The 131,575-nt window shown below is 36.6% G+C and overlaps 4 protein-coding genes across 7 annotated transcripts; 2 read left to right on the forward strand and 2 right to left on the reverse strand.

Moving 5' to 3' along the window:
- Nucleotides 1-19,538: 19,538 nt before the first annotated feature.
- Nucleotides 19,539-32,444, forward strand: rgma (repulsive guidance molecule BMP co-receptor a). Its single transcript, XM_048168240.1, has 4 exons — nt 19,539-20,089; nt 23,016-23,131; nt 26,375-26,892; nt 29,123-32,444. The coding sequence occupies exons 1-4, from the start codon at nt 20,076-20,078 to the stop codon at nt 29,822-29,824; spliced, it is 1,350 nt and encodes a 449-aa protein (XP_048024197.1). The 5' UTR covers nt 19,539-20,075; the 3' UTR covers nt 29,825-32,444.
- Nucleotides 32,445-33,456: 1,012 nt separating this feature from the next.
- On the reverse strand, nt 33,457-79,097 carry chd2 (chromodomain helicase DNA binding protein 2). Of its 4 annotated transcripts, none has more exons than XM_048168237.1 (42): nt 78,781-79,097; nt 77,276-77,334; nt 77,073-77,122; nt 73,694-73,751; nt 69,437-70,989; nt 69,009-69,118; nt 64,906-65,152; nt 64,697-64,783; nt 64,322-64,383; nt 61,657-61,773; nt 61,069-61,233; nt 60,340-60,476; nt 59,189-59,414; nt 58,952-59,052; nt 58,205-58,246; nt 57,943-58,112; nt 57,701-57,825; nt 56,387-56,603; nt 56,207-56,296; nt 55,905-56,095; nt 55,630-55,818; nt 55,252-55,414; nt 55,018-55,170; nt 52,630-52,701; nt 49,388-49,537; nt 49,126-49,274; nt 48,844-49,033; nt 44,832-45,002; nt 43,523-43,692; nt 43,397-43,438; nt 42,456-42,595; nt 42,228-42,366; nt 41,056-41,206; nt 40,835-40,957; nt 40,488-40,604; nt 40,222-40,359; nt 39,038-39,154; nt 38,727-38,905; nt 38,536-38,635; nt 38,254-38,452; nt 37,552-37,792; nt 33,457-35,368 (listed from the first exon to the last, which is right to left on the reverse strand). In XM_048168237.1, exons 6-42 carry the CDS (start codon nt 69,068-69,070, stop codon nt 35,068-35,070), a joined length of 5,433 nt encoding a protein of 1,810 aa, XP_048024194.1. In that variant the 5' UTR covers nt 69,071-69,118; nt 69,437-70,989; nt 73,694-73,751; nt 77,073-77,122; nt 77,276-77,334; nt 78,781-79,097; the 3' UTR covers nt 33,457-35,067. The 4 variants fall into 4 exon arrangements, with proteins under 4 accessions (XP_048024194.1, XP_048024192.1, XP_048024195.1 ...); XM_048168235.1 differs by having other exon boundaries at nt 78,770-79,092; XM_048168238.1 differs by having other exon boundaries at nt 64,918-65,152; nt 78,770-79,091.
- A 5,381-nt stretch (nt 79,098-84,478) lies between these two features.
- Nucleotides 84,479-92,982, forward strand: fam174b (family with sequence similarity 174 member B). The gene is made up of 3 exons (XM_048169033.1): nt 84,479-85,114; nt 87,510-87,641; nt 91,160-92,982. Exons 1-3 carry the CDS (start codon nt 84,846-84,848, stop codon nt 91,161-91,163), a joined length of 405 nt encoding a protein of 134 aa, XP_048024990.1. The 5' UTR covers nt 84,479-84,845; the 3' UTR covers nt 91,164-92,982.
- Nucleotides 92,983-102,526: 9,544 nt separating this feature from the next.
- Nucleotides 102,527-120,307, reverse strand: st8sia2 (ST8 alpha-N-acetyl-neuraminide alpha-2,8-sialyltransferase 2). Its single transcript, XM_048169187.1, has 6 exons — nt 119,609-120,307; nt 116,308-116,364; nt 115,734-115,886; nt 115,393-115,650; nt 109,034-109,327; nt 102,527-103,919 (listed from the first exon to the last, which is right to left on the reverse strand). The coding sequence occupies exons 1-6, from the start codon at nt 119,704-119,706 to the stop codon at nt 103,634-103,636; spliced, it is 1,146 nt and encodes a 381-aa protein (XP_048025144.1). The 5' UTR covers nt 119,707-120,307; the 3' UTR covers nt 102,527-103,633.
- Between the last annotated feature and the right edge of the window lie 11,268 nt (nt 120,308-131,575).

The raw sequence follows: 131,575 nt of genomic DNA on the forward strand, positions 1-131,575 counted from the left end.
GTCAGAATTGCGAGTTTATATCTCGCAGTTGTGAGTTTATAGCACTCAATTTTTAGTTTATAACTCGTAATTCTGACTTTATTTCTCGCAATTGTGAGTTTATATCTCAATTCTGAGAAAAGAAGTCAGAATTGTGAGATATAAACTCGCAATTGTGAGGAAAAAAGTTGCAATTATTTTTTATTTAAGTGGCGGAAACAAGCTTCCATATGTATGACCCTGATGTTTTGTAAAAAATTGAATTTTATTTCAGAAATTAAAAGCATGCTCATAGAAGAGATATTCAATTCACTGTATGTATGAAATACGTTAATAAATAAATCGATTCAGACGAAAATATGTTACTGACCCTATTACTTTTACATCAGGTATATTTTAAAGCAAAGCTGACATCATCATCTGCTGAGACGTGCTGCTGAATGATCAATGTCGAAGCCTTCTTTCTATCATACAGTACACCTAAAGGCAGAGAGGCTTCAATCTTCAGCCATTTACTTTGTATCTCTCATACTTAATACTACAAAAACAGCCAACACCTTCCCTAAATATTGATATAGATGCAACAAAGAGGCAAGTATGGACAGCATCTGTAGCCGGGGCAGTTTTTGGCTGACGCATCTGGCAGGAATCGAGTCTGTGTGACTTTCTTATCTAAAACTGCTGTGTGATTTCAAATTTCCTCTGTGTGGGCTGAGACAGCTGAAAGCCTAGGATTTATTTTCAGAGCTCCATACTGACAGATATTGGCAGGAATGCCAATGTGTCACAAGAGCAGCTGTTTACACACACACTCACACAGACACACACATATGCGTTCACACACATGTGCACAAATCAATGGGCTTCAATCAATAGTGTATTTAGCAAAAAATGGTTTGCAGTTGTTAGGATTAACCTGACACACATTTTCACCTCTTCTCCACCTCTTTTTCAATACTTTACTACCTAGCACTGTGGGGGTGTATTACAGCGTTCCTTCTTTTGCGGTTAGAGAGTGTGTGTATGCATATAGGCCCTTGCCAAATGGAATAAAGGTGGTTCTTAGCTCAGAGTGGTGGAGTTTAGATCAAGGCGCTGCACTGCTGCAACAATATAACTTTGCCAAACAGACAGATATAGCAGGGCTGCTGGTGTGGATCACCTTTCCATAGGAAAAAAGGGAGAGAATGACAGCAACAGGAAAGAACATGTGTTAGCCATCTGGATGAGCAGTAGATGCAGCGCATCCTGCCGTATGCTCGCACAAAGGATTCATTTTACTGTTTGCAAAGTCTAATTTTGCATTCTGCTCCTTTCAAAACTGCTGCCGTCTGTTTTGGTTGATGCGAACAGACTGGAACGGGCTGTGGTTACATAACACCATCCATCCTGGTTTTGCTCAGCTCTACAAGACCTAAGCGCTGAGAATATTACTCCTGCACAACTGTGTTTGAATTGGCATTCTGCTCTAGCTCCGCAGAGAAAGCCGATGGCCGGTCTTGGCACTACATTACCAAAACACTTGTTTTAAAATGTTGACTGAATACAAATTCAGGAGGGTTTGAGTTGGCCAAAAGGCGGCCACACTTTACTTGGTCTGGACAACAGATCCGTTGTCCAGGAATTTTCCAGGTATTGTTTCAGTGAGACTGTTTTTTTTTATTATTCATGTCGTGCAGGAATACTGCATTAGAGTTTGCAGATCCCTCTCCCACATAGCACGTATAAAACAGCTTCCATCTCACTCTGGGAGGGAAAAAGCCTGCAGACATCTGCTGAAATCACTCCAGGCCTGTTTTACTGGAGATGTCCTGCTTAACCCTTAAAGTCCCCCTGCAGTCAATAATTGTATGCCTTAAAGGGTTAGTTCACCCAAAAATTAAAATTCTGTCATTAATTACTCACCCACATGTTGTTCTACACCCGTAAGACCTTCAATCATCTTTGGAACACAAATTAAGATCATTTTGATAAAATCCGATGGCTCAGTGAGTCCTGCATTGACAGCAAGATAACTAACACTTTCAATGCCCAGAAAGCTGCTAAAGTTATATTTAAAACAGTTCATGTGACTACAGTGGTTCAACCTTAATGTTATGAAGCTACGAGAATACTTTTTGTGCGCCAAAAAAAATAGCGACTTTATTTAACAATATCTAGTGACGGGCGATTTCAAAACACTGCTTCATGAAGCTTCAAAGCTTTATAAAGCTTTTGTTTCGAATCAGTGGTTCGGAGCGTGTATCAAACTGCCAAAGTCACGCCCCCCAGTGGTGAACCATTGAAATTTCGAAATTTGCTCATTTACTGAAATCATGTGACTTTGGCAGTTTGATACATGCACTGAACCACTGATTCGAAACAAAAGATTCATAAAGCTTCAAAGCTTCATGAAGCAGTGTTTTCAAATCGGCCAAATAGATATTATTACATTTGTTATTTTGTGTTGTTTTTTGCCAATTTACCCAATAGTATTTCTCCACCCCGGGTCTCCAGTTGGTGGAAAACACATGCAGCGAATTGCAGCCATTGAAGCCAGCAAACAAACTGGGTCAGAGATCGCAGATTCTACCTGACCTAAAAAGCCTTAGCATCCATCTAAAATCTCTATGAACGGGAGCATATTAAAACGCGATATCAACTCATCATGAATCAATAAATCAACTAATTATCTAACAGTGTGTAAGTCACCTTGCCTTCCAATGTCGCTCCTGTTGCGTGTCTTCAAACTGGCAACCCGCAAGAGCGTCGATCCTGAGGAGGAGGGGGTGGGGCAAACAATATTTTGAGTTTGAACTGCAGTACCCATTTCAACCACTAGCTGTCATTCTTACATAGAGCCCCTTTAAGGTTGAACCGCTGTAGTCACATGAACTGTTTTATATACACGTCTTTAGTAGGTTTCTGGGCATTTGAAAGTGTTAATTGTCTTGCTGTCAATGGAGGCCTCACTGAGCCATCGGATTTTACCAAAAATATCTTGAACAAAGGGTGTGGAACAACATGAGGGTGAGTAATTAATGATAGAATTTTCATTTTTGGGTGAACTAACCCTTTAAAATGCATCTTTGTTAATCAAAATGACATATTTTAAAAAAAAAATCCTGTTAAAATAATTTCCTCATGCCTTAAAATAGCTTGAAAGTAACTCTACACCCTTGCTTCATTTAGTATACATGGAAACATGAATATGCAAATTATCCCCACTTCCACTCAGTAACACCAACTCGGACTACCTGTTCCACTCTGTCAACTGTAGTAAACGCTACAAGTGGAAATACTGGTTTAATTCATGCCGTATATGTTTAAAACAGAAACTGATTCAGAAGAAGAAAAGGAAAAGCGATGTATCAAGAACAAGTCGATGTATCAGAATGATTATTTTGCAATAAATGCAATTTTGACTTGAATACACCTTGTCTATGATGAACATGATTTTATTTTCTGAATAATAAATTCCCTTTGATATTTTTGGGGAGATAAAATATCACAGTGATACTGTCCTGATATTGCAATGAAGACAAAATACTCATTAAAAGAATTAAAAGACTTAAGTAGTAGGCATAATCTTTTATTTAATATATATATATATATATATTGACCCCTATAGACCCTCATGACTGTGTATCAGTGGATCTTAAAATATCAGTAATGTAAAATAGTAAAATACAGTGTTTTTTTGTTTGTTTTTTGCATTTAATACATTTAATGACATTTCAAATTACATCAATTCTTTACTCACTCAGACACTATCACCACCAAACCTCTACCTACAGGCCAATTTGCATGTTTACATACTCTTTCAAAACTGTTAAACATATTTGAATAAAACCGCTATTGGCCAAATTTGTATTAGATGTAGCTGAACACCTACACAAGTGTTAGTCTTCAGTTTCATTACCATCTATTCAAAAGGTGAAACATAGGAATAATTTGTACTGTAATGTAAATATGAATCATGTAATGTGCACTGCAGTGAATTCTGAACAGTAGAGAGTGTCTTTCTTGTTTTGCAAAGAAATTTTACAAAAGAAAACACTGTATAATGCTACTTGTAGTGTTATTAGGTCATTGTTTTATGCGTGACAGTGTGTTGATTCACTCACTGGGATGGTACCCTTTAAAAAGGTTCTAATATGCACCATTTAGGTACAGATATGTACTCTTTAGGTGTACCTTTTGAAAGGGTAGACCAGTTTGTGCCTTTTTTTCTGAGTGTTGGATGAAACCTGTGTGCTAATGGAAGAATTACTTGATTTGAGACATGTATCAAGTGTTTTGGTAGTTTTAGAGCATTTTTAAATGTAAAATGTACTGCCAAGCTGAAAGTTGATAAGGCGAACTGTGTGAAGAGTCTTGAAAAAGTGACTTGAAGGTGCTAAAGAGGATCTTTTCGTCGACTGAGAAACCAAAGACTGTTAGTGAGTTTTTGAAATGAGCGCATGTGTAAGAACAACCCCTCCTTCACAGCTCGTTTCGAGGGAACGCCTCCCAAAACTCGTGCACGAGTATTGGAACACGAGTGTTTACCACCGGCATTCGCTGTGTTGTGTTAGTGGATTCATTATGTCGGACTCACCGCAGGTAACTCATAATCTGCAGTTGTTACTCCTGTCTCATGACAAAAACTTTGCATGCGGCGCCTGTGGAGTGTGGAAAGTTACTGGAGCACGCAGCCGCGCACATCTCTCACAAGGAACGTCATGGCAGTGATTGACAAGCCAGAGGGCCAATCGTTTACGCGATGATCGCGTAAATGATTGGCTGATGTTTTTAAGGCCCTACCTCGTGCACAGATGATAATATTATTCCTTGCAGTGCACCTAATAAATAGTCTTTTATCAGTTAGTAAAGACAGTTTCAAGTAATATTGCAAAAATGTATAAAACAAAACATCCTCTTTAGCACCTTTAAGTATCGAGAAATGTGTCCTAACAATTATAAAACCTGTAATAACTCTTTTTAAACATTTTCCCTTTTCTTTAGCATGGACCTTCTTATTTGTCATTACCCCTCCTACAAAAGAAAGATTTATGTTGTTTGACAGGTGACTTTGAGTGCTTTGAAGAATATCTTTCATTTCTTCTAAATAGTAAGATATTGGAGATTGTGTATACCTCTATATATAGTGTGTTTAATTAAAGTTGATGGCTAGACTGCATGTTGAAACAGGGCTTGAAGGCAACTATGAGTCACTGGTATTATTTTGGCAGTGGCAGTTGTGTTGGGCCTCTGCCTTTTTCTGTTTCAGCAACTTTTGACCGGAGCCAGTGTCTGTTTCTCAGGGCTTTCTCTGCCCTGCCCCGATAAATATACATATGACACAAGACAAAAGAACCGAGTGCAGCTAATAGAGCAGCTATATGCTGAAAACTGATCATTTAAGGTATGGCAATAAAATATTGCCACAATCTATACCAGCATAATTGTATTGCCATATGATGCTTCTTATTATAACAAGGACATCTGCAACAAGTAGCCGATATTTAAGGCTTACTGTGACTTACAGTATCAGGTTTATCTGGTTCAACGTCTGTCAACAGATACAGTAATAAATGGAATAATGTCATATGACCGAGGGATTACATGACCTTATGCTGTCAATAGGATTTCCTCACAAAATAACCCTTTTTTTTTTTTTCACATTTTACTTACCATCATGTACTTTTATATCAGATGGAAATCCATTTAAATCATTCAAACTTAAACATTTATGTTTAATTTTGTTCTTAAGTATGCAAATTAAGCATTTCTCTGGTGAAGTACATTTTAAAAACCTCAAATCTCTAAGCTTTTTCTGCCCTGAATGCTGCATTTAGATGCATCTCAGCAGGAAGCTAACTGTCCCAGAAATTACTTTCAGATGTCTGTCATTTAGCACCAGAATACCTTTTATGTTGTTTGTAGGATTTACTCCATCTTTAACGGTTTCATTGCAAACTGGAGCAATTACAGTCTAATTTACTGCAAGCGATCAATAATAGTGTAATTTAGCTCATCGGAACTTTGCATTTGACTCTCAGTAGCCGGTGGAAAATCTGTAAGGCATTTTCCAGTAATCAGCTGTCTGTGGTTTTTAATTAATCTGGACCTCCAGAGTGACATTTACCCAGCTCATTAATGAGTCAGAGTGTATTGAATAGAAACCTGTTTAACATCCATCTCTCACTGTACTCTCCCCAGCACATATATGACATGTCAACCATTGTTCTGTTTCAAAAGGTTAAATGCTTGATTAATGTATCCTTCTAAGAACTGCTGCGCAACTCCAAACTTATACTATGAATAATTCATTCAAATATTGAGTCATGAATTAATGTACTTCTCTTTGTTGGTCATTTTAACGCCTGCATAATATTAGCCAATAATCACTGTAATGTTTAGAGAGAGTAATTAAAATGTTAAAAATAGGGAATATTAAGGTCGACCTAGGTTTAACAATCATATCTTAAAGGGATAGTTCAAATTCTTAAAAATCCGTCATCATTTACTCACCCTCCTCATGTTTGTCCAAACCTTCTTTCTTTTCTGAAACACAAAAGAAGATATTTTTAAAAATGTGTTTTTTGTCCATACAATGAAAGTTAGAGGTGTCGTATGTTGTGTTGGACTCCACTCATTATGTGGACAAAAATATATATGAAAGCTAGCTCACACAGACTAAAAGTCACAAAACAAAGCATTAAATGATCTAAATGTAAATTCACCCTACCTATTTTCTAAATGCATCGTATTGATCTTATTGTGAACAATTCATCCATGCATGAAATGACAGACTTCTCTCAGGTGACTAGACTTCACCAATCATTTAGTCTGCTTAAACCCTGACCCTTTCTTACAATTGACTCCAAGCTGCATTTTTTTATTTTTTCGATAATCTGTTTCACTTGAATGTATGTCACAATGTGGAAGCTGTATGTCTCTACTTCAGTTACATCGCAACTGTAAAGGTGTATTCTGGGTTATAAGACATTTGTTGCATACTGTCCATTCCTTCAATATGTAACTGCATTCAAACTATTGAGTTTCAAATGGAAGTCTATCAGGCAAATTGGAAGGAATTAAAAAATGGAAATATGATGCTATTGTTAAAGCACTTACATTAATTCTTCAGTAAGAAAATGTTTGTTTCTTGAGCTGTAACGTTGATGAAATTGTTGTCTGGGTCTGCTTTTCTAGGTGGAGCAACTTTTGTGGACATAATACTTGAGGGGAGCATTATAGAACTCAGCTCCATGTAATAGAGCTTTACAGATTATTACATCACTTCCCTTTCATGTACCTTCCTGGTATCATCATACAGATTCCAAACAAAAACAAAAAGATTTACTTTTTAGCTTGTGACTTGATGACATGAGTTGAAAGACTAGATATAACTACACGCAGGGTTGGTAAGTAATTGTTAAAATTTTCTAAACAGTGTGATAGCATATTTTAACCGTCTATTCACAGTGCTGCCCACTTGCTTGAAAGTGTATTATCTGTAAACGTATTTGCCTCTCATTTATGCACAATAGACCTTAGTCAGTGTAGCACCATATTTAATTTTTGACGGATGAAAAGAGGCTGTGAAGGGATAGATTATGCAGAACCTGATTTCACCAAGTGCAACATGTTTCTGGATCAACATCTTTGTTGATAGAGGAACAACATTCCAATCAACCAATCAGATTTGATGGACAGTTTATGTCAAGTTTAGACTTACAACCAGGGTTAGGTGCTTATATATCAGTGTTATTCACCTATCCTCTGAGTTTAAGAATAAATTATGGGTATAGGTTTAGGGATTGGGATATGGTTAGGATTAAATTTTCTGACAGAAATGTTGTTCCAGGATCAACAAAATATGTTGACCCAGGAACGCATCAAAATCAGGACATGCATATATGTGTATTCAATGGATTTTACTGTTGTTTAACAACAATATGATTGTTCAGCTGACAAAATGTCTTTCCAAAAAAAAACAAACAAAAAAAACTTTTGGTAAAAACTCCATAAAACAGTTTTAAAAGTTGAGTTGTGAAAATGATGTGATCTAGGACCTTTATTCAGTGTGTGTGCCATTGTAAAGACTGTATGTCTATCCCTAACAGCCTCGTTTTCATCTCCATTAAATTCAATATGGTGTCTAACCTGACTAAGGTCTATTGGGAAGAGTCGAAATACATGGAAATCCATGAATTTGTGCCTGTGACAATCATCTGCATGCACAAATGTGGTACATTTGTGGGACATTAGGCTGAAAATAATCTGGAATATCCCTTTAAACTCAAACATATAAATCAGAGATCAAATAGAGATAGATCTGATGGATTGCTAACACTCTATCAACAGGAAACTAATTGAGTTACAGCTCTTAATCCATATCAAGCACTACATCAAAACAGCAGTCTATCAAGCATACACTTTTCTCTGTCAGAGCTTTTGGCAAAAGTTTCTGAGTTCTTCCAGCAAAGTATGTATTTAGGTTCTGTTTTTAAAGCTTTTCCTTGCCTAATTAAAAGTAATTTTGTCTAAAGTGTTTCAAGGAGTCCTGCCAACTAATAAAATTGCTTTGAAATCACATCTGCAATTGCACATACACAGTCTGGTACCACTGAACACCTGAGCCCTCTGAACAGTCTATTAGCCTGGATCTATGAGATATGATTCTTATTTAGAACCTGCATGCTCCAATCTAAAGGATCCGGGCCAAATGCATCATCTTTTTTTGCCCATTGCAGCTCTCAGAGCAGCTGCCATCTTCCGTCTGCCAGACAGAGAAGCTGTGAAGAATTGTGAAGGGTCGATAATTGGCTTGCAGCTGTAGTAATTTTAGCTCTGGCCTTGGTCGCTGGACATTACAAAGGAAAGAAAGAACGTACCCCTACAGCTGTGCATACAAGACTACTCTGCAGGACCCTCCTCCAATCTAACAACACACCCATTAGACAGAAAGAGAGAATGACATGGCCCTGACATGAATCACCACCTTGCTTGATTCTTATCTCTACAACTCACATGTTTGTAAGATAGATATAATTTTTATGGTAATCATAGTACAATTGTGTGTGACGTGCTTGTCATCTATATATGATATATGTGTCACTATATACTTTCCATTAGTAGGATGTTAGATGAATGTTAATTTAGATTCTAATCACAGATATGCGACACACTTAGGGTTTAAATTATTCTGGTTTAAATAATCCCGGTTTGAAAAATTTGAAGTCCTCTATATAAAAAAGTGGCTTTTTGCCATTAGTGGTTGCATGGCAACAACGATGATGGCATTTTGAGGATGTCTCTGAGAATCCACAAAGTTATCATTCCATCAATAAAAAAAAGAAAGAAAAGAAAAAGAAAATATCTCTGGCTCTACACAACCATTGGGATAATGCCCCTAACCACCAGCTACATGTTTGGCTTAATAACTTTGCAGTTGAGAAAGTAGAAATCTTTACGTTGTAGCTCTGGAGGATTTTGCAACATTAAAAGATCTATATCTGAAAAACTATTTCCTTCCCTTAAAGGAATAGCTAGAGCAAAAATGAAATTTCTATATTATTCAAAGTCCATAAGGCTTTTTCTTTCATCTAACAGAAAAGGAGATGTTAGGACACAGAATGTCCATGCTGCTCTTTTCCATACAATGAAAGTGAATGGTGACCACAGCTGTCAAGCAAGATTTTCAAGTCAAGATTGTCTGTGAATGGCATTTTAAAGGGTTAGTTCACTGCAAAATGAAAAAAAATTGTCAGCAATTACTCACCCTCGTCATTCCAAACCAATAAGGCATTCTTTAATCTTGGAAACATGAATGAAGATACTTTAAATGAAATCCAGCAGCTTTCTGTACTTCCATTGACAGCTATGCAACTACCAATTTGTTGCTTCAAAAAGTTAATAAAGGGATTGTAAAACTAATCCATATGAATTGAGCAGTTTAGTCCAAAATTTCTGAAGAGACTCGATCACTTTATATGATTTAATTTAGTCTTTTATTCACATTATTCATCAACGCACACATAAGATATGGTAAACGGAAGCTCACGCATGCTTGCTTGACGTCAAAGTCCCTTTAAGACAAGTAATTTCACTCGGCGGCCATCTTTGAAACGCCTCTCGGGCATCCTGGGCATCATGCAGCTCCTATCTCTTTGAATGGGGAAACATCAGATTCTGTTCGCCAACCTTACGATTAAATTTCATATTTGAAATCACCAATAAATCTAACAACAACCAACTCATACATTTAGTTTCTAAACGCTCGAATCATGACAAAAAAGCTGTATTTTTTCAGGCTGGATCAAGCTAATGCGCATGCGCAGACCTAAATGCGCGTCTCTTCGGAGGCGCGCGTCTGACTGTTTCTATAGAAACCGGTGATTCTAACGGCCGCTGAAGTGACGCGATGACTTTACCAGTCGGCGATTGGCTCTTGGCTTTAGAAGGCGGGACTTATTCCGCCATATTGCGCGTTACACTTTCTCCCATTCAAAACAATACGAGTGACACGTCTTGTGTTATTCTATAGTCTTTGTTGACGTGCAAGAATAAACACTTTACCGCCATCAGGACGAACGGTTCTAATGACAAGTTTTTCATTTTTGAGTGAAATAACCATTTAACTTTCTTTTTTTCCCCTCACACTTCGGTACATGGGTACAGTCTTTTGGGTTCGGTATGCATGTGCACCACAAATACATTGTGCAGAATGAGTTTCTCCATTAAGATGGGACAATATCCTTTAAATCGATATAGTTTGATGTTGTGAACACATCTGAAAAATAACAAAGGAGAGCTGCTGCCAGATAAGTTCATGATCCAAGTTGTCTTAAACATGAGACGTGCTTTATATTAAGCGCTTCAAACTAAATCATAAACCTATATGGCTTGCCCTATACGCGTGTTGTTTTATGTGTTGAACTTACATCTTACGGTTGCATACTTACCTGTAAATGTTACAAATTCAAGCAAATAGGCCTATTTGATGCACGCATGCGTTTCAAATAGAGAGAGTGGATTAGAATGAGAGTGCAATAATTAAAAACCTTAAATATAATATTTTATAATATAAAACCTTATTCTAACATATTTTGCATTCAAAAGTGTAAACACTTCAAATCTCTTCCCCCAATTACAACAGCACCATAAACCACAGTGTATATTGCTGCCAGTTGCAGCAATTTTTATAGACTTTTTTATTTAAAGAGATAAAGTTTGTTCAGTAAACCACTGTTTAATAATAAAAAAACATACCTGGGTACTGAAAACATACCGAACCGTGACTTTAAAACCGAGGTACATACCGAATCGTCGTTTTTGTGTGCCGTTACACCCCTACTTTTGGAGTATGGAAAATAGCAACTACTTGACCTCTCCTTTGGCATTCTTATTGATTTGAAACAGCATTTTTACTTTTGGGTTAACTGTCCCTTTAATTATCACACAAATGAGTGACCCAGCTGTTTGACTCTTAACCAGATTTGCATTCATTGCAAGCTTTTAGTCCTGAACCCAACACATTTGTCATGCTCCTTACAACTAACTTGCCTACATGGTAGTGCTTTTCATTTTGATCAACTCCAGTTTGCCTCTCAAATAATTATAATTGCAGACCATACTCAACTCCTAGAGCAAAGTGTGAATTAAAAGCATGTACAGCTTTTGGTGCACAAAGTCTATTTAAGAAACATCTAACGATCTCATCTGTTAAGTTAGAACGTGTTTACATAATGAGGCTTTGAGAATTCAGCTCCATTCTTCCACCTAAAAGGTGTTCGCTTATACTGTGGTTCACTAGGAGACACATCAATGCTGTCTGAGTCTGATAAAGTGGATGTAATGATGCCTTCTAGCACTCTACATCAGTGGTTTGTGCAGTGCTGAGAGGGTTAGAAAAAAAACCCAATCATACAGATAGATCAACATTTTAAGTCCTGCACTTTCCTGTGTGTTTGTGGGTAGCTCCCTCCAAGTGGCACTTGTCTGTGTTTATATCTGTTCTCATCTATTTCTTTTTCATTTGCTCTCAGGGCCATGCATTTAATTCTGTGTTTCATCAAGGAAGAAATAACACGCCTGTGAGAATAAGCTAAGGTGATGTAAGTGCTGAGACACGGTGCACCACTGATTCTTTGCCTCTTTAATTCAGCAAACGTTTCTAATGCATAATGCATGTCTAGGCAGTCATCAATGGGGTCTCGGCACACCAGCTCTATTCATTGTCTGTGTGTGCATGTGTGTGTGGGTGCATAATATCCTGGGATTAGGAAAAAATCAAATAACAATCTATGGTCATTTTGGTCACGAAACAAACAAGGAATATTTAACGCAAATAGTTTAACAGTCCATTAGAATAGGCATTACATAAAGAACCAAATTTCACAAATTGTTTCATTTAAGAGATGTTGGTGAAATTTCCATGAATTACATCAAAATTACCAGATTAGTCCTAGAATGCTTTGAACAATACTGTCATGATCTCAAAACACTTTTACTATAATGCATGATTTGTAAACGAATATATATTGACGCTTCACATAACCAGCTTCATATTCATGGCTTTTCTGACATAGTAAAGTTGCACAGTCTCACCTGGTACTGCATTGCAATTGTTATGTGACACGCTCCCGTGAAACATGATTCAAGAAAAAAGAACTTTAAAGACACAAGCTAAAATGTAATGGTTGCTTCAGCAAAGTGTTTTTATTTCACATTATTTTAGTGTAGGTGGTACGTTATTTTCGAAAGCATTAACCTTTTAGAGCCACACACCAGACATTTCATTTCAGAACTGTCACAATATACAATAACCGACGTCATAAAACAGATTCAGGTTTAGAATAAAACTGAGTATGCTTTTAGAGATACTCATAGGACATTTCACTTTGAAATCGTTGTGAATCATGCAAGAAACAACGTAATATCATTTTGCAGAAATGTCACCAGTTGCACGCTTTGGATACTTCACCCAAAATTAGACATTTTTATCCAAAGTGACTTACAGTTGAGGAATGCAACAAGCAATAATCTTAAGAAGGCAATAAATATGAGAAGTGCCAGTAATACAAAGTTTCAGTCATTGTTCAAGATAGTATAAGCTAGAACAGTGAGGGATTAAGGAATAGTGAGAGTATAGATAAAGTAATAGTGAAAGCATAGAGGAAGAGATGAGTTTTAAGCTGTTTTTTGAAAACTGTGAGGGATTCGGCTGTCCAGATGGAGTTCTGAAGATCATTCCTCCAGCAAGGAACAGTGAAAGAAAATGTCCTTGAGAGTGATTTTGTGTCTCTCTGCAATGGAACCATGAGACGCCGCTCCCTTACCGAATACAGGCTGCTGGAAGTGATATAGATATAACCCCTCCGGTTCTACTCGCACTGCTCCGAGCGGGATTTGAACCAGCGTTTCCGGCATGGGAGGTGGGTGCACTAACAAGGACGCTAAAGACCATAGTCTCTTGCATCAGTAGCTAGTGTGCCTCTTGAGGCCAGGGGAGTGAGGTCTACCTGCACAGATCTTTACTAGCTGGCCTCCGTTACACTAATCCCCCTAAACCTCTCTCTCATCCGGGTCACAGCACCAATGTATCCCCTCCGGTTCTACTCGCACTGCTCTAAGCAGGATTCGAACTGGCGTTTCCAGTATCGGAGGCAGGCGTGCTAACAAGGACGCTTAAGACCACAGTCTCTCTAGTGTGAGTCACTAGTGACCTCATGAGGCCAAGGGAGTGAGCTGGCCTCCGTTACTCTAACCCCCCTAAACCGCTCTCTCATCTGTGTCACAGCACCAATGTAACCCCTTCCGATTCTACTTGCACAGCTCCGAGTGGGATTCGAACCAGCGTTTCCAGCATGGGAGGCGGGTGCGCTAACAAGGATGCTAAAGACCGCAGTCTCTTGTGTCAGTAGCTAGTGCGCCTCTTGAGGCCAGGGGAATGAGGTTTAACTGCACAACTCTAGCTGGCCTCCGTTACGCTAACCCCCCTAAACCTCTCTCTCATCCAGGTCACGGCACCAGTGTAACCCCTCCAGTTCTCCTCGCACCACTCTGAGTGGGACTCGAACCGGCATTTCCGACATCGGAGCCTGGTGCGCTAACAAGGATGCTAAAGACCGCAGTCTCTCTAACGTCAGTTGCTAGTGCATCTCATGAGGCCAGGGGAGTGAGCTGGCCTCCATTACACTAACCCCCCTAAACCTCTCTCTCATCCGGGTCATGGCACCACTGTAACCCCTCTAGTTTGAACCGGCGTTTCCGGCATCGGAGCCGGACTTGCTAACAAGGATGCTAAAGATCGTTGTCTCTCTAGCATCAGTCACTAGTGTGCCTCATGAGGCCAGGGAAGTGAGGTTTACCTGCACAGCTCTTACTAGCTGGCCTCCATTACTAACCCCCCTAAACCTCTCTCTCATCCAGGTCATGGCACCAATGTAACCCTCCGGTTCTACTCACACCACTCCGAGCGGGATTCAAACCGGTATTCCCAGCATTGGAGGCGGATATGCTAATAAGGACACCAAAGACTGCAGTCTCTAGCGTCAGTCGCTAGTGCGCCTCTTGAGGCCAGGGGAGTGAGGTTTACCTGCACAGCTCTTACAAGCTGGCCTCTGTTACATACATTCGTAAAAGAGAGCGGCGTCAGGAGGGTGCAAAGCCCGTGGCTGTTCCATATGCAAGCATCAATGTCTTGAACTCGACCCGCTCCAAGCGGGATACGAACCGGCATGGGAGGCAGGCACACTAACAAAGACACTAAAGAACACACAGTCTCTACCACTCAGTCGCTAGTGTGCCTTGTGAAGCCAGGGGAGTGAGGTTTACCTGCATAGCTTTTACTAGCTGGCCTCTGTTAGACATGATCATGCTGTTTTTGCAATGTGATCTTTAAAAGGTCAGCTGATCATCAAGGATTACCCCAAGATTCCTGGCCAAACTCGTTGGGATTATCATTGATGAGCTGGATCATTGAAAACTGAATGTTCATTTTAGAGCCAACTGTCCCTTAAAGACTGATTTCTAAAGACAACTATATGAAGATGTCAGTTTTGGACATTAAGAAAGCTGAGGTGGGACATTTTCAAATCATGAAGATTGTTATTGCTCTCTTAACTGATCATGCTATCACTCACATATAACTTTATCTGTCCTTTATAGACAATGACAAAGATTAATAGCTATTAACTTAATTTGAATATGTAAAATGTAAAATTTATAATGATCATGTGAGATAATGAGATAATTGGAGTTCTGTATTTTTAGATACGCTCTTACCCGAGTAATTTTAATCACCTGCCACCCATTCTTGAGGACTGGGTTGATGCATTATGCATGAAGTCTAAAGAAGAGGGATTATCCTGATATGCACTATGGGAGAAAGAGATAAATGAAGGTAGTTATTTCAGTTGGCACAGCAATCACAGATGGGGGTGTTCCTACCAGGCAGTTCTGAAATATTTGTTTGGAGTTTGTATACAACATGGCTTCATGTCTCATTAGTTATTGCTGAATCACTGAATTACCTTATCAGCAGGGAATAACTGATGACAGGGTCAGTCAAGCCAATCTGTTTGAAGTTGGCGAGAGAAATGTCAAAGTACCAGACTCCTGTTATGTGACAGCAATACTTGATAACAACAGAAAAGAGGAAATGCATATATATAATTAATAATTATTATTTATATAACACATGTTGTCATAATGGCCACAGAATGAACTTGTATGATTGTGCCTCTATAAACTGGTACTGTTTTACAGCCTCACAACATGTGTTTTTAACTTCAGATGAATTCCAAAAATAAAAATAAATAAAAATAAAATGAATTCAGAACAGCCTACATTACTGGTTTAAAGCAGTACTGAGATCATGTGATGATTATTCTCTGCTGTTGTGAGTCAGATGATGGAAGGGTTGATGAATGTGACAAATCTATTTGTTTAACAGTTTGGTACAACAAATAACTTATAGGAATGTCCCTGCAGGTAAAACAGGGCTGACTGAGAATGCAAACAAACCTGAATCGATCAGTTCTATTTCAGAAGAATCCACAGATGTTTATGAATCTTATTATGTTTCTTATCACGAATAGTCCTGTTTACAAAAAGTGTGAGCCTCCTATTGGACAACAGTTTGAATCTTTCATTTTGAAAAAATAAACATTTTTAATACCTAAACAACCAAAATCACTTTTTAAAAACAAGCCTTTTCCCTCATATAGCATTTGTATTCATAAGATGCAGACTGAGGTCGGACATAATTAACCTTTAATAGCTTTATTGTATGCATATTTAAATATGGAAATCCCACATATATGCATATATCTCTGTATAAAATGCCCACAATTGGATTGAAAGCATATTTTGTCTTATTCTCAAGCACACATCACTTGCACATTAAAGCAAGGTACACTTGAAAGCAATTTTAAATTTGAAACTACACATATATACTTCATCATTGTGCTGTGTTGAGCTGTGAAGAAGATAACATGGCGACAGCTCTGTTTAAGCTGCTGTTTAGAAAGCTTAGTGCAGATATTCACTAACCCATATACGCTGATAAAGTCCCCCCTAACAAAGGGGAAAATGGCAGTCCAGCCATTCTTTAAACTTATCTACCTAATTACACCCAACACAATAGAAATTAGATAAACCTTTCTTTGATCATGCTTTCAGCATTGTTGTAAGCATACATCTAAAATGTGTGGCCATGCTTCGGATCATAGTGTTCCTACAGCAGGCTCTTGCATAAACATTCATAAAATAAACATTGGCTAGATCCAGAGTGCCCAATCCTCTGCCTTTTCATTAAACAAATTGGAAAATTAATGGTTTTCACCCAGATTGGGATCCCACGGCCTTGTTCCATAATTACTGGCTGGAATGCCTCACTCTCTGGCAAGTCCTCACCTCATATTGTGTTATAGTGGCCAAGGCTTTAAGATGTGCCTAAAACTGACAGAGTGTCTATAATGGATTACATGAAACATAATGAGATTGGCACTGTCGGTATTCAATCATGAAGCAGAAAGGAAATCAAAAGGAGCAAATAAAGGAGGGGTCTTATTGATTTTTCTTCATTTCTTGTTGTAATAACTACAGTTGATTGTATCTGTTTTTGTCAGTAACCACGGAGACATATATGCATGATATAATGTAGCTGTGTGGCCCTGATGTTTTGTTATGATATTTTATGTTATGTAGTTTTCTCTGTCTGACCATTATTGCATTCTTTATCTATTCCCATTTTCACGTATTGTGTTTTTCTCACCATTTATTTTTATTATTACCTCATGCTGTATTTTTTCTTTATTTTAAACACTCTCACTGCCTGGGTCTTCCCACAAAATTTCTAACAGTCCTTTTCACCTCCTCTTATCCTTTCTTGCTAATGCTCATGCTGGATTTTTAATTGCAGTGCTGAATGTAAAAGACGCATTCTTCACAACTGCAGTGTTTATCGCTCAGATGTCAGCTAAACGTATGTCAACTGAGCGCATAGCTTTAGCAAGCCTTGTCTGTTTGCCCTTGCACTCCCCCTCTTTCTTGTCCTCCGCCAGCTGTGTTTGAGGTGGATGTCCAGTATCCGGCTGTTGTAAAGCCATTCTCTTCACACCAGGGTGGAAGCCTCTCCTTTGAAAACTAGCAGATTAATGTAAAGGTGATTTCCCTCTAGCATCCATCATAGTCAAAGTGGACAGTGTCAAAGCGTTGAAAATAAAATATGTTACCATTTATTTATATTAAGTCAAAGTGAATTTTAGGTTGTCAAACATTAGGTTGTTTATTTATGGTTGACTTCAACCTCAGTCACAAGCTAATTCTTATGTCTCATGAGCAGTCCTGGGTATAGCACCTAATATATTCTGATTTTTTGAAAGCGCTGAGTATTTTTTCTTTCCTTCTCATATGTTCACTCCAGAAATTTTAATTGATATGGCAAATGGATTGATTTGATATGCAATAACTGTATTGTAACAGCCAGTGATGCTTCAAAGAAGACATAAATTATTTTGATATTGAGCTTGAACTGCTGCCATTTTTTTTGCATTCCACTGCACTTTTCCATTGTTTTTCTATGTGCTAGATAAATGTCTTTGACTGTTGTATTTGTGCCTTTTGCATGACAGTTGCATTTTTAGAAGAAGTTTGTTCGTGCAAAAATGAATTCCGTGTGAACAGCCCCTCAAACAGTCACGTAAATGTTGCATAAGTGCTGTTGTTCTGAATATCAGAATAGGCAATAAGCTGCAGGTGTTTTGACATTCAGATATTTATTTGTTAATATTAAATTACTTATATTTTACACACAATATTGCCATTTACTTTGTCTATTTTTGTTTTGCTAATGAAAAAGTCAACACAGAAACAGCCGTAGGGTTCCAGAGCAAGTGGTGTTTTGTTCTTGAAAAAAATGGAAAGCTTGAAAAATCCACCCCAGTATGCACAGACAGACTGCTGCTTGTGTGCAGCACGAAAACAAATTTTCTTGTCATTAATTTTGAATTAATATTTCAGAATTACCAAATTTAACAGGGCTTGAAACATGTTACATGCTTATTGGACTGGTATAGTGTAGTCAGGTAACAGTAGCATGTTTATTGCATCTAAAATTGATAATGGGCTCAGCCCCTGATATTTGCAAAGTCAAGTTTTTTCCACTTTTTTCACAGAACTGTTATAGGGTTCGGCAGCCAGGTCAGACTCAAACCTGCAGGGTCCCTGTGAGCCAACATGTGCTGAGCATGTGCACAGCTCTGACTAGAACTAGTTTTTTAAAAGTACAAGTGTCAGTGTTATTGTTTTCGCTTGTAACTGGGTTTCTGTGTGGAAAGTGGTTAATGGAAAAACCTGAAGTGGAGTTGAATGATTACTGAATGCTTTGAGAGGGGGAGGGAAAATCACTATCACTCCACTCCACTTATATACATTATTCCAGACCAGCTTTCAGTCTGTGTGTTGACTGGTACTCAAAGTTTGATGCTTTGGCTGTTTTCAGATGATTTTCTTTTGCATTGAATAAGAACAGACTGTTTTTTTTGTTTGTTTGTTTTTTGTCTAAAACATGTTATTGTCTATATTTTTTGTGTTTATAGAACTGTTGAATAAAAGCAATATCACACTGGCAATATCAGGTGATTATTTTGAATGTAAATTTGATGACCACATTAAATTCATGGACAAAATTTCAAATGTCCATGTTTCCTATTAGTGTTACAATCCATCCAGATCCAGGATAGTTTGTAACAACAGCGCTCTTTATACTTTCCATTAATTTACACAGTTTATAGTAGATTGGAAAACTACTGTAGTTGTAGCCTAGATATGGAAAATGTACCCTGTCTATAAGTTTGAGACACATAACGCAAACAACAACAACAATGGCAGACAGAAAATGTTTTTTTTTTTTGTTTTTTTTCTAATGCAATTACATTGTAACAACGTGTTCATGCATTTAATTAGTCTATTTAATGCTATAAATATAAACTATTACAATTTCTGCAATAGCAAGGGTTCATAAATTTCAGTTTTGGCTTACCAGACATAACCCTGCATTGACTATGACAGTGTGGGGAGTTCGAGACTGCAGCGCTGATCATTCTGCCTCACACTTTCAAACTCGTCATTTCACAACACTGAGGCGAGGAAACGAGCCAGCGCTATCAACACTGCTGCCCCGAGGGCTCTTCCTACTCAAGTCCTGAGAGCCACAGAGGAATCTGGGAATACCGCTGCAAAATGAAGAACACTATCGATTCGAAAACATTTCCGAGGTTTTCTTTTTTAACGCTTGTGTCTCGATAAACTGGTTGACGGATCATACCTTCATTTCCAGATCACGGAACCGATGAAAATAACATCAGACACCGCAAGTAGATTAGCAGCGCTGAGATAAAGAACCTATCTTGCCTTTAAAATTATCGGAACAGGGGACATCATGCAAGGACGACAGCAGCGCTTCATCCCTAGTTTTACATCGATATATAGACTTAAATAATAATAAAAAATCGGATTACTGATACAAAGCACGCCTGCACGCGCTTCAGTCGGATTCGTCCCACAAGCTTCATCCCGGTTCCGCAAAGAAACTCAATACTAAAGTGTTGAAGAGCTCCATGCATTCAAAAAGGTGGGTTCCCGGTGATTTCTTGACAAATAACTTATAAAAATATTTTAAAATAGTCTGCAGCGGTTACTTTATGTGAAGACCATAGCTATATCACCAGCATCTTATATTGCCGATTTCTAAGTCTGCATCACATTGTAAGTGTATAGCCCAGTGTTTTGGCTTCAAGAATGGTCTAAAAAGTAAAGATTGTATTTTTTTGTATTAATTAGAATAGAAGAAAAGAAAAACGAGATTTTTTAGTGAATACTGTGTTTTTTTTTTTTGCTCTAAATTTGAATATTTTAGCGTCTGTCGCGCTTGAAATCATACACACGCTTTTGATGATTAATTAAACTCACAAATGATTAGACTACATCTGTGCTGGGTTCACAACACCATCTATATCTTCTCATTAAGGTACCATAATGCCATATTTTGGCTTTATCTACCTCCATTCAAGTAATTTTCTCTAATCTGAAATGAAAATGTAGACATCACAGTTGAACTGTAAATAATATAGTGGTTCTTCTTTCAAAACCTTATGCATGAGGAGAACTCATCTCTGGAGATATCATTCATTTTCAACCACTGTGCAAGCGCCATCTGTTGGACTGCAACAGCTGACCACTAAAACACAACCATTACATATCCACATTCCCTCTTCTTCAATACCTTGACCTGTCAAGATCTCAACAAGACCTTTATGGTCAGATCGCTTTAATTAATAGCTTTTATACTTTATATATGGGAAGCATCCTTCATCTCATTAGTTCACACAAATAAAAAAAAAAATATTAAGATTACATATTTTATAAATAGCCTCACATAGCAGTGCATCATAAGGAAAGGTAATCTGGGAGTCTGAAATATGAAGGAAATGCGGTGATATAAAGCTTGTTATTGTGTTATATATCACATATTGGCTGAGATGTTTTCAAAGCCCTGGGCACTGATGACAGTGATGTATGAAGATACTTATAGGTGAATGCATTTATGTTGACAGAGACAGACCACTATGTAACAGGTGATCATACATTGTGTTGTTGCAGTTTAGTTGTGGGTGGTATAGAGCTTCTCTTCCATTTCTGATTTGAATAGTTTGGACAGAAGCTTCTGTCTCTTCTGTTTCATTTAATCAGTCTGCTGTTTGTCATAGTGTACAAATAAAGCATACATTCCCACTGAAGTTTAATGATAAACTGATTCTTTCTTTTCTATTTAAATGAGCCTTTAACATAGGGATTTCTAATCCTGCTCCTGAGGGTCACTGTCCTGCAGAGTTTAGTTCCAACCTCAATTAAACAGACCTGAACCAAGGTAATCAAGGTCTTCAGGATTACAAGAATCTTCCTGGGAGGTGTGGGAGCTACTCTGCAGGATGTTGGCCCTTCATGACCAGGATTAAACACCCCTGCTTTAAGCCTTTTAATAATTTCTTCTCAACTATGTAAGCATGTGTATTTTACTAATGGACAGTCTAAAGAAACATTTTCCATTATAAAATTAAATAAATAAATTGTTATTAAAATCGTGTTATTTTATTCCTCATCGGAATTACAACTACACTCTAAAAAATGCTGGGTTAAAAACAACCCAAGTTGGGTTGAAAATGGACAAACCCAGCGGTTGGGTTAAATTTAACCCAACTATTGTTTAAAAATGACTATATGGCTTGCTTAAAATGAACCCAAAATAGGTTGAAAATTAAAAATTAGACACATAATTAATAGAGGCAACAACAATAATAATAATTAAAAGGTAAAGATATTAATAAACAATTTGATAAACGTTTATTGTTTAATTATTATTAATTAAACTTGTTAATAAATGTTCATTTATATTAATAAATGTTAATTTCCAACCTATTTTGGGTCATTTTAAGCAAGATATACAGCAATTTTTAAACAGTTGAGTTAAATAAAACTAGCAGGTTGGGAAAACATTTAACCCAACTGCTGGGTTAAAACAACCCATTTGCTGGATCTGTCCATTTTCAGCCCAACTTGGGTTGTCTTTAACCCAGCATTTTTTAGAGAGTTACATAACAATGAAGTAACATTTTTTTATGATAAAAGAATGAAGTAGCCTAATATTTCCGTTTATTTGGTAATTTACACATAGCCTATATGAGTGACTACTGACATGTTTACATGTATTGTTTGTGATTATGATTTATAGAGACAGAGAAATTGTATTCATTATTTTAATTTTGGATATATTAATTATAGACTCTCTGATTATAATGTATACTAAATATGGTACTTAAACAGCTCTGGTCATGTGACTTCACACCGGCCATGCAAAAAAATCAAAACAATTTGGTCTGTACTTTCATTTATAGTGGACAATTCTGTTTGAAATACACTAACTCTCTTTAGACAAAGAAATATTTGTGCTCAAATCGGATTAAGTGGGTTAATGGACTGGTATATATTCTGGTAATATATTCTGTTAATATAGGCTACTAACAATTTACATTTGCATCTTCATTTAAATATATTTCCATTCTCATTTTGATTCTGTCATAACTGAAAATGCATGCACTAGCACAGGAAAGTATTATTTACACATTAGCTATGTATTAAAGAGTAACAAGAAATGTGTTCACTTTCTTGAGTTCGCAGCCTACATGGCAAACGGGTAAAGTACTTTTCAAAGCACAGGCGTAATTTGAAACTAGTGAGGGGTTGGTGGAGAAACAGTGACTTCTTATTGGTGCACTTCGCAGTGTAGGCTGCGCCCTCTTGACACTAGCAAACTCGAAGATCGATGGCACGTTTCTAGTGAGGGTTGGGAATGTGTGAACACGGAGAATACCTGACAAAAGCAGCGATATTTGTACGACGGAATGATTTCGGGGCGTTGCGGTTCTTCAGCAACTTCTAATCAACCGGAAAGTTGCAGCATTGCTCTAATTCGCGTTTCTTTACATTGCTGGTGTAAATAGGGAGAGGAGAGGAGCGCTGTCCCGTGCTGGATGGATGGTTATGGGGAAAGGAGCAGGACCATCGGCGCTACAAGTCTGCCAGTTCCTTGTTCTGTTTCTCTGTCTGTTTCCATCAGGTAAGAAAAAAATAAAGAATTTTATTGGAGTTTTAGGACTGGAAATGGTGATTCGTATGTTTCTTGGCATTTAATTGTCGAAGTAATGATGAAACCTATAAATTATAATGGCTACAAAAACACAGAGCAGTTAAACATGTTGACAAACGTATGCTTTGTTACTTAGCAGCAAAGTAAATGCAGTTGGGTGTATTTTGTTTAGTCATGACCCAGTTACGTCTGGTGAAAGTTATTTATCATCTAAAACACCTCAGTGCACATTCCTGCATAATGTACGCTGCAATAATGCTGTTGTTTATAACTTTAAAGTTTGCACTACTCATAATGCGTTTAAATTGACTCTGCTAATTGTTCATCTAACGTAAACCTTTCGCATTAAAAAGATGCGGAAAACAATATACTGGTGATTTTAGTTGTTTTTAGCCATTGTTTAAACCGTACGATAAAAGCGTAATGGTGCGAAGGTTCGGTTCGACTCTGCTGCACTACCGCAGTGTTTCCCACAGCTCTGGCCGAGACGTGCTGTTGTGTTTGGGGGAGGGGAAGCGAACCCTCCACATCTATAACATGCCTTCGCTCGACTTGTGGGGGCAACATTTCCAAAAACGTTTTCACAGTAAATTCTTTTAAGAGCGTTTTCACTAGTAAAACAAGTTTCTTAAATGCAACAAAAATCTAAAAATGTTATCTCTATATAGATGTTTTTTTATATAGGTCTATATGTTAAATTCACAGAAAATTAGTCTGAATTTACAGTACTGTAAATACTGGGTAGTACGACATGGACTTCACAGTGAACAGTAGTAGGAAAAGACCATAAAATTATAGTGTTGTGTTGAATCACAGACATTATCACTGTCTGCACTACACTACAGACTTGTGTACAGATTAGCTGCAATATTTTCATGTCCACAGTGTGATACTAACACAAGTTCCCAGCCTGAATTATGCAGTTACTGTCACTTTAAGTTACTTGTTTTGTAATGTTCAGTGCTTTATATAAAATGATTGTCACCATTATTGAGATTTTTCTATAACGAGTATTGATGTCTGTATATAGATGACAACCTCTAAAATTCATCACGATATTGCAAATACCTTCCCATTAATTGTCACACACACACACACACACACACACACACACACACACACACACACACACACACACACACACACACACATATATATAGTAATAGACAATCAATATGATAGTAATATCATTTGATATTAAAAAATAAATGACCATTGATGTCACAGTAAAAATCTTAATACAGCAGGAAATTACCATTCGTAAAGCTTGTAAAATCCTGCCATTTTTGCAATGTAGTATGTATTAAAAGAAGAAAAATCTAATGTGTTGAAGAGTGCAGACACTCTCACATGATTATGGGTCAGCAGTGTTTTCCAAATTAATTCCTGTATATCTCATTATAATGGAATTTACAAGTGTTGTTTTGATCTGTCAAGGTTCTGGTCAGTTTTAAGTAGTGTTCAGTTTGATTTCACACCCTGTGTCCCATCTTCTTTCAAGTTATTTGACGCCAAACAAAAGGCAATCATGCAAGTGCTAGTCGCTGACGTCTTAAATTAGCTTATTGTCTCTTATCAGATGGTCATAAATGCCTTTTATAGCTGGTAGGTGAAAGGTGCGTGTCTGTGACTGAGACAACAAAGATTGGTGTGTGATCATTTGGAAACAAAGTTGTGTGCAGTTTTGGCATGTCTTTGCATTTTATTAAGCGAAAGGTATCATCTTTAAATGAAGAAAAACCACATGATTCAAAAGCCTTCGGATTTCAATTCAGCTCTTGTAATCCGAGGAAGGGGAATGTGCTTGAAATTGCTTTTGCCTTTGATTACGGCCTTTTGCTCTGGACAGGTGGCTATCTCATATCCAGTTTGACCTGTGGAATGGTGAGACCTACTCTGTGTTCCACCCATTGGTCCTGGAGCCAGTTTCTCTCCAGAGATCCTGTTTCTTTAAGGCTGTCCTCAGCCCCCCTTCCCTCCTGCCCTGCATGGCTGATGAAACTCTACCTAATCCCTTTACACAGGGCTAATTTATGACTCTGCTGGTTTCTTCTCAATGGCAAATTGCATTGTCTTCATTCAGAGTCCTAGGACTACACCCTCCACACACACACACACACACACACAAACATCTACCCCCTTCTGTTAAAGCCCTAAGTGATTTTTTTCAGATGTGCATTTGCCCTCGGTCACTGACACCCACGGTGCTTTGCTCAAAAGCACCCCCACAATCTGCTTAGCAATGCAAAGAGACAGCACAAGCAAGGTGTGAATGAGTGCAAATTTGATGTGAGATGATTAGCACTTTTAAATAATAGACTTTTGTTGGTGTGAATGTCAGTTTGAAAGCTTCCTTCCAGTTTGTCTTAATGCTATTAATTTGTGTTTCACCTTAAACAGTGTGAAATTGCTAGATATCCAACTGGGAGCTTGGAATCAGCATTTTCGATAAAGCATATCCCATTTACTAATATAAAGTGATGTCATTCATGGTGAGGTAATGAAGTTAGATAAGCCTGTCGAGAGTTCATTACTTTGTAATGATGCCTATTTAGATGCTTATTGCTTTACGTTTTGTATTACAATAGCTCTTAAATGTGTTGAGCTTTTCTCCCCAGTGATATAAACATAATAAGAATATAATCATTTCAAATTTCAAATAAAATCAACAAATGTTGATTGGCCTACTTTAAAGTTTTTTGTTTCATTTATTTTTGAAAAGGCAACAAGACAACAATAGCCTTACTTTATACTACATTCAGAGCACTTAGACTTGATGGAAGTTGGCAAAACACAGAAACTTGGAACTTGGTTGGAATGTTGTTGTTTTTTTTATTACTGATGGAATTAAAGCCTCACTTTGTCCAGATGTAGAGAATTCATGTGTTGTTATGAGGGCCTTGAGCAACTGGCATTCATGAACATAACATAATAAACTGAACTTAATTTAAAGGTTAGTACTGAAATAATTAAAATAAGAAGTATGAAATGTGTATAAAAAGTAAAGAGTGGTTGTAACATTAAATATAGGGTGCTATTCTTGATTAAAAAGAGAAATGAGAGTTTTTTTTTCATTATAACTGTTAGTTTTCAATTTAAAAGCTTAATCAGTTTTGTCAGCCACTTTGGTTGATGCTTATTTAATTTCAGCTTTCTGTAAACTTGGTTTGACCATGCCAGTGTGTTTATGCTATCTCCCTTTTTGCTTTACAGCAACTCTGCAGTGTAAGATCCTCAAGTGTAACTCCGAGTTCTGGGCCTCCACCTCCAGCTCTGGCCCAGAAGAGGAGTTCTGCACCGCTCTGCGAGCATACAACAACTGCGTCCGTCGCACCGCCCGTACGTGCCGGGGCGACCTGGCCTACCATTCAGCCCAACATGGTATTGAGGATCTTATGATCCAACACAACTGCTCCAAAGAAGGGCCCACTACCCAGCCTCGTGCCCGCACACCCCCGCCCCCTGTACAGCAACCACCCCAAACGGACATCCACGTTCCCTCTGATGGGCCAGAGGTGTGCCATTATGAGCGGAGTCTACCACGTAATGCTGCACCTCCCAATTACACTCATTGCGGCTTTTTTGGGGACCCACATCTCCGCACATTCAATGATGACTTTCAAACTTGTAAAGTTGAGGGAGCCTGGCCACTGATTCACAATAAGTACCTGTCTGTGCAAGTTACAAACACTCCTGTTGTACCTGGATCTTCTGCTACGGCTACTAGCAAGGTAAGGATTTGTTTTGCCTCACATAAACCAGCAAAAGTCATTTCAGCATTGGTCTGTCGTCTTATTTCACCAGCTGCTTTTCAACTAGCTCAACCTATAAGGAACTTTTTTCAGCAAGGAACTAGTTAATGATGAAAGTGTGGTTTCACCAGTAGGAAGAGAAAACAGACTTCTTAAGTGCAGACTCTAGTTAGCATTTGGATGTGTTCCACAACAGATGAAGATGTGATAAGAGGAACAATTGATGAAAGTCTGATTAACGTTTTTTTTTTTTTTTTTTTTAAGAATGTCAGCAACAAAATAGACGTAATAACTTATGTTGTTACCAGGCTCAAGTGCCTTATTTATTTTTTGGACAGTCAAGACTAATGTTACTATATCTGTGGCAGTCCTTGCCATTATTTGTGTGTGATTTAAGAGTCTTGTTGTTTTAACTAAGTGCTCAGTCCATACAGGAAACTGCTGATATTTTCTCTACATTAGTTGGCCCTCATACCTCATAAATTATCATTGTTTTGCTTTACGGCCCATTGGACAAACTGGGAGCTGCCTTAGAATTGGCCAGCTGTGGAGCCTAAGGTGAAAGCACAGTACTACAAGTTTATGTGTCCGACATGTCTGATGTCCTTTTGGCTGCTGTAATTGTGTGACCAGGGTTAAATGTTTTTCAGAGTTTTTCCTCGTGGCAGAAAAACACAAGTACTTTGTACTCAGTCACATTAAGAAACAGAGCAATTTTCTGCCATCAAAAACCTCTAATGATTCCCCATTAAGTAGAAGGACCCACAGTTCATTCTTGCAGGAAAGGAAAGGGATCATGATATTTTTAAGTTGGCTTTTTTAAATAAGTGACAGTGGGCTCAGAGACAAAAGCGAAAACAGGTCTTCAGGCAGATGTGCAAACAAGACGTTCCTTGTTTATTGATAGCTTTGAACAAGCTCTCGCTGTCCTGCGAAAAACAAGCCTTGGGTGGGTGGCGTTAACAGGGGGGCAGTTCACTGCACCATTAGTGATTATAGGGCAGTTTGGCTTAACTAAGTCTCCACTCGGACGTAGACACACACACACACTCATATGCATCATTTGCAAGATCAGAGCAGCCTGGACGTCCCGAGGTCACATATGTGTCAGCAGTCCATTGGCCCCCTAATGGCAGCTTGCTGGAGGAGTCAGAGGTAGGAGCAGCCTTCTCTAATTAGCCCCTGTGCAGGCTGTGCTCTCTAGCTGGCGCAAGTCCACTCCCTGGAGCTGAATCCGGGGTTCACAGGCAGGCTCTGAGCAGCATGAATGGATTGTCTTTGTGTCTGCATACTGAGGCCTGCTGTAACATAGACTGGACCTGTGTTTCTCCAGAGTGCGTTTACATTGGCCCCCTGTATCTTGAGCTGCTGCTGAAATGTGACATTACGAAAGCTTCTGGGCTTGGAGGGTCTGCACTACACAGTCCTCTGGTTTTATAAAGACAAGGCTCAGTTATGCAGAATGGAGTAGTGACCATCTTTTGCCATATGCAGTGGTGCATAAAACACTTTATGTCTGGCTGCTGTTTGTTGGCTGGTTTTGATTGAACAAATGTTGCATTTTAAATTTTGTACACTTTGTTTTTTAACTACTTTTTTCTAGAATCTGATTCTGACGTTAACTAGCATAGATTAGGGTTGTTAAAAGTACTGACTTCGGTACTAAGTTGGTACTGATATTTAAAAAATTTGATGATACCAGCATTTTCCTGTTTGCTGTTGAGCAGATTCTTAAACACCTCTGATTGGTCATTGTGTTCACGCACTCAATAGATATGTCTGTGATTGGCTACAACGCTTCAAAAACGTTGTAAATAGACATCTTTGACGCTCTTCGCCGAGCGCTTACACAGATACACATGGGAGCGTTTGAAAGATTATAGGCAATCACAGACATGTCTGTTGAGCACGTGAATACTATGGCCAATCAGAGATGTGTTTAAGAATTTGCTCAACATCTGCTCAAAATGCTAGGGGGAAATGCCAGTATCGTCACATTTTTAAAATTTCAGCACATTCAGCTTGCTACCAAGTCGGTACTTTTGCAACCCTAGCACAGATTTTACAATTCAGTTAATGTTTGTTTTCTGTTCCTTGCGTTTTAATGTATTTATGCTCAAAATAATAATTAATCTTAATATGGCACAATTTAAATAATCTTGTAAATTATTTGTTCTCACTGGTTCTCACTCTCACTTCTTTACCACAGTTAACAATCATCTTCAAGAACTTTCAAGAATGTGTAGACCAGAAGATGTACCATGCTGAGACTGACGAGCTTCCAGCTGCATTTGCTGATGGTTCAAAGAATGGAGGTGACCGCCATGGGGCCAACACTTTACGAGTGGTAGAAAAGGTGCCTGGACAACATGTGGAGATCCAGGCACGCTATATCGGCACCACTATTGTAGTTCGGCAAGTTGGCCGTTATCTCACCTTTGCGGTGCGGATGCCAGAGGAGGTCGTGAATTCGGTGGAGGACCAGGACAACCAGGATCTTTACCTCTGCCTGCATGGTTGCCCTGCCAACCAGCGAATAGACTTCAGGACATTCAAAGCACGGGCGGCAGAGAGCCACGGCTTAGGCAGGGGACGGCCAGGCAGTCCTACCCAAGGCTTCACTTATCAGTCAGCCATGGCCAAGTGCAAAGAACGTCTACCGGTGGAGGATTTGTACTTCCAATCCTGTGTTTTTGATCTTCTATCTTCTGGGGACATTAACTTCACCCTGGCAGCCTACTATGCCTTTGAGGATGTTAAAATGCTCCACTCTAACAAAGACAAATACCACCTCTTTGAAAAGGATACAATATTCAACTCTGCCTCAGACAAATTGGGTTTTAGTTTCCTAGTCCTCATCAGCCTTGTTGTCGTACAGTTATGGACTGACTCGTGTTCCATTTGTCTGTAGTCCCCATTGGATATCCTTGTTAGATGGTTGTAAGAAGCTGTATGCATGTGAAAGGCTACTCTCACTGTGTTGTGTTCCATCTACCAGAGGCTGGGCTTCCCAGCTAGAGCCTGAGCTTCTGCCGAGGGCTTTCACACTTGTGTGTCTTGTATCACGCCATGGACTCATCTCACCTTATCATCACGTACGTTCATTCATCAGGCCAGAGCAGAAGCGTTCCTGGAGATCCACCCATCTCTGCAGTCATCCTGTGGCAGTGCTGAGAGGGCCTAAGACTCGGGTCAGATTAAACCAATCTTGCTCTCAGAGTGACGTGCCACTGACAGGAGTGAGAGACGGATGATCCTTTGCAGAAAGAAGAGTTTGGAGATGGTCTTCAGTTCACTTGATGCCAAGTGAGAGGTGAAGTATGTCTCCCGGAGCCAGGTTGAAGGACATGACAGGAGCTTTTATTAACGTCTCCAAACGATGGAGGGCCAGCAGGAGTTCTCTCTTTGAAGAAGCTCCAGCTCTGGAAAAATGTTAGCTTTCTAGTGAAAGCCCCCTGGCCAAGGCCGTGTCAGACTAGTAAGTCATGTTGTCTACAGAGAAGAGTAATAGGCCATAACATCAGGCCTTTTGTATAGTTTGTCTATGTGTGTGCAAGAGAAAGACGTGTTATTGTGTGGGTGATTACATGAATGTGTGTGTGTGTGTGTGTGTGTGTGTGTGAGAGAGAGAGTGTGTGTGTGTGTAAAGTGTTTCATAATAGCTGTATATTGCACCCAGGGTCCTAATGTAGCTCTGGTGTGGTGGTTCATAGGTCAGTAAGAACTTTTACTACCTGCCAAGAGCTCTTTCCTACATATATATATATATATATATATATATATATATAAAAGGGGGTGTCAACCATAGTGTCAAGCAGACATTAAACTACACTCATACTGCTTAGGTGTTATCATTTTGAAAAAAATATTTATTGAATTTACACCGCTGTCAAATTGGGTGTTCGAATTCAGTCTGAACAAATTTTCAGGCGGATAGAGAATAACTTTCTCTACTTTATTCACAAAGTAAATGCCATTGTCGAAAAATAAACAATTCAAGCCATACAATGGTGTGGCCCAAGACAGAGTTGTCTTTGAAAATAGCACAACTGCTTCATATAAACATGTTAATGGAAAAAAAAATCATGTCAGTATGCAGTAGGTAACAGTTAACATATATATCCAGGAGAGAGCCAAGTTCCTCCATACAATATTTGCAGTTTGAGATGGGACCCACAAGGCCGATCCATCAATCATCCTTACTTCTTCTTAAAGAGCAACGCCTTGCTCTCCATTTCAAAAGGGTGTCGACGTGGCTGTGCTGTAGGCCTCGTTTAGCTCACGACTCTGTAGATCTGTGAATTTATGGCAGAGGCGTTTTGCCAAAGAACAAGCCATGGTGCCAACAATTTCCCAAACAGCTGAATTTTCTCTTTCTCATGGGGCCTTTGTGGTTCACTTAAGTATTTAGGCTCAAACCAGATGTCCTGATTGTGTATAATATTAGAAGGTGCTGCTAACTACAGTATGGTGGATGGACCAGTGCAGGAGCTATTATGAACATCTGCCATGCATTTCTTGTGACATTTGAAATGAGGGCATTCGCTCTTAAGCTATTAGCAGGCTCAGGATTACTGGCACTCAGTATTGTAAATAGCTGTAGTAGTATTGGTGAGCTAAAGTCAGACGATACATAGCACCACTATTTTGAAGACTGAAACTGCACCCTTGGCAGTGTAATTGTTCTATAGGCCGATGTTTAGAGACTGTTGGAAAGGTCTTTGTGGAATATGAAGCCCACATAAAATCATCATGTCATCTGTCACAGTTGTCTCTTATCAGTGTTTGTTTTCTCTTAGTAAAAAGTAAACTATGAAATTATGGTTTAGATATTAATTATACATAAGGAATCCTTTGAGAGACTTCACAGTAATTTATTCTTACACTGTAAAGTTTTACGAGCCTTACTACTGCTAAGAAAGCTTGTGTTGGTGCAGTTCATGGCTTTAAAGAGACATTTAAAAGCATACAAAATGATTGTAATGACTTTTGTGTTTAAGTGTGCTTGTGTTGTCAGTGCTTTTTGGATTTATATGTGTAATGTGACATGTATATAAGTTTGTGTGATTCGGCAAATAATATTTTGTGCTGTTTTTTTGGTACATCAGAGGGTGTAGTGAAATTTACCTTTACGGTTAAAGGGATATTGTGTACACAAACACCACAAAAACAAGATAAGGGACTAATTACGATCTAATTTGGAACAAGAGTACATCATGTTCATTAAAGTAACTAAATACTAGGTAGGAAACGTGTGACTTGCGGTGTTCATGTGTTGTTTATTACAAAAGCACTTTATGTTTTTATTCTCTTTAACCTAGCTCTTACATGGTTTTAACTTGATGGTGAAAAAGGTTATCAGACTTGTAACGCTAAAGAAAAGTGAATGATAATGTTTTCAAATGTATTAACATTGAATGGGAGATACCAGACGGCTTAGTCTGTTTTTGTATGTAGGACTAAAGCGGTGCCACACACCACCTGTAAATACTGTAAATTATTTATTGAATAAAAATAAAGTGTCATGTTGATTTGTTTTTGATGTGAAGGTTTTTGTATTCATGTTTCTGACTAAGGAAGTGACCACACTTCAGCTTTAGGTTTTCAATCCAAGTATGTTGGGCTAAGACTGCCACCTGATGGTATAATAGGTAAACTCAAATTGCTAAACCATGTTAGACTACAACTATGATTGTCAAGAGTACAATTCATGAACGTTACCGTGTTTGAGGTCTATAAAACTGCAGAATAAGCTTACACAAATGCTAAGCAGCAAGATTTAATAAAGATTTTTATAACAAGTTTCGTTTACTAATTCGACATATGAAAACACGTGATTGATGTAGAGATGAGGAACATTACCAGCGCTTTAACTTTATATTTATTCCTTTTTTAACTGTAGGCGAAATGTACTTTGTTATTGATGTTAAAACGTGCTGAAAAACTACAAAATATTGAATATGTGTCGTGTATCAAGTAGTGAAGTACGAGTCTCTTACCTCAGCAATCCCTGTCATTCCTCTCAGAGTATCCAAGCACGTAAAGCGCGCGAAGCAAACGGTTGAGACAATTAAGGTCAAACGTCGGTTTTTTTTTTACTTTTCACCATTTAAGAGGATTATCCTAGATCACATTAAATAATAATACAATAAAAATAATAATAAATAAAAATAGATAATGTAGGTTCCATAAAACTAGTTGTGAAAACTACAGCTGAGGCAATTAAGCTCAAACGTCGTCTTTTTTTTTTTTTCACCATTTACAGGATTATCCTAGATCACATTAAATTAAAAAAATAAATGAAAATAGATAAAAATGTAGGTTCCATAAAACTAGTTCCGAAAACTACATCTGAGGCAATTAAGCTCAAACGTCATTTTGTTTTTTTTTACTTTATCATTTAGATTGTCCTAAATCACATTAAATTAAAATAAAAACAATGTTGAACAACTTAACTTGTTGAAACTGCATAAGTACTATAATTGACATTGTAGGTTCCATAAAAATATGAGCAATATTTTAAATGAAGAACAAAAACAAAGATTGTCCATGATGTAGGAAAGTTTAATACATATAGGTCTATAAACATATGTACAGTACAATTAATCTGAACAGTGGCATTTCACAAATATAAATTACTTTAAATTGGCTTGTTTCAAAGCTTAACATGTCCGTGGAGTGTAGCAGGAGCTTGGGTGGGAAAGAATTAACACATCTCAAGTATTTCATAGCAGACATGTCCACGTCTCACCAGCTCACTTGCTCTCCTAGTCCTGCTACCATGATGTTTTGGAATTGAGCACACCACATTGTTCCCCACTCACCAGAGCTGGCTTAACATGCACCAAGTTAAAAATCCATCCTGGCAAATGTTTTGAAATTGTACATAACAGCATAATACTGCACCGTACTGTTAGATGTCCTTATATCAATCCGGTGTTTGAACCTACATAAGAATAAGGCACAGATGGAGAAACACATCAAATAAACAATGAATGGTATTTACCAGCATGCCAGTCTGTCAATGTTTTGGCACAAAATCTGGGTCACCAAAAATAGCTTGTGACACCCGCCCACTCCCTAAACACGCATCTGTCCATTCATACAGTACTCACGTTTCCACTTAAAGGTCAACGGTATCAATGTTTCAGCACACTTGTACTGAGAAAACAACTCAACAAAACATGAAAATCAGATTCAGGTAATGTCTACCATCACTACATAGTCAAAAACAAGCAAGTACTGTCCTTTTAGTGCAATAAAAAGATGCAACAGTACAAGCACTGACCATAAAGTAGACTCGAGTGGTGCCAAGTGTTACAGTCGTAAGAAAATAAAGACAAAGATAGCTTACGTGTTATGATTATCTAGTGTTCTGACAAGGTCTGCATGGACCCTGAATACTGTTCAGCCTTATTTACTTCTATCTTTTTTTAAATAAGGCTAACTGTCCTCCAACAGGGCGTCTAAGCATTACAATATTAACAAATGGCGGGTCTGCAATAGCGAAGACACATTTAGCTGATTCAATAATTTTGAGAAAAACAATTCAAATAATTGTTGCAGTTGTTGCTCATCACAAATACTCCTATATGATCATAACAAATATCCAAAGACAAAACATGTAATTCCCCCCCAAAATGACGTACAATCACAGGGGTCTGGGTATTTTAGAGAGCAAAACCGAACCGAATAGCTCAACAGAACAATGAATTAACATCTGAAGGTGCAATTAAAATGATTCCTTTTTTCTCCTCCCACAAAGGCTACTTTCATGAAATAATCCTTTTTTGCACAAACCAAAATAACACAAAAAGACATGAACATCAAAGTAAAGTTTGCTTTGGGGATAGTCCCTTTCTGCTAATGACTCTCAACAAAGACCAAATACATGAGGCACTTTCTAACTTAGGCATACTTCAACACTTTATAAAGTTCAATCATAGTCCACAGGACTAACCATGCCTTGTTCTTTCTCCTCAGTCCAAAATGGCAGACTTAACCTTGTCACGAAACCTAGAAGAGAGCGGAGGACACAGTGGCGATAAAGAGGAGTTTGGTGGTGGCTGGTTACGTCTCCTCCATTTATTGCCCGGGTGGCCTTTCTGCCACGTCCTTTGGCAGTACAGACCGTCTCTGCATTACATATTCATTTCACGTCTTCCTGTTGTTCCAATTAAAGTCCGTCACAGGTTTCTGCTCTGCAGTTCTATCCAAAGCAGGCGAGATCGACTCAAGTGGGGATTTCTGAGACTGAGGGGAACGGGGGTCAATCAGGGGTGGGGGTTTGTCTGGGTGGAAGGGGCGGTAGTGATCAGGCCCCATGGGGCCATGGTTTCCAGGGGGTCCTCGGTGGTCAGGCATCCTTCTGAAGTCCTGTGGATGCCCTCCTCCCCCTTGGTGGTAGTTCGGGGAGCGGTACTCATCCGAACGCCTCCTCTTAGGGTCAGGATGTCTGAAATTAAAGAGATACATTTTAGTGCAACAGCTCTGCATGCAACAAAACAGAACAAAAAAGTTTTGTATACAATAACAAACTTTTTTCATGTCGCTGTTAACAAATTTAAAGGATTAGTTCAATTCAGATTTCAAATTTCCTGATAATTTACTCACCCCCATGTCATCCAAGATGTATGTTGGTCTTTCTTCAGTCGAAAAGAAATGACTGTTTTTGATGAAAACATTCCAGCATTTTTCTCTATATAGTGGACTTCAACGGCTACCAACGGGTTGAAGGTCCAAATTGTAGTTTCAGTGCAGCTTCAAGGGCTCTACACGATCCCAGATGAGGAATAAGGGTCTTATCTAGCAAAACAATCGGTCATTTTCTAAAAAAATAAATAAATAAAAATGTATATACATTTTAACCACAAATGCTCATCTTGCACTGGCTCTGCGATGCACCACGCATTACGTAATTCCGTTGGAAAGGTCATGCGTGACATAGGCCAAAGTACCAAGGTAGAGTGAAAAACTCCATCTCATTTTCTCCTCAAAATTCAAAATCGTCTGACATCACTGTTTTACCTTTTCTTTTTTTTTCTTTTTTTTTTGGCCGTTTGGCTTACTCTTCGCACGTTCGCTTTGTAAACACTTGTTCGATACTTCCGGGTACATCACGCATGACTTTTCCATCGTGATTACGTAATGTATGGCACATTGCAGAGCTAGTGACCCTTATTCATCGTCTGAGATCATGTAGAGCCCTTTGAAGCTGCATTGAAACAGCAATTTGGATCTTCAACCCATTGGTAGCCATTAAAGTCCACTATATGGAGAAAAATCCTGGAATGTTTTCCTCAAAAAGCTTAATTTCATTTCAACTGAAGAAAGAAAAACATCTTGGATGACATGGAGGTGAGTAAATTCACCCCCATGTCACCCCCCCCCCCCCCTCAAACAAAAAACAAAACCCTCCCAATGACGAAAGACAGATACCTAAAAATCTATGTCTTGTGAGGTATCTTATGTTGTTGTGACTTGTTTAAATCATATATCAGATAACAGCAAGAACTATAACTTGCCAAGGCAAATAAACTAAAGTAGCAACTATTTTAGAGATTTAGAGGCATTTCTACCAACATAAACATTGTTTTGTGAACCTAGTCAAGGCACAGCAAATGTAATGTTATGCAAACTATGTTGATACATGTTTTATTACAGGTAGCCTATTGTCGGTTTCCCTTTTTGCTTGCAAACTCTTTTCAGTTTGAGGTTCACTTGCTGTGGTTTCAAGATACTCCCACTGCATATAGTAGTAGCCTGAGCATCTCTATTTTATTTATGGATATGACATAACCACGCACAGATGAACCATGTTGGGGTAATCAGATTACTTTTTCCAAGTAAGGAGTAAAGTAACCCATTACTTTTACATTTACAACAAAATATCTGAGTTACTTTTTCAAATAAGTAATGCAAGTTACTTTGTTTTGCCATTTATTGACTGACAGCTCTCCTGTCCCCAAGTTGAGAGAAATCAAGAGTAAGTGCAGAGGTGCTGTGTGTGAACATGATGGTTATTGTAGTTCTAGACTAAATGTGAACATGCATTTACTCACTTTATCCCACTTGCACACAAAAAAAATTCAGAATTGCTCAAAATGAATAAAGATAGTGAAATGCAAACTCAGAATATTATGCAAACCTGCAATAATTAAAATGTTAAATAATAGAAATATATGTATTTAATCTCACTTTATTAACCAATGTCTTTCCTGCTGACCTTTGATGATCCAATTCAACCATACCATTAAGCAAAAATGATGGCAATTAAGAATGGCAGGTTTGCTTGGGCTGCGCCCTCTACTGTACAGGCGTGAATTTGCATTTCCTTCAGTCTGAGGCTTATTCATTTCACTTGAGTGTGAATGAGCCTTTACATTTTTCAAAAATAGAACTATTATTGTTATTAAACATACAAGCCCAGCCCAGCCCAGGTAAGAAAAAGTATCGATAAAAACTAACACACTTAGTTACTTTTTAGGGAATAACGCAATATTGTAATGCATTACTTTTAAAAGTTTTAAAAGTAATGCATTTTAAAACTTTTCACAACACTGCAGATGAATGATTAAAAAATAAAGTTTCATGGGAAGTTTACCCATTTAGGGTAAGGCAAAAACATAAAAATCTTACCTGTCATAATAGTCTCGATGGCCCCGATGATCTCTATCATTACCATACTGGTCATAGGGTCGTTTGCGAGGGGAACCGCTGTTACGGTAACCTCCTGAGCGGTAGTCATGAGGACGACGGTCGCCATAGTGATGGTCCTTGTACCTATGAGGCTCATATGGGTGATGCCGATCCCCTTGCCAGGGCTGATTGCTGTTACCTGGGTAGCTGTATTTACGGTCCCTTTGCCATTCTCCCCTATCTGTTAAAAGATGCACAAGGTTTCAAATGAGATCATAAAAACGACAAACTGGAATCATAAATGACGTAATTTATGGTTGTTCAAAATCTTAAAACAAAACCACAAGTATAGTAGCTAAACAAACAGTAATCTGCTTATGTTGTAACAAATATTGTTTCTGGGTCAAAGCATCCGTTTCAAAAGCCGTTTACGAGCACTATTCACTTACAGCGCAAATTTAAGCTTTTAAAAACATACAGTGCATTAGTCTCTGGTCTCACAGTATCCCGGACACCAATATTTTAACGAATCATAAAAGATGAATCCCTGTTTGGCCAACTGAGATTTTGGTAAAGAGATAAAGGATCATAATTTTTCAGTAGTATTACAGCACAACCTGCTACGTTTATTGTTTTCTTTTCAGATCTGATAGAGAAAAAAACTGTAATATTAGACGTCAAACATGGTGTTGCATCCCTCACCATCATTAGGAAAGTGCCTTTTATTGGGCTGGTTGTATTGCTCTCTGTGGTGGGCGTGAGGGGGAGGTCCAGGCGGATGGTTGACCGGAGGATGGGGTTTGGTTGTGGGCTGGGCACCTGTAGAATCTCGACTAGATCCAGACGGTTCAGGTCTGAAGGGTTTTTTCCTGGCAGGATCATCCTTCTTCCTATGCTCTTTCTGTATGAAATGAGGAGCAGGTGAGTAAGTGGTACATGAGGAGAACCATGTCATTGAGAACTGTGGATTTAAGATAAGCTTACCTCTTCCTCCTGCGAGCGCTTCTTTTGAGCCATCTTATACAGCTTGTGCAGTTTCCGGGCGCCAAACTCAGTAAATTTGGACACAAAAATCCAGAGGTTTCTGGAAAAATTAAACAAACATGGGGTTAAATATAATATTTCAATATAATTGGAACTCCTAGAATTGGATGTGTCATATGCATTTGATATACCTGCGCCAGGTCTTGACGTGCTCAGGGTCATTGTACGATTTAAGGCACTCCGTAATGCGGTCTCCAATCTTCAGCAGGCAGGTGCGAGTGTGCTGCAGCTGCTCCTGCACTGACAGCCCCTCATCTGGCTTATCCAGCTGCTTCAGAGCCTTCTTCACTGGCCTCATCCGCTCTTTACACTGCACTCACACACATTACACCACAAATCAATTTTCCACTCAGGACATCGTAAGTTCTTCATACATTCCCGTTAGAGATAACACCTGGTAAAGGAATGAATGACACGAAAAAAGGAGAATTTTAACACTCACAATGCTGAATGTTTCCTGGTCCAGCTCATCATCTTCCTCTCCAATTGGTACAGGCTCACTTCCTGCAGTAATGTGCACGGGGCCCTGAGCTTTCTTTCCTTTTCCTCCTGGTTTGGCCTAAAAAAAGTGAGAAGTTGAGCTGATGAGACATTTTCACTCAAGATATAACTTTAGTATATGTGACCTGTGCTGGTAAAGTGAGTCAGAATGCGCATGGGCTAATTTCGAGCTACAGGAAAAACAAGTGAAAAATGTCAATTTTACTCGAAATTGAGGTTGTCACAAAAATGAGTTCATTAAGCCCTTGTCTAGCGATCCCAATGCTCCCAATAGCAATTAAACATCTAAAAGTATCTTTATTTGTACAGAAACGCATGCACAGAAACGCCTCAGGCAGCGTGTAATCCCGATATACACATATCCACAGAATTACAGTATTTCAAAATGTCCGTCTTGGCTAGCATTCACGAAAAACATTATCTGTTATGTCTTAAGTGAATGTTTGGTTAACTGTTGGTGGAAAACATCTGACGTGTAACATTATATTCGATCCGTGCGGTACAGTAGGTCTTAATATATAGGCGGTTTCATTAATGTTAAACAATTGAGAAATCATGGAAAAAAAGTTGAACATATATTTTTTTTCCTATAGATATGGGTTTTGACTTGGTTTGTGCCAAATTTGGTGGTATTACCAGGGATTTTAGGGTATGGTTGCTAGATAATTTTGTTTAGGAACCTTCAGAACAAATCTTATATCATTCCAACAAATCTTATATCATTTTTAATAGAGAATAAAAATAACTTATTTTTGAAATTTGCTCATTGCAACTCATTTTGCCAGCATGGGTCACATATTACGTACAGATTTAATCAGATCCAACCTGGGGGAAAAAAAAAAAAAAACAGTAATCGAATTCTCAAAAAAAGAAAGAAGATATATATATATATATATATATATATATATATATATATATATATATATAAAAAATACAGAAAATTTCATTTTAATACCAGTATAATTTAAATTAAGAATTAAGTTTAAGTCAACTTGTTGTCCAAGAAACTAACAACCATTGAGCACAGGACAACAGTGAAACATCATACTTAAGTCCAGGTTTCTAAAGGAAACGTTCTCAGGGTGAAACGTAACACCACAGATCTGATGCCAACATATAAAATACCTTCTCTTTTTTGGACTTGGAGCGCCTTTTGTCTTTGTCCCCCTCCTTTTCTTTTTTAGTAGTTCCTGTTTTTTCTTTGTTCTCTTTGTTATCCTTTTTCTGTTTCTTCTTTGTGGGTGATTTTTCAGCTCCATCGTCCTGGAAAATGAGAGGATTGTAAAAATGCCACCTAACTAGTTAGTGCTGTGGATTCTGTGTCTGTATATCCCTACATTAACAAGTAAATTTTGTTATATAGGCGATAAGATACATTAAAAGTCACATACCTTCACCTCTCCCTCTTCTGATGGGTTGTCGGAGAGACGAGGAGAGGCAATTTCATTGACCAGATCATTGTTAGGGGCCTTGTTCTTGATTCGAGGTTTCCTCTTTTTGGTTTTGGGCTAGGAGGTGGGAAGATGCAAAGAATGAAAAATGTCATAAAACATACTGAATGAAACTGAAATGTAGTACATGATAAGAAGACACTTCCAACCCTAAGCATTTCCATTATTTTACAATTATCATATTGACCTCAAAAACACTAGGCACCCCAAGACTAAAAACTTGCGCATCCAACAAATGTGGTGTGCATCTTCAAATATAGCAGTGTAAAAAGGCCTACGATCTCTACCTCATCTCCCGCTTTAATAGCATCTTGGCTTTCCTGCTCTTTCTTCAGCATCTTAAGCAAGTAGTCTGCTCGCATCTGTAACTGCTTTCCCTGAGGTTTCTTATCAGGGTCATCTAGGAGAATCTACAAACAAAGACAATAATGCATTTGAGGTCAGGTTAGGCCAACTTGCACATCAATGATGTCACTCTTTTAACTGTTAGAAGCAGAACTCTATGTACCTTCTCAGAAAGTTTGAGATCAGGATCGGTCTTGATCAGGTCCCAGTTGCCGTAGCCGTGCTCATAGATACCCAATAACAGCTGTGTGTCGTCATGAATATCCCATTCTACGTCAAAGTGTGGAGTCTTCACCCGACAGGTCAGCTGAAATCTGGAGAACAGAGAAAGAAAATGTTACTCACTCTCGTTAGTATTCATTATTTAAGAATGGATCACGGTTAAGAAAAATTCAGCATCAAATTCATTAGCTGGAATTAGAAGTTGAATTGACCATGCACCAAAAAAATTTAATTTTACAGGAAAAAGAATAGGCCTAATAGTGCCTATTTAGAGTTTAGAAATATATATTTTTTCCCAAAATAAGTTCCATATGAAGGCCTGTACACAACGGGACGAATATCGCGCGCAATTACTGCTGATGTTTTAACGCTTCGTGACTGAAGCGTTGAGAAAAGCACCAGGTGTAAAAGCGTCATTTTTTTAAAAAAACGCCTTGGGTTAGTTTTTTGGTTTGATGTTTATTTGCACTACTGTCATTGTGACTTATTTGCACAACCATTTCTGACTACCATCTCCTCATGTCATGTATATGCCATATATGCCCTTTTATGTCTGTATTTTTAAATTCTTTAATTTTATTAACATCATAAATATGTTTATTTGACCATTCAGCACAAGCACCATATACTGAATTGCACATTTTCTCGGCGCATCGCCAGGGAAAATCGCTTGGGTATGAACACGAAAAACGTCTCGAAAAACGCTGGTGATAAGCGCACGCGATAATCGTCACGGTGTGTACGAGGCTTAAGTTCGATACAGTCAAAATTGACCACATTGTGTTTACACAACTTTATTCTTATACATTCTATAGACATTAGATACAAAATCTATTGATTAAATAATATTCTGAGTAACCGACAATTCTGGGAAATAAAGTGGTGGTAATTCAAACATTATTAATGTCATCTCATATTTCAGAAAATATCCCATATGTTGTATACATTTAACATTTGAGGAGTCAAATAAATGTAATACTGAAAACCTTTGCTAACTCAATTCATTTGCCTCAGCTGAACTGTGATAAAAAAGGCATTCTCAAATAAATTTTGAATGGCACACAACCCTGGAACGGATATTTATTCAGATATATAATTTAGATTTGGACTCACTTGCTCCTTTCAGCAGGATTTGGAGGCACAGATTTATGCAGCGGTTCAAACTCCTCTTCATGCTGGATAATGGACTTTGCATTAACCTGAACTCCAGAGATCTTTATGTTAATGCCTCGTCTTTTCCCTGGCCCTTTAGCTACAACAAAGAAATTAAACAAATTAAAAGACAAAAAATAAATAAAATCAGCATTTTTACTCAGCACTGCTATAGTAACATTCACACACCTTCCACAGGGTTTTCTTTCATGTGCTCCTCATGCTCCTGTACTGCAGTCACACAGCTGTTGTGTACCAGTTCCCCCAGTCGCTTCAGATCTGCAATGGACTTATCCACCAGCTCAGAGTCACGGGCAATCGCCTCCAACCTGCAGAAAACACCATAACCTGTTCAGCAACACTGCTTCTAAATGACTACATGACATTGTTTTTTTATTGTTAACTAAAACTAAAACTATAACTATTAAAAATCATTTTCGCTAACTGAAATAAAGCCAAAATAAAATATAAAATATTGCATGAAAAAAAAATATACTCAAGTAATTAAGAGTTGAAGTACTAAAGTTTCCAAAACTAAAATAAAATTAAAGCCAAATAGAAATGTTTAAAAAATGAATAAAAGAGACAACAAAAGCATAATACAAAATTGCTAAAACTTAAACTAAAATTAAAGATACATAATATAAAGGTAATTCAAAATGTTAATAAATACTATAATTTAGTGGTGTCAAACAATTAATCACAATTAACTCCAAAATAAAAGTTTGTTTACATAATATATGCGTATATACTTTGTACACACACACACGCATGAATATATTTAAGAAATATATATATATATATATATATATATATATATATATATATATATATATATATATATATATATACACACACACACAATTTATATTAAATATAAAAATTTTTATACATAAATATATTTTTGTTAAATATATACATGCATGTGTATGTGCATGTATATATTTATAGTTCATCCAAAACTTATAATTACCATTATTCACTGTAATTATCGTTATTCATGTCATTTCAAACTAGTATGCTGTTATTTTTAATTACTGTGATTTTTTTTTACTCTAATTTTCAATTCTGGGTGAAGTATTTCTTTAAGTAGAACACAACATTTCTGATCATAGCAGTGCATTTCTTACCTCTCAAGTGGAGCTCCAAACTTCTTGTATGCCTTTATGAACCTAAAATAAATACACCATTAAGTAATTACAATGTTTACAGCAAAGCCTCCCTTAAATGTGTGATCGGAGGTTCGGTTATAATACCTGCGGATCTCTGCGTCAGTAAATCCCTCCACATTGTTTTTGCGAGCTCTCGGCCTGCCTCTCCGCTTGGGCCTTTTGTCATCCTCGCTGTCATCTGTTTCGCTATCTGAACCTGAGGATCTGTTCTTCAGTTTGGATCCCACGTCACTGTCGCTGTCATTGGCCTGCGCCTAAAAAACATCACAATACAGCTTTTACACAATGTGATCAACAACAGAGATTAACAGAACTGCTTGGAAAAACAAAAAACGTTTTAGGAATATTGGAATAGTGGTTTCACTGAATATTTTGTGAAGTCTCTGTTCTGCTCTGGATTAAATCATCTCTGGCGTATAGCAAGAGTAATGAGCATGTGGCTGCAAACACGCACGGCCTTATCGCCGGGGAGTCCACTGCGCTGTAAAACTTAATGACTCATTTCCAAAAGCTACGATGCCGCATACTTCAACATGTGCTGCCATCACATGGGAATGCAGAGCGCGGCTATAAAATCTAATGAGTCATTACAGTCGGCGCAAGATATTACAGATCCGGCTCACAGGAGAGGATAAAAGCACTGAAAAGCCACAGGGAGCACTTCACATGACTGTCTGCTATGTACATACATTTATAATGTTCATATAAATGTGCACTCACACACACATATGTAAAGTATAAATGTATGCTGATAGGTGATTCATATATGCTTATATAGCTGAAAATCCTTTGAAGCATTTCTGCAAAAATAACAGGAGTGCGAATCTTTAGGCACCTCACAATCTGATCCGATTCCAAGAGTCAAAATCCGATTCCAAATCGATTCTTGATCTACATTTTTTTCTTATTAATTAATTGGTTTACTGACTTTAAAGGGATAGTTCACCCAAAAATGAAATTTTTCATCCTTTACTCACCCTCAAGTTGTTTCAACCCTGTATAAATTTCTGCTGTTCACAAAGGAAGATATTTGGAAGAATGTTTGTAACCAAGCAGATCTCGTCCCCCATTGACTACCATAGTAGGGAAAAAAAAAATATTGTGGTCAATGGGGGGTGAGATCTGCTTGGTTACAAACATTCTTTCAAATATCTTGTCAGCGTATGCGCACTCGGATGCTAGTAGCGTGATGTGGTTGTTTATGATGTATGTACTTATGTATGTATGAATGTATGTTGTATGATTTGGGAACAAGGCGGAGTCCCCAAAATTTTTAAACGTAAATTTGCACCGTGTACGCTCAGCATTCGCCAATTTGAGCTGGCACAACCCTAGGCAGTGCATGAAAATACAGACAATAACCAGCTCAGGTAACCTAGAAGCACCTACTCACCTTCTTGTTGGAGCTTCTGCTTCTGGGCAGCATGTAGATGTCTTCCATCTCCTTCTGCTTCTGCTCTTCCTCCACCTTCTTCCGCTGCTCCTCTGGAATTATATCATCCCAGTCACGCACAGCCCTCTCCTCAAGATCTGGTGTGCTTTCATCCATGGTAAAGTTAGCCACCTGCAAGAAAAACAAATGCACAGTTCATGATGGGCCAAAGATCAGGAGAAAATATGCAACTTAACTGTTTGAGCAACACACACAGGTGACAAAAGGGATAACTGACTTTCAAAAGAAATCACTGCAGATACACAGAAGTAATAAAAAACCCTGTGTAAAAATGTTTGCTGTCGTAAGGCATGTAATCATAATATATGTTAAATTGTCTCTTCTAGTGTTGTCAAAAGTACCGGTACTTCGGTACCAAGTCGGTACTGAAATTTTGAAAATGTGACGATACCAGCATTTCTGTAGTACCGAGAATCCGGGTATATTCGGTACCTACTGATAGTATGTGGCAGTATTTACTTGAATATGACACGAGTGAAGCCCAAAGCTTTGTTTACAAAAGAAAATGGGTTAGCAATTAAATGTGACATCGCAGCCATGGAAACATTTCGGTTCATACCTAATGAGAGGTAGGCTACGTGAGTCCATAAATTTAAGCTTTGTATTCTGTTTTGCGAATCGCGATCTGGTCACCTGATTATCAGAGAATTTAACAATATTCCATTAGTTATTCCACTAAACATGGAATCTCTGTTTCTTTTCCCAAATCTTCACTCACGCAGGGGATTATAAACGTTTCTTTCTTTCGCTCGCATTTAGGCCTATTATAGGCTATTCGCATTATTTACTGTGGTAAAGTAGAAAAAACACCGTAGGACAGAAACCTTTTTGCTTGCACGTCAATTTCTATTTAACAGTTTGTGCTTGTTATTAAATTTTATAAGGCGCGTCAAGTTTATTTGTATAGCGCGTTTCACGCGCCGGTGATTTTTACTTTCGTTTTCTCTGGCAGCGCTAAATCCAGCCTGAATGTCTTGCCCCTGCAGAGGATGAAACTCGCTCTTCAGACCTTTTACAACAAGTGTCAGTTGCTTATAACATCAGGAGAAAACATGAAGATATTATTAAAGAGAAGCGGTCTCTTTCCTGCTCGTGTCCCACATCCCTCTCAAAGCGCAAAGCGGCTATATCAGAGACTATAGAATAACGGGACTTTGGCTATATGTCGCATCTTTGTGTTAAATTACGAATTTGTTCTCATAATTTAACTACTTTTTTTCTCGTAATTTAATGACTTTATTCTCATAATTTAATGAGTTTATTCTCAACATTTTATCTCGACTTTTTTCTCGAAATTTCACGACATTTTTCTCATAATTTAACGAATTTGTTCTCGTAATTTAACGACTTTTTTCTCGTAATTTAATGACTTTATTCTCAACATTTTATCTCGACTTTTTTCTCGAAATTTAACGAGTTTTTTCTCGAAATTTAACAACTTTAATCTCGAGATGGTTTTATTTTTTTATTATTGCTTGGCCCTAATCATCTTCCATAGTACACACACAAACATACACAATGTTTTTAAAATAGGCTATATAAAATAAGAAAATAGTTCCAGCAGATTTTGCTGTGGTACCGAAATTGGTACCGAGAACCGAAAAATTTTCATGGTATCGGTACCGACTACTGGAATTTTGGTACCGTGACAACACTAGTCTCTTCATTTTAAATGGACAGTACTGTATTTAATCATGTCTAGCAACCTGAAAAATGTGTTTCATTAGGGACTATAAAACCTTTGGTGCTTGGACCCCAAAATATCTGCCAGTGGCTCAGAAAAACCAACAACAAATTAATTCAAAGGAAAGTTTTCCTAACTCATTGACACATATTTGTTCTTAGATGAAGACAAAAATACTGAGGAAGATATTCATTTTTTGCAAGGCGTGCAACGTGTAATGCCATGACTTTATAAATGTAAGACTTTCTACTCTGATTTAAGACCTTCTTAAAGGAGTTCTTTCTAGACAGTAGAAAAGACTTTTTCTTTTAAATCGGTGCTACCTGACAAGAGAAAACAGAGAAAAAAAAGGCTGTTGTCTTTCCTTTTGCCAAATAAGTAGGAAAACTTTATGCAACACCCATTATGCAATTGGCATGTTGCCATCCAAGGCCACTCTCATTAGTCTGCTATGGATACGCTAACAACAGTCAAATACTGCCTTGCTTTAGTAGGAAATACTTTTTAGCAACTTTTAATCATAATGGTGTCGACTTGTATTGTTCCCGGGTGCAAGAATTCAAAGAGTACACGTTTCCACTCCAGTGAAGGATCCAGCGCATCGCTAAAAGCAGCAAAGAATACGGAGAGAATGCCACAACGGAAAATCTGAAAAACCTCCTTGTTTGTAGTCAACATTTCAAACGATGACCATAAACACTGTGTTTAGGCAAAACGGAGGGGAAAAACTGAAAGAAACTGCCATTCTGTCATTTCTGCCTGAAGCAAAACACTGTTGCGTACTGGTGACAAAAGCTGTTTTACCAATTTTATCATAATGCTGTTTAAAGAATAGACAAAATACGATACAATTTTCAGTGATATATCTACCCTTACAATAACTGGTCTATTAATAATCCTCAATCGATACCACTGTCTGTGGGCGGGGATACAAAAATGTGGAAGTATAATCTGTGGTTTTCACGAAAGCCCTTTTGCTGTCAAATAAACGTGAATTTCTTGGTCCAAGTAACACAGAGAACGAGTAAACATTGTTCATTTACATATACTACCGACATTGTAACAATACTAATCGGAAAAGTTACACTTTAAAGCAGTGGTCTCAAACTCCCGGCCCGCGGGCCATTTACGGCCCACCCACCCCCTCTACCCGGCCCGCAACTGATCTCAAAAATAAAACATAATCCGGCCCGCTAAATTATTATTATTATTATTATTATTATTATTATCTAGTTGCTACCTGTCTGATATGCAAAGAAAAAGTCGCCGTTCTCTGGGGGTATTCACATATCGCGTCACATAAGTGGCCGCGCCGCATTCTCCTTCTTTCCAAAGCGCTTTCGCTCCAGTGGCATCTGTCGTTGCTATGCAACCATGAGCCGCGCTGGCGTCGCATCTATTATGAGCACGCTTGCCTAAATGACAGTAAAAGCACTCGACTTTAAGTCACGAGCCCCGATTTAAACCACCGAAACGCGTCCGATGCAGCCATTAAACGTTACCGATGCTCAAACGGCATCTTGGACAAATGTGTCTCAGCTGTGTGAGCACAAGCGCTGCCAGGTGTCTCAAGAAACAGAAGAGTGTACAAATGTATTCAGGGATTGTATTTGTTCAGTACAGTGTTGTTCAGTGCAAGATCTTAATGTTATTTAAGCTAACATAAAGTAAGGGAAAATACTTCCACTAGATGTTAAAAACTAATAATGTATGTAACAATGAGAGATTTTTATTTTTTGGCAAAATAAAGTTGATATATAGCTCCAGTTTTTTTGTTTATTTCTGACCACTCCACGCCACATGTGTTGCTGGTTTTGTTTCTAAATTACTGATTTTTTATTCCATGCATCTTGTTGGATATGAGAAGTCGCACCAGACTATTTCAATTAGCCTAATAGTATTATATTAGTTTATTAGTAGTATTATATTAGTAATAGTATTATATAATTATATTACACTCTGTAACAATGAGAGAGACACTGCTGTTTTCATTTAGTATGGTAAATAAAATATTTATAGTATAGGTATAAAAATATTTTAGTAGGCCTCATGAAATTTGAAGTAAATGAGAAATAATGCAAAGGAAAGTAAATTTTCTGAAATGTTGCGCTTTCTTGCGCTTGAAGGTTAATATGGCCCTCCTTTGAGGTGTCAATCACAGAAACGGCCCCCCTGCCAATTTGAGTTTGAGACCCCTGCTTTAAAGCCTTAATTTGTGTAAGGGCGAAATACGACTAAAACCCGCAGATTTAATAGACTCCTGAGTACCTTAAACTGTGACAGAAGCTCGTCTGTGGCACTAGATCCCTGATCACTCTCTCTGGTTTCAGCAAGCCGCAAGATCTCATCAATATCCATTTCCTGCGGTTCTGATTCCTCTCCCTCAGGTTCCTTGAACAGATCCTCTGCTCCAAACTTCAAGATGGCTGTCAGTTCTTCTTTATTGAAGGGATTTGAACTGGAAATGGCCAACACACAGATATTAATTATGCGTTATATGTTTAGTAATTTCAATACACTTTTTGACAAGAGACATTTTGAGGTTCTCACTTTGAATTTGCAGAGTTGTTATCTAATACGGTTCGCCCGGTTGTGTCCATTCTCTGAATGACAAGATGGTCTAGAACCATCTTCTTTTTTGCTCTTTCAATAATGTCTTCCTCCACAGTGTTTTTTGTGACCAGACGATAGATATTCACCTATGCAAAGAAGCCAAAAATATTTAAATGCAATTTATATACTGCTTCTTGTGAGTCTAAGAGGTTCATCCAGCAATAAGTGCAGTTACACATTAGGTTTGAGCTCTACTTACTTGCTTTTTCTGGCCAATCCTGTGGGCTCTGGCCTGGGCTTGAAGATCATTCTGTGGATTCCAGTCCGAGTCAAAGATAACCACTGTGTCGGCAGAGGCCAGGTTAATCCCAAGACCTCCAGCTCGGGTGGACAGCAGAAAACAGAAGTCCTGAGGAAGACACAGATGGACAGTAAGAACAAGCGCCAAATGCCCATCTCTTTAGTGATTGATGCTTAAAACTATACCTCCTATTCAAGTTAAAGGGGAAATTCATCGCTGACAATATGGGCTTCTAATAAACCTTGGCTGTCTATGCAGTAGAAAGGTGATTTTTTTTTTTGCTACTAAAAAAAAAAAAAAGAAAAAAAAAAAAAGAAGAGCAGTGGTACTCCCTTTTGCCAAAAATGTGGGAAAACTTCTATATCCTACACATAATGCACTGGGCTTGATTCGACTGTCCATGAGCAGAAATACAAAAATGCAAAAGTACAATCTTTAATTTAAGTAGTTTCAAGCTGTCAAAAGTCTTTTAAACAGGATATATCTAGGTGCAGGTAACATAAAGAAAATGAACATTGTTCATTTACATATACTACTGACTAGGGATGGGCATTCGATTAAATTGTCTTAGTTGATCGTCGGGAGAATTAATGATCGACTTAATGATCGACTATCGATTAATCATTAATATTTTTAAAATAAAATTAATTATTTAACTTTTGTAATTCAAAAATGCAATGAATACAAAAATACAGCGTGTTTTTCCTCGATGAGACTTTTATTACAATATCAACTTGTGGCAGACAGTTAAACTACGTTCAGTTAGGCAAACCGAACATATATGCGCGTGCATATGCGGTGCTCTAAAGCAGCGGAACCTGCAGCTGCAAAACGGCGTTCTTAGAGTCCTCATTTGTTCCAAAATAATAATAAAAAAAAGAATCATGTTAAAACAATACCTTAAACAAAAAACATAATAATACTTACATTTTGACAAGACCTGTCAGATCTAACTCAAAACTATCCAAGCCAGAAGAAAGGGCCAGATATTAGCCTTCCTAACAATTAGGCTAACTTAAATTAGGCTACTTAAAGCCTTGTGAAAAATAACTAACTTTAGTAACTCGCATACAACTTCTGCACCAGTCTACTGATTTTTGTTGAGAAATATAAGCATGTTGACATGATCTGGGGTCAGAGACACGACCGCAACCTGGTGACCGTCAGTCCAGCCGCCGAAAACACCCGCTCTGAGGGGACTGACGTTGCCGGGATGCACAGGTACCTCCGCGCTAACTTGGCCAGCCCGGGAACCTTATTCCGTTCACTTTCCACCAGTCCAGTGCTTCCCACACATAGACTTTACCTGAGCGGGCAGCCCACGTATAATAACGGCCGCCCAAGTATATTTGGAGACACATTTTTGCTTTTATTATTTTTATCCTCTAATACTTTTATATCCGCCCAAGATAATGAAACCACCTGCGATCGAATAGCTAGTCGTTTCGTACCTGCTCGTTATGTGTGCGTCAGAACTGTTTACTCCCGCTGACATTCCTACCGGCGCTGCATTTTCCAAAGTCACAAGGCGGCGCTGTTGCGTGCTCTACAAGCTCATGCAACAGCGCTTCAGACTGCTTCAAAGTGATTCTCAATCAATGAAAAGCGCAGATTCATGCCAAGCGATTGCTAATGAACTCAAGTTGATGAATTATTACAAAGTCTACTTTATGGCCTTTATATAAAATGTTTTAGATGATTGTAAGAATCTGAAGGATCAGCCTGCAATAGTACAGACATTTCAAAGTAAGAGTCCTGGTGTATTTTGGGCTTGTTTATAATTTAAAGTCACAAGCTAAGTGTTTTCTTTTTCTTTTGGGCATTATTGGTATTTTGGTTACACAATAAATTGTATTTAATTCATAGTAAATTATTGTAGTCTCCCTCACAGGAAGAAAAGACTAAGAACATTATTTGACACATATTATTCATTTTATACATTTTACTAGTAAAATCTGTGTCCCATTCACTGAGAGAGACACTATATGACAGCAAGGAGAACATAGGAAAAGGTGAACCATTTAAATGCTGTAATTTTGCATAATTTACAATGCATAATAATGCATAATGTTAGTATGTAATTAAATGTAATATGCTATGTAATTAAAATTAATTTCAATAAATAAAAATGCTGTTAAAAATCACACATTATTTGTTTGTCACATGTAGTAGATCATTTTTGTGCCGTGGGTAATAGGAGGATTTTTTGCCCGGCTACCACCGCAAGTATATTTCAAACCTGTGGGAAGCACTGCAATCTGTAGGTGTGCAATTCAGGGATGGGGGAGTCTCCCTCAGAATCAAAACGGAAGATCACAGATAACCGAGTATGGTGTCAAATATTGCATCCTGGTGGTAAAATGTTTAATTGCTGCCACACAGTGAAATTCATTTAATTGCTTCAAGACTCACACTACGCAACGCAACCTGCATTAGATAAAAAAAAAATGCATTAGATTAATCGATAACAAATTAACGTGATCAACGATTAATCGTCGATTAATCATGCCCATCCCTACTACTGACATTGTAACAATACAAGGCTTGTTGAAAATCTGCTAATAGGCTAATTATATCTAATTATAATTATGTACATTATAAACATATTAGGTTTATTTTCTCAAAAAGCTTGTCCAATGGTGTCAATTTGTTTCACCAACCAATAGCAGACAGGCGAAGTGATCGAAGAAAACCATTACTGTTAGAAAATATTGTTCTTGCTTTATTTTTGCATTATTTTTGGTGACATTTGTGGTGCAAAAGTTACACATTTTACCTTAAATTAGTGAATACAATACAAAAAAAAAAAAAAAAAAAAACCTTACATGAAATATAAATCAGCCTAATGGAATCTCAAACAGCAATTTATTATTTATTTTATATTGAATGATTTTATTATATTTGTTATATAATTCAGTTTATTTTTAAATGATTTTTATGTTGATTTTATGGGCCATTTGGGCCTTCCTGGTCCAATCTGACAGAATCGCTTTGACCCATTATGATTACATTTTCAATCTCCTGTCATGATAAATACACAAGGCCTGTATTTCCCATGGATCAAGCATTCCCAGAACCAGCAAAGTGCTTTGTCAAGTGAGCTCTGACGCAGAGCGCCATCACAACCATAGCAAATGTCTCCAGACAGTGAAGCTCTGTCCAAACAAAACAAACACGCATGCCACACTTTAGGTTCTTACCTCAGAGCCTTCAGCATTAAAGTGGTCCAGTGCTTGTTTTCGGATCTCTCCCTTGATGGAGCCGTCCAAACGCTGAACATTAGAGAAAACACAGATAGAGTTAAGGAATGTCAAGCATGGTACTTTGACCAAACTAGGGCACCTCGGCTAGATAAGCTCCATAAAACCCTAAAACCCCCTCAGTCACCACAAAATTATGACGACACTGAAGATATTCGCCAGACCAAAACAACACTGAGATGCAAGCTGTGCTAATGCTCAATGCTGCAACGATCAAAAAATAACTAAGGGATAAAAATAGGCTCGGGGAACTTGCTGTCTGAGCAAACATACTGCAACCCTGACACATGATTCCCTAAATCATCAGAGCCATACACACACCTCTGAATGTCTCCATAGAGACTACAAAAAAAATATCTAGATTACCAACATTAGATGAAAAACTGCAAATTCTCAACTAAATAAGGACACTATGCAACACTCTGTAACCAGTGTTGGGATGGTTACTTTGGAAATGTAATAGGTTACAGATTACAAGGTACCCTATTTAAAAAGTAGTGTAACTATTTCAATTACTTTATTAATCGCAGACATATCTGATGAGCATGTGAACAACAGCCAATCAGAGGTGTCTACAAATCTGCTCAACAGCGCTCAAAGCATCACATTTTTAAAATTTCAGTACCGACTTGGTACTTTTGGCAACACTACTCTCCAAAACTGTCTGTAACATAGAAAAACAAGTACCATATTTTCCGGAAAATAAGCACCTGACTATAATTGGCACTGGGTTAAAATTGCATTGTTGAGAGAAAAAAAAAAAAAAAAAAAAAAAAAAGTCACATCTGTGTATTGTTCACAATTTATTATTACATTCAGAATTAATGTAATGTAATGTAAAATATTTATAAAAAATAAAACAATGTTTACAAACATTATAAACCCCAAAAACGTACATTTTAGTCCCTCTCACTCCAGAACAAATCCTTTAATTTGAAGATATATTTAGGACTGAACAGGAATGACAAATAAAAGTAAAAAAACAAATTATAGTGGCATTCATTATTAGAGGCAAGCCTAAATTAATTTATTTAATGTGAAACAAACTACCAGCATGTGGGAAATCCGCTATACAGATAAACTTTGGCTCACATACCCTCTCTTGTTCGGAAAATAAGGTCATCAATTTTTTTTAAAAGTAAAATGTAAAACACAATATGCATGTGAAACTTGAAACCACTAAAAATAGTTTTAGTACAAGTCAACTTCAACTTACAGTGTTTTTTTTTTTTTTTTTTGGAAAAAAATTATACATTTTAATAAATTGTATTGATAAAAAAAATATTAAAATCATGATAAATTACATCAACCCCAAGCTTACAGAGAAACTAATTTGAAAATTTGACTGAAGCCATTAGTATAATGGACTTATACAAACATGTCTTTATAAAAAAATAGTATCATTTAACATGTTCTTATTGACAAAAAACAGGGTCACAGATAAGTGACATCATGTAACGGTTCACATTTTCTTTTCACCATTAATATCCACGATTCTGGATAAATTGAGAATCACGATTTTTTTGTTTAAAACTAATTATTGTTAATGTAATTCATTTTTCAAGGAGCTCATTGCTTCTACCTTCAGTTAAACTGCTAACAGTGATTATTACTAAATTATTACATTATTTGCTAACTGCGTTCTTAAATTGTGATGTTGACATGCATTCTCTGTAAAGCTGCTTTGAAATGATATGTATCGTGAAAAGCGCTATACAAATAAATGTGAATTGAATTAAAACAGAGATCACGATTCTCCCATGATTCTAAAGACAACTAAACAAAATAAAATTAAATTTACTAGAGGTTTTGACAAAATGTTAATTGCTGCAGTCTATATAAAAATATTTAATTAATTTGAATAAAAAAAATTGGTCTATTTTTTAACTCTAAATCTCTGAATGAATGTTTCAACAGTCACTTGTTGCCACTTACTGGTGAAACAATGTAATTGATACAATCTTTATTTAAAGTGACAAGTTATTTTTAAAGGTTGATTTACCCTCTTTTGCCACAACTGGATGTGCCTGAAAGCACATGGCTTCATCTCTTGTGACCTCAAGTATTCACAGTGCCAACCAATGCATTCAGCTATCAGTGCAAAATTTAGGTGCAGGATTCCATTGGAAAATATATTTCATTGATGTTTAAACCAGGGAAAGACACACAAGGAAATTCAATTTACGAACAACTTAAATAATGTTTTTACTAGTCGCCCAGTCGATTAGACCTGTACTTGCATAGTACACATCCTTCTAATCAGGGTCCACGTCATTACTTTGAAGCTGTAACAGATAAACAATTTAAAACTTTTAACACAGATCATACCTGGAATGGATAGCGTTTCATAGACAGGTAATCAGCAAGGATGTCCAACATGCGGACCATCTGAGAGAAGATGAGCACACGGTTGCCTCTCTCCCTCAGTCGTGTGAGAAGCTTGTCCAGGAGAACCAGTTTCCCACTGCCACGCACCAAGCTCTGAAAAAACATCAAAAACAACCTGAAAATGACATTCTCCTATGAACAAACCCATTGAATTCCAATCTAACAGAGTCATACCTGTAGGTGCTCTTGTGCTTTTTCATTCTCAACCTCCTCTGGTTGTTTGATGAGGAAACCATGGTTACAACACTTCTTCAGCTCCATGACAATGTTAAGAAAGCCAGAAGAGCTGCCTCTGGTGCCTTTGGACAAGGCTTTGTAGTTTCTTGTTAGTATCCATCTGAAAAAAGTCAAACAATACATTAAGACTACAAATGAACAATGATGAGATGAGCAGATTTTCTCCAAACACTTGCATTCCAACTGCGTGCAGTCTTAGAGTCTGGAATCAAAAGTTGGCTCAATCAAAGAGTTACTCAATTTAGAGAGCTCTGTTACTGTCTCAAAGCAAACAGCCTTGGAAAGAGGCATGAAATGGGATAAAACAGCACTTACTTGTAGAACTGTTTTTGCTGGGCGGACATGTCAACTCTGAGGATTTGCTCCACTTTAGCCGGCAAGGATTTCTCCACGTCTTTCTTGACACGACGCAGTAGGAAAGGTTCCAGAACTTTATGAAGGCTCTGATAACCATTATCCCTGCCTTTACCATGCTCATCCTCAAAATCCTCCCAGGACTCAAACCTAATGGGAGAAAAAAGTGAAAACAGGGGTTTTAAAGTTTTGATCCCTAAATATTATGATCCTCTTCCTAAAATGCGAGTACCTACTTGTCAGGCATAAGAAAGTGCAGAAGGGACCACAGCTCTTTGAGTGAGTTCTGCAGTGGGGTCCCAGTAATGAGCAGCCTGTGATTGGATCGAAAGTCGATCAGAGTTTTATATAGCAGCGAGTCGTCATTCTTAAGCCGGTGAGCTTCGTCAACTCCGAGGAAAGCCCAGTTTATATTCCCCAGCACTCCCTGCGGACACAGACACACATAGCCTCGACTCAACAATGTGCAAATAATGAAGAACAACTAGTTTATATGATACAGAATCGGTATAAAAGATTAAATCAAAGATTATTATACCTTGTCCTTCAGTAGAATTTCATATGTGGTCAAAAGTGCATTGAACTTGATCCTTTTTGTCTGCTGGTGGATCCATTCATAGTCCCGGATCTGGTCAAAAACAGAGCGTTATACCTCAAAATAGCATTCTTTTTTTTATTTTTGTACAGTTGGATTGTCTCAGCATGTGTACTAGCTTACTGTCTTTCTACTTGTGACGTCTCCCAGATACACCACTACATTCATATCCGGGGCCCAAGTCTCAAACTCCCTCTGCCAGGAGGTAAGGGTTGACAGGGGCACCACCACGATGAAGGGACCATAAAGCTGGTGCTGATGGAAAAGGTAGGACAGGAAGGAGATCGTCTGAATGGTCTTTCCCAGGCCCATTTCATCAGCCAAGATAACACTGTTACACCTACAGAACGTAACAGAAACCAGGGATAATGAGAACAAAACAAAAAAATGTAGATGGACTCAACTTGTTATTCTTAACTAAAACAAACTATATAATAAAAATGGTTTTGTTAATTGAAATAAAACTGAAATCAAATAAAATAGAAATATTAGATGAAAAAGTTAAATTAGAAATGTTGCTTTGGCAACTAACGGAAAGACAAAGTACTATAATTACTAAAATTGAATTAAAAATAAATTAAAGCAAAAGGGAAGTATTTAGAAATAAAAAAACTAAAATTAAAAAAGAAATTACATATTATATATATATATATATATATATATATATATATATATATATATATATATATATATATAACTAAAAGCTATATAAAATAGAAATATTAAACAAAGCTAAATTCTATTACATATCAAATATATAAATTACTAATATAGTATAACAATACAATATAGTAGATTATATACAAATTGCACATATAAATACTAAAATAACATTGACATCATGATTATTCTCTTTTTATCAATTAAATCATTTCTTTGTTCCATTAATACAATTAAATATTAATATAAGCCAATTACATTTTAATTAAATTAAAACAATGACATAACACCTTTAAGTATTTCTACATTGTGTTAGTATTATTTAAACAGTCAGAAAAAAAAGCACTCTTCTCATCAATACTATTGTTTAATTAATAATTATTAGGATTCATGTATACCAGTGTTGCTCAACTGGTGGGTTGTGACCCAAAAGTGTCTCACAAGACCATTTTGAGTGGGTCACGGAGTGCATAGTCAAAGAAACAACAATAACAAAAAAGTAATCATAAATGTTTTTCCGATGTAGGACTTTTATTTTGAAAGACGTGCTTGAAAGCTGTTGACTCTTCTGTCAGACACAGTTTAAGTAAAGAGTTCTGATTCATGTTTTCAAGCTCCATTTCTAAAGTTATTTTCATAACAAAATAAAAAACGTCTCTCGCCATTTAACTTTACTCTCCTGTCAGCCATTATACTGTTACACTCTTTAATTGCGGAATGTTGAAAATCTAAATGTGGAAAATTCCTGATGAAAAACTCCACTTGTATGTTACATACCTGCACCAGGAGTGTGCCAGCCAGTTCACTCCATCTAACTGGTAATCTCTGAGTTCAAGGTTCTCATCTCCAATATAAGAAGGCTGCTTCTTCAAGGCCACAAATCTTGGCCTCTGTTTCAACACCTAATATTTGGACAGAAAAAGATGACAGGGTTCACATAAGATAGCGTGGCGCAATGCTTCATCACCCTTTTTCCAAAACTGATAAGAAAGAAAAAAAAGCAAAGCTCTCACACTCACCTTGCAGTCTTTGGAGGGGATTGTCTTACAGGCATTTCTGTGTTGGAAACTCTCAACGCAAGCCTGAAATTTCTTTGTGATTAATGCGCCATCCTCCCATGTGCACTCTGCATACGGCAGCCCCATCCACTTACACAGGTACTCTGGCTCAGTGGAAGCGGTTTTATGGGCTGTTGCAACATATCAGAAAATGATTTAAGTGGTAAACATCTCCTTTGGCCAAGTAAATAAGAAATGGTGCACACAAAAGCAGTGAACTTACAGGGAAAATCCGAATGTGCTTGTGATTTCCCCGTTCTTGTCGCTGATTAATGAGAGAAAAGGAAAATTAGCAACAGATCATAATAGCTGACAGCATCCACTACAGTTTGAAGGGGTTTGGTGTCAGTAAGATTGTTTTTGAAAGTAATTAATACTTTTATTTAGCAAAGATGCATTAAATTGATCAAATGTGACAGTAGATACAAATGTTACAGAGATTGTTTTTGCTGCTCTTTTGAACTTTCTATTCAAAGAATCCTAGAAAAAGTATCATGGTTTCCACAAAAAAATTATTCAGAATCAGAGACTTCTTTCAAAAACTTTAAAAATGTTACTGACCCCAAACTTTTGAACAGTAGTGTAAGATTGTCTCAAAGTCAGCATTGGTGGAAGTTGCGATAGTTTTTCTTTCCCTATTGTGACACATATCTGAGTGAAACAGATTCTCAAAGAAAAAAAAAATGTAAGGCGGGGTTTGATTTTGTTTTGTTAATTGGGAATTGATTGGATGGTTGTGGTTTGCTATTGCTTTGTGATCTCATGTGAGTGACAGATTGCCCCGCCCTTAAACACGTCATCAGAGAAGAGATGTTGTTGCAAGAGGGAGGGGAAGTTATTTTGATTAAAGATTACGAGGGCACGTGAATTTAAAAATAATGATGTGCATGGATCAATCATTAATAATAAACACTGCAATATTCCATAGAATTGTCAATATTGATTTCATGGTGACTAATTCAGCACTTACCGATCACTCTCTCTACTATCTGGAATTGCTTGCTCAGGTCATTGGTTAGTTCTTGCTGGCAATTGTAATATTCTAAATCTTCAGGTGACGCTTTCCTCAACCTAAAAAAAACGCAATTGTAATTTACACGTTTGCTGTCAGATTCAGGTCTGTAAAAATGGCATTCATGTTTTAAAAAGCCAGTTTCTTCTAGAGAACATATGAAAATGGAAATATGGCATCTTTGTGAGCACTAACCAAGCGTTAAGCTCATCGTTTTTCTTCTTGAAGTTTTCTATCTTCTTTATCCCTTTGACTTTCTGCTGAGTGAGGGAATCGATACTCTCCCAGGTGTTGTGGATGTAGGACCAGCCTTTCCACTTGATGAAGAACTGAGTTTCCCCTTCCTCTTTCTCAGGATCAAAGTCTGCTCCAGGGTCCCCATTTTCCTCAATAGCATAGAGGGTTGTGGAAGCTCCAGTAGCTGTTAACAAGGATGAGAAAATAATGAAGGGCTTTAATAAATAAGCAAAATTGCTTTGTGTTTCACTGAACATTAAAGGATTAGTTCACTTTCAAATTAAAATTTCCGGATAATTTACTCACCCCCATATCATCCAAGATGTTCATGTCTTTCTTTCTTCAATCGAAAAGAAATTAAGGTTTTTGATGAAAACATTCCAGAATTTTTCTCCATATTGTGGACTTCAATGGAGCCCAAACGGCTGAATTTTGAAGGTCAAAATTACAGTTTACAGCGATCCCAGACAAGGAATAAGGGTCTTATCTAGAGAACCATCGCTCATTTTCTGAAAAAAAATTAAAAATTATGTACATTTTAACCATAGACGATCATCTTGAACTAGCTCTCTTCTTCTCTATTTGAATTCCAGCAGTGTAGACACTGCTAAGTGTATTAGTATTACTGCCCTCTACAGGTCAACGTTTTAACTAAAATGTCATATACAATATGCTAGTGCAAGTATATAACAATTAGTTCAAACTTTGACCTGTGGAGGGCAGTAATACACTTAGCAGTGTCTACACTGCCGGAATTCAAATAGAGAAGAAGAAGAGAGCTAGTTCAAGATCAGCATTTATTGTTAAAACTTATATAATTTTTTAGAAAATGAACAGTGGTTTCTCTAGATAAGACCCTTATTCCTTGTCTGGGATCGTGTAGAATGCTTTGAAGCTGCAATGAAACTGTAATTTTGACCTTCAACCGTTTGGGCTCCATTGAAGTCCACTATATGGAGAAAAATCCTGGAATGTTTTCATCAAAAACCTTAATTTCTTTTCGACTGAAGAAAGAAAAACTAACATCATGGATGACATGGGGGTGAGTAAATTATCAGGAAATTTTAATTTGAAAGTGAACTAATCCTTTAAGTATGAAGAATCTTTACCTCCTTTCTTGCCAATCCTGGTATCAAGGACCTTCTCGATGGTCTCACTGTCGTCATCCTGTTGCTCCTCGGCTCCTTCTGCCATTTCGATAAGGTCATCAGAGTCTGTCTCGAAATCATTCTGGTCCTCCTTGTAACTGCAACACATGCTTCATCATTACTATCTGACTAAGTCATTATACTTTATGGGTCAATCACATATAGGAATATTAATGATAAAGAAAAGGGAAAAACTCTTTGAATTCATGCTAGTTTTGTATGTTTAAAAAAAAAAAAAACTACCATTTTCAAGAAAAGTTTCAATTTATTGACTCTAAAAATGTCATGTGGTGCAGAAATTAGAGTCAATAAATTGAAAGCCTGACATGAAATGATGAATATTTTTTAAATGCATCAGTTTATTGAAACTTTTTAAAAAACGTAACAAATCTAAAAATAAAAGTTTTCATGTGCGTTTTTGTTAAGTAGCATATTTGATACATCAGGCTTTTATGGCCCATATAGTATGATATTGGAGAATATGGAGCTTATACTCGAGGAAAAAGTCAGTCAAGTATTTTTCCCCCCACCACCCAAAAATATCAAAATGAATACATTACAAAAATATAGGTGTATATATGTCACTGTATGCATAACATGCATTTTTGAATACATTATTATATCCGACAGAAGTATGGCATCTCAAATATATATGATCTACATATACTCCTCGATAAGAACAATCCATACCTGACTTTAGTTGCTGTTCGCCGCCTTGTTTGTCTCTTTGGGGTATCCTCCTCCTCTTCCTCATCATCATCATCATCCTCATCTTCTTCATCTGAGGATTCCTGCTTCCTCTGTTTCCGGCCCTTTTGTGGCTGCTGTTTGCTAGCAGATGATTTGGTCTGTGGTCTGGGAAGGGAAGCGAAGAGCACAGACATACATTTATATGCACTCATTCAGCATACTAGGCTTCTTGCCTTTTGTTCTGCGTCCCTGATGTGTTTGCTAGTGTAGCGATTCATTTTCACGCCTACCAGCCTGACTCATGAGCCAATAGCCTTGAGACAGCTGTCAGACATTTAAAGCAGTTCTAGTTCATATATTATACACATTAATCGATTATTATATTAATTATTATGCCAGAAATAGGATACATGCTTTATTATAAATCAGCGCAAGTATCCTAAATTGTTAGAGCAAAAATCACATCACTAATTTTAGTGCAAGCATAGCAATTAAAAATGAGCTCATGAATCATTTTTATTTAATAAGACAGCCCACTTAATAATTCACGATGCGCTGTCTGAAGGCCAGGCTTCGCTACACTCTTACCTTCTAGCAGGAAGTCGTCTGGATCTAACTTTTTTCTCTTCCTGCTCACTCTCTGAACTGCTGGCCTCTTCCTCAACATCCTCTTCGTCTTTTGAGTCATCATCTTTCCAGGTATTTCTTTCAACACAGAAATACCACAGGTTCATCTATTGGACCTCTAACAGCTTCAACTGCTACCCTACTGTTAAGCTGCAAGCCAGTCCGTTCCACTTATTACCCACAACCACACAGGCGATCTAACATGCTAGGAGAGATGCTTCAGCCCATATACGCTAGTATTTAAAAGAAGTTTTACGCTTTTGAAAGAAATGTCCCATGTTTACCAGGGCTGCATTTATTTCATAAAAAAGCAATAATAATATTATATGAAATATAATATGAAATAATATTTCAATTTAAAATAACTTTTTTATTTGAATATATTATAGAATGTAATTCTAATATGACATTTCTTATTAATATCAATAGCTACATTTATATAGACACCTTTTAGTTTAGTTTAGTTTAGTTTAGTTTAGTTTAACACTATTGTCTGTACAGATTTCCTGAACAGAAATTCATATTTGACACTGGCATAGAAAATACATCCTAACATCCTGACTTGTTTCAATCGGAATTAATTCATTCCGATTGATGAATCCAAACATACTGTTTACAGTGCTATATAAATAATCTTGCCTTGCCTACATGAATGCTAAATAAAGTGATCGGTTTGATGTGCACGTTTATGTAACAAGCTTCAAATCTGAATAGACATGCGCACACTGCACGAATATACAGAGTTTCCCGCCGTTTGCACATTCTCATACCATACCTTCTTTTCTTTGTTTAAAAAACAAACTTAATATCTATTTTGGTTCCTAATTAGGCATGAAGCTTTGGGCCATGCTGCTTTATCTATCAAGCAGTAAAAATGCCCATTCCCGTGCCCAAAACAAGGCGTCTGTGGATGAAAGTCTGAAGCAAGGACTGGTGAGACGCTGTCCTGCATCACTTAAAGGCACAATATGTAGTTTTTCGCCACTAGAGGTCGCTTATTCAAAACAAAGGCATAGCTTGATGACGCCTTAATTTTGCGGAATCACGGGAGGTGTTGTCTTCACCTCACAGCCGGTGGAAAAGAATCCGACGTGACTCAGGCAGAAATCATATTCATGGATGAGCTAATGTATTAAAGATTTATTAACATTACTGTAGTTTGAAGCAGGGTGGGCCGCTGGAGCGATTGCTAATGAGAGATGAGTGCGACACACGTCTCGAGAGCAGTGGAACTTTTATTATGCCGCAGAAGACCGCTTCTGCTTCTTCCGGTCAAGAGTATGCGGGGTAACGCAGCGCCATTTATCATATTAGATACATCTGCGTATTGAAAGTTGTTATAATGCTACTCTGCGTTCGCTCGGCAGCTACTATGAGACACTTGTTGCACACTGCAGTAAGCTAGATCGTTATTAGACATGGTAAAACATATATATATATATATATATATATATATATATACAAACATAATATATTAAAGCGTCTTTGGTGCTTCTATGGTTTCTACAAAATAAAACCGGAAATCAAGGGTAACGTGGGTATGATGTCACTGATAGGTGACGCACAGACACAGTCCGTGTCCTGGTTAAAATTGCCTATTTCTTTAGACTTAAACATTCTTGGAAACATTTGGGATAATATAAGTACATAAGTCAACAAATTATATAACATTGTTCAAGTGGGTGTTGGATATTTTAATCCAAGAATCTTACATATTGTGCCTTTATCAGACGATGGGTGGAAGGAGAATTTTAGAGTGACACGACTAGTATTCAACAACAACAGCTTGTTTCGTGCGACATACATCATTACACCATTTCTACATCATTGCATCTGTGCAGTACTTTCCAGTTTCAGTTTTCAAATCGATCAAGTGTTTACGTGTCCTGTCGAACTGATTAGAAAAGGTTTAAACCAGCCCTTACAATCCGAATGGAATTTGAATCGGATTTGGCCCATTTATTCCGATTCATAGTTACATGTGACTTTTCTATTACGACTGTGCTTCTAGTCCAATTACAATCACATTATTAGGCTCCATGTAAACACAGAAATCAGTTTACATGGTGCATTTTTTTTCTTCAGGATTCTTTGATGAACAGAAATTTATTTGAAATATTTTTTTTTTTAACATTACAAGTGTCTTCACTGTCATTTTTTGATCATCTTAATGCATCCTTGCTGAACAAAAGTATTAAAGTAAAAAAAAAAAAACGTTTGAATGGTAATGTACTCAGAACGAATGCATTGCATTTTATAACGAATCAATTTTTTAATCAAAGGCTTACATTCACTGTTTACAGGTCTTTTGCATTTTATATACTTGTTGTTAGCCATGCTTAAAAGGTATGAATGTCATTGCAATGTATAAAAAAATATCTTAATATTTTCTCAAAATGTTTTGAATATGAACAATACAACATGAATATAAACAATGTATTTATGTAAAAGAGCTTAAAAGACATTTACATGCACAACTATGGGTGAATCTAAATGTTATATAATGCATGATATATATGGAGACAATTATGAGAAGAAGGGGGGAAAAAAGCAAATCAGATATTTGTAAGTACATTATGGAAAAAGTTGGGCGGGAGACCTAATTTAATACTTTCAGTACACTTACTCTTTCTTTTTCTGCCGTGAGCTTTTTCTTTTGGGACTTTCCCCCTCTGAATCACTGCTGCCCTAGAAACCCATGAAAATCCATTTTGAATATATGGCACTAGATTAAAAAGCATGAAAATGTCATGTTTCAGATTCATCAAGGAAACAAGGCTTTCAACACACACAGGGTATGTTTACACTACTTGGGCTGCCAAGCCTGATCAGTTCTGAGTCCAGGGCCAAACATAAATATTTATGCTTTAGTAAGTATCTATGTCGGTAATTACTTTGGTCCAAGAAGCAGAACATGTTGGCAACGCACTGCAAATGTACACTGAGAACGCAAGAAACCACTAGGGGTCAGTGTTGAATTATTTTTGCACAGCCAGCCTACCTCAGCTCCGATGTTGAGGCGGGCAGGCTCTTGTCTGCTGCGACTGGATCTTCTAACACCATAAATATCTGGATGTTCCTCCCACATCTATGATCATTTGGGAGACAATTCATTTTAGATGATAAAGCAATTAATCACCAGCTAAATTAAAGCTTCAAGATTAAATCCAATGGGAATAATTCAGGATTTCTCCTAATACTCAGACTGGCCTGTTTTTGTACCTTCTTCACGTCTGCCAGGTTGTCTTTCTTCCGGACTGGTTTGTCTTTGGCCTGTGCTGAGGTCTGACGGGATTTGGACCCAGTGGATTCACTCCCTGACTCAAAGTGGCTCTCAGAATCGGAGGTGCTGTTGGACTCGGAACGCCGGGAACGAGCTCTATCACTTCCTTGCTCGCTCTCCGACTGACTCCCGGACTCTGATCCCGAGCGGTTAGATTCCTCTGATGCAGAATTGCTATAACATTAAAGATGTGCATGCTGAGAAACAATAAAAACATATCAAGTGGTTCTGAACAGTACATGTTCATAAATTTAATCTGAAATCTCGAGACATAATTATTGCAAAAAAAAAAAAAAAAAAAAATCTCATATCTTATGAATTGTCAATGGGTAAAAATTTGTAATAATTTTTATTTAACTTAATTTCAACTTATTTCCTATTTCTAAATCGCCTAATTATCCAACTTAAACATTGGGCTTTTCACAAAAAATGTTTAGGTCTTTTAAGTAAAATCCAATTGTCTCAAAATGAAATGCCAAGTCCTCTTAAACCATGCTGTGTCTTTGTCATTGTAAACAATAGCATTCTAAGGATTTGGAAACTGGGAAAGATGAAATCCAATATAATATAAATGTAGCATGGGAAATATTTCTGCATTTAGCTGGAATTAATATTACTTGTTTTGAAGAAAAAAAAAAAATGCAGTAACACTTTACAAAAGGTCTCATTTGTTAACATTAGTTAAAGCATCAGAGAACATGAACAATGAGCAATATCATTTTTACAGCAATTTTTAATCTTAATGTTTGTTAAATACAGCTGTTCATTGTTTGTTCATGTTAGCTTACTGTGCATTAACTAATGTTAAAAGATACAACTTTAGTAAATGTTGAACTTAACATTAACTAAGATGAATACAGTAGAAGAATTGTTCATTGTTAGTTTATGTTAACTAATACAGTTAACTAATGAAACCTTATTGTACAGTTTTACCACACAAGCTCCTTTAATGACAAACAGACAACACCTGTAGAATTGGAATGATTCATTTAATTGACAGAATGGGGGGAAAAAAATACATTTAAATTAATCAAGTGTGATGAGACATTTGCATACAATCTGGTTTACTTATTTTATTTTTATGACTTCATTTTATTTCAATAAAGTCTTTTAAAGGTGCAATAAATTTAAATTACAATTGCAAAATAACCTTTATAAAATGTGAAAGTACATGAGATATATATAGGATCTTCTTGCAGGTCAATGACCACTTCTGCTGTCCTTTGCCCTTTGAGTCTAAAATTAAATGCAACGGCTTCCGTCTGAAACAAGCCCACCCCCTCTAACTATAAATGTAAATCTCAAAGCAGAGCAATTATATCTTCCTTTCATGGTTAAAAATGCGCTAAATCTGCTTTATTCTATCTTACTATGCGACTCAAACAAGGTGTTTCCTTAAACCTCATGTGAAAGTGTCTCAGTAACGCTCATTTAATTTGACACGATGGCATTCATGAGAAACCATAACGCAGATTTGACCGTGAGCGCTAGCACATTGAGTGCTATGATGGAATGTACTGCTAGAAACAACCACCCCCATCATGTGCTCAAGGAGCAAAACAGCTGCTGACAAAGCAGCCCAACCAGCCAGACTGTCCTTATATGGCTAATGACATCATATATGGGCGGCCCTAACCTCTCAACTGAATTCTCATTGGCTGCTTATTGCTAGCCAAGTGAAGGTCCAATGAAAACCCAGTATGAAGTCATCTGACCTCCAAAACACTTCCTGCTTCTGCTTCCTGTAGTTCCAAGAAGCTTTTATGTAATGCAGCATCTAATACAAGCAATGCAGCACAAAGCAAGAGCCATTTTGTGACTTTGAGGACTTTCAGCCATTTAATGAAGCCAGTCTCAAACTGTGATGAAACAAAGCAGTGCTTTTTATATAGCGCTAAGCCATGTGAACACCTCAAATAAGTTATATTGACTATAATATAGGAAAAATATCACATTTGACATCTTTTTCAGCTCTTGTTTCTTTAGAAATATTTAGAAAATGGCTGCCACAGCTAAACAACAGTGAAGATATATTTCTGAGGATAATTAATTGATTTAGGCTCTCACAGGCATGTTTAACACTAAAGAAATGATTTGTAACCTGTAAAAAAAAAAAAAACAACAACAACATATATGTTCATTTGTAAATTCATGATCACAAATACACGATTACATAAAACTGCTGTGTGTAATAGTAAAAAGATAACATACATTTAAGGGGGTTTTCGATTTAGACACTGGTGTCTGGAACATATGCAGGGGCTTCAAAGCTGTGCCATCAATTCAGACGGAAATTCTTGACAAACAACCATGAAAATAATGACAGACCCGGTCATAAGCACTAAACACAACATCAACACATCCTGTGCTATTGTTTGCATTTTATTTTTTAAGGGCGATATGATGACCACTTTGTAACAGGGTAAAAGCCCCACTGATGTCGTCCCATGTTGGTAAAAGTTAAAACACATAGGCTACTTTAAAACTACATTAATGATGTGCGCCGTTGTTTCACAGTATAGTTTTAATGACAAAATCTATTTCAAATGGCAATTATAGCCATTTGAATACATTACAATTATTGTTTGACTTTCACATTTTGTGAGGCTTTAAAACTGAATAAGTGATCATTAAATCTTCCATTTCCAATTGTTGTGTTAAAGGTTTTTTCCTTTATATTTCCCTGGATAAACAAAACATGAACCTTTGAAAAATGGCATCACTGTCTTTTCAATGTCCCCTAATCATTTTGTAATATTTTAAGGAATTGTGAGCCTAAATTAATAATGCATATGAAAACAATACATTTCTGTAAAAAGATGAATTACTGTTAATATGAACCCACCCAATAACATTATCTGCAACTCAATTAGTTCCAGTTTTCATATGGAAATAAAAGTAACTGAGTGTACTAAAGTAACTATAATAATTCCTATCAGGATAAGACATCCTTGGTTTGGATGTGTGTTATAATTGAACATATATGGAAAACACATTTTGGTCATCAGCAATGCTAAAACAAATATACACTCATTAAAAAAAAGAAGAAAAAAAAAGAGTGAATGCTAAAATGTGTTTTTAATGAGCTCCAATACAACAGTAAATTATTTCAAGAGATGCGAGTTTTGAAATACATGATTGACTGCTGAGCTTGTGCTGTATTAATATTTGCATGAGGTAATAAACCCCATGTCATTAAAGAAATAATAATTGTTTACTCCATAAACAATAAAGACCTTGAAGAATAGGACAGATTTTAATTCACATGTATGACCCCCAAATACTACTTTAGGATCAGACACCTTTTTTTTTTTTTTTTTTTTTTTTTTTTTAAATAAAACATTTAAACACATAAAAATGATTAATATTTCCTGTATTAAGCAACAGCTTGTCAGCAGTTAAAAAAAAAACAAAAAAACAATTGCACATTAAATAAAAGCAATAGTTTTGTTGCTACTAATAATGAAACAACAAAAAAATAATAATTAAAAGCATGTACAACATACAAATATACCCATATCTCACTTCAGACAAAATTAAATTGCTTTAAACATTGCATGTGTGTGAAATGGATTTCATTAAAATATTTCAGGAAATCAGAAATCAGGTTCTGCATACAAGGACTGCAGCATCTATCAAATGCTAAACTGTCATATAATGTTAAAGTAAAAGTGTTTAAAATGTCATTAACCTTACATGGTGCAATGCAGCACATACTACTAATCAGACAAGGTCATTTCACACTATCACTTTACAAATGAAAACATTATAATCAGTGCTCAAATCTGTGTAAAACACTGTGTATCTTGAGTATAAATGTTGGTAAAGGCCCAAAGGCCTTGTTTTCACTTTTAGAAATACTAGCAAAATCAGGGTGTGGCTATACATCTATCCCAAGGTCAATGATATGAAACCCAACTAATTTACAGACATTGTGGTTTAAACTTGTGCACAGCTGATCAACCATGCTTGTAAAGGTAAACAATCAAGACACATGTTAAAAAAGAGAGGAAAATATGAAAGATCGTACCTGGAAGCATTGCTTTGAGTTGAGCCTTCATCTTCCTGCTTTTTACTCTTATTCTTCATCATGATTTTGTCTTGGGATTTGTTAATGATGATCTTTTGTCCAGGTATTAACTGTCAAAAGTTTAAAGTTGGATGAACCATCAAAAGAAAAAAAGTCCGATGCGATGCATGGAAAAAGTCAAGTTGGACACGGAAAATTGAAAATAAATAAATATTTACAGTATTTCTAAAGTTAAAAGGCATCGGAATTGGAATGACACCTGCTCGACTCTATTCGATGTCAAATATCCATGTGTCGATGGCATTTCAAGGCAATACATTCACAGAGCCACATGCATAAATTCTTACTGCGTCATCAGACAAAGGACGATTAAAACAACGATGAAAGCAAATAAATTCGACAATAGAAAAGAAACGATGTAAACATACCTATTGCATTGACAGGAGGAGGATTGTAGTAGCACATTCACATCTGACAAAATATCCGATTTGTTACTTTGGCCATAACAAAAAAAAAAAAAAATCAAAAAGAGTCCAAGATTGAGATTAAAATAACAATCGGAATAATATTCGAAAAGAAAAATAATAGCAGTAATCCACCGATGGCTATTTGAATGGAGAGAGAGGGGGAGAGAGAGTATGAGAAGAGCCCAGCAGAGCGCACTAAAAATGGAGGACCGCCATGGCTGCCAGTGCAAGGCAGGGAAAACAACGACTGGCCACTCTACGCACACACCACAGCGTTTTTCGACGAAACAAAGTCACAAAACGTGCGCATTAACGTCTTTACAGTCCAAAACGAACTAAAACGAACGAATTCGCGCGATTACGGTGCCCCTAGAGGCACTCAAAGTTCACCAAAGTTGAGATACAAGTGCTATCGAGAGCCCTGCGAGGCTCAACGCTCTCCCCTTCCCAAGGTTCATCCGCCATCTAAAGCTCCTTCCCAGCTCTGAGAGCTTAGCCTTTGATTGACGTTCTCTCCATTTACCCAGGGCTCAGGTGATGCACGAAAGACCCACCCCTTTTATTTTAAATAAAAACTAGTTGTTTTACAGATATATTAATACCTCAAGTTAGTGCCAACCTAAGGAGTACAGTATTTGAACGACTGATTGGTGGTTATAAAGGGCAGTTCTTATCTTTGTGTTAATACATTTATTTCTGTAAGCCTTCACTTCCTGCATAGACAGGAAATGAGACAAGAGACTGCCATTTTGCAGTGAGTGCTGGACTACACTGGACACCATTTTAGACAATTTAATTTTAACCCTTTTACACCTGCTCTGTATATATGTAATGTACTTTGAAAACGTGATATTTGAGAGAGGACGGTTGCATGAGCCAAGATTGCAGGCTGGATCAAATGCGTGATTTTTTATTCAACAGGAAATTTGTGGGTGTATCCTTGAATGGAAAAGATAAAGCTCGAAAATAATTTGCGAAAGTCTCAAGTTGTGGAATACAAGTTGTATAATAAAACGAGCCATTAAGGGCAGTTAAAAGACAAAACCAACTCTTTAAAATTTGAAATATTACATAGCTTGTTAATTCATAGTTCGGTAAGTAAATAAAATAGCATTTTTTGTTTTTTTTGGGTTTTTTTTAAAAAGAAAAGTTGAACCTGCGTTGGACGCTTGGACGTAAACCGCAAAGTAAATATTTTGCGAAACGTCATTTTTATTTTCCATCCAATAAGTGCAACTCGATATAGTTCAATCACGAAACTTTTTTATTTTTCTTTTAAAAAAAGGCAACAAAAAAAAGCATTTTGAAATTTTGAAATACAGGCATTTCATTAAAACAACAATGCAGTAAAATGACACAATACATACATTTGTACATCAGCGGATGAAGTAAAACATCATAGCAAATCACAAACAAATAAAATGTCTCTTTCTTTCCAAATCCAAAAGCAAAACATGAGCCGCCATCTTCCTCATTAAGCAGTAGTGTCTCCACTTGACTGTCCAGAATTGGTTCTTAAATAAAATCAAAAAGGAGAAGGGAAAACATGTAAACCCCAAATGTATTCTTAAAGATGCGATGACAGCTTTTCATAAAAATGGTAACGTGCGGCTATAGCGTAGCTATGAACAAAACATTTTTATAAATCAGAACCAAATCAGAATCCTGTTTGATATGGTTCTATAGCTAGCGATTAACAAGTTTAAGACAATGGTCAATCTCACAAGGTAGCTTCTTATGGTCAATTAGGACAACTTCAACATTAACATGCACAACTGACTTGTCAATATTATAATGGTAGAATAATTACAGCAAAATTTTATGTTATTCATATGATAAAATGCTAACAGAAGAATGCTATGTAGTTGCCACAAATGCGGCCGCTTAATTTCGTTACATTCACCTACAAATGTAAGTGCAAGAAACTCTATTCACACAATTTCAGAAGCGTTTTCACAAGAAACAACACTACAAAAACCTTTACTACCAGAAAATCTATAGTACCTGGATTTGGTTCACTTATCAGTTTACTTATTACATTGACAAACAAAGTAGCTTTACGATAGACCCACAGTTTAAAAATCACAACATATAATTACACAACATATGTCTGTCATTAGCTATTATTTCTGTGGTTATGCTTCACAAAAGGTAAATTTCTTCCAATATTCATGTTTTTGTGCAATAAAGGTCATTAACGTTAATGATACAAGAACAAAGTTGTATCTAAATGAGTCGACAAAGCTAAAAATCATTGAAATGAATAGGTGAAAAACGTGAGAATGTCAATTATTGAAGTGCGTTTTTCCATACTATGTGATTGTTATTACAATGTGTAACTTGGGCCAAAATTAAAAGTGTATTAGAGGAAATTACTTTGAAATTGTTGTAATTAAGTCATTCGTGATGTTTAGGCTGCTGAGACTTGATTTAAAAAAGAAAAAAAAAAAGGAAGGGAAAGAAAAAAAAAAAAGAAAAAAAAAAAAGGTGTGGCTTCACCACTAAAATGAGAAGTGACACTTCAAAGGGTCCGTTCACAAACTGGGAAATTTGCATACTGATGTGTATAAGTACAAATATGAGGAGAATTTTACCAAATAGTAAACAAGTTGTTCCAAATGTTAAGGAAAAGAAATTCTCAAAAAAAAAAAAAAAAAAAAATGGTTATGAAGTACATTTAATAAAAGTCAGGCTTTAGAAGAATGATTAAAAAAAAAGACTGGAAGTCATAGCTTCTTCCTCAACGAACGTATGGCATTTGCTTACTGAAAATGTCAGTAGCCTTATCCACAAGTTAAGAACATTTTCCTTCGAAACTATTGCAATCCCATATCATTAGCATAATTAGGTGTCAGCTCAAATTAAACATTGACTTAATGTGGAGGACTTGGGCTAATGCACACTAATGTGCAATGGTAAAGGACCATAATTTCTAGTCTGTCCTGTCTGGATACCCATCCCAAAATCAAAAGCAGAAAAAGTTTTATCCATGTCACAAGAGGAATGGAAAAGTTGTAGTGTTTTCCAGTGTAAATGTGGCACAAGTGCAAGTGAAAACTTTAAATGCATAAAGTATGCAACAGCCAGTGAAAAAAGGAGGCCAATTGTGGCACAGAATCAAAGATGTGTAAAACAAGTTACACAAAAGCAGAACTGACTCCACAAGGAAAGTGTCACGCTGGATGGAAATGCCAAGATAAGCATAAATTCTAAAAATGCGCATAAAAAAAACCCCGCATGCGCTCAATTGAGGCAGATACTTTTTAATCAGATAAGACGACATGCGCATATTTACTGAAATCTCTTGAAGTGCAAAAAAAAAAAAAAATAAATAATAGGACTTTGCCTCAACACAGAGGATGTGATTGGATAACTGGACTAACCAGCGGATCAGTTCCATCTCAAATGTTGGTTTGGTCATTCTGAATTGCCTGAGCCAAAGTCTTTCATCAGAATCAATTGGTATAATGACCTCCCAGAAGTGTCTCACATGATTGTGTTCCCAAACACCAGGTATCCAAACGCAAGATAACATGACAGCGTTTATTGCGCTTCGTCTGCGTGTTCTGAGATGCAAGTCATTCATGATGTAGGATAAAAGAGCTTCAGTGGCTTCCCCGATTGCAACAAGTTCCATTTTTATTACAGATGTTTTGCACAAGTTTTTCAGGAAATTACGATTTTGTTCTCTTGAACACATAGGATGGAAACGCTGCTTCATTGGCAAATGTTTTATGTGATACTCCAATTTTGCGCACAAGTAAAATTCGCAACTTTGGTTGGAAACATAGCAACTGATCTCAAGAAAGGTTTCCACTGAAAACAAGTAGTGGTGAAGAGAGCACCCAAGCATGCTCAGGTACTAAAGACAAGTAAATTATATGTACAGTCATCAAAAACTGTATTAAAAAAACAAAAACAAAAAAAAACACCTTTAAACCTTCCCAAGCTGTAACAGGAAGCCCATTATTAAACAAAAATTCTTAGCACCATTCCTTTGAGCTTTGAATTTTCTCTTTACCTTTAATATAAACTGTAAAAAAACTGTAGCAATTGTAAATTAATTATTTTTGATGAAATCCATTTTATGCTGTTTATTAACTACTACATTTGCCTGAGCAAAAATACTTTACTACTTTACTGGGGCCTAAATGTAGCTAAAATGACAGACATATGTAGTAATACCTTAATAATACAAATAACAATGTGAGGACTTACAGAGTAGTCTTCCCTTCCTTGAAATTTTGCTGCAGTTTCCTCCTCAGGCAAACGTCATCTACAGGGAGAAGGACAATCAGTGAGATCAGAGGTATAAAACAAAACACTGTCAGTTGAGAACTGCATTAGCTACTCAAGTAAGTGTCACATTGCCTTATTATTAATTCAAGCTAAACTGTCATCTGTTTAGTAATGGAAAAGAATTAAGCCTTAACCCTACATTACTTTCAAAGGATTTTCTATTTATCTTCCAAATAGTATTAGCTCTAAGAGATTCTATTCCATGCAAAAGTCGCTGCCATGATTCCAGGGTGTTCTGGGTTGTTAGCGTGCCGCTATGCCTTTGCTAGATGGTTGTTTACTTTTTATCTCTACATATAGCAGACATAGATATGTATACATATATTCCACATTCGGCCACTCCAGACACATCAGCGTGCCCGCCATCTTGGAACGGTTAGTGTCGTCACTTACAGTAAGAAACAATGATGCCACAACATTGTGCAGCTTCTGGTTCCGCCTAAATTTAAATTCCCATAGAAATTGGTTTGTGTTTTAATATGCATTAACTCAATATTGCAGGTTTTAACTATGATAACTTTTTAAATGTCATGTTGGCTGACGCCTTTGTTTTGTTGTATTGTGTTCAGCAAAATCATCTGCAGATATAGATAATCATATATGCGTTTTACGGTTGCAGATGCTCAGTCAACTTGCTCTCGAGTGTTCACGGACCGGTTTTGACTGTTCCAATATGGCGGATGGCTTATGTATAGCGCCCCATAGAACAGCCACTAATGAGGCATCTATGCATGTATCTCTATGATGGCAGGTATCAATTTTTATAATCTTTTTAATGTCATCCGATTGGTTAAATTCTACAGGTTTTCCGGGAGACGGGCGTGTCGTGTTCTTTAACGGTCCGCCTGGAAACAAAGATGCCATGATGCCAAACCCCCTCATGGAAAAAGAAAGCTGTTGCGTTTACAGATGTGACAATGAGCGCTTATCAGGATCAACTAAACGCTGGGTTTTCAAAACTATGTGAAGTACATAAAGTTTGGGGCATAGACTCTTTAAAATATGTCCAAGAGTTTTACACTCTTCTGACATTGTAGGGACGTCGGCTTTACATTTTCACACCCCGTAACATGAGGCTGAATAAAACAAACTGATTGGTTGCTTTACATGTCAGTCAGACGGACTCTGGGCGGTCCTTGGTCAATGAAAGCTGCTATGGAGTCCAGACCTGCCATCAGTTTGAAGGTCTAGATATGCAAGACTAATCAATTTTTAATGTTTTAAGTTTTTCCAGGTGAAATTGAGTCGAATCATTTAGAAAATAATAACAGCTCTCCATGCTTTGGCAATAATAAACAAATAAAGTTATCACTAATTAGGCTCTATTACATTGGTGACAATGATATGGATATCTTACTACTGTAAACCAAAGTGAGCAGGAATTGAGGCATTGGAAAAAATGTTAAAAATTGGTTGTCATGTGAAACACCACCAAACCCAAATCCAACTTGAGAGAAAAACTCTTTAAACGACATAATATTGTTTAACGAATTTTTATTGTAGATATAAAAATTTGTTGAAGGGGGGATATATGTCCTTTTATTTTTTTTCCCATTTGTTGCATTAAAAAAAAAAAAAAAAAAAAAAAGTGACTTAAGTTTGTATTATCAATGTTAACACTAGGGACAACGACATGTTATGTCGGTGAAAAATAAAATTGTTTTAATTAAATGGATAATTAAAACATTTTAAATTCAATTAGAAAAATCTAAATGCACCAGGTATTAATGGTTCTGCAATAAGGAAAATAAAATTATACTTTTAGATAGTGTTGGGCAATGTGTGTCAGTCAAATCGTCATCCTGCGAGATCGCCGATACACGATATTATCATTGGCGGTGGAGGTGGGGGGTGCAATAATTTACTTATTTATTTACTCATTTAATTTACTTACTTGAAATGAGAATCTTTTTCTATCATTTTGCAAGCAAAGATAGAGTTGTTGATGAAGAAAAATGTCATGTCGCATAGAAATATTTCACCCAAAAGGCGAGCCTTTGGATATCACCCATGCAATTGGCTAACTTTGCATTAGAGTTATGCCAGTGAAAGAGACTTAAACCAGTCAATTATTCATTGAAAGTGAAAGCAAAAACTGGCCAAATGTGTTTGGCATATGACGCTGCACACGACAAGTTTTTTTTTTTTTTTTTTTAAGTCAGTGTTTGAAGCTGCTTTTGATTTTCATCGATAACTGATTATTGTGCCGTGTTCGGACTTAAAGACTGTTATTAGGCCTATATAGTTTTAGTAATATTATTATTAATAATTTAATTGTGTTGTTATTAGTGTCATTAAATGTTTTGTTTAAAACACAACGTCATTTCGCTCATTGGCTTAAACAAAACCTGGACAAGATTAATGCGTTACTTTTATAAAAAGCACTCTTGAATTTGTGAATAGATCACCTTGCAATTCAGTTTTGATATGGGATGTAGTTTTTTAAATCTGTTTTAAAAACATTTTCAATGAAGCGTGTTATGTGGTGATGTCATTATGAAATTAGGGAAATAAATTGAAGGTCCTTAATATTAATTTGATAATACTCACCTGATTACAATAATACCAACAATAATAACTTAGTACATTAATGGGAAACCAAGTAAATTATCATCAAAGGCAGCAGTCATCGCCGATATCTCTGACTACCGTCAATATACGTACTATCGTCACAACCCTACTTTTAGCTATGATGTCAAAAAAGGAATTTCCAGAAGAAATTTGAATTTAAAGTGATAATTTTGCTACATACTAAGGTTATAGAATGCCTAAGTAGTGTTTTCTCCACCCCATTCCCAAACAAAATTGTACAACATTGTCACCTATAATGTTTCTATTAATAACTGCAAATATTTTATTTTTATAGTTTGTATAAAAGGTTTTTTTATTTTATTTCGAATGTCTGAATTTCATCTGATTTCGTTAAACATGGATGTGTGTAGAGTTCGTAGTTAGTACCATGATTATTATTTTTATTTTTTTTCGTTAAAACATTTTTATGGGTACCATAGCAAATTCAGGTTCTTTATATTCTTTAATGGTTAAAATCTTGGGCTGTGCAAAATTTGTTGAAATTTTACTAGAACTTGTAAAAAATGTAATGCATTTATGAAAATTTAGTATTTACTCAAATTGTGTAAAAATTGCATTGTTAACTATACTTCTGGCCAAATTACAGTATTTTTAAAACATCAGCAAATATTCCACATAAAGCAGCTAAAATAATAACTGTACGTTATACAAGAAAAGATCATAGCCGTAGCTATTTCTACAAGGTTCCTTTAATTTCAATACTTACGGCAAAAATCATTTTCCTCATCTTTCTTTGACGTTCAGGAGATCAGGAACCTTTAACAACAAAAAGATTCTTCGTTAGACTGAAAATACATCCTACGATTTGATTTAGAGCACAACCTAGTGGTGGTCGATGATAAGGTGAATAAAGCTCAACAGATTACGCAAATGTATAGTTTAGTTACTAAGTACATTAATGTCACTTACATTTATATGGCATGAGACTGAACGAAATTCCATCATCTTTTATCCAGTTGTTCTGATTCCTGTACACAAAAAAGCATTTCGGACGATTAGTATTGTATTGGATACTTAACATAATAATGCTCATTTCGGTGTCAAAATGTTCAAAAGAAACATTTATTTCAGTCATGCATTTTCTCAAATTCTTCAGTTAACAAAGTAATCTGCAAGTACTATTGACTTGTTAAATTCTTAAAGTACATAACGTGACAATACTTCATATTCATTGAAGAATATACATAAATCAGAAACCTCTTTGATATAGAATCACTTATGGGCACGTTTTATTTTTTATTTATTCTTACATGCAACATTAGTTTTCTAGACAGCAGTGAACAGTTGATTCTATATACATTTATAGCATAGACCTCATATTTTAAAGCTAACATTTTACACTTTAAATAGACAACCTTAACAGCATTACTTACTAAGTTATATGTTTCTATGATATTGTGGAAACCAGAACAATAAAAAAGACTTTTCAGATTAAAATTTGACTTTTTTTATATTTATCAATAAATTTTGTATAAATTTAGGGCATTTAATACTTTAAATAAGTACTAATCAGGTGAAAATGTCCTTCACATAAATCTCTGACCAAAAAGGAAAAACAGAAAGAAAGAAACATGTTTCTACATTTTTTTTTAAAGAATATAAATACTTCTTTTGGACCACAATGGGTTAAAAGCCAACACCCTATTATTTAACGTCGAAAATACAGCATAAATGTTTTTCAAAACACAAGAAATACAAGTGGATACGTTTATTTAAGTACATTCTCAAGTGGAAAAGACTCATAAAATGAAAAGTAAAAGTATTACATTTTATGCAGAAAACAATGCAATCTTAAAATAAAGTAAAACATCAAAATGTACTAAATCCTAAGGCAAGTTGACATATTCACAACGTTCTTTGAACAAGTTCAAAACAATGTACATCCGGAGAAAAAGATTATTTTTCAGTAATTAACACACAATAAATGCATTAGAATGTTCAATAAAATTGTTTATTCAAAGAAAACATTTGAAATCAACAAAAGACACTCAAAATGTTGAGACTGGAAATGATACGTCCACTAGTGCATTATCACAACAATATTTCAATATAATATATTTTTTTCCGCTTTCCAATGTTACAAGGACATTTTGTCCTCTCAAGGACAAAGCGAATTTAAAATGCGTAGACAGTTAAATCCTTGTTTCTCTTCGTTGCTGCCAGTTGAAATCTTCACAGTCTTCCTGCAACATATCCATCCATTGTTTTCCTAACAATTTCACGTTGTTTTTACCTCAAAATCGTCGATTAAATCGACGGAATGCCTTTTTTCAGTACTTGGCAATGGCCCCATCATGGCCATTTTACAACACCTCGTCGAACCCTCTCCTTTTCCACCATATTGGTGCGTCTGTACCACTCGCTTAAACACGTTTCTAAGTTAAATTTATAATGAAATCTTACCATGTTCTCACCGTCGCGATCTGCTCTTTCATCTGAGCAGGTCGACGCCATTCTCTTCGTTGACATTCTTCGTTTTAACGAGGTCTTCTCGCTCAGACCGCGCCGCATCGCCATCTTCGCCCGTCACCGCTGTCTCTCCGCTCCTGTGTGCGCTCCTCGTCCTCTCTGTGCTGTTATACTGATCGAGTGGACGGACAGCCCTGAGCTTCAGCGTAAGCATAGACAACTTCCTCTCACTGCAGCATTCTGGGTAGAAGAAACGCAGCATCCATGATTGTGTATGGAAACTAACTTTTGATTTCAGTGACCGAAAACATGTTCATTTTTACACTGGCTTATTGACAACACTGCTATTTAACGACAAATGCTAATGACATTAGCATAATTAGCATTCCTATTTCAATAAAAACTGATAAAAGAACTACTTAGCTTACTGTACAACTAATGTAGCCATATGATAATGTAACCTACACTTATATAAAGCCATTATTTTATATAACAAAGCAACAAAGCTGTTTAGACTGTAAAACCAAGAAGCACTTTTGGGCCATTTGTTGTCTTTGTTTTTTATTTATATAAATCAACTTTTGATTTATGGGTTTGTGGTTAACATTACTTGAAGGTTTACCAACATTCATACCTTAAAAGTTAATTTTAAAGAAAAATAAATGTAAAAAATTAAAGTTGCTAACGGATGTGAGTATGAATAATTTACATAAAAATGCAGCAGCATCTTTTAATGTTATCAGACTAAATTTCTCAAAAAGTCTCTTTAAATAATGATAACCACAGGCTGTTTGATAAATCGAAAACTGCTTTAAAAACATATAGGCTATAAGAAATTTTACACTCTAAAAATGCTGGGTTAAAAACAACCCAAATTGAGTTGAAAATGGACAAACTCAGCGATTGGGTTGTTTTAACCCAGCGGTTGGGTTAAATGTTTGACCAACATGCTGGGCAGTTTTATTTAACTCAAATATTGTTTAAAAATGACTATATGGCTGGCTTAAAATGAACCTAAAATAGGTTGGAAATTAAAAATCAGACACATAATTACTAGAGGCGACAATAATAACTAAAATGTGAATGTTATTAATAAGAAATTTAATAAATGTGTATTGTTTAAGTATTATTCATTAAACTTATTAATAAATGTTCATTTATTAAACATATTAAACATATGTTAATTTCCAACATACTTTGGGCTCATTTTAAGCAAGAAATACAGTAAATTTGAAACAATATTTGAGTTAAATAAAACTACCCAGCTAACATTTAACCCAACCGCTGGGTTAAAACAACCCAATTGCAGGGTTTGTCCATTTTCAACCCAACTTGGTTTGTTTTTAAGCCAGAACTTTTTAGAGTGTAATCTCATGAGAAGGCATAACTATTATTCCCTGAAAATCATAACTATTTCACGAGGTGTTGAATTTCATATGAATTCATACAAGGTGATTTGCATGGAAACATGACTTTTAAATAAAAAATAAGGAAAGGTGTCTCTGGAAAAAAGTAATCTGTGATATTGTATTATGTTGAATATCAAAGTTCTCTGTGTCTATTTGTTAATGAGGGATTTGTGGAGACATTAAAGGGATAGTTCACCCAAAAATGAAAATTTTGTCATCATTTACTCACGCTCACGTTGTTCCAAACCTCTATAAATTAATTTGTTCTGCAGAACACAAAAGAAGATATTTTGAAGAATGTTTGTAACCAAGCAGATCTCACCCATAGTAGGGGGAAAAAATACTATGGTAGTCAATGGGGGGTGAGATCTGCTTGGTTACAAACATTCTTCAAAATATCTTCTTTTGTGTTCTGCAGAACAAAGACATTTATACAGATATGGAACAACTTGAGGGGGACTAAATGATGACAAAATTTTCATTTTTGGGTGAACTATTCCTTTAATGTTTTATATTTGTGGATTACAAATATTTTGAAGTGAATTGGCACAGAAGGCCCCAAGTGGAATATTACTAGTGTTATTATTATTTTTATTTATTTAATTTAAAAGGCTACTCGTTGTAATTCATGGGGTTATTAATAAGTAATTTCATGAGTTATACATTTCAGACATCTTTGCTATTTAGTTAAAACCTATAGGCTAAATGAGTAAAATCATTAGAATGTTGATAATATGACAAAAGGTTTCATGTAACAGCCAAAACCAAACATCCATAGTTTATATAAAACACTTTTGCAATATGAATAATATAATGATCTTAAACTCATCTGCAGTTGTTTATTTAAATATTTATAACCTTCAATTTATGAACCATGATTATGACAGTTCTTTTTAGCAAATGGATGTGTACAGTAACAGAACCTCAGCTCTGTCAAGGGCTCATTTCTCTCCAACAGCTAGTCTGCATACCGCAGTTGGTTACTTAGCAACTGTAATTGTATCAGCCCTCGGCTCCCTCCCCCTTCTCCTCTATAGTCGTGCCACGTAGGCAGGCACTGGTGCCACATGCCACAAATGAACCAGGTGGATGTTTCATTAAAGTAATGGAAAGTAGACTATTTGTGTACAAACCATTTCATTTAAAAAACAAAAAGCCAGGTATGGATAGAAAGAGGTGTTAAAACCTGACGCCATAATGTCTGTATTTTTTCAGAATTAACAATACTGTATAAATAAATGACATTATATTATAACCCTTTATTTCAGCACACATATCAGAACACTGTTTTTAGTGCAGTACTGAATCAAACAAAGATGTGAAATTTATTTGGACTGAAAAATAAAAAGATAAATAAGAGCCCTCTTGTGGCCTTCTATGAAATGTGTGGTGTTATTTGGACTGGATCATCCAGTGCCCTATGCATTTTTGGTTTGAAATCAAAAAGTTTGTGCAACAAGTTTGACGTTTGAGTTCATACTAGTGATAATGGTGATAAGTCAAGGGGCAATCAGTCAAATTAGACCAATCTAAGATTTATTTTATGTAGCTGACTTAAAACAGTTATGAACAGTCTTAAAGGAAAAAAAAATATGATGACTAATTTGTAAGACTAGTCTTAGCAGTATATGCAACTGGCCCCAGATTTCTGCTATTATTTTAATTTCCTGCATACCTGTGTGACAGAAAGGTCAACTGACTGTATCTGTGTAGATAGCGCCATCATGTGGCTAATGTAAACTATGTATTTACTTTATTTTAATTTACTTACCCTCCTGACTACCAGAAAATGTTTTTTTTGTGAATTTAGTATTTTTTTGTGTGTCATTACATTGTTTAGAGCATAAGAAAAAAAGGGGAAAATGATATTTTATTCATATGTATGCTATATCCTCTGTAGTGGAAATAAAAAATAAAATAAGACATGAAAAGACATGAAAAGGTAAAAACAATGGGATTTTTTATTAATCACCAATAGATTTTTAGGTTTCAGGATTTTTTTATACCAAACTTTGTATAAGATGATTCTCAACTATGTTATAAAATATATAACAGAATGATTTGACATACCATTTTGCTTTATGCAATATAAAATGGCTATAAATGTTTTTTTTTTTTTTCTCCATTATACAAATGTATCTACTACACAATGGATGTAATTTGCATATTAATGTTCTTGGAGCAACATGTAATGAAAAAAGACGGTAATAATGGGAGTAATAATTGGCAAGATTTTCATAATAATATCTAATATTTCATAGAAATATTGATATATAATTTCTTTCCCATTTGTTGTGTCTCCCAAAATGCCTGATAAACATGCTGTAAGTCCTGGTGTCCTCTACAGTGGACACGTATAAAAACAATGTCCTGTTTCATAACAAAGTCATATTATTTTGATTTGAAACAACATAACATTTCCCTGAGATCTTGATTTATGACAAACAATTTGAAAATTAGTCAGATGTAAATGATGTTAAGAAAATATTATCATATTTCCATAAGGGTGTTAAATTTGATCACTAAATTAATGTCAGACATTTTTAAAGACCAAGGAGACCAGGAGTGGTCATGGTGAAATCTCTGAACATTTGGTATCTCTGTAAAGTCCTGTGCTCTTTACAGGACATCAAGATCTAAAATGGTGACATGTAGGTCTCAGAGAAATTCGCTAAAATATAATATCCTCTACAGAGGACAAAACTCCATAGCTGGTAGTCAGGAGGACTTAAAAATGTTTCTCTTTCTTTAAAAGTGTGTCACTTTGAAAATAATTCAATAACTTCCCAGAAAATCATAATCTTGTTTGCTTAACAGTTTACAATTTATTTAGCAGTCTGATACACCAAGGAATGGTATGCTCTGCTTAAATTTACAGTTTGTGAAATCTAAAGTTAAAATCTTTATCTTTGTTTAGGGTATTCATGTATTATTATTATTATCATTATCATTATTCATATATATTTTTTTTAACTCATTACTCATACATGTTTGGTTTTATTGATGTAATAATATATTGTATGCATTTTATTCAGGAGAACATGGACTGGGACTTCCCTGTTAAATTTTGTTAAATAACAGGATGGAACACAGGAAAGCCAAAGCCTATAATCCAACAATAACCCATTTCCTTCTCGTATGACTTTAAGAGATCAAATCATGTATTTATTCTGCTGAGATTCACTATGGTTAGAAATTAGTAAGGTTTTATTGCGATATAAACAGTATTTTCCACTCTCTCTAAAATTAAGCCTGCCGTTTTTGCTACGGTACATGTAATGCCCTTTTTGAGAAATAGATATTTTCTCTGCTAAGATATGGGTTTCCTGATTTATGTTGCTGTTAAATATAGAATTTAATGAATCATTCTTCAACAACAGCCTCTTTGTGAAGCATTTCCTACCAAATAAACATTAGATAGACAGACACACAGACAGACACACAGATAGATAGACAGACAGACAGACAGACAGACAGACAGATAGATAGATAGATAGATAGACAGACACACAGATAGAAAGATAGATAGATAGATAGACATAGAGATAGATAGATAGATAGATAGATAGATAGATAGATAGATAGACACAGAGATAGATAGATAGATAGATAGATAGATAGATAGACACACAGATAGATAGATAGATAGATAGATAGATAGATAGATAGATAGATAGATAGATAGATAGATAGATAGATAGATAGATAGATAGATAGATAGATATAGTGTTGGGGATACCACATTACAAGTAATGTGATTACATAATCAGATTACTTTTTAGTAACTAGTAAATGAAAGCATTACTTTTGAATTTACAAGAAAATATCCGAGTTACTTTTTGTTTAAGCTGCACAGGTGTGAGTTTCTTCATTATTCATATCACTTTTGGTGTGAAAGGGTCTTTACAATTGAAGATGAGGAAAAGTAACACAAAACATTACTTTCCATAAAAAGTAACTAAGCAATGTAATTAGTTACTTTTTTAGGGAGTAACGCCATATTGTAATGCATTACTCTTAAAAGTAACTTTCCCCAACACTGTAATTAGATAGATAGATAGATAGATAGATAGATAGATAGATAGATAGATAGATAGATAGATAGATAGATAGATAGATAGATAGATAGATAGATAGATAGATAGATAGATAGATAGATATCAAATTCAGTATTAAGATTGTCTGATGTGTATACTCTCGTGAAAAAAAATATTTCTCAAACACAACTATCAACAGGCGCTCTTCTTCCATAACAGCTGGTGCCAAACACTGATGCACATTGGTTCATCGTCTCTCTCTGGACCCTCCCGGAGCTCTTCCGGGTGTGGATAATCCACATTTCCTCCTGCCGACAACGCATTCCCAAGAAAACATCCTGGATGACGGTCCGAGCTGCGTGTGAGTGCAAACCAAAGAATGAAACGGAACACTCGAAAGGTGGAAGACAGATTATGAGCAGATACTCGCGAGATATTGGAAATGCTTGACGACCGACTGTGAACTGAGGAATAATATTTGAGATGTCAGACTCAGAGCATCATTTCCCATCATTCGTCAAACAGCTGTTGTTCGCATTTCGAGTTACAGAGCGCAGAGCTTCTTTATACTGACTCTTTTCAATATACAAGACATTAAGTAAGCGGATTAAAACGGGAAACAATATGTGGGCATATTATTTTGCTATTGCTCTTATTGTTATTGCTCAGGAGGTGAACGGAGAGCCACATACGCGTCCATCCTCAGCGCCGCAGCTGAATTCAACATTACCCCCACAAGAAGACCATTCATCACATCCTAATACAACAGATGAAGCGGTCGGATCTCGCATTTCTACCATTTTAAGGGATCTTCCTACCATCAAAAACATTTCGATTTTTATCTGCGTATTAACAACCTTGCTTATCACGTGCCTTGTCATAAAAATATTCAGGTAATATATAAATTGGCATGTATTTAAATTGTTTATTTTTGTGTTCGTCTGAGTGCTTGTGCAAATGAAAATGCCACCATACTTTTAATTGAAAATGGCGTCATTTTCGATTCATTGGTAGGCTAAATGTCACTTTAGATTTCGTGTAGAACTGTAGGCTACTTTAAGACAGATTTGTACCTAATACAAAAGTACTTAATACCTAAACATAACATCTAAACACAATTTTTAAATTTAAGAACATTCTGGATTGTCTGGTAACGCTGACTTGTTATCCTTGACTTAATCCTTTAACGGTTTTGGTAGCAGATGGTTCGCTTGTTGGTTGAACCCGAGAACCGATTCTGATTCAGAATCATATGCGTACTAGGAGACATAAAAAAAAAAAAATAATAAATAAATATATATATGAATGATTTTCATGATGTTCGGTTCCGTTATCGGTCCTCGAACATAAATTATTATGCAGATGCGAACGAAACTAAAATACTCTGACAGTGTTTCCAGAAATATAGCAAGAATATAGTGTAATTTGACTCCCGAACAAATGACTCTTATGAGCCGGTTCTTTGTAGTGAATCAAAACACTAACCAATTATGTTTGTGGTATGTTGTAGCTCGTGAGACTTAAAAACAATGCAGTTACTGACTTGTCAATACGACAACATGTAATTAAAGGTACATTATGAGTTTTGTTGTGGTATTTTATAAAAATGAATGAATGACGTTACCAGATGTTATGTTGTAGGCCTATTCTTATGTATTTTTATTTAATATATAGCCAGGATCAGGGGTTGGATAACATTTATGTCACTTCTAAAAAAAAATGTCCCTTTAAAACACACCTTCCAAAACAATTGTATTATTTCTGATTCATAAGCTATCAGTTCAGAAATGAACTCATTTGGCAACAGAGTGTGGAGGGCCATTTCTTTTTTCAAAACTACTAAAATAATCATTAATAGAACTGTTAGAGTCAGCATGAAAGTTCCTGTGATGTACAGTACAGTCCAAAAGTTTGGAACCACTAAGATTTTTAATGTTTTTAAAAGAAGTTTCGTCTGCTCACTAAGGCTACATTTATTTAATTAAAAATACAGTAAAAAACAGTAATATTGTGAAATATTATTACAATTTAAAATAACTGTGTACTATTTAAATATATTTGACAAAGTAATTTATTCCTGTGATGCAAAGCTGAATTTTCAGCATCGTTACTCCAGTCTTCAGTGTCACATGATCCTTCAGAAATCATTCTAATATGCTGATTTGCTGCTCAATAAACATTTATGATTATTTTCAATGTTGAAAACAGTTGTGTACTTTTTTTTTTTCAGGATTCCTTGATGAATAGAAAGTTCAAAAGAACAGCATTTATCTGAAATACAAAGCTTCTGTAGCATTATACACTACCGTTCAAAAGTTTGGGGTCAGTAAGAATTTTTATTTTTATTTTTTTGAAAAGAAATTAAAGAAATGAATACTTTTATTCAGCAAGGATGCATTAAATCAATCAAAAGTGGCAGTAAAGACATTTATAATGTTACAAAAGATTAGATTTCAGATAAACACTGTTCTTTTGAACTTTCTATTCATCAAATAATCCTGAAAAAAAATATTGTACACAAATATTTTGTACAATTGTACACATTAAATGTTTCTTGAGCAGCAGATCAGCATATTAGAATGATTTCTGAAGGATCATGTGACACTGAAGACTGGAGTAATGATGCTGAAAATTCAGCTTTGCCATCACAGGAATAAATTACTTTGTGAAATATATTCAAATAGAAAACAGTTATTTTAAATTGTAATAATATTTCACAATATTACTGTTTTTACTGTATTTTTAATTAAATAAATGTAGCCTTGGTGAGCAGACGAAACTTCTTTTAAAAACATTAAAAATCTTAGTGGTTCCAAACTTCTGGACTGTACTGTATATTAGAGTGAAACGGCTTCTCCAACAAGAACAAATGTAGAGCGGGAGTCGCAGGATTTGATTTTGTCCATTGGGAATTGGTTTGATTGGATCGTTGCGATTTGTTATTGATATGATCTCATGCGAGTGACAGGTTGTCCCACCCTCAAGCCAGTAAACACATCATCAAAGAGAAGAGAAGATATGTTGCTGCAAAAGAGAAGGAAAGTTATTTTGATTAAAGATTATGAGGGCACATGAATTTTAAAAAGATGTGCACTGATAAATCATTTACTGCAATATTCCATAAAAACAAGAATAGTCAACTTTGATATCACTTTAAGGAATCAGAATCGTATAGATGAATCAGAATTTCCGATTGCTACTCGCCTAACTGGAAAACTGTCATATTCTATTAAACATACAGGTGTATAACCTCACTAATCTTGTTCTCTCTAATCCTGTTTTGGATAGATCGGCAAAGAAAATCAGAAAAACACGAAAGTATGACATCATCACAACTCCCGCCGAGCGCGTAGAGATGGCACCTCTAAATGAAGAAAACGACGAAGATGACGACTCAACCCTGTTCGATGTCAAATACAGGTGAGTGCTTTATCAAGACTTTATGTGCAATGACATGAAATTAGGTCTCTTGTATTTACTTTTGTCCTCTTTTAGTGATTTAATTTGTAGTGCTTTAAGGCCCGGTATACTTCAAACGAAGTACTTTTTCGTTCTTCGTTTGATTTTGTTTGAAGTATACCGGGGCCTTTACTTTTGCTTGCTTGTTGACGAAATTTACATTTTAAAAACTAATTGGAGGAAGGGGAATAATGGTTGGCATGTGGGTCTGGCTCACATTTTAAATGTTTTCAAGTCTGCCTATCAAATACCTTCAACCTTACCAGGAAAACAATGTTCAGTTTCTTTCCTGATGGCAAGTAATAAATGCTGTCTGCAGTGCAGCTACATATTTCTTCTTCAGTAAACACTAAACTTTAAATAACTTAGTATCAACATAGTGTGAGCGACTGGGAAATGGTGCAGAAAAATAGAACAAGACTGAATTTTCTAAGGACTTTTGTCTCATTAGAATAAAATAGACTATTAATGGAAAATGGCTACCTATGCCATAAATAAATATTTAAAGGTGCCCTAGAATCAAAAATTTAATTTACCTCAGCATAGTTGAATAACAAGAGTTCAGTACATGGAAAAGACATACATTGAGTTTCAAACTCCATTGCTTCCTCCTTCTTATGTAAATCTCATTTGTTTAAAAGACCTCCGAAAAACAGGCGAATCTCAACATAACACAGACTGTTACGTAACAGTCGGGATCATTAATATGTACGCCCCCAATATTTGTATATGCCAGCCCATGTTCAAGGCATTAGACAAGGGCAGCCAGTATTAACGTCTGGATCTGTGCACAGCTGAATCATCAGACTAGGTAAGCAAGCGAGAACAATAGCGAAAAATGGCAGATGGAGCGATAATAACTGACATGATCCATGATTACATTATATTTTTAGTGATATTTGTGAATTGTCTTTCTAAATGTTTTGTGAGCATGTTGCTAATGTACTGTTAAATGTGGTTAAAGTTACCATCGTTTCTTACTGTATTCACGGAGACAAGAGCCGTCGCTATTTTCATTTTTAAACACTTGCAGTCTGTATAATGCACAAACACAACTTCATTCTTTATAAATCTCTCCAACAGTGTGTAATGTTAGCCCGTTAGCCACAGAGCACTATCAAACTCATTCAGAATCAAATGTAAACATCCAAATAAATACTATACTCACATGATCCGATGCATGCCAGGGTACCCGCGGGGTCTTAAAAGCATTGAAAAAGTCTTAAATTTGATAATCTAAAATTAAGGCCTTAATAGCCTTGAATTTGGTATACAAAGTCTTGGATTTCGTTACAAAGGTCTTATTTTTTTTTTTTTTTTTTTTTTTTAACTTTTCCTAGGATTAAGTTCATACCGTAACAAAATGAACTGTTACTAGTGTAGGCTAATTAAAAATTCATGCAGCGTAATGTTGAGTGCACCTCGTGCTCCACGTCATAGCAGTAAGCGCGAAAGCTCGCGCACCCGTTACTATGGTTACTAGGCAAGTGAGATAAATTACTAGAGATGAGCCGGATACTCGGCTGAAACGAGTATCCGGTACGGATAAAGCACTTCTGCCGAGTACGAGTATTATACGAGTAATACGAGTCAATATCTGTGCTCGGATTGAATGAAAATCATCATTGGGTAGCTGATTGTGTCAGCGTTCTGTGATAGTCTAGTCCAGTGGTCTCAAACTGCCGGCCCGCGGGCCATTTACGGCCCGCAACTGATCTCAAAAATAAAACATAATCCGGCCCGCTAAATTATTACTATTATTATAATTATTATTCTCTAGTACGCGTCACATACGCGGCCGCGCCGGCATTCTCCTTCTTTTCAATGCGCTTTCGCTCCCGTGGCGTCTGTCGTTGCTATGCAACCATGAGCCGCGCTCTCAACCGCGTCGATTCTATTATGAGCGCGCTTGCCTAAATTACAGTAAAAGCACTCGACTTTAAGTCACGAGCGTCGTTTTAAATCACCGAAACGCGTCCGATGCTACCATGTCAAGAAACAGAAGAGTGTACAAATGTATTCAAGGGTTGTATTTGTTCTGTACAGTGTTGTTCAGTGCAAGATTTTAATTTTATTTAAGCTAGCATGAAGTAAAGGAAAACAGCCTACTTCCACTAAATGTTAAAAACTAATAACAATGAGAGATTTTTATTTTTTGGCAAAATAAAGTTGATATATATAGCTTCAGTTTTTTGTTTGTTTCTGACCCCTCCATGGCATCTATGAGTGTTGCTGGTTTTGTTCCTAAATTACTAATTTTTTTTTATTCCATGCACCTTGTTGGATGTGAGAAGTTGCACCAGACTATTGCAATTAATAGTATTATATTAGTAGTATTATATTAGTATATTAGTAGTATTACATCAATTACATTAGTAGTATTACATCAATTACATCATAGTATTAGCCTATATAATTATATTACACTCTGTAACAATGAGAGAGACACTGCTGTTTACATTTAGTAGGCCTATGGTAAATAAAATATTAATAGTAGGTATAAAAATATATGCCGAATTAATTATTTTCTAGGGTTCAAAATTTATACAGATTTGACATTTTCCCCTCATACTTCTGTCAGAATGGGTACGAAGTTGGCATTGAATTTCATTTAAAATGGTATTAAAAAGGTCTTAAAAAGCCTTGAATTTCATTTGGAGGATCCTGGGGGTACCCTGGCATGCATGCAGCATGCATGACAAACATCTTGTAAAGATCCATTTGAGGGTTATATTAGCTGTGTGAACTTTGTAAATGCACTGTATCATAGTCGAGAGCTCGGGGGGCAGGGAGCGCGCGATTTAAAGGGGGCGCAGCCTGAATCAGTGCATAGTTAATGATGCCCCAAAATAGGCAGTTAAAAAAATTGATTTAAAAAAAACTATGGGGTATTTTGATCTGAAACTTCACAGACACATTCAGGGGACACCTTAGACTTATATTACATCTTTTAAAAACTGGTTCTAGGGCACCTTTAAACATTTTGATATGGAAAAGTGTTCACATGCTTGTTGTTGTTGTTAAAAAAGCACGCCAATGTTTCGCTTTAGACAGACTTTTGTTGTTAATGTTGTTAAATGTTCATTTATGTCTTGCTGAGCATTACCAACTAACATGGCACACTGCTATACTCTAATTAAATAAGACCAGTATTTTAAAGCCCAGTAGCTGTTTATTGACTGTGAATGTTCTTGGTGAGTGACCTCATGGGTCACAATGGAAATAGTTGTGTTATTTGGAGGGTTAGTGAGCGTCAAGCGTGGACTTCTCCCTTCCGTCCAATTGTTCTTTGACTGAGAACCTGCTTCCTTTTTGCTGGGCATGGCTCCCTGTTTATCAGCTTTTTATTGGCAATGTGGCTGTTTGATAGTGAGGCAAACCAGTTCAGACCAGTTTGACAACTTTTACTCATGATTGAAACTTGATATCCTTTTTTAATGTACCTAATCCTCTTATTTAAATTCTTTTCTTTCTCATAGGTGAATTAAATTGTGCACTCACCGTTGAAGAGCTCTTTTAACTCCCCCGGATACCCCTGCGTGTGAACACATCTATACAGGGAATGTGCTCCCTGCACCTTTGATTTGATCCATTTCCTCTGAGCCTTGAAACCTCAATGGAACCTGACGGCAAAATATATCAAATGTTTCTTGGTGTATGCATCTGTTCTGACATTCCAAACCAACATGAAATCTGAAGTTTTATGAAAGCTTTTCTGTTGGAAGCACAGAAAGATAATCAAAGATTGATGTGTGGGGGGGGGGGGAAATAAAGTGCTCCTAATGAAGGAGGCACTAAATTTAGTCCCTCACAAATCCATTCCACAAATTAGTTATTGCTGTAATTATTGCACAAATATTTCATATTTTTCCTTTACCCCCAAAAACATTCCAGTTGTTTGGTAAAAAGTCTGTAATTCAATATGCATAATTGCTCTTAAAAGTATCAGGCAGCTTGAACATTTCTGTCACAGTATAACATATTGAAGCTATTATTTTTGGAATGTAATGATATCAAAACTTCAATATTTTTTTTATTGTAAAAATTCCCTAAAATTATCACAATTATTAATTTAAATATACTATACACAGAGCTCAAATATTTGGTTTAAATTTAAGTGATTTAGCTGTGCTTGAATCAGCCCAATGCTTCAAATGAAATAAGTTATGACGATGTTAAATGGATGTTTATGCTCCAATACTGAAAATGTTTTTTGTTCATTTATTATATACTATCATCTGTATATATTGTATGCAAATTATTCATCTGAAATAGTTTATTTTTTAGAAAGGAAAAAAACATATTTTGATTTAATAAGAGTAATATGTTTCAAACGTCCCTATATTTTGAGAATTATTAATGTACTAACCACTAATTGTGCATATTTACTGTATAAGGGTTGAATGTATGTGTGAGAGAGGATGTGTGTGGAGTTGGGAGAATACTGTTGCCATGTTGCTGCTCTCTGAGGTTGAGGATTGTTTTTTATTGTGTCGCATATGCACACCTCTTTTTTTTAATTAACTGGTTTTTACAGTGGAAAACGACAGTGCCACACATCATGAAGGGTTTAAACATGAAATATTTGAAGAGTATCTTTAAAATATCTTAGAGCTACAGTGATATATTGATGATATGTTATACTTTGTGACTTTTCCTTAAATTCAGTGTGACTTTATCTTATCTTGATGCTCCTACTAGATGTCAATGTGAAGGACTTGTGTCCAGCATCTAAGGGTCAATAAGAATTTTATTGAATTATAAATTATGGTGTAGCTGTTCTTTTCTGACTAGTCTAAAACTGAAGTCAAGAGTGTGATTCTCTCTATGTCTCTATTCTGTCTTTGTTCAAAATGTTTCCAATTGCCAGGTGTTGTATTTCATACAAATCTGAATTCATGCTTTGAAGAAAAGGAATAGGCAGTGAAGTAAAGGAATATGAAGTAAAATGTGTTAAATGCAAACAATTGCTGAAGTGACTGCAAAACGGTTGAAATTAAGTGTTATTTCTGCACTGTTTTTCCCTTTAGTATTCTGCAATAATTGAACACGTCTTAAAACACATGCTTTAATCTTCTCCTGGTTTTGTCTGGCATGTTTGTTAGTCTAAACACTGGACAAAAAAAAAAGTTTTGTTATATCGACAACCACTTTTCTTTCCAAAGAAAACTATGTCTGAGCTAATTGTAAATGTTTGTTTTGTTTCTGAAGAGTATCAGATCGGTAAATGTACGTTTCTTCGTTCTTGATTATTAAAGTAAATCAATTTCTAAATGCAATAAATAAAAATCTTAAATGAAAACAAGGTTTGTCAAATGTGTTGTTTAAAACTTGGTTTGAGCCTGAATGTGAAGATCCGCCTCACATTTGTTAACCAGTAACCTGCAACAGCTCAAGCATGGAGCAACAAGCCAAACAAATTTTCCATTTGTCTGGTTTCCCTTTAGCTTTGTATTCAGTTAGTCATGCTTCAGTTAGAGCAAATACTAATTAGCCTAAAAAGCCTGTTTACACAAGGACGATAGCTATAACGATAACCAAGGGTTCAGTTCTAAATATAAATAGCAGAGTCCACACCACAACTATAACTATATTGACAGTTAAACGATATCATTGGAATTGCTTTCAGAATGATTTTTCCAGCTGATGAACGATACAACATTGCCAGCCAATCAGAATCCATCCTGCTTTTAAAGGGTTAGTTCACCCAAAAATGAAATTTCTGTCACCCTCATGTCATTCCACACCCGTAAGACCCTGGTTCATCTTCGGAACACAAATTTAGATATTTTTGATGAAATCCAGGAGGTATATGACTCGTCCACAGACAGCAAATATAATCAACACTTTCAAGGTCCAGAAAGGTACTAAAGACATCGTTAAAACAGTCCATGTGACTACAGTGGTTCAACCTTAATTTTATGAAACAACGAGAATACCTTTTGTGTGCAAAAAAAAACAAAACAAAAATAACGACTTTATTCAAAAATCTATTCTCTGTCATTATCTTACACAGCTGACACAGTAAGCGCAGTGAAGGCTTCTGTGTTTATGTCCAAATGATTGGCCACAGCTGATCATGTGAGCAGCACAACGCATGTGTGTGATGCTGATGCACTCTAAAAAATGCTGTGTTAAAAATAAACCAAGTTGGGTTGAAAATAGACAAACTCTGCGATTGGGTTGTTTTAACCCAGAGGTTGGGTTAAATGTTAGCCCAACCTGCTGGGTAGTTTTATTTAACTCAAATATTGTTTATTGGACAAACTCATGGAGTTTGTCCATTTGTCCATTTGTCCAACAGCTTGGGTTGTTTTTAACCCAGCATTTTTTAGAGTGTGCAGGAGCCAGCCAATAATGAGTCGGCGTTCTGATGTAGAACCTGGAAGCGCTGGAAGTAAACAGCTTATAAGAATGACGGGAGAGAAGAGAATTTGTTCTCATAATCTAACAACTTTTTTCTCGTAATTTAATGACTTTATTCTCAACATTTTATCTCAACTTTTTTCTTGAAATTTAACGAGTTTATTCTCAACATTTTATCTCGACTTTTTTCTTGAAATTTAACGAGTTTATTCTCAACATTTTATTTCGACTTTTTTCTCGAAATTTGAACAACTTTAATCTCGAGATGGTTTTATTTTTTTATTATTGCTTGGCCCTAATCCTCTTCCGTATGAAGCACTGTAGTCACGTCGACTGTTTTAACGATGTCTTTAGTACCTTTCGGGTCCTTGAAAGTGTTGATTATATTGAAGAGAGTCTCAGATTTCATCAAAAATATCTTAATTTGTGTTCCGAAGATGAACGAAGGTCTTACGGGTGTGGAACGACATGAGGGTGAGTAATTAATGACAGAATTTTCATTTTTGGGTGAACTAACCCTGAGCTTGAGCATTTAAAGTGGCAGATGACAAAATTCAGCGCAAGCTTAGAATAAACAGAATATCGTCCGATGCTTTGGACGCTAATATTTATCGTTATCGTCCTTAAAGGCCCGTTCACACCAATTACGATAATTGTAAAGATAACGATAACTATATTTGCGTCCACAACGAACGATAACGGTTTGTTTATTCTAAGATTACATGCTGTGGTTTCAAAGTGTGTACATGTTTTTGCTGTTCTTGTTGCATTTACATGGCTTTAACCAGCAGATGTCCACAGCACGCTATGTTTGAACAGCTAGTGCAATCGATCTAATTTAACAGTGAATTTAGCTGACGAAGACAAGTCAATATAGTAGAATAAAAACAACGCCTAGTCATTTTCACTACAACTTCAAAGGAAGTGCTGGATACCCAAGGTAATTTTATTTTACTCCGTTTGCTATGCTGGCATATTAATACACAATTTATTCCGAGCGAGAATATGTCCGATTGTTTTCCATATAGGTCTATCCATTTTCTTTAAAGTATCCTTGAAAAGCGTGTTTGACTTGTCAAACAATGGTGGCTTTTTCTGGACCACGGCGATTAACTTCTCCACAATGTCGTCCGCCATTTTAAATGCGCGAGCCTTTAAAGGGTTAGTTCACCCAAAAATGAAAATAATGTCATTTATTACTCACCCTCATGTCGTTCCACACCCGTAAGACCTTCGTTAATCTTCGGAACACAAATTAAGATATTTTTGTTGAAATCCGATGGCTCAGTGAGGCCTGCATTGCCAGCAATGACACTTCCTCTCTCAAGATCCATTAATGTAGCTACTTAAAACATCAGTTTTTAAATCAGTTCATGTGAGTACAGTGGTTCAATATTAATATTATAAAGCAATGAGAATATTTTTGGTGCGCCAAAAAAACAAAATAACGATTTATAGTGATGGCCGATTTCAAAACGCTGCTTCATGAAGCTTCGGAGCATAAATGAATCAGTGTATCGAATCATGATTCGGATCGCGTGTCAAACCGCCAAACTGCTGACATCACGTGACTTTGGCACTCCGAACAGCAGATTCGACACGCTGATTCATTATGCTCTGAAGCTTCCTGTAGCAGTGTTTTGAAATCGGCCATCACTATATAAGTCGTTATTTTGTTTTTTTGCCGCACCAAAAATATTCTCATTGCTTTATAATATTAATATTTAACAAAAATATCTTAATTTGTGTTCCGAAGATTAACGAAGGTCTTATGGGTGTGGAACGACATGAGGGTGAGTAATAAATGACAGAATTTTCATTTTTGGGTGAACTAACCCTTTAAATTAAAATGGATTCTGATTGGCTGTCATTTTTATCATTCAACAGATGGAAAAAATCGTTCTGAATGTGATCCCAAGGATATTGTTTCTCTATATCGTTATCGTTGTGGTATTCTTTTATATTTAGAACGATTTTTAGAGCTATATCTTTATCATTATCTTTATAGTTATTATTCTTGGTGTGAACAGGCTTTAACTCTACAAAAATAGATGCAAACATCGAGTTTTATTAGCCCTTTTTTTGGTACACCTGTATGTTGATAGCTATAGCCCTCTTAGTTTTTTATTAGGCCTACTTTGTGTTACAACTTTACCATCACGTTTTTAAGAGAATATTTTACTGTCCTTTTCCCTGAAACTGTAAGGTTCACCATATCACATGAATTCTTGCATGTCACTTCATTACTTGCAGAAGGCATGAGGCAAACACATTTTTTCCACACAACACAATTCTGCCTTTAAAAATTCATTTGAAGGTTTATGTGGAACTTTAGTGTTAAATGAGCCCTCCATCCTGTGTCTGTTCCCTTCTAAAGTAACTTGTAAAGCACCACATATAATATTGTAAATTCCCCTTTTGCCTGACATGAAAGGGCTTTTTTTAAAGAATTTTTTTTGTGATAAAGTTTTGTAAAGAGCAAACTAAAATCATTCTACGGATACAGCTACTCCTCACGCGTTGGTTACCCACAAGCCCATAAAACACACCACATTTCCAGAAATTAGCCTCACAAGACATCACTCCACATATTTCTCAGAAAATATCAGCTAAAATACTGTTTTGTGGCTCACAGATTATAAATCGTTTCACTTTTCCCAGACTGAATTAATTTTGTGGCATCCTGTGCTGAAGTTGTTTTCTCCTCAGTTCGCTTTGCATCACTTTCTTGTACGTTGCCTCAGCTCAGAGATCCAGCATCCAACCTAAAATATGCATTTCGTCAAGGCAACAAGGATTTAACACAACCTGTCTCAGTTTTACTACAGTGAAGACAAAGAAGCTCTCATTTCCATAAGCATCAGAGCTATTTTGGGTGTAGAGCTAATAGGGTCTAACCACACAGGTCATTCAATAAAAACAGAAACAAAAGGATCCCCCTCTCTCCTCCAAAACCAGACACTGTGGTAATCATTAACACATGAAAGCAGGAAACATGGACATCTCTTCCCAGCGTCCTCCAAGCTGTGGCCCGCAGTCAGTTGCGGCATAATTAAGTTTAGTCATATTGGTTACAGACCGTTTCTCTCTTCTTCTTTTTTCAAAACACAGGGGTGCTTTTACGGATAAATGCGTTCATTATGTCGGATGGCCTGTTGACGTCTGCAGTGACACAATTATCTATTTTTAACTTAAACGGAGACATAAGAGCAACATGTTGTGCAGCGAATGCTTCATGTCAAAAACGTGACAGATCAAATGGTTCAAAACACATGAGAAGCCCCTCTCTTGGCTGCTGTATATTCGCAGAAATATTTCAAATACAACACTAATTTTGATTAACTCCCCCCAGGAAAAAATGTCCAACTTCTACGAAAACGTCTTCTCAGCTTGATCAGACCTCAAAGCACATGTAGCCTAATTAAATTTGTCACAGCTGTTTTTGGAAAAACACATTTTTTGGGGTCAGTAACAAACAAGAGTGTCCAAAATAAAATCTTTAAAAAAAATTCCTATACTCATGTTGGTTTAAAACAGTTTTGAAAAACTTTTGAATCATTTTAAAGAAGTTTTATCTACTTTAACCCCCGGTTTCACAGACAAGGTTTAAGCCTAGTCCCAGACTAAAATGCATGTTTGAGCTGTTTTATCCAAAAGCAACTTTGTTTTGCCATTGTCTCAAGATGCACATCAGTAATGTTTTTCTCTAAGGAACATTTATAAAAACTACTTAAATGTCCTAAATGAACTAAAACCTACTCCTGGCTTAAATCTATGAAACCACACCTAAATGTATTAAATTTAAAGTCCAAACACATGTCTATTGATACCATTTATTAAAAAAAAAAAAAAAAAAGTTAAAAGTATTTCTTACCAATCATAAGGGGGGGGGGTTCGCATCACATGACATTTTACAACCTGAACTAACCTTGCATTGTCATAAAAAGGTCAAATTATCTGAAATTTTAAGAGACTTGTTGACTTTGACCAGTGATGCCAATTGGGCTACTTTAACACTGTTGCCGAGGGTTGTTTTTCCATGTTCGTGGGTTGAAATAACTTAAAATAACATGATATTTAGCCCACGGAACGTAGTTTCTACCAGGGTACCCCCACTGAAACATGATTGGGATAGTTTTGTGTATCAATTGGGTTGGTTTTGTTGTGAAAACCTGGCAACCCTGAGGGCTGTTTCATAAAACAAGATTAGAAAACAAGCCAGGCTTATTTTACTTAGTCAGACTTGTTGTCAGTCAATTCTGTTTCATAAAACAAACTTAAATTAGTTCAAACTCAGTTACTCTGGCAACTTATGCTGGGAAACTAGCCTGGTCTGGAGCAGGCTAACTGTCAGGCTAAGCTGAGCTCCTCTAACACTGACCAATAGGAACGCAATGATATTACAACTGACTCTCTCACATACAATTATTTGACTTTATTAACATTATATATATATATATATATATATATATATATATATATATAGTGTGTGTGTGTGTATTATGTGTATATTATTATGTGTGTATATATATATATATATATATATATATATATATATATATATATATATATATATATATATATATATATATATATATATATATATATATAAAATACACACATTTACTAAATTGTGCTAAATAAAAATATATATTGGTGTAAGTTTAAGAAATTTTTATTATTTTAATATTTTATTAAAAGGTAAGTATGATGAGAAACAAAACATTTAAAGAGAAGTAATTTCTTAAAAATTAAGTGTTATATAGCCCACTGAATCATTCTCAGGCTTAATACTGACAACAATGGAAGCACTTGGGAGAGAACTGTCAGGAGACTTATTTCTTAGCACAGAAGAATACAAGAGGATTACCAAATCATTGTTTTAAGTGTGAAAATATAGCAAAAGTAACACAGAAATTCAAAATCAATAAACCTGTGACAAGGCCCCTGAAACAATCAGGCCTTCATTTGTAAGCTTTCATTAAGTGATGAGTGATTTTTTGCTAGACAAAGAGCAGGAGAAATACCAAGTGAGTGTTTCAGAGCCAGCAAAAGCTATGAAAAGAGTGACAGAGTAAGATGCAGCCTGCTGAAGTGACATGCATGGTTGTTGTCCACACTGAAACTACCCACTGAAGTCAAAGCACAATATATATATATTCCTTTCTTACTGGCTAAATGTTTTGTGCCCAATATTTAATTAGATTGTTTTAAAATATATGAATACATTTCTCTCTGGTTTTGTTTGGCAGTAGTACTCTTTATGGTTATTAGAAGAGCAGAAATTAAAATCACAAAATTAAAAATTAAAATTAATATGCACAGACTAAATTTTAATTGGTAAGATGAATCTAAACTAATTGTCCCAGAGTATATTGATTTACCCCATTACAATAGTCCATTTACAGTTACTATCATAAAAATACACTTACTTGTAGGTTTGAAAGTGTACATAAGGCACATTTAATGTCCAACATCAAATATTTTAGCGAAATGTATATTTTAGAATTATTGCGCTTCAATTGCGTCCCGGCTGTTTAGCGCGCATGCTCGCAGCAGCGCTCGTTCAATGTGAAGTTTAGCCTCAAAATGGAAATATTTGCATTTCTTTCTAACATTTACAGATGGAGAATAAACGTGTGAAAAGTAAGTTATGCACTAAGGAAAACATCATGTCTCAAACGCATGAAATAGTACAAAATATATGCCGTTTCCTATGGTGGATCGATTTGATCCATGATCGACCTCTAGGGCTGCTTAAGAAAAGTGTGCACGCGAAATTATCTTGACTAGGTAAACCTGGATCGAATTAGCGGGACTGCGTGAACTTCAATTACCTTTTATGAAACCGTTTTAGCCCAAACTCATTTGTTAGGTTAATTCAAGTCAGGTTTTGGAGTTTAATCCTCGCTTTTCTTAGCATCTTTTATGAAACAGCCCTCTGATCTTCACACACAATCAAGAGGGTCTGCAGAGGTTCTTCCAATCATTTCTGAGGGTGTTTTTTTTTTTGTTATTTTGTATGTTTCTGAAAGTAGTTTGCACCACATGAATTGTCAATTTGATAGACAATTGTTTTTTAAAAAATATTAATAAGTGGTCAAGCATTTTTGTGATTTTTTCTTTCTAAAGGTCATTGCACACTGAGTCCGAAATTCGCATGCGAAACTTTCGCACGTTAAAAAATAAATTCGACCTCACGTTATGTCAATCGCGTTTGCACACTGCCTCCGAAACTTTCGTCCGTCAAAAAAATATTTGGATCAGGTTCGATTTTCTGCGTTTTTCGCATCCGTGGCACGCATTTTGAGCATAGACAGTAAAAGAAATGGACACAGCGACCCCATTGGAACTCAATTGAGACAAGTGAAGCCCATTTTTAGCGATTTTTAGCACTTCCGTTTTGACGCGCGACTCAAATAAGCTTGATGACGTCTGCAACTTTGACAGATGTAAATCTTCTAGTACGTGCGTGAAAACTGCCATCGTTAATCTTGCAGAGACGGCGAGCTTGAGCGGGGAGTTCTTTGGCGTGAGTGAGCAGGAGTAAGTATTCTGATTAATTATTTTGTATAATATTTTAAAATTAACGCCATACGCCATCTCTCTTCATCTCCCCGATGCCGCGCTTCTCCTCCTTTGCGGTAATTTCTCACTGTGCGACAGAGAGTCGAGTGGTTATGACGAATCGTTAGCCTATTTTTACAAAAACGTATCTACGGGGCCATAATGTAACATAGAAGGTAATGGAGCCCTTTATACATTCGTGTATCTTTAGAAATAAATAATGGACAAAGGTCTTTAAACGCCTCAGATGTAAAGTTATCACTTCAAAGTGACGCCAAATGAATGGGAGCAATGGGGTTAACGCAAGTGAAGTTCGCTACATGGCGGCACCCGGCCGACTTCAACTTGGCACTTCCGCATTTTGAGAGACGTTTTGACAATTCAGAGCCACCGTACGCGAACGCAAAAATCCAGAATGCCATCTGACAAGTTGATCCACGTCGTCTACAGCACAAAACAGCAGCACTGAATGACAAACAACGTGAGGAATACAAAGAGACCGAATATAAAGACAGATTGTGCCAGTAGTAAAGCATCAAACAGAGCCACTGACATCCTGAAGTAAACTTTGAAACGCTCGGATAATCCCGCAGCTCCTTGATGAGGTGAATTCTCCTTTCTCTCAATGCAATCTCGGGATTGAATGGACCCAATATTTCCTCTTTCTTTTTCTCTTTTTAAGAAGAGAGACGACAATCGTGCTCACTGCTTGAAGACTTCATTTTGTATTGTTTTGCGATTTTTTCGCAACGCATTAATTTTTACGCATCGGACTCAGTGTGCAAGGTCTCTGTGCGTGACGAATTTTTAGGATTGCGAATACGAAAAAACGCATGCGAAAATTTCAGTGTGCAAAGGCCTTAACAAATAAAAATAAAAGACAATACCAAGCTGAAGCATCATTTTTTTCATTATTATATCAAGGTATCTGCATCACCCTGACATTTTTGAAAATTAGCTTTAATTCAGAAATTAAAAACATGTTAAATCATAAAAGAAGCCCATGTACACTTCCGTTCCAGTAAAAAAAAAAGAAAAAAGAAAATTAACACTTTTATTCAGCGAGGATGCATTAAACTGATCAAAAGTGACGTTAGAGTTTGATGTTGTTACAAAAAAAATAATTTGTTCTTGTGAACTTTCAACTCAAAGAATCCTGGTTTAAAAAAAAAAAAAATCATGGTTTTGACAAAAATATTTAAGCAGCACAAATATTTTCACAGGAATAAATTACATTTTAAACTATATCAAAATAAAGTTAATTGAAATTGTAATTACACAATATTACTGATTTTTTTAATGGAAGCTTGATTCCACCACTAAAAAGGAGAAAAAAAAAAAAAAAAGGTAGCCTAATTGCAACTTCTCACAAATCTGACTTTTTTTTCCCCCTCATAATTTTGAGTTTAGGCCTATATCTCGCAAATCTGACTTTATAGCATGTATTTGCGAGTTATAGAGTCAGAATTGTGAGATATAAACTCGGAATTTGGGGGGGGGGGTATTTTCTCTCACAATTGGACATTATAACATGCAATTGCGAGTTTATATCTTACAATTCTGACTTTATAACTCGCAATTCTGACTTTAGATCACGCAATTCTGACTATATCTTGCAATTCTGACTTTATAACTCGCAATTCTGAGAAACAAAGTTAGAATTGTGAGATAAACTCGCAATTGCAAGAAAAAAAAAGTCAGAATTGTGAGAAAATGTCAGTTACGTTTATTTATTATTTCATTGCAGAAACAAGCTTCCATAGTTTTTACTGTATTTTTGATCAGATAAGTGCAGCCTAGAATAAAAGACTTATTTAAAAAAAAAAAATAATAATACCAACCACAAACTTTTGAACGGTGTATGTATAAATAAATAAATAGAGCTGGAAACACACACACCAAAAACACTGTCATTATCACATTGGCCAGTTAAGTACAGCAGTATGTTCTTTACTTATAAGTTATCACAAATACATTCACTGAAACATGTAATATGTGTCACATACAAAAAAAATCCAAAACACCCCCGAAAAACCCTCCTTTATACAGAAACAGTCTGAGATCTTAAACAGATACTATGTGGCTTTAACAAATTCCAAAGTTTACATACTCAACGTCCCTTCACGGCTGAACATTCTTGAGTACACATGAGTGTGTGAACAGCTGGGTGTGCGCTGGATTTGGCTACAGTATCTCAGTGTGTGGCTCCACACGCTCTGATAGCTGCCTCACTGTGCAAACATGTTCAGCTACAAGAGAGTTTAGATGCTTGCAGTGCACATGTTCCACAAGTACTACAGCACATTAATGCAAAAAATTAACGCCTGCTAAAGGTAACAACACTACTCACTATGTCTTTCTAAGGCAACTTTATCAAGTGTCACATGATGCAGCATAACATTTTTTCCTACTTGAGGCACTAAATTGTCTAAAAGAATGTATGTAGCAACATAGTGGTAAATCTCCTTTATACCGTTTAAATGTTAATTCTAAGTCTAAACTGTACCACGTTAAATGCAAAAACTGACAACTTTCCTACATTCAGCCATGCCGTCTGTGGGTTCAACAGACACAGACTGTAAAGGCAACAAATAAATGACATTCTAAATTTAGACTTTCCTTTTTTTTTCCCCTTTTTTTTTTTTTTTTTTAAACACAAATTGTCCCAAAAGACTAAAGGCTAAAGACCCATTTTATCAATATGCTCCCATCTTGTGGCCAAATATGGCATACAACTAAATCTGAACATATGAGACACTTAATGAATCATGTTACAAAACATGGGATATGAAAAGGGGGGGCTTTTTATATAAAATAGCCTTATTTGGGGATTAAAAACATTCTTAAGGTTGAACACTTAAGAAACCCCTGTCCCGTTCATATATTGCATTCTCACATTTGGTCAGAGATTTACCTGGAATATTCAGGTAATTCAGATCTTTTTTTTTCACAGCATTTCTTTTCTCTATGCATGTTCAAAGTCCAGTGTATGAAACCATTTTGAATGAGACTTTAAAAGCTCATGTTGGGAGTTTACATGGTCCCGTGTGCAGCCGCAGCGCCCCCTGTCTGTGAAGAGCACTTAAAGTTCTGAATTCCAGAGGCATTGTATGCGGACTGGCTCTAGATGTGTAGTGGTAAGTTAGCGTGTCGTAGTAGTGATACTTGACCGGTTTGCCGTCAGGATCATGAGCGAAAGGCCAGAAGCCGTACAGGTGGATCTCGTCACAAAAGCGTGTTGCCATGGTGTACATCAGGAGTCCAGTGGTGGGCCTTTTGATCTGGACATGATTGGTCAACCAGTACCTGCAAGAAAGTCATTGATTACAAACTTAAGACCAACCATCATAAAGTATTACACTCAAGTTAATTCTTTTTTACAATTAGTATGATCTAATATGAAAACCTAGAAAATCAGACACACTACTGTTCAAAAGTTTGAGGTCAATAAGATTTAAAGTTTTTGAAAGAAGTCTCTTATCCTCACCAACACTGCATATATTTGATCAAAAAAAAAAAAATTATAATATAATATAATATAATATAATATAATATAATATAATATAATATAATATAATATAATATAATATAATATAATATAAGAATGTAATTTATTCCTGTGATGGTAAAGCTGAATTTTCAGCATCATTACTCCAGGCTTCAGTCACACGATCCTTCAGAAATCATTCTAATATATTGATTTGGTGTCCAAGAAACATTTCTGATTATCATCAGTGCTGACAACAGTTGCTGCTTAATATTTTTGTGGAAACTGATTTTTTTTCCTCCAAGATTTGATAAATAAAGTTCAAAAGAACAGCATTTATTTAAAATAGAAATCTTTTGCAACATTATAAATGTCTTTGTTCTCACTTTTCTCAATTTAGTATAAATTCAGTAGTGCAGAAGGTTTTAAAAGAGTGACAATCTACATTTACACAACAATAATGTACTAAAAACAGAAAAAAGTTTTTCCTTAGTGTTTTTCATGTACAATGTTGTCAAAATGATGTGAAAATGCTGTATTATTCATGCCAGGCCAGTAGTTGGCGATGTCACTTTGTAAAGAAACACTACACACCTATAGACTGAACACATAATAGAGTGCCTCAGGGATGACGCATTTTTGTAGGCGAAACCCAGAAGCGAGTTAGCATTTTAGGGCTTCCGGTTCCAACGCAGTCAAGTCTATGGGTTTTTTTGAATGGGTTTTTGCTAAATCGCCTGAAATAAGGTCTGTGGTTAACAAAGCCTCTAAATACTTTCACGTTTTGATCTATGACATAAAACACACCATTTATAACCCGCTTGTGATTTTTTAAACCTTTACTATGTCTTAAAAATGGCGATTGCTAACAAATTGCTAAAAGGGACTACTTCCTTTGGCGGGGACTTTAGACGTCATCATTAAAAACGGGACATTTGGACAGCATTTCTCATGAAAAATTGGAAAAGTATTCATAACAGCACAGATCATAATTGGCGAGCATGTTTTTAAATAACGTTTTTTTAAATACAGTTTGAAGAAGCTTGGTGGTGATGACGTTGATCCGCAACCATGGTGTGCTGTAGTCCGTTTATAGCCTACTGTTAGCCTTTTATATCTGACGACTTTATTTAGGCTTCAAAATGTATAAATGTTGTGTTAACTTGTAAAAATTATCTTGATAGACAAAACATGTAAGTGTCATAACCCTTTGTTAAACACAGAGCTTATTTTCTGCGATTTTCCAAAAGTCTATGGGAAAAACGCATAGGCTTTCAACCGAGGGAACCCGTGCGCCGCTAACTTCCGGGCTGGCCTACAAAAACACGTCATCCCTGAGGTACTCTATACGCATGTGCATGACGTCACCATTTTTCACAAATTTGCATTTTTGTAGTTTACACAGAGACTATAACGGTATCGTTTTAAAAAACTTGCACTCGTATTTTCACTTTGCGTTCGTGTTTTCAGGCCCCCAAAATGCTGCTGTTATGTAAATTAACATCCAAAACGCATTTTTTTAGTTTTTAGTTGAAAACGGTGTAGTGTAAACGCCCCCTAAATGTAACAGGTGATATAAAATCCTCAGTGTGTTAACAGCTAAGGTTCCTAAAAAAGGAGCCTCCGCTGCATTTAGGCTAAATCCCCTTTTTAAAATCTTCTCATGGAAAACTCATCCACATCCTAACCTGACAGTTGTGCAGCTCTTCCACGTTTAAAAGGAGATGATCAAACAATTGAACAATGTCTATTAAGATGCACTGAACCCTCTCCAGTCCACTCACCCCTGAATAACCCTCACAATAGGGCTCTCTCTGTGTATCCGTGAGGTGTCATTCATTCAGGACGGCTGCAGAAAAAAAGGGGTTCTGGAGAAAAGGAGTTTCAGATAACAAAGGGATGTGGGATCCCATATCCCTTATTTAAAGCTACCTCTGGACTGGTCTGAGTACAGATTTCTTTATTCCAATTCATTGGGATTAAATTTCAATTCAATAACTCTAGTTAAAAAAAAAGAAAGGGGTCAGTAAGATTCAAAACTTTTTTAGAAGAAGTCTCTTATGCTCACCAAGAATGCATTTATTTGAGAAAAACATGGCAAAAAAGTAATATTGTGAAATATTACTACATTTTAAAAAGTGCCATCGAACGTTTTTTTTTTACAAGATGTAATATAAGTCTAAGGTGTCCCCTGAATGTGTGTGTGAAGTTTCAGCTCAAAATACCCCATAGATTTTTTTTTAATTAATTTTTTTAGCTGCCTATTTTGGGGCATCATTAAATATGAGCCAATTTATGCTGTGCGGCCCCTTTAAATCTCGTGCTCTCCGCCCCACGGAGCTCGCGCTTGCCTTAAACAGTGCCTAAACAAAGTTTACACAGCTAATATAACCCTCAAATGGATCTTTACAAAGTGTTCGTCATGCATGCGGCATGCATGCGTCGGATTATGTGAGTATTGTATACTGTTATATTGTTTACATTTGATTCTGAATGAATTTGAGGCTGTTCTCTTTGGCTAACGGCTAATGCTACACTGTTGGAGAGATTTATAAAGAATGAAGTTGTGTTTATGCATTATACAGACTGCAAGTGTTTAATAATGAAAATAGCGACGGCTCTCGTCTCCGTGAATACAGTAAGAAACAATGGTAACTTTAACCACATTTAACAGTACATTAGCAACATGCTAATGAAACATTTAGAAAGACAATTCACAAATATCACTAAAATATCATGATATCATGGATCATGTCAGTTATTATTGCTCCATCTGCCATTTTTCGCTGTTATTGCTTGCTTACCTAGTCTGATGATTCACCTGTGCAGATCCAGACGTCACTGGCTGCCCTTGTCTAATGCCTTTTATAATGTTGGAAACGTGGGCTGGCATATGCAAATATTGGGGGCATACACCCTGACTGTTACATAACAGTCGGTGTTATGTTGAGATTCGCCTGTTCTTCAGAGGCCTTTTAAACAAATGAGATTTATATAAGAAAGAGGAAACAATGGAGTTTGAGACTCACTGTATGTCATTTCCATGTATTGAACTCTTGTTATTTAACTATGCCAAGATAAATTCAATTTTTCATTCGAGGGCACCTTTAAAAGAACTATTATATTTTGAATTTAACTTATTCCTGTGATGCAAAGCTGACTCATTTCTCCAGTCTTCAGTGTCACATGATCCTTCAGAAATCATTCTAATATGCAGATTTGCTGTTGATTTGCAAGAAACATGTCATCAATCATCATCAATGTTGAAAACAGTTGTACTGCTTAATATTTTGTGTAAACTTTTCCAGGATTTTTTGAAGAATTATAAGTGCAAATAAACATTTAATATAGTAAAGACTTTTACATTGTTACAATTTTTGTGTCACCTTTTAATCAATTTAATGCATCTTTGCTAAATAAAAGTATTAATTTCTCTCTCTTTTTTTTAATTAAATAAATAAAAAAAATCATACCCTAAACTTTTGAAGTAAATACTGCTATAAATTTAATAGGGAAGTGATTCAGTCCGATTTAATTTTGACACCCAATAAAAATAGAAAGAGGTTTCTTGCCATCATTTCACAATACGGTCTTTTAATTGTATCACACTCAATGCAGACCACTGGGCTAACTTTGTGTTAAAAAGTGGGTGGGGGGGTGGGGGGGTATCAATACAATGAGTCAAGAGAACCAATAGACAGTCTCCACAATGACGTCAATCGATAGATTGAGGCGCTCGTCTGTGTTAAAACTGTGCAAGAGCCACAAGAGAACACTGTTGCCTTCCACCACTGATAACACCGGCAACAAACAAACACTCAACATGATTTCAAAAACAGCACATTCCAGCATCAGATCGCCTCTTATTTAACACAAATGACTTAAATTAATACTCTGATATAGTCAACTGAAGAAGATGTTAACTCTGGATTAGGAACACACTTGCCGCGACATGTTTCAAAAAGTGGTGGAGACAATATCGACCCTGTCAAAAGCTGACAGGCTGAAACAGATTGTAGAACTTACATTGAAAACTTGGTCATATAAACTAGATTCTTCAAAAAAAATGTTTTGTTTTCTTCATTTTTGTTCAACATGAAAAAAAATTAAAGGGTACGTATGGACGACAACAACGTACTAAACACGGAAATGTTTTTCCTTTGCGCTTTTCGCGTACAAGCAATAATCCCCGTGCACACGAATCCGCGAATACTGCTGCCAGGCCAGTAGTTGGCGATGTCACTTTGTAAATAAAAACTATTTTGTAGTTTACATGGAGACAATAACCGTATCGTATTTAAAAACTTGCACTTTAAAACCCGTTTACGGAAGTTTACGTTTTCAGGCCCTCAAAACACCAGTGTCGTGTAAATGAGCGAAAAAAAAAATGCCTAAAGAGTTTGTTTAATTAAAAAAAACGGTGTTGTGTAAACCCCCCCTAAAACGACACGATGGTGAGTAAATAGATTTTTTTTGTTTGGAGTTTTTGGAAGAACTATTCCTTTACAAATATCATTTGAACAACTATAACATATTGTTATGGCATATTCCCCTTAATACACCATGCACTGAACAGCTTCCTCAGACACAGGGTTCAGACACTCTGCTCTGAGGGAGGGCTGAATGGCAGTCTTAAAATATGCAGAGGTCAATGGAAGAGGCAAAGGTTGAGTTATTTAAAGACAACCGACTACAATTGAGCCCAGAGGGGCTTACATTTGTTGAGCGAACTAACAAAAGACCTTCTGTAAAAATCCAGATATATAGATGCCTGTGTGCACTTAGTGTGCAGCCATATCCATTTACAGGAACAGTCTGTGGTCGTGGAGCAGGATGTGAATGTATTGATGCCTGAACTATAAATAGCGAGAGGCTTGATACACCTGCTTTTGCCAGCATGGGTTTGAGTAGTCTTAAATGCACGGGCACGTACCCTCTGACGGCATGGAGCAGACGCAGGGAGGGGAAGGCGGTGCGGACGTTCACAGTATGCAGAAGAATGAGGCGGATGACCCACTCCACTCGCTCCTCTCCTCCTTTAGCCATGAAGGCAGGGATCCACAGCACACTCCCACTGAGGCTCTGCAGCCTGTGGACGAAGCGTTGCACCCACTCCTCACTGTTCAGGTCCTGAAAGGCACGCTGGACCACAGAGGGGTTCATAGTCACCAGACTGGTGCGCAGGCCCACATCAGATGAATACTCCTCCACTGGAGCCAGGTTACACCTTGGAAATACACACACATATACTTATGGTTAAGTCTTAATCATAGCCTCAGGTTAGGCTAGTCACACACACATTACAACCCCCAATATTTCAATGTTTAAACTGTGTATAAAGCTGATAATAAGCCATTCCTTTTGGTCAGCCCTAGTTATCTTCATAGTCAAACTTGAGATATGCTTATATAAAAATTATATTTATGGCTTGTTAATGGCTTGCTGAAGTGTTATTTCACTCTCATGGCTGCATTACACATTACAGCCAAAATATATGTCAGTGCAGAAGCTATAAGCAAGTATGTGTTGCATTTTTGCAGTTGCAGAAAAAGGTGCTAATGAACATTAGCATAAACGGTCTTTCTTGGTTATTTTTCTATAGCATGCAATAGATGAGTCCCAGAAGTAAACCTCCCATTCATTATCCATAAGTCTGCAAAGAAATCTCCACCAATCAGAGAACTGCAACAAGCAAATCATGCCAAAAGAACTCTTTAGTTAGTGCCCATCCACTCCCATGAATCGCTGCGAATGACGTAATCAATTCAGCCTTCAGCCAAGTTCGTAATGTTGCGATTCATCTTGTAGCTGGTTGGTTTTGTTCATGGCTTATAATTCATTAAAGATATATGGAAAAAACAATTCTGGAACAAAGGCCTATGAAAAAGTGTCACTGTTGCACTACTGTGCTCACTACTGTACTCAACTACTGCCATGATACGATCCTCAACTGGACACGACCACAACGCAGCCCTGAAGTATCAGCAGAGATCGAGTCAACTGGATCATCCACTGTGAAGGCCTCATCGACACGACAGCCAGTAGCACAGTTCCTCAACAGACCGTCCATACCGGCGTGATGAATACGATCCTCAACTGGATGGAACTGAAATAAATACTTTGAATGTTGCGATCCTATCAGATTTATGATAGCAACCTGATTGTAACAAAGCACTGTTTGCCAGAGGAGAACTGGCCCCCCGACTAAGCCTGGTTTCTCCCAAGGTTTTTTTTTTCTCCATTTTAACACCTATTTGCCACTTGTTTGCCACCTGATGGAGTTTGTCGCCTTTGGCTTGCTTAGTTGGGGACACTTGACATTTGACATTCAACAGTATTTTTGACATTTATTCAACAGTGCTTCTGATCTGCCTGCATTGACACTATTATTTAAGAGCTGCTGTGCAGCCAAATTATGTACCAGTTATCAATGTAAAGCTGCTTTGACACAATCTGCATTGTAAAAAGCACTATATAAATAAAGGTGACTTGACTTGACATGATGAAGCAACAGCTTGAAGTGTTGCTGCACATTACCCGAGTAATAAATAGGTTTGTTAACTCTAGATTACACGCAACACATTCTTCATTAAAGTATATTTTGGCTTTGCAGGGGTTTTCTAGCTGGGATCCTGGGACCTCCAGGGGGCCCCAATTAAGAGAGTGCCAAGAAGTCCATGGAAATGATTAGGGGGGAGAAAAAAAAAAAAAAAAAAAAAGCTTCAAAAATAATAACATTATATTAAACTACAGCTGTGGCTAAAAGCATTGGCAGTGACAAATTATGGTTTTGCAAAGTTAGCCGTTTCAGTATTTATATATTTTTTCACATTTTTAGAGTCTTTGGTACCTATTGGTACTGAAATTTAAAAAATGTGATGCTTTGAGTGCTGTTGTGAGGATTCGTAAACACCTCTGATTGGCCATTGTGTTGCCGCGCTCATCGAATATGTCTGTAATTGGCTACAATGATCAACACACGGCAGCGTTTGAAAGCACACAAAAGTGTTTGAATTTGAAAGGGTTTTGAAAGCGGGAGACGCCTACTTTCAAACGCTCCCGTGTTTATCTGTGTAAGCACTTTGTGAAGAGCTTCACTGATGACTATTTACAACATTTTTACAGCGTTGATCATTGAAGCCAATCACAGACATATCCGATGAGCCGTGAACACAATGGCCAATCAGAGGTGTTTACGAATCCTCTCAACAGTGCTCAAAGTGTCACATTTTTAAAATTTCAGTACCGACTAGGTACCGAAGTGGGTACTTTTGACAACTCTTGTTTCTATGGTATACTGGAAAATTATAAGCATTTCATAATCTTTAAAGGCTTTTATTTACAGTGTTGACCCTTCTTCATAATCTCTGCAATTTGCTCTGGCATGCTCTATATCAGATTTTGGGCCAAATCCTGACTGATGGCAATCCATTCTTTATTTATTAGTGCTCGGAGTTGATTACAATTTGTGGGCTTCTGCTTGTCCACTCGCCTTATGAGGACTGACACAGGTTCTCTGTGGGATTAAGCCTGAGTAGCCTGGCCACGGATCAAAAATTTCAATTTAAAGATCTCCGAGCCACTTCATTATCACTCTTGCCTTTATCACATGGTGCTCCATCATGCTGGAAAATGCACAGAGTCTCAGGATGCTTCACTGTTGACACGACACAGGTCTCATGGTGTGTTCACCTTTTCCTTCCCAGACAAACAATACATGTCCCAACCAGTCGGAAGGGAGCTTCATCACAGAAAATATGCGACAGTATTCTGCTCTCCAATCCTTGTACTTCCTGCAGAATTTCAGTCTGTTCTTCTTGATGTTTTTCTTGGAGAGAAGTGGCTTCTTTGCTGCCCTTCTTGAAACCAGGCCGTTGTCCAAAAGTCTTGGCCTCACTGTGCATACAGATGCATCACACACACCTACTGCCAATATTGAGCAGCTCTTCTGTAGCGATACTGTAGCCGACTCCTCCGGAGAAAACCCCTGCCTTAGAATATTTACATCCATCTCATCTGAGCATCAAGATTAAGAATGTTTGTTAATGTGACAGAGCAAAAATTAAGCATGAGTAAATGACCTTCACTCCAAGTAATTTGTCTTAATACAAAATGCAGCATAATAATACAGTCTGCATTAATGTCTTACATGCAGAATCCTCCGAAAGACCAAGCAAGCACCTTTTAGAGCTCAACCCAACATTTAACTAAAAAAAAAAAAAAAAAAACCCAGAGGTGACTTTAAAGCAAATACCAAGCAGGGTGCTGGCATTATCATCTTGCCACAATACCTGGAAAAACCTTTCAACACTGGCACCATGCCGACTATCGAGGCTTAGCTGTCACGGTCACACTCCCACACAGTTTTGTCCTTGCCCGGCGGAACAGCCATGCCAACCACACAAGAGGGATTTAAGTTCCTCCATTACTTAAACTCTGAGGCTCTATATGTCCCTGGACTGGGGCTGAATGACATTAATGTCGTAAGAGCACAGCTGGGCTGATGAGGACTTATTTAGGATTAAGAATCTCACAGTATTACACTACTCTTAGCATCACATGAAGCACATTTGCCATTTTTTTCAAGCAAGCAGCTTTCAGCTGTAGGCAGAACATTTTACAGGCAAGTGAACTTTAGCCACTTTCAAAAGACAGCCTAATTACGTTTCCAGGGCTATGGCTTAGTATGACTTGTACAAATGTCATATTTGCTCAGCTGGTCTCAAATTGCAGTATGTATCACACTTCAGTTCTGAAAGCCTTCAGACATTGTGAGTCAAGCTGGAAATAGTACTGACAGATATTTCAAAAGCGCATTGTGTCGCATACTGACTGCAAGCTGTTTGAAATCCAAACAGCATCTCTTTAAAGCAGCGGTTCCCCAAGTGGAGTAGAAGATTGTTATGCAAAAGAAACCTCTTCAGGGTGATTGAAGACCCCACTGCGAAATTATCCCGCTTATTATGCGGCTATTTGCCACATTAAGTAAATAATTGAACAAAATATTAATTTGACATTTTGTTACCTCAAGATGACTCACAAAACCCGCTTGAGTGGACATGTAGCAGTTGTTGTTGTTGTTGTGGAATAACATGCCACAAGACGTATTAAAGAATCAGAATTCAGTATTGCAGGGAGGAGTGTAAAAATATAATGATGCATGGCTCATCAAGCATGGACAAGTTTGAGAAAGGACTGGCAGTGCCAGGTAAAAGTAAAGCAGATGATAAATCTACTTCAAACGTCACAACTACCAAAACAAACACGTCTACAACAGATGCGGGTAGCACGACACAACGCAACAAAAGCTAATAGAACCCATTATAATCAGTGATGCTGTCTACACTGGATGTGGCACAACAACAAATTCTGACAGTAAACTGATGCCTCCCTCCATTTCTGACATACTCCAAGCCTCAAGACAAGAAAATATGACAAGGCATATCTCACCCTTGGATTCACCAGTATAACGGTGGGTAATGAAGAGGGACTACAGAGTGTTTCATGCCTCAAAATATTAGCTTTTGATTATATGAAGCAGAACAAGTTAAAGGTGATAGAGAGGATTTTTTCGTCGACTGAGAATCCAAAGACTGTTTCTGAGTTTTTGAAATGAGCGCATGCGTAAGAACAGCCCCCCCCCTCCTTCACAGCTCATTTCAAAGGAACGCCTCCCAAAACTCGTGCACGAGTATTGTGTTTACCACCGGCATTCGCTGTGTCGTGTTAGTGGATTCATTATGTCAGACTCACCGCAGGTAACTCATAATCTGCAGTTGTTACTCCTGTCTCCTGACAAAAACATTGCATGCGGCGCCTGTGAAGTGTGGAAAGTTACTGGAGCGCGCAGCCGCGCACGTCTCGCACAAGGAACGTCATGGCAGTGATTGACAAGCCAGAGGGCCAATCGTTTACGCGATGATCACGTAAACGATTGGCTGATGTTTTTAAGGCCCTACCTCGTGCACAGATGATGTATATTCATATTATTACTTTCAGTACACCTAATAAATAGTCTTTTATCAGTTAGTAAAGACAGTTTCAAGTAATATTGCAAAAATGTATAAAACAAAACATCCTCTTTAGCACCTTTAAGATGCCACTCAGACTTCACATCACGAACACAAAGAGAAGCCCATTGAAGTCGTGAAGTTGTAGTACTGTATTAATAACAATGTTTCAAATACATCACATAGGATTTTTCAAGCAAGATCACATCTTAGGGCTGGTTCACATAGAATGCGTCTTTGCGTCTAAAACGCAGCGTAGAACGCAAGGGTCTTGAGACACTTTTGAGACGTGATGCAATAACGGCAATAACGAACAAATAAAACAGTTGCCACGCCGACTTGCTACTGTAAACATAAGCTCGCAACGCTTGCCCCGCCTCCGATTTCTTCCGATTGGTCCACTGTTTTGGAACCGACATTGACGAGTCTTAAAAACACGGCACTCATGTGCGAGGCACTGCAAAAGACGCAAGACGCGAGCGTAATGGTCATACACGTCCTTCTAGCATGTGTTTACACGGAAAAACAATGGAAAAGTATCACATTGGATCAGAAAAATGCATTATGTGTGAACAGCCCCTTAGAGTGTCTTTATGTGGGTGCACAAAAAAGGTACAAACGCTGTCACTGGGGTGGTATCCTTTCAAAAGGTACACCTTTGTACCTAAAGAGTACATAATATCTCCGAGGTACCAAAAGTGTGCATATTAGTACCTAAATGGTACATATTAGAACCTTTTGAAAGAGTACAGCCCCAGTGACAGCTTTTGTAGGGGCAGTCAGAAAAAGTTTGGGAACCACGGCTTTAAAAGGGAGTTTAAACTTGAATGTAGAGAATGTGAATAACTGGCTGTAATAATACAAACAATTAACTTCATAATAAATTAGCATCAGCTTTGCAAACGTCGTTCTGATATATTGATACTACTCTGGATAAAACCCTTCTATTATTTAAGGGTTTTGTTGACTTTTCCTTGGGAGCAAGCACCTAAAAAAGGTAATTGTGAGAAAGTTTAAAATAAGAAAAATCACAGATACAAGAAATAAAGACCAATATATGAGAAATTAAGTGGCAATTAAGAGGTATAGGGATGTTCAAATAGAGCAATTACTTTTGGAGACTCTAGCTCAACATTGCCAGTTGACAATTATTCTTTACAGCTAATTTAGGTTGGTTTGTTGTTTGATTCGGGATGAGAACACTTACTAACTGGCTAAGTTATATCACAGGTTATATCAACAGAGCACAAACCATTGAATGTGACAGAAGACAGATGTTTACCTAATGACAAAGTCATGTGAATCAATCTCTCTGCCGCAGCTGCTATTCAGTAATATCCCAGAGTTCCCAACGATGGCACATTGTTTGTAATGCTGGTTCTTCATGGGGGACACCGTCGGCAAAAGTTGGTACAGGTTCTCCGAGATGTTTGTGGTGCTTTGGCGGTCAAATATATAATGAATGACATCCCCCGGTTTAAAGGTGCTCTTAAGAATTGAGATGTCCCTTTCAGCATCCAGGAACCTCAAAATGTTTTTCCTGGAGGGAAAATGAAAAATCATAACACTTTAGAATGAGTTTTAAAAGGGAACCACATTCTGTATTCTTCAGAAATGCCATACCTGATGAGGTTAGACAAGGTGCTGTTGAAAGTCCATTCAGGTGAAGATGAATTGCAGGTTTTGCTCTTTAAGCCTGGCAGTGGAATTGGAGAAGAGTCTTTGCTCTTTCTATAGGTAACTAGAGATGTAGGGGCAGCACTCAGGACTGAATTTCTGAAGAAAAGAAAGATCATACCAGTGTGTTTATATGCACTGACCATGCATCAATATTAGCAACTTAGGCACGGTTACAAATAACATCTGCCGGCTCAAAAGATTGGCTGCTATGTTTTTGTAAAGCATGAAATCAATACTCAAAACCCTGATGAAACAGTAATGCGAAACAAACAGATCTCAAACAGAAGTTTCTTGCTGATATTATAGTTTTCTCTGTGTCGTAATTTAAAATCGAAATAAGCATCATGTAAAGAAACAGAAAATAGAATAAATTTACATTTTAAATTTCTTGCATTAGTTTTAGAGGGCTAAAACACAACACTGAGAAACAGCCTTAAATATTTGGTTGTAAGAAACAATGACATTTTCTCTGGAAACATCATAAATCATAAATGATATAACAAATCAGATAACAAACCTGTCGGACTTAAGAACAAAGCTTTTTAAGTGAAATCTCTGTGAATCCTCAATGTTCCTATAAGAGCAGAAGACATAAAATATTCATCATCATTATCCAGTAATATGACCATTAATAATGCTCTGAAATTACATCAGTGAGTAGATAATTGAGGTAGAGGCAATTAGGCTTCAGACTGGAAAAAATACATGAAATTGAATTAGGATGATGATAATGTTTATTTAGCACTTTTATGTGAGTCATTCCACTTATATTAACTCTTTAGAATATTTTCATGGCACATATCCAAGGTCATGGCTAGTGTGTTTTAACCCTTATTTATTAATCATTTCATCAACTCATTACAACAATTAATTCAGTCATTAGCACAAAGGATGTGTTTAGAAGGAAGATTTGTTAGCCTAAAACTACAAAAAGTATTTGTTATTTTGTTGTTTTGATCATGAGTACAATACAATCATATAGCATATTTCAATTTAAATATAGTGCTCAATGCAATCAAAATGTGCCTCAATGATATATATATATATATAACCATTTCCTCCATTTTTCCAGTAACACATCCTTCTTTAAATTAACAAAAAATTGATCTTTTGGTGTAAGAATTTCTATAAACAGTTTGAGGTGGTCAGATACATTTAACCATATATGTTTTGTTGGTCATAGTGAACTCAAATAAAAGAAACAATGAATGAAGAAAAAAAACAAAACAAAAAAAAAACATTAGAATTTATATTCAAACCTGGAGGAATCACCTTAACACATAATGGCAAAGATAATAGCTGTTCAACTCTACCATGCTGGGTGCCCCTTCAAAACATTTAGGACAGGATTGCATTGTATCCTTGAGCAAATCAGTCCTATTTGTCTACCATTCACTGTAATGTTCTCCATCTCTCCCCCAAAGTCATGGCTACGTGCAATATTAAGCAGACAGAGCACAGATCTCTTAAAATTCTGGGGAGCAGCTTCAAATGCAGATTTAATGGTGGTGTTGCTTCAAAGCGCTTATAACTGTTCTGAGATATACCCCTTAGATCCTTTGTTTGATATTGCAATTTAGAATATAATTCCATAAATTATAAATCTCACCAATAACTTGAGCAAAAATTAGGTCATAAGAGTCATCTAATGCCTTCTGACAGCTAGTAAATTAGGTGTGAAATTTCCAAATTGGGATTTTACAATTATATTTTGTCTCTGGGATATTTTGGGTTAGCAAATACGAGGGAGGAAATATTCCCTTTGCGTGCTTAATGGATAAACTGTAATTAGTGCGGCAGAAATATCACGGCACAGAGCAAACAAGCCAAATACTTTGCATAAAACGTCAAATGTGGCAACTCTAGTATGATCTATTTAAAAATTAAAGAACAAATGCATGTCTTGGCAGCAAACACTTGTTTTCTCATGCAATTATTCTTGCAATTAATCCATCTATGCACAAACATTCTTCTCACTCAAGAGTTTTAAAGTGTATGTCCCGAGACGGCTAGATTTGCAATTATGTAAGCCTGTGGATTTCTGCTACAGGGCTCAATTATAGCCGAAGAAAGGCAAACGGTTCATTTTTGTCTTCAAGCTGTAGCTTTAAAGCTACAAATCAAACAGTAATCCTCTAGATGCCACAAACCACAGATCAGACTGTCTTTTCACTTGCATGAATGGGTGCAAACAGAACACACTCAAGAGTAGAACAAAACCAGACCATCAGCCATCCGTCACAGAACAGCAGGGTCAGCTGCATTTATGATGACTCCCATACAAGGTTTCACACTCAGCAAAAGTCTGAATGACACATTTTGGAGACCGGCCAAGTATTAATAATCAGAAACTGTTTGTATATTCAGCAAAACCAGCTCCAAAATGTGTACTCTGATTGCTCACTCTGCTGGTAACTAAATCTGAGATAAACCTAAAAGGGTCAAAAAATGAAAACTCTTAGTTTTGAGTGATTTAATCCAAGTCTTGTGAAGAGATGCTTGCTTTATATGAGAAACGGGTTTAATTTGAGCTTTTATTAATATACAAACGTCGCAATACAAAGCATGCTTGAGCTTCTGCTTACCTAATTTGAGTGCTTCTATATTTACATTCCCTGATCAATGTTTATGCTTCCAACGGAGGAACAGAAATCTCTCAGATTTCATTAAAAATATCTTCATTTGTGTTCCAAAGATGAGCTAAAGTCTTATGGGTTTGGAACAACATGAACAACTGATAACAAATTTCATTTTGGAGTGAACTATGCCTTTATAGGCTACAACATATCAAACGTCCCCTTCAGAATGTACACAATCATCTATCAAACTGGTGTAATATCAAACATGTGAGGTGTTTCCTTAAATTAAAATCCCACATGCACAGGCTGTGGGGCTTTGCAAACAATAGTCCTCGGGACAACACATTGTCTCCCTCCTTTGACTTAGACACAGCATTACACCGTTTAATGAAAGACCAAGCCAATCCTGCTGGAAAATACAGTTTAAAACACTGTTTTGGAACATTCTAGGTGGTCTAAGCTGGTTGTTTGCTGGTCCAAAATGGTTATTAGCTGGTTCAAGCCAATCATTAGTGGGCCCAAGGCGGTCATTAAGGTGGCCCAATGTGTAAATTATCTCAGACCAGCAACAAATCAGCTCAGTAGGGTGGTCAGGTTGGTTTTTGGAATACGGTAGCTTGTCAGACAACTACCGAACAGCTTAAACCAGGGGTTTTCAAACTGGGGTCCAGGGATGCAAGACAGTGCTACAGGGGGGTCCGTGGAAAAGTAAAAAAATAAATAAATAAAAATAAAAATGCATTAATTCTTTTGAATTAAAATACTTGTAAAAAATAAATACATCGAATTATGAAAATAAGTAATATCCTTGAGGGGTGGGTGAAAAAAAATCCTTGCTTAGAAGAGCACCTAATGATGACCAGCTTGGACCAACTAGAAACAAAACACAGCTTCAGTTTAAAACTGATTTCCCGGACAAATACGTAAAATAATTAGGTAAATAAAATACACAGCTCTTTGCTATTTTCTCGTGTAGCCTATATATTCGCGATATTCAGACAAGCCAATGTAATACGCAGCCCATAGTCCTAAATGGACTGTCTATTGTTTGGGCTTCTACAAAGTCTCTCTTGAGAGAATCAAGGCACGGAGGACATGGGTCCTAAACAAAAACATCACATAAACACAACCTGCATCGAGTACAGCGGTGCATTAAAACATATAAAAAGACAAAAAAAGAGAATGTGATATATTTAGGCTAACTGTATTGTTTATTGTAGGTTAATCGAATTTACTTACGCGATTTCTTCCTCCACTTCCGATATATCAGCTATGATAACAAATATAACCAGGGCTGTCCCGATTCCAAACATCAGTATTCGGAATTCAAAAGACATGACTTGACCGCCGTGCGATTCTACAAACGCGTTGAACTATAAAGCGCAATAGAAATCTATTCTTCTTTCACACTGGGTTCTTACGCAGGGCAACACATGTAATGTTCCTCCGTCTCCTCGACAAAGCTGGACCATTCTAACTGTCCGTGCAGGTTACCGAACAGTTGTCTGCGTTAAATATCACGTCCATCAGCTTCTTCCACCTTTGCGAAAGTAGTGTGGGGATAAGGCAAACGTGAACGTCCTTTCTTCTCTTACTCAGTCCTGCCGCTACTCCTCGGAGATCTGATTGGTGGCAGTTCCCTTGAAACTTTGCTTGCAAGGTGCATAAACTCTCATATGAATGTTATGCATTCAGTTAATATGGAGGAAGAAGGCGTGCGTTTAAAATTGAATATGAAATATGAATCCTCCTCTCTGTCTTGCTCGCTTTGTTTCTATTTGACAAAGACACACGCGTTTGGTTTTCTACGGACTTTCTATTGACTTATATTGTTTTTATATTGAGCTAATGGTCTTTTATAACATCTAATCCTAACAGGTGCGACGCGACTGGGTTACAGTGACATGCCATTTGTCTGTCCACAATGAACCCGAAACAGCTGCACGACGCGACATAATCAATCACAAATCACAGCCAATCAGAACCGTTCTCTCAGTTTGAACGCTCTGCACAACACGACTTTCTTCGGGCGGCTTACATTTTATGGTTTTCTTTTTTGGAACTTTAGGGATTTGTCAAATATAATATTTCTCAACTTCCAGAATCACCTCATTCATTTTTCAGGTTTAAAGTCACCATGAAATTATTTTTTTTTATAGCCTATATGGAATATTTCGGTAGACTATATTTTAAATGATTTATCTGTGCACAACCTCATCATTATTATTTTTAATTCATGTGATGTGCCGTCTTAATGTTCAATCAAAATATCTTACCCTCCTTCTTGCAAATGACATCTCTTCACTGATGACATGTTTACTGCCTTGAGGGCGGAACAACCTATCACACACATGAGATCACTCTGAGCAATAGCAAATGACAATGATCCAATCAATTCAAGCCAAAATCAAGACATGCCCTACATTTTTTCTTGCTTGAGAATAGGGCTGGGCGATATATCGCATGCGATTGTCACGCGCATTTCGTCAGTAAAGCCGGTTCCCTGATTACCGCTAAATCGCCATCACCTGCTTTCAAATGGAGCGGCATTTAATAGACAGAGCCGTAGATCACTGACAAGCCACGCAATATCGCGTTCATTATCGAAGGCGATTCATCTGCGAAAATGAACGCGATATTGCGTAGCTTGTCGGTGAACTACGGCTCTGTCTATTAAATGCCGCTCCATTTGAAAGCAGGTGATCAGGGAACCGGCTTTACTGACGAAATGCGCGTGACAATCGCATGCCATATATCACTCAGCCCTACTTGAGAAGCCATTTCACTCGCATATATGTCAAAATAGGAAAGACATCCGTTTCATGCTGTCTGAAGCGGTAATTGACCCTTCACCAGGAGTTTGATTGACAGGCGATCTAACCAAACATAACCCGAATCCGCTGTTATGTCCAACAAAGCACTTGAAGACTCGACCTTGAAAAATGGTGTGTACTGACGTCTTTCCGCGGTTGAAACAACATTCCTTCTGATGTTCATTCATGTTTATTTGATGCTCAAATGAACTAGTAGGAAGAGATGAGCGATTCATGAGCCGCTTTAACTGAGGCAATCTTTCACGAGACATTAAAGAGCCACAAAACGGTATTTATTGTTTAAATTTCTTTAAAATTACAAAATTTGAGGCTTTTTCATATCAAAAGTAACCTGCTCTGTCTTGTCTGTTGACATGTTGTCAGTGTCTTTTTCACTGCATGATGTGAGAGCGGCATGGCTTGTCGGACAAAGCAACAGTAACTAAAGGGCCCACCCTTTGCGAACAGTCAGTTTAGTCCAATGAGAATTCTGTGTGGGCGGGGTGAGGCTATGCAACTGCATAGGATATTTAGCCTACCTTATTTTTTAAAGGGAAAATAAGCTATTTCCTGTGAATGTTTGAGTCTTCTGATACATTAGCTATGGTAGGTAAATAACTAGAAGATAAATTAAAATAATACATTTGCAATATCAAGAAATAGTCCGATTTTCCATTGTTTTCACAGGTGAAATCCAGTCATTTCAATAGGAATCATGAATTTCGCATGATGATGAAGATGCAGATTTTCTCAAGGTGGTTTCGCCATGTTGACCAATAGAAAGCTGCTTGTTTTGATAGTGACTGAAATTTTGCTAATGTGACATCTGAAGACAGACTGTTTATAAATGAAAGCCATTGAGAAGATTCATGTTAAAAATGGTAGCTTTCCTTTTTTAAAAATATAGTGGATATTGCTGCATATTTACATGGAAACAATAGCAAGAGTAATGTCATAGCTGGTTAGAGCATCGCTTGTCATAGCTGCGGTTGGAAAACAAATTTACTTGCTGGAGGTCACAATGTCACTGTGCTAATGCGGTTTTGCTTACATTGTGGGGAAATGTGGTCATTTAACCCAGACTACGAACACAGACACACAGACAAAAGCACCTGCTGCTTCAGTCCTTTCATCTTGATTTTGTTAGTCTCTGATTTAATTGGAAGGCAGTAAAATGTTATTTTGTCAGCTGGATATTTCAGTGATCTACAACCCTAACTCATTTAGGCAGTATAATGGTTTTAGAGCTAAGATTGACTGGTTATCATCATCACTCAGCACACCAGATGTTATGGGAGGTATTAAAATTTACTGTGTGCACCCAGCAGACATAACTGACAAAACTTTACTTATACAAAAGAACATGGATGACAGTTTTCACTGTATGCTCAGGAATACACTGACACATCATTTCTAAACCTACAAATGAAGAGCTTCTTGCACTGTGAAAGGTGTATGTTTATAACACAGTTTCCTGCCAAGTCTATCGCCCTCAATGCTTATGAAATTATGCTGCTTGTGTAGGCCAGTGTAAGTTTGTATTAGGAAATACTGATATAACAGTTTAGTGGGACACTGTGGGGTGTTTATTCTATTTATTATATTTTTATGATTCATATATGCATCATACCGCACTGTCAATGCATATTTAGGATGAACCTAATACTGGTTTTTACACATAATAGATAGATAGATAGATAGATAGATAGATAGATAGGTAGATAGGTAGATAGATAGATAGATAGATAGATAGATAGATAGATAGATAGATAGATAGATAGATAGATAGATAGATTCATTGGAAAATTTTAGATATTTCAAACCTTGAAATGGATGGATGGATGGATGGATTGATTAATAATTGATTGTATGGATGGAAGGATGGATGGATGGAGTGATTGATAGATAGATAGATATATAGATAGATAGATAGATAGATAGATAGATAGATAGATAGATAGATAGATAGATAGATAGATAGATAGATAGATTCATTGGAAAATGTTAGATATTTCAAACCTTGAAATGGATGGATGGATGGATGGATGGATGGATTGATTAATAATTGATTGTATGGATGAATGGATGGATTCATTGATTGATTAATAATTGATTGTATGGATGGATGGATGGATGGATTGATTGATTAATTTATTAATTAATAATTGATTGTATGGATGAATGGATGGATTCATTGATTGATTAATAATTGATTGTATGGATGGATGGATTCATTGATTGATTAATAATTGATTGTATGGATGGATGGATGGATGGATGGATTGATTGATTAATTGATTAATTAATAATTGATTGTATGGATGAATGGATGGATTCATTGATTGATTAATAATTGATTGTATGGATGGATGGATTCATTGATTGATTAATAATTGATTGTATGGATGGATGGATTGATTGATTGATTAATAATTGATTGTATGGATGGATGGATGGATGGATAATTTCAGAACCTTCATTATCATTTATGAATTCCTGCATCAAGCTCATCCATAAACTAGCTTTTGCTGTTTTTTTTTTCAAAGCAAGCTTTGTAATTTTCTTTCTTTGTCAAAGTTTTGAATATTTAAGCAATTGATTGACACAAAAACAGTGTTTTGTGCCCCCAAACCCATTGTGAATTTCTGAAAGAAGCAGAAGGAATCTTGTTGGAATAATCCTGATACATGCGTGTTCAGTGTGCTGCCAGAGATGGCCTAGAAATGGTGATGTCCGTGGAGAAAAGAGTAAGGAAAGGAAAAAGGGGGTCATCTTTCTGCCATATTTTTAATTTGTCCTCACAATTGCTTCATAGGGAGTCTGTGCATGATGGTTTGTGAAAACCCTTTGACTAATATTTTGCTTATTATGTGTAATAAATGTGTAATATCTACTATCTGTCAGTGAAAATGCTATTGAAGTGAAAGAAGTGAAAGATATCTTTATAGGTTATAAGTCAAATTCAGTGTAACAGCCTTAAAATGTAGCTTTCAAATTTGTTTGTAGGTCTTTTTTCATCTCACCAACTTGAACCAGGCTCCTGAAGCCGTCGGAGAGTCAGCGGAGCTGCCTGCAAATAAATGAGCAACATTTCATGTCAGTGAGTCACAGCAGTTCTTGAATGCCTTGAGCTAATATAATTCATCTGCTGCAACATTAAGGTGGAAAATAGTGCCCATTTTTCCATCAGCTCAGTGTGCCATTGCACCGGACCGAGCTTAGCCCAGCATATGCAACGAGTATATCAAGTTATCCAATGGAAAATGACCATACTCCATATCCAATCTGCTTCTAAGGATTTCATGAAGGCAAGTAATGGGTTTTTGTAATGCTTTTAAATAATCTCCTCCTGCCTCCACACACAAACTGCTCAACCCTCAGCCACAGGGAAGGAAAATACTTTATGTAAAATGGTATTTTGAAACAAGGAATAAGTGAAAAATGTTTTGGTGATAATCTGACAAGTTTTCCCTTTTCTTCACCTGAAAAATCTCTTCCTGAGACTTTCTGCAGCGATTTGTATGTAAAATTGTTTTATCAATTATGGTGACACTTGTTCCATTTGTTAACCTGTTAGATTAGCTAACATGAACTAACAATGAAAAACAATTCTGTGGCATTTATTATTACTAGTTAATGTTAATTTCAGCGTTTATTAATACATTAATAAAATAAAAGTTGTATCAACATTATTTAAAGGGTGGTTGATTATGATTTCACTTTTTTAACTTTAGTTAGTGTGTAATGTTGCTGTTTGAGCATAAACAACATCTGCAAAGTTACGACGCTCAAAGCTCAATGCAAAGAGAGATATTTTCTTTTAAAGAATTCACTGTTTAGGGACTACAACGAGCTTCTTCCCGGGTAAGTGACATCACTAACCATAAAATTTACATAAACCCTGCCCCCGAGAACATGCAACAAAGGGGGCAAGGCCATGTTGGGCTGCTTTAGAGAACAGGAAGAGTTGTTGTAGTAGAGGGACGCTGGATTTGCACAAAAGATTAACATGGTGGCACATGCTAGTTGATGAGTTAAATCAACTCCAGAGCAACTACATATTTATCCCATCAGTGTTGACTCCGGTTTGAACAATGTAAGGCTGAACACTGTTGCGTGCTGCGTAAGATTCTCCAGCTTTGTTGTTGTTGAGCAACTGAAGCACAAGCTGTTAAAACTCCGCCCTCTTCTGGAAATGGCCGGGAGCAGTAGCTCATTTGCATTTAAAGGGACCCACACAAAAACGGTGTGTTTTTGCTCACACCCAAATAGGGGCAAATTTGACAAGCTATAATAAAAGATCTGGGGGGTATTTTGAGCTGAAACTTCAGACACCAGAAACTTCTGGGGATACCAGAGACTTATATTACATCTTGTAAAAGGGGCATTATAGGTCCCCTTTAATGGACCTGAGCTATCATGAACTAATAATGAATAGTTGTATTATGGAGCCTTTTCACATGGAATCTGAGAAGACCTTTTGCGCCAGAGAAACAAACACACAGCTATCTTTAGAATTCTGTTTGAACTTCTGTTTTTGCAGTAGCTCTGTAGGCTATATTTCTATTGCATTGCTGTCGAATTAGCTGGAGAAGTGGATTTACTTATTGTACAGTAAACAAAAATTATCATGAACATTGTAAGGCTTGAAGCGGATGTTATAACAGATTTCAGCAGATCTGGAAGATTTTAAAACGAGCGGTTCATTCATAAAGCCATAAGATCTTACCTTACAGGCGCATCGCTGAAAAGGGGCGGGACTACTTAAGATCTATTGGTAAATGGGAGATGACAGCAAATATAAGTTTTGTATTTCCACTGGCTCCAATAGCAACTTTTCACAACTTTCCAAAAGAGGGAAAAAATATCGAGAGATTGATTACGTTGGCCAGAAGAGAGAAAGGTGTCAAATTTGCCGCCTTTGTATAAGAAACACCCTCACTAGCGTTAATTCTTCTTTTTTTTTGTCATTTACTAACAATGTAATATAACAGTATTTACAATGTAATATATAGTATTATAAATGTGTATTAAATTTTTTTAGACTTTGTGATGTTGATAACTGTGGAAATGCGTCATCACAGTCTGTGAAAACAGTGCATTAAGTATATGTTTACATGACAAAGATGTACTAAAAATGGAAAAAGTTTTACCTTTGTTTTTTTCGCGTAGAGACGACAACGTTGTCAAAACGATTCCGTTCACACAGATCCTCGAAAATGACTAAAAATGCTGTATTATTCTGCCAGGCCAGTAGATGGCGATATGACGTCACTACGTCACTGTGACGTCACCGCTCTATCTGGAGGCAAAACATAAAGAATAACTCATAGCAGGCGCGCTAAAAGTTTGAGGTTTTGACTTTAAAATGTCATCTTGATGTGTTTTTGGCAGCCAGAATAGAAGGAACAGCACTTTTGGTTCAAAACTAAAGTTTTACCAGATCCCAGCAGACATTCCTTCACAGAAATCAAGAAGACAATTTTGGTTGAATGCAATACGGCGTACAGACTGGACGGAGACGATCATAAATAATGCTCGTGTTTGCAGTGCACACTTCATATCAGGTAAAATAATCGATGCATATGTAATGGTGTGTTGGTTTTATCTAGTACAAATCAGCAAGTTTCTTTTTTATAGGTGAAAAGTCGCCAACTTTCAGCGCACTAGCTAGCTTAAATGTTAAACAAACATACAGCGATAGATGTGTGTGCCATCCTTTGAATGGATTGGAATCTCTTAAAATAATCCACATTGCTAGCCATAATCATAGTTAGCCCAGCGTTAGGTTACATTAGACAATAAGCCTTGACAAAATTCCCCGAACCACCCGAAAGTAATTCATATGTTGTCTAGGAAATATCCAAAACTTAATTTAATTTATAAAAATAGGTCACGGTCCCGCAGAGTCAGTGACTGTAAATAGACCACTTTGGAGCAGACGTCACATTACGTCACTGCAGCTGCGCGCCATACTGGTTGCAGAAAAAAGTTGAAGCATGAAGAAAAATGTGAAAAAATCCACAGAATAAGAGAAAAATGTTTTGTTGTGCCTCTGGATGTTGGAATCGGAATGCAAAAAATATAGTCTTCATTTTTTAAAGAAAACCATCGTTGAAAACGTAATTTGAAGATAAACAGAGACGTTTCACAGACTGGATTGATGAACCTGCAAGGATTAGTCTACTATTAAAGCAGGAATTTGATGTAAACAGTAAGTCTCTACATAAAATTCCATATGCAGTTCAGAGGACATACATACATAACATGAAACAATTATAATTAAAATAATTTAAACCTATAATATTTTACATAGATAACTTTTAAACATAAAGTTTTTATTTCACAATTCTACTTTTTTTTCTCTTGCATTCGTGTTTATATCCCAGTTCGGACTTTATAACTCGCAATAGTGGTTTATTTTAAATTCTGAGGGGGGAAAATCAGAATTGCGGGAAAATTGCAATTCAGAAAAGACAGAATAACGAGTATTTCACAATTCTGTTTTATTTTGTAAAATGTGATAGTAAACTCAGATTTCGAGAAATAAAAGTCAGAATTGTGAGATATAAACTCGAAATTAACTTTTTTTATTCTTTTATTTCGTGGCTTCCATAGACTTCTACTGCTCAACTTTCATTTTCTGCAACCAGCTAGTCCGCCCACAAAAAACGTCATCGCTGTTTGCAAACACAAATTGGTCTATTCGGACAGTTCTGAACCTTCTTCTGCATTCATGTTTAATAAATCCCTCCAAAAACATGCTAGCTTACGCTTGTCAACATTGCGTCCAGCGCCTCTTTTTGCCTCCAGCTAAGCCCCGCCCACCAGGAAACGTTGCAATGTTTACAAACTTTTAACTGAACACGCAAATGCAAATTTGCATTTTTTTTGTTTACGTGGAGACGGTATTGTTTTCAAAAACTTGCACTTTGAAACCCGTTTTCAAAAGTTTGTGTTTTATGTCCCCAAAATCATTAGCTATCATGTAAATTAACATCTAAAACGCATAAAAAGTTTTCCGTTTTAATTTGAAAGCAGTGTCATGTAAACGGCCCCTAATTTTAACACAGATTATTAAATACTGTAACAAATGAATTGCTCCTTGCTGGTTAATGCATTATTTAACATGAACTATATGGGACCTTATTGTAAAGTGTATGTATGGACAACAAACAAAGTTAGAAAGAAAGAACATTCAAGAATATTCCACAATGGTTGAATGTCCAGATATTAGTTTTACTTCCTTGTTCTGTTTTGGGTTGACAGAAAAATCCTTGATCATAAAGCATCAAGCTTCCTTTTTTCTCCTAAACTCAGTCTGTATTTGAGCATTTGAGCTACTCTCAACATCCGCTTTGAACCAAACATCAAAAATGTACAACACAAAGAGCCGACTGACAAAGCACCCTTCCCTCTTCTCTTTCAAATATTATGAATGCCATTCGAAGAGTGTCAGACGTATTTTTGATTTATATTTGTGACACTGCAGAGCAGCTATATCTTCATCTTAAGACGATAAGTTCTTTGCCTCTTATGGACAATTTAAGGACTGCTGGAGGATAATTTTCAAAACCATACATTTAGCATCTTTTTCAGTTAAAGCACTGCAGCAGAACCTCGACTCTCTTTTGAATGACTTATTTACATAAAATATTCTGTGCATTTTCACACAAACACACCAGTCTCCTGAGAAATTAGGCCTTGTAATGAATCCTCAGATTAATTATGCACAGTTTGATGGGATATAGCAAACAGTGATGGATTATTATGTGAAACAAAGTGAAACGGATGCAATGTGCATATAAACGTACAAACCCTACTAATACACTCCATGGTTAGAGTGTAAGTCTATAGGGAAATATTGTTGAGTGATATTCCCTTATCCTTCAGCAGAGAGAAGGTCTGAATTCCCAAACAGATAGAGTTTTTCCCCCCAGTTTCTTAGGCAATATACTAACAAAGTGTTCTGTACTAGCAATTAAAGACATTCGGGTTACACTTTATTTTAAGCCGTCTGTGTTACAGTGTAATTATTCATTTATGAATGAATTTACATGTAGGCTACTTAGGGTTAGATGCATGTAAGTATGCAAAATTTATAGTAAAAATTTACTATAGTAACTACATATGTATCAAGGACACTAAAGTGTTACCATCATTTGATTTGGTAGGCAATTGAATTAGCTCTCTTGAGTTGTGTTATTGCTATACATCCATTTAAATAGCTCTTTATTTGCTGACAATAACAACCCTGATAAATAACCTTGCACTGCAGGACATAAATGCTTCATATCCTCATCCCTCCTGAGTTTGGATCCTCTGAGATGTATGAAAGTGAGCAGCATTACACCAAAGCCGTATTTGAGATGCCAGTGTTGACAACAGTGCATTCCATGAAGCATATTTTTAACAAGAATAAACCTTTTGTAGTCTTGGCAGATGTTTTGTGTCTTCTGCAGGTGCTGATGAACAGGACATCATGCTATAAATAAACTCCTGAATATTTCAGAGAGATATGTAGTATTATTCAGTGAATATTGCTTTGTTGTTGTTGCTTTTTAAACCAGAAATGAATGATTTTGTTGCTTATTTTTCAGTGAATCTTTTTGTAAGTGATTTTTTAAAGTGCTCTGCAAACCAGGGTTATTGTTGTCAACTAAAGCTACAGTAAAACCATTAAAAATGTATGTTGATGTATGCTGACATATATCAGACATAACATTATGACCACTGACAGGTGAAGTGATCATCACGGCACCTGTTAGTAGGTGGAATATATTAGGCAGCAAGTGTTTGTCTTCAACATTTTGTCTTCAAAGTTGATGTGTTAGAAGCAGGAAAAATGGGCAAGCGTAAGGATTTGAGCGAGTTTAAACAAGGACCAAATTGTGATGGCTAGACGACTGGGTCAGAGCATCTCCAAAACCGCAGATCTTGTGGGGTGTTCCCGGTCTGCAGTGGTCAGGATCTATCAAAAGTGGTCCAAGGAAGGAACAGTGGTGAACCGGCGACAGGGTCATGGGCAGCCAAGGCTCAAGACTCGGTCAGGGTGCCCATGCTGAACCCTGTCCACCGCCAAAAGCACCAACAGTGGGCACGTGAGCATCAGAACTGGACCACGGAGCAATGGAAGAAGGTGGCCTGGTCTGATAATCATGTTTTCTTTTACATCACGTGGATGGCTGGGTGCGTGTGCGTCACTTACCTGGGGAACACATGGCACCAGGATGCACTATTGGAAGAAAGCAAGCCGGCAGAGGCATTGTGATGCTTTGGGCAATGTTCTGCTGGGAAACCTTGGGTCCTGCCATCCATGTGGATGTTACTTTGACACGTACCACCTACCTAAGCATTGTTGCAGACCATGTACACCCTTTCATGGAAACGGTATTCCCTGATGGCTGTGGATTCTTTCAGCAGGATAATGCTCCTGCCGCAAAGCAAAAATGGTTCAGGAATGGTTTGAGGAGCACAACAGTGAGTTTGAATTGTTGACTTGGCCTCAAAACTCCCCAGATCTCAATCCAATCGAGCATCTGTGGGATGTGCTGAACAAACAAGTCCGATCCATGGAGGCTCCACCTCACAACTTACAGGATTTAAAGGATCTGCTGCTAACATCTTGGTGCCAGATACCACAGCACACCTTCATGGGTCTAGTGGAGTCCATGCCTCGACGGGTCAGGGCTGTTTTGGCAGCAAAAGGGGGATCAACACAATATTAGGAAGGTGGTCATAATGTTATGCCTGATACAATATAATATAGAAAATATAAAAAATATTAAAAAAAACAAAAACATGACAAAATATAATATAATATAACAAAAACAACAAAATTGCAAATAGTTACAAAAACGATAATAATATATAAATTATACTAAAATAACACTGCTGCAAACTATGAAAAAAAAAAAAAAGAACAGCAATTCATTTTCAGCATTTAGGTAATGGTATTTTCCCCTCAAGTCTCAAATCATACTCTCCTTCCACTTCTATTGATTCTTCGTTTATCTGCCAAGGCTGCAAAAGGGAATCTAAGCCATGCACATCAAATAAAGACTTTAATCTTCTTATACACCAGAGCAGATTAACACACAGTATATGTGTCACCTCACTTAAAGAGGCACTGTTAAAAACCGATGGAAGATAAATATACTAATAAATCAGACAGACGGATTTCAGTTCAAATACTCAAGTGAAAATCTCTATGGTGATTCCGAACAGCCTGACATTTGGTGTCCATTCATAATAAATAATTTAAAAAAACATGAAGGTCTTCAGGTTTATACATGACCTTTTGTTGTAAAGAGCATATGCGTCTATGACAGATATCAAAAGAAAGCCATTTTTACCAATAGTGGTATTGTCTCTGGTGCTGGAAATGAGCCAC

Source organism: Megalobrama amblycephala, linkage group LG19, assembly GCF_018812025.1.
Source record: "Megalobrama amblycephala isolate DHTTF-2021 linkage group LG19, ASM1881202v1, whole genome shotgun sequence".
Lineage (NCBI taxonomy): Eukaryota > Metazoa > Chordata > Actinopteri > Cypriniformes > Xenocyprididae > Megalobrama > Megalobrama amblycephala.

What these genes read in the sequence shown, in the direction of transcription:
- rgma (XM_048168240.1), top strand. An exon ending in TCTCTGTCTGTTTCCATCAG is followed by an intron (nt 23,132 to 26,374) that starts GTAAGAAAAAAA and finishes TTTGCTTTACAG; the next exon opens with CAACTCTGCAGTGTAAGATC. An exon ending in CTGCTACGGCTACTAGCAAG is followed by an intron (nt 26,893 to 29,122) that starts GTAAGGATTTGT and finishes TCTTTACCACAG; the next exon opens with TTAACAATCATCTTCAAGAA.
- chd2 (XM_048168237.1), bottom strand. Translation starts at nt 69,070, where the DNA reads ATGATGAAGAATAAGAGTAAAAAGCAGGAAGATGAAGGCTCAACTCAA. An exon ending in CACTTTCTTATGCCTGACAA is followed by an intron (nt 55,819 to 55,904) that starts GTAGGTACTCGC and finishes TTCTCCCATTAG; the next exon opens with GTTTGAGTCCTGGGAGGATT. An exon ending in ACTGACGCAGAGATCCGCAG is followed by an intron (nt 43,439 to 43,522) that starts GTATTATAACCG and finishes TATTTATTTTAG; the next exon opens with GTTCATAAAGGCATACAAGA.
- fam174b (XM_048169033.1), top strand. Translation starts at nt 84,846, where the DNA reads ATGTGGGCATATTATTTTGCTATTGCTCTTATTGTTATTGCTCAGGAG. An exon ending in CTTGTCATAAAAATATTCAG is followed by an intron (nt 85,115 to 87,509) that starts GTAATATATAAA and finishes TGTTTTGGATAG; the next exon opens with ATCGGCAAAGAAAATCAGAA.
- st8sia2 (XM_048169187.1), bottom strand. Translation starts at nt 119,706, where the DNA reads ATGTCTTTTGAATTCCGAATACTGATGTTTGGAATCGGGACAGCCCTG. An exon ending in TTTGTTCTTAAGTCCGACAG is followed by an intron (nt 115,887 to 116,307) that starts GTTTGTTATCTG and finishes TCTTTTCTTCAG; the next exon opens with AAATTCAGTCCTGAGTGCTG. An exon ending in ACCTTGTCTAACCTCATCAG is followed by an intron (nt 115,651 to 115,733) that starts GTATGGCATTTC and finishes TTTTCCCTCCAG; the next exon opens with GAAAAACATTTTGAGGTTCC.